At 42.0% G+C, this 121,896-nt stretch overlaps 1 protein-coding gene across 1 annotated transcript; it reads left to right on the top strand.

Annotated features, from left to right (window-relative positions):
* Positions 1 to 827: 827 nt before the first annotated feature.
* On the top strand, positions 828 to 65,029 carry LOC124038324 (anaphase-promoting complex subunit 1-like). Its single transcript, XM_046354058.1, is given in 50 exon segments — positions 828 to 1,037; positions 1,603 to 1,694; positions 1,792 to 2,028; positions 2,285 to 2,446; positions 2,630 to 2,672; positions 3,545 to 3,645; positions 4,500 to 4,582; positions 4,700 to 4,773; positions 5,001 to 5,146; positions 8,207 to 8,427; positions 8,660 to 8,869; positions 15,670 to 15,765; positions 15,875 to 15,965; positions 17,324 to 17,389; positions 17,473 to 17,610; positions 18,169 to 18,309; positions 19,180 to 19,240; positions 22,775 to 22,863; positions 22,865 to 22,963; positions 23,279 to 23,353; positions 24,016 to 24,287; positions 25,394 to 25,485; positions 25,693 to 25,841; positions 33,866 to 33,944; positions 35,188 to 35,224; positions 35,687 to 35,760; positions 35,871 to 36,049; positions 40,649 to 40,875; positions 42,612 to 42,730; positions 44,447 to 44,718; positions 45,539 to 45,773; positions 47,192 to 47,283; positions 47,592 to 47,726; positions 49,706 to 49,788; positions 50,042 to 50,120; positions 50,464 to 50,538; positions 50,968 to 51,029; positions 51,140 to 51,230; positions 51,303 to 51,356; positions 51,480 to 51,673; positions 53,166 to 53,252; positions 53,796 to 53,913; positions 57,004 to 57,081; positions 57,377 to 57,444; positions 59,259 to 59,397; positions 60,695 to 60,781; positions 61,133 to 61,228; positions 61,878 to 62,079; positions 64,301 to 64,435; positions 64,626 to 65,029. Coding segments are annotated over 48 exon segments (5,847 nt in total). The 5' UTR covers positions 828 to 1,037; positions 1,603 to 1,694; positions 1,792 to 1,815; the 3' UTR covers positions 64,754 to 65,029.
* Positions 65,030 to 121,896: the final 56,867 nt, after the last annotated feature.

Below are 121,896 nucleotides of genomic sequence, written 5' to 3'. Positions count from 1 at the left end.
AAAATCCCAGGACATAGACAAATCTGATATGGGCAGAAAGCTTAAATTCTTGTTAGCCTAACTGCACTGTCCAATTTACAGTAGCCATTACAGTGAAATGATACTATGCTATTGTTTGAGGAGAGTGCACAATTATGTATTAACAAACAAATTAGGCACATTTGGGCAATCTTGATACAACATTTTAAACAGGTATGCAATGGTTCATTGGATCAGTCTAAAACTTTGCACATACACTGCTGTCATCTAGTGGGCAAAATCTAAATTGCGCCTGGGCTGGATTAATACATTATGGCCTTTCTCTTGCATTTCAAAGAATATGGTACAAAAAACACATGTTTTTTTCTTTGTATTATCTTTAACGAGATCTAATGTGTTATATTCTCCATCATTAATTTCACATTTCCACAAACTTTCCTTTCAAATGGTATCAAGAGTATGCATATCTTTGCTTCTGGATTTGAGCTACAGGCAGATAAATGTCATTTAAGGCAAAATTTTAAATAAAGGGTAAATAAAAAAAATTAAAGGTGGCATCCTATGATGGTGCCACGTTGAAAGTCAGTTAGCTCTTCAGTAAGGCCATTCTAATGCCAATGTTTGTCTATGGAGATTGCATGGCCGTGTGCTCGATTTTATACGTCTTTATACGCCTGCCGAATCCACTCATTTGAAGGGATGTCCACATACTTTCGTGTATATATAGTGTATGTTCCACAGTCAAACAGGCTTCATATACTTTGTACATTCTCTCTGGCTACAATGTATCTATTGCTTAAAATATAAATATGGAAATATAACCACGTCACTTTCCTTCATCGTACTTGATTGGTTGATAAAGTGAGGAGAAGAATCTCGGGACAGCAAGATGTCCGCGCACATTTGAAAAACTGATGTAGCTAGCTGTATTCTTATTTTATGTGTTGCTTTAAGGTGTTTTTATGTTGACAACACTGACTAGGTGGTACTCGAGGAAGAGTCATATAAAGAAAAGACAAGGACTGCGAGACAAGAGCCAGACTATTCCTTTTTATCAGGTTCGCGCCTGTGCCACGGTAGTATGCTAGCTAGCTAACGTTAGCTAGCCAGCTTGACACAGCATGTATGACAGTATGCTAATCTAAACCTGGTTGCTAGCTAGTTAGCCAGACACAAAGACGCGACACTCAACGTTATTTATATGTGTATTTGAAGTTTACGCAATGTGTCCAGCTAATATTAGCAATCTGTTATGACGTGAGTCTTTCATGCTGAACGTTTTGCTACTGAAATAGTTAACCGGCTAGCCTAGCTTCAAGCCAATGGCTTGCTAGCAAGTTAGCTTAAGTCGTGATACAACAAAAATAATGATGACTACAGACAGTAGCTAGCTACAATTATTTTCTTACCTTCCAGGCTATTGCTAGCTGCAGTATTTTAATAGTTATCTAGCTATAATTAGTAAGTTGTTATAGTTAGCTACGTGTCTGCCGTTGAGCATGTTCTACCTAAGTTAGCAGTTGAGTTGGCTACCAAAATAAACAACTCACAATGAGCTGCCCAACTAACGTTAGTATAACTTCTTGACTCTGACCAACGTGTTGTCATGTCATTTCACTCAAGTTTCCAGACCTGAGCATCCCTTCAGTCTGGTGAACACTCTGCCTCATCACTGGTCTCATTGGATTTTCGAAGTATTTCACAGCATTCTACAGGTGAAGTGTACCAGGATATCGCTAAGTGATGTACTGTCAGATGTTTATAATGTATTTGAATTCATGCAGTAACATACACTATCTCTCTCTCGCTCAGAAATAATGCTGATATCTGGAACTCATGTCGAACGTCTATGAAGAGAGAGCCACAATGATAGCCGCAGGGGAATTGCAGTCGTTTGGCCCATTTGGCCGTGAGCACTGCAAGAACCACCCAAACGCTGTGAACCTGCAGCTCCGGCAGTTGCAGCCAGCCTCTGAGCTATGGTCCTCAGATGGAGCAGCCGGACTGGTGGGCTCCCTCCAGGAGGTCACTCTACAGGAGAAGAAGAGGGTAAGACTGGGAGGGGGGACTCTTGGTCATCTTCTTTCAGATTTACAGTGTGTTACTGATAAATATGTATAGCTATATCTGGGATAAATAACATGTTTTTCAGATAGCTTTGTTTTGGTTCAAGTAAGATCTCCTTACTCGGCTTATGGTTTCAGGTGCATACTTTTCTTTAAAGCGCTTTCTCTTGTGTGCTGTATCTGTTTGATACATAAGCCGAGTAAGGAGATTGTTTTCACTATTGTGTGTCTGTTTGCAGGAATGCTGGTTGCTGAGAAAGGGTTCCAGTGTGGACAGTGATGAGATGGAGTATGATGAGGAGCTCTATGCAGCAGGAAACATGGTCATATGGAGCAAAGGGAGCAAGAGTCAAGCCTCCCATGTCTATAAAGCTTTTACAGTGGACAGTCCAGTACAACAGGTAATCCTGTTCCAGATCAAACTAAACATGTCATATTAAACATGCATGCATACCTACATACTGTGTGTACATTATATGGCATGTCTGTTGTCATCGTCAACATTAAGAAATTAGTCAGCTTATCAATAAATACTTATTTTTCAGGATGTATATCCAGTAATATCTCTCTCCCTCCCTTTTCAGGCATTATGGTGTAACTTTGGTATTCCACAAAAGAAGAAAGATGGTAAGTAGGCCGATGCCACATCCTCAATTTATTTCCATTAAATTCTAGAGCTCATTGATGTACACTACCAGTCAAAAGTTTGGACACACCTACTCATTCAACATCGTTTCTTTATATGGACTATTTTCTACATTGTATAATAATAGCGAAGACATCAAAATAACACATGGAATCATGTAGCAACCAAAAAGTGTTAAACAAATCAAAATATATTTGAGATTTTTCAAAGTAGCCACCCTTTGCCTCTATGACAGCTTTGCACACTCAACCAGCTTTACCTGGAATGCTTTTCCAACAGTCTTGAAAGAGTTCCCACATATGATGAGCACTTGTTGGCTGCTTTTCCTTCACTCTGCTGTCCAATTCATCCCAAACCATCTTAATTGGGTTGAGGTCGGGTGATTGTGGAGGCCAGGTCACCTGATGCATTACTCGCCTTCTTGGTGAAATAGCCCTCACACAGCCTCAGTGGAAACCACACATGCGGAGATAATCCGTTAACATACTCTGCGTTTCACAAAATCTATAATTTGGCCTCATCAGACCAAATGACAGATTTTCACCGGTCTAATGTCCATTGCTCGTGTTTTTTGGCCCAAGCTAGTCTCTTCTTCTTACTGGTGTCCTTTAGTAGTGGCTTCTTTGCAGCATTTGGACCATGAAGGCCTCTTACTTGAACTCTGAAGCATTTATTTGGGCTGCAATTTCTGAGTCTGATAACTCGAATGAACTTATCCTCTGCAGGAGAAGTAACTCTGGGTCTTCTGCGGGCTCTTGAATGAGTAGGTGTGTCCAAACTTTTGAATTACAAAAATAAAAATAAATGTCTCAGTAATGTTGTGAAGAGGTTAATTTGCTCTATTGTATTCCAGAGCAGGAGATTTTGGAGAAGACCGTGTGTATTGTCCAGAGCAGCTGCGTGAATGTGCACAGTGTGACAGGGAAGGACTTTATCTCCCCTCTACCCTTTCAGGTGAGTTCCTCATCACTGATTGGTATGCTGTTACATTGTCTAAAATGTGTGCTATCATCGCTGGATGATCTGTCATTTGACGTTTCATGGTGTTCATTACGTGTTGAATTTGGTGATGTACTACTTGTGATGAAATGTGATTTACTTTGAACATTTGTTAGAAAAATCCTTATTTGTACATTTTGTAAAATATGTCTCCCAGACCTGGCTGTTTTAATTTCACTGTTAGAATCCCTTAAGGAGAACCAGCAGATATGGACAGTAATTATTGTTGCTTACACAGTTATTGATATTCTCCAGGACCAGTCCATTGTCTTTTTAACCAATGGTAATGGGGGATTTGGCTCACTGACAGCTGACAAGAGGCTTCAGATTACAATGAAAAACACCACCATGCAATTAACTGCCTCTGCATTTATGTGTGATTCTTTTTCACATCGAAGTCCACTTGATATGATTTGAATTTGGTTTTGTTTTTCTGGTGATTTGCGGGAAAAACACTGCGTCAGTCTACGTTGTGACATGCAGGGTAAATTACGTTGCTTCTTGGTAGATAATTTAGCTGATGTTGATTGGGACCAGATTTGTATTGGTGGATGCATAAAAAAAAACATTTTGTAACCAGTAAAGTTGTATTTGATAAGACATGACTCACTAGCCGCCAGACTCCACCATTATTCTACTGTAAATAGGGGCATGTTTCTTTTCCCACGAGTTACAATGAAAATGCAAACTGCCTGTTTCTTTAGTGAGCCATTCAAGTGTTGACAAATCATGTTTATCAAATTTTTCTTCAACATCACCTTGATAGAATTTCATGAAATTAAGTCCTGTGACTCTTGTTTTTTTTACAGGTCTCTAATCTGTGGCCTACTAAGTTTGGTCTGCTGTTAGAACGCAAAAACTCTGCACCTGATGCTTCTCAGAGTCCTCCCAGGTACACAGCAGAAACCTGTAATGCACACATCCTGCTGTTTCTGATATATTTTGGTTCATGCTAGTGTGTCAGTAGAGGTTGTTTTGAACATGCCACTGTTTGTTTCTCTGTTTTCAGGGAACCTCTTCCCACAGTATTCAGCATGCTGCACCCTCTGGATGAGATTGCCCCAGTGGTGTGCAGGCCTACAGGTGAGACTCTCAAACACGCATACATAGAAATTGTCACAATTTCTTTGACATTGTGTTTACTAAGAGCATGGCGGAAAACACCATACAAATAAACTATAATGGATGTTGAAGCCAGCATATTGTTGGCCCTCTTGCACTCCTTGGCTGCCCTGTTAGCTGACTACCGGTACCTTAATTGCTGGCCCCATTATGGCTTGTTAATTGCTCATCTCCTGTGTCTCTGGCAGGTCTGTTCGAGGCTGCACGTGTGCAGTACGTCTCTGACAGCACCATGAAAATTGTCTTCTCCAACTGCGAGCCCTCCATAGTCATGACATACGACACCGTGCAGTGCATACACTCTGTGTGGGCGCTGCGCAAAGTCACTCCAGATGTAAGATAACATGCAAGAACAACGCTGTTATTACTGTTCCATTACTGGTTTTTCCAGTTGTAGAAAATGTAATGTTTATGGCATCAATGGAATTGGTAAATAATTCTCATCATAGCAAGAGTGAATACTCAAAGGCCTATCTACGACCCCTAAGGGTGGATTTAAATTGGTCCGACTCGGGCCAGGGATAATTACAAAATGACACATTGGTTTCCTTACACCAGTGGTTCCCAAACTTTTTATAGTCCCGTACCCCTTCAAACAGTCAACCTCCAGCTGCATACCCCTTCTAGCACCAGCGTCAGCGCACTCTCAAATGTATTTTTTGCCATCATTGTAAGCCTGCCACACACTACACGATACATTTATTAAACATAATAATGAGTGTGAGTTTTTGTCAAAACTCTGCTCGTGGGAAGTGACAAACAGCTCTCTTATAGGACCAGGGCACAAATACAGTTGAAGTCGGATGTTTACATACACCTTAGCCAACTACATTTAAACTCCGTTTTTTTTTACAATTCCTGACATTTAATCCTAGTAAAATTCCCTGTCTTAGGTCAGTTAGGATCACCACTTTATTTTAAGAATGTGAAATGTCAGAATAGTAGAGTGATTTCTATCTTTCATCACATTCCCAGAGGGTCAGAAGTTTACATATACTCAATTAGTATTTGGTAGCATTGCCTTTAAAATGTTTAACTTGCGTCAAATGTTTCGGGTAGCCTTCCACAAGCTTCTAGGATTGAGGTCAGGGCTTTGTGATGGCCACTCCAATACCTTGACTTTGCTGTCCTTAAAGCCATTTTGCCACAACTTTGGAAGTATGCTTGGGGTCATTGTCCATTTGGAAGACCCATTTGTGCCCAAGCTTTAACTTCCTGACTGATGTCTTGAGATGTTGCTTCAATATATCCACATAATTTTCCTCCCTCATGATGCCATCTATTTTGTGAAGTGAACCAGTCCCTCCTGCAGCAAAGCACCGCCACAACATGATGCTGCCACCCCCATGCTTCACGGTTGGGTTGGTGTTCTTCAGCTTGCAATCCTCCACCTTTTTCCTCCAAACATAACGATGGTCATTATGGCCAAACAGTTCTGTTTTTCTTTCATCATACCAGAGGACATTTCTCCAAAAAGTACAATGTTTGTCCCCATGTGCAGTTGCAAACTGTAGTCTAGCTTTTTTAGGGCTGTTTTAGAGCAGTGGCTTCTTCCTTGATGAGCGGCCTTTCAAGTTTTGTTGATATAGGACTTGTTTTACTGTGTATATAGATCAGAAGCTTCTAAAGCCATGAAATCAATTTCTGGAATTTTCCAAGCTATTCAGTGTATGTAAACTTCTGACCCACTGGAATTGTGATACAGTGAAATAATCTGTCTGTAAACAATTGTTGGAAAAATAACTTGTGCCATGCACAGTAGATAGATGTCTTAACCGACTTGCCTAACTATAGCCTCTTCTTATTAATGGGATGTTGCTTTTATACTTGTCTTACTACTTGAAAGTCATCTTAATTCTCGCTCAAACTCCCGAGGCTTATTTTTCAAATTGGCATGTTTTGTTTCTAAATGTCTGCGCAAGTATGGAGGTTTCATCGAGGCACTACTCACAATACAAGTAAACCCCAAATCAATGTAGTTATCATATTTGTGCCTCTTTGATGGTCCAACGTCCCTGTCTGTTCGGTGCTTTACCGTTTAAGGGGGCAGTAGCTCTTTGGCTGCATCAGATTCACAACTGCCAGTTTCCATGTTAGCTGGGTTAACAACAAATTTAGAATAACTGATGCTAGCATTGGATGTGTGGTCGTGGAAGCAGAAGAACTTGACAGGTGCAGGTGTAGTACTGCTGGTAGCAGCAGTACTACCAGTGGAGCTGTTATATGTCTTTATGGACGTGGGCCTTACGTTTTTTTCACCATTTATCCATTTTTGAGCAAATGGAATGATCAGCAGCTACGTTTGGCTACATACGGACCGTTAGTGGAATTTCCGCAAGAGAGTAACGGTTGCTGTGATTGGATGTTAATTATTTGACTAGGTTACCTGTATTTGACATTGTGTTGTTATTTCTCTGAACACTAGATGGTTTAATTTGATTTCTGGCAGTGAAACGAGGCTACTCAGGTGAGGGGGGCAAAAAACCCAAATGTATAGCCCCGTTGGAAAATATAAATGGACTGTTTGAAATTGTGACAAAAAAAATATAATATTTTTACTTTCACCTCCTATTAAAACACACTAATTCCCCTAACCTCAATGATTTGAGATGCTGACATGAATTGACCAGTTGGATGACCTCTTGCAAAGTAGTCACACATTTTTGTCTTAAACATTATTAGGCTACACAGCACACTCTGGATTGGGAGTAATAGATTAAGAGCTCAGACACAGAGATTGTGTTTTATGGCCGAGTGTATTTAGCACCTCTGAACCCAATTTAGCGAACCAAGTGAGCACCGATTTTTAACATTTTAGAATCACGTGAAAAAAGTTTACAGCCATACGTCTACAGCGAGTAGTCCCTAAAACACGATGAGTGATTGGCAGACGAACGCTAGGTCCACATTCGTGTGTGAGCCTTAAGTACTCTGAAAGCCAGCCTATGGAACAACCACCCTGGTCTCCCCTATTTACTGTTTATGTTGTTGGAAGACCAACAAAAGTAAAAATGTGTCAATATTTGACACTCAGTCTAATCATGGAGTATAACATCATAGATGGATTTAAGGTGAGCATTTTTGTCCAATAAATGACTTGCATGTATACATGATTTTGTTTAGTTATTTTGACAAAGGAAACCAACCGGACCAAATGGGGGTAAAAAATACAATGTAACAAATATTCCAACTCTGACCTGAACTATAGCAACCAAACTGTGTGACAAATGGCACCCGGACCCTGCCCCTTTTTGTTTGTGCACCATCAGGAGGACCACGTCAGACTGATCTATATTGCTAGTTTGATCATTGTTGTGTCTGGGGGGGTTGGAACAGAATCTGTTGCCTGTATATCATTTGAGTTGAACCTTTCACCTTTAACTCTGTCCCACAGGAGCAGTCCACAGTGCTGAAGTGTCCGGAGCAGGTAGACACGCCCCAAGGCCTGATGCCGCCCAGCTTTCTGACCACACACCTGAGGAATGTCTCCAGGATGGACTCGCCTGGTTCACCCTTTCATTGCCACGCCTTGCACAACCAAAACAGGATGACCTCATCACCAGGCCTCCACTCACGGACACATTCACCCAGCATCTCCAGCATGGCTGCACTCAGGTGAGTTTATACCAGGCATCTTCAGTTGTGGTTCTGGAACGCTACAGAGTGCAGTCTTTGAGTCAAATACCCAAAGAGGATGTAAATACAGTAAACAGGATCTCTGCCGTCCCACAGGGTTATACACAGTTTCCGTCAAACATTCATTCTCAAAAGCTCATGACTCATTTACAACCACCACACTATGGACCATAACCAACCATTCATCTGCGCTCTTCTGACACGTCTGTAGCCGGTCCCACTCCCCTGGCATGGCGGCCCCCTCCTTTTCGGTCGCGGCACGGTTTAACATGTCGTACCACTCATCGTCCCCCAGAGGGCACAGCTTCCTGCCCTCGCCCAACAGCACGGCCAATGAGTCTGTGCTGGTCCCGGAGATGGAGCCCATAGTGCCTGACCTATGCATCGAGCAGCTGTGGAGTGAGACTGCTTCCTCCCACAGGTCAGTGTCCGACATTCACAAATCCTGCTCTGTGGTCTAGTTGGTTGAACCACTGCTAGTTTATAATTAGAGCTGGGAATTGCCAGGGACCTGACGATACGATAGCACGATACTTAGGTGCTGATACAATATGTATTGTGATTTTCACTATTGCATATGTATTGAAATTGGATATTGCAATTTGATGTTTCAAACATGTTGCTCACTATATACAGTTGAAGTTGGAAGTTTACATACACTTAGGTTGGAGTCATTAAAACTCGATTTTCAACCACTCTACAAATTTCTTGTTAACAAACTATAGTTTTGGCAAGTTTGTTAGGACATCTACTTCGTGCATGGCACAAGTACTTTTTCCAACAATTGTTTACAGACATTAATTCACAATTCCAGTGGGTAGGAAGTTGACATACACGAAGTTGACTGTGCCTTTAAACAGCTTGGACAATTCCAGAAAATGATGTCATGGTTTTAGAAGCTTCTGATATGCTAATTGACATCAATTGGAGGTGTACCTGTGGATGTATTTCAAGGCCTACCTTCAACCACAGTGCCTCTTTGCTTGACATCAAGGGAAATCAAAATCAAAAGAAATCAGCCATGACCTCAGAAAAACCATTGTAGACCTCCAAGTCTGGTTCATCCTTTGGAGCAATTTCCAAATGCCTTAAGGTACCACGTTCACCTGTACAAACGTTAATACGCAAGTATAAACACCATGCGACCACGCAGCCGTCATACCGCTCAGGAAGGAGACGCGTTCTGTCTCCTAGAGATGAAGGTACTTTGGTGCGAAAAGTGCAAATCAATCCCAGAACAGCAGCAAAGGACCTTGTGAAGATGCTGGAGGAAACAGGTACAAAAGTATCTATATCCACAGTAAAACGAGTCCTATATCGACATACAGTGGGACAAAAAAGTATTTAGTCAGCCACCAATTGCAAGTTCTCCCACTTAAAAAGATGAGGCCTGTAATTTTCGTCATAGGTACACTTCAACTATGACAAAAATTAGAGAGAAAAAAATCCAGAAAATCACATTATAGGATTTTTAATGAATTTATTTGCAAATTATGGTGGAAAATAAGTATTTGGTCAATAACAAAAGTTTAACACCATCCCAACTGTGTAGCATGGGGGTGGCAGCATCATGTTGTGGGGGTGCTTTGCTGCAGGAGGGACTGGTGCACTTCACAAAATAGATGGCATCATGAGGGAGGAAAATTGTGGATATATTGAAGCAAAATCTCAAGACATCAGTCAGGAAGTTAAAGCTTGGTCGCAAATGGGTCTTCCAAATGGACAATGACCCTAAGTATACTTCCAAAGTTGTGGCAAAATTGCTTAAGGACAACAGTCATGGCTTAAGGCCTACAAACCTGACTCAGTTACACCTGCTCTGTCAGGAGGAATGGGCCAAAATTCCCCTAACTTATTGTGGGAAGCTTGTGGAAGGCTACCTGAAACATTTGACCCAAGTTAAACATGTTTAAAGGCAATGCTACCAAATACTAATTGACTATGTCAACTTCTGACCCACTGGGCATGTGATGAAATAAATACATCACTTTCTCTACTATTATTCTGACATTTCACATTCTCTCATCATCACCCAGTGCCTGGGCTTACCTCCGCTGTACCCGCACCCCACCATACCCCTGTCTGCGCATTATGCCCTGAATATATTCTACCATGCCCAGAAACCTGCTCCTCTTATTCTCTGTCCCCAATGCTCTCGGCGACCAGTTTTGATAGCCTTTAGCCACAACCTCATACTACTCCTTCTCTGTTCCGCGGGTGATGTGGAGGTAAACCCAGGCCCTGCATGTCCCCAGGCACCCTTATGTTTTGACTTCTGTGATCGAAAAAGCCTTGGTTTCATGCATGTCAACATCAGAAACCTCCTCCCTAAGTTTGTTTTACTCACTGCTTTAGCACACTCTGCTAACCCTGATGTCCTTGCCGTGTCTGAATCCTGGCTCAGGAAGGCCACCAAAAATTCAGAGATTTCCATACCCAACTATAACATCTTCCGTCAAGATAGAACTGCCAAAGGGGGAGGAGTTGCAGTCTACTGCAGAGATAGCCTGCAAAGTAATGTCATACTTTCCAGGTCCATACCCAAACACTTCGAACTACTAATTTTGAAAATTACTCTCTCCAGAAATAAGTCTCACACTGTTGCCGCCTGCTACCGACCCCCCCTCAGCTCCCAGCTGTGCCCTGGACACCATTTGTGAATTGATCGCCCCCCATCTAGCTTCAGAGTTTGTTCTGTTAGGTGACCTAAACTGGGATATGCTTAACACCCCGGCAGTCCTACAATCTAAGCTAGATGCCCTCAATCTCACACAAATCATCAAGGAACCCACCAGGTACAACCCTAACTCTGTAAGCAAGGGCACCCTCATATACGTCATCCTGACCAACTGGCCCTCCAAATACACCTCCGCTTTCTTCAACCAGGATCTCAGCGATCACTGCCTCATTGCCTGTATCCGCTACGGAGCTGCAGTCAAACGACCACCCCTCATCACTGTCAAACGCTCCCTGTGAGCAGGCCTTTCTAATCGACCTGGCCCGGGTATCCTGGAAGGACATTGACCTCATCCCGTCATTTGAGGATGCCTGGTCATTCTTTAAAAGTAACTTCCTCACCATTTTAGATAAGCATGCTCCGTTCAAAAAATGCAGAAGCAGATACAGCCCTTGGTTCACTCCAGACCTGACTTCCCTCGACCAGCACAAAAACATCCTGTGGCAGACTGCAATAGCATCGAATAGTCCCCACGATATGCAACTGTTCAGGGAAGTCAGGAACCAATACACTCAGTTAGTCAGGAAAGCTAAGGCCAGCTTCTTCAGGGAGAAGTTTGCATCCTGTAGCTCCAACTCGAAAAAGTTCTGGGACACTGTGAAGTCCATGGAGAACAAGAGCACCTCCTCCCAGCTGCCCACTGCACTGAGGCTAGGTAACACGGTCACCACCGATAAATCCATGATTTGTAAGTCGCTCTGGATAAGAGCGTCTGCTAAATTACTTAAATGTAAATGTAATTATCGAAAACTTCAACAAGCATTTCTCAACGGCTGGCCAAGCCTTCCGCCTGGCTACTCCAACATCGGCCAACAGCTCCCCCCCAAGCCTCTCCAGGTTCTCCTTTACCCAAATCCAGATAGCAGATGTTCTGAAAGAGCTGCAAAACCTGGGCCCGTATAAATCAGCTGGGCTTGACAATCTGGACCCTCTATTTCTGAAACTATCCGCCGCCATTGTCGCAACCCCTATTACCAGCCTGTTCAACCTCTTTCATATCGTCTGAGATCCCCAAGGATTGGAAAGCTGCCGCAGTCATCCCCCTCTTCAAAGGGGGAGAAACCCTGGACCCAAACTGTTATAGATCTATATCCATCCTGCCCTGCCTATCTAAGGTCTTCGAAAGCCAAGTCAACAAACAGGTCACTGACCATCTCGAATCCCACCGTAACTTCTCCGCTGTGCAATCTGGTTTCCGAGCCGGTCACGGGTGCATCTCAGCCACACTCAAGGTACTAAAAGATATCATAACCGCCATCGATAAAAGACAGTACTGTGCAGCCGTCTTCATCGACCGTGCCAAGGCTTTCGACTCTGTCAATCACCATATTCTTATCGGCAGACTCAGTAGCCTCGGTTTTTGGGATGACTGCCTTGCCTGGTTCACCAATTACTTTGCAGACAGAGTTCAGTGTGTCAAATCGGAGGGCATGCTGTCCGGTCTTCTGGCAGTCTCTACGGGGGTGCCACAGGGTTCAATTCTCGGGCCGACTCTTTTCTCTGTATATATCAATGATGTTGCTCTTGCTGCGGGCGATTCCCTGATCCATCTCTACGCAGACGACACCATTCTATATACTTCCGGCCCATCCTTGGACACTGTGCTATCTAACCTCCAAACGAGCTTCAATGCCATACAACACTCCTTCCGTGGCCTCCAACTGCTCTTAAACGCTAGTAAAACCAAATGCATGCTTTTCAACCGATCGCTGCCTGCACCCGCATGCCCGACTAGCATCACCACCCTGGATGGTTCCGACCTTGAATATGTGGACATCTATAAGTACCTAGGTGTCTGGCTAGACTGCAAACTCTCCTTCCAGACTCATATCAAGCATCTCCAATCGAAAATCAAATCAAGAGTCTGCTTTCTATTCCGCAACAAAGCCTCCTTCACTCACGCCGCCAAGCTTACCCTAGTAAAACTGCCTATCCTACCGATCCTCGACTTCGGCGACGTCATCTACAAAATTGCTTCCAACACTCTACTCAGCAAACTGGATGCAGTTTATCACAGTGCCATCCGTTTTGTCACTAAAGCACCTTATACCACCCACCACTGCGGCTTGTATGCTCTAGTCGGCAGGCCCTCGCTACATATTCGTCGCCAGACCCACTGGCTCCAGGTCATCTACAAGTCCATGCTAGGTAAAGCTCCGCCTTATCTCAGTTCACTGGTCGCGATGGCAACATCCATCCGTAGCACGCGCTCCAGCAGGTGTATCTCACTGATCATCCCTAAAGCCAACACCTCATTTGGCCGCCTTTCGTTCCAGTACTCTGCTGCCTGTGACTGGAAAGAATTGCAAAAATGCTGAAGTTGGAGACTTATCTCCCTCACCAACTTCAAACATCAGCTATCTGAGCAGCTAACCGATCGCTGCAGCTGTACATAGTCTATTGGTAAATAGCCCACCCATTTTCACCTACCTCATCCCCACACTGTTTTTATTTATTTAGTTTTCTGCTCTTTTGCACACCAATATCTCTACCTGTACATGACCATCTGATCATTTATCACTCCAGTGCTAATCTGCAAAATTGTAATTATTCGCCTACCTCCTCATGCCTTTTGCACACATTGTGTATAGACTCCCCTTTTTTTCTACTGTGTTATTGACTTGTTAATTGTTTACTTCATGTGTAACTCTGTTGTCTGTTCACACTGCTATGCTTTATCTTGGCCAGGTCGCAGTTGCAAATGAGAACTTGTTCTCAACTTGCCTACCTGGTTAAATAAAGGTGAAAAAATATATAATAAAAATAAACTGGTGATCCTAACTTACCTAAGACAGGGAATTTTTACTAGGATTAAATGTCAGGAATTGTGAAACTGAGTTTAAATGTATTTGGCTAAGGTGTATGTAAACTTGTGACTTCAACTGTATCTGCTGCAGAGAGACGAGAGCATGAAAATATGAGTTCTGATCAGTCTTGAAAATAAAAGAGCTGAAAACATTTTGGCTCACTATTTGTAAAGAAGAGGAGGAACAAGCTCTAGGATGAAAAATACCATATTTTGAAGTCATATATATAGATAGATCGTCCCATTATAACATTGCGGAAAATAAATAAATAATGTTAATCACTATTTATGTCAGTGAGACACTGCTGATCTTTCCATGTCACTGTGTTTTTGGGGTTGGGCTATATTATGATGTTATCTATTGTCGATGATTGATTGCCATCGTCTAAGATGACAATTGTGATGCAACAATGGTTTAGCCTATTTGAACTTGACTGACTGACGCAGTAAAGAACGGAGTCTTGCATTGCACAGCAGGGAAGCACAGAAGTGACGTTCTCAGTAATTTGCCTATTCGCTATAGCCCATTTCAATAAATATGTTCTATACAGAACGCAAGAGCAGAATGGAGGCCAGACAGAGCAGAGAATTCCACCAAAGCAGCACAAAATGTCCAGAAAATATTGTTTGTCTTTCTCTGTCAGATGCATGGGCCTCAGGCTATATATAGCCTTATAGCCTAAACATTTGTATTGGTTTTTATAATGGACACTCCTTAACTATCTTGTCAAGTTGTTTAAAAAAAACGTAGCCTATGTTCCCTTCTCTCCATTTGATACGTTAGGAATGTGACTTTGGGCTATAGGCTATGCTTTCATTGTTTTTATGCATGTCTTTCTCCTGCTCAAACAATGAACGTAACAGAGTTCCATGTCAAAAAGTTGTTTGAATAGCCTAAAAACATAAGGTAGTCAGGATAATAACAATGAAAGGGATAAAATCGTATCAATAGCCTATGAAGTTTCATCAGTTTAGAAATGTTCTATGCGGGCCCGGGAAAAAATGTCCTCCATGTAAAGTTGAAAACCAAATGGCCAATAACCTATCCTCCTCCTAGGTCTATCATAACTTTAACGTGTCTTAAAGCTTTTATGAACAGTAGCATATTTCCCAAATAGTCTAGCCTGAGAAGGTGTTGTGCTGAAGTTGACTCTTTAAAAAATAACAAGAATGAAAGTGTTTAGCCTAGGCATAGGTTATTCTCAATCACAGCTTTGAGAGGGAGGACAAACAATATTATTCATTCACCTTTATTTTGAAGCATATAAGGCAATTATTATCCAGTTTTGAAGACTGTAGACTCCATGATCTATAACCTAATCAGACTGTCACAACTCCATGTGCGGCCATAATGGGGGTCGGCCAATAGGGGCCGATAAAATTTTATATCACAATGTGCTGAATAATGTGCTGAATAAATGTACATACATATACACAGCAAATATCCATTTGACAAGGTGAAGATTAAAAATCATTGAACAGTAAATATATGGCTGTTTTAATCAAAAACCATTTATTTATATAGACCTTCTTACATCAGCTGATATCTCAAAGTGCTGTACAGAAACTCAGCCTAAAACCCCAAACAGCAAGCAATGCAGGTGTAGAAGCAGGTTATGGTGTTTAAAGGTGATGCTGTGTGTCTGAGAGAGAGGTTAACAACACTCTGCTTCTACAGGGAGATGAGCTGCCAGGCCTCTAAGGTGTTCATCACCTCTGACTTGTGTGAGAACAAGTACCTGTGCTTCCTCGTGGAGTCCCACCAACAGCTCAGGTCAGGGAACACGTATCTTATCTTTGTAGCTTTCAGTGTCCTATCTCTGTCTTTCTTTCTCAGTCTCAGTCAATCACTCTCTCACATGTTGATTTGTTTATCTTCACAGATGTGTAAAATTCATTGAGAGCAACAATCCTTCCCAACTTATCTTTGCATCTGTTGCCACTATCCCTGCAAAAGACGCAGCACCATTACAGGTAGTCAATTTGACTAATTGCTTTGCGTTTCCCTTAGCGGTGGCAACGATTCTACGTCTCTCAGGACACAATTGAGCTATTTTAGGCTAGATCTTAATCCTCTACTAATCAAAAGCATACTATACTTTAAATGATGGTCAAGGTCCTATCTTATTGACTGCTTTATTCTGCATGGTGTAAAATGGTGTGTTGCTGTGTCCATACAGCACATTTTTCCCACATTTTGTTACCTTACAGCCTTATTCTAAAATGTATTAAATAGTTTCCTTCCCCCTCAAGAATCTACACACAATACCCCATAATGACTTTTTTGCAAATGTATAAAATAAAAAATATCCGAAATATCTCATTTACATAAGTATTCAGACCCTTTACTCAGTACTTTGTTGACACAGCTTTTGGCAGTGATCAAAGCATCGGTTCTTCTTGGGTTTTGATGCTGCAAACTTTGCACACCTTTATTTGGGGAGTTTGTCCCATTCTTCTCTGCGGATCCTCTCAAACTCTGTCAGGTTGGATGGGGAGCTTCGCTGCACAGCTATTTTCAGGTCTCTCCAGAGATGTTTGGTCTTGTTAAAGTCCGAGCTCTGGCTGGGCCACACAAGGACATTGAGACTCGAAGCCACTCCTGCGTTGTCTTGGCTGTGTGCTTAGAGTTGTTGTCCTGTTGGAAGGTGAAACTTCGTCCTAGTCTGAGTTCCTGAGCGTTCTGGAGCAGGTTTTCATCAAGGATCTCTCTGTACTTTTCTCAGTTCATATTTCCCTTGATCCTGACTAGTCTCCTAGCTTGACATTCAGCCCAAAGAGTTCAATCTTGTTTTTATCAGACCAGATGGAGTGCTGCAGAGATGGGAGAACCTTCCAGAAGGAAAACCATCTCCACAGAGGAACTCTGGAGCTCTGTCAGTGACCATCAGGTTCTTGGTCAACTCCCTGACCAAGGCCCTTCTCCCCTGATTGCTCTGAGTCTTAGTTCCAAACTTTTTCCATTTAATGGAGGCCACTGTGTTCTTGTGGACCTTCAATGCTGCAGACGTACACTTCCCTAGATCTTTGCCTCGACACCATCCTGTGAGTGTCATAGCAAAGGGTCTGAAATACTAACTTAAATAAGGTATTTTAATTTTTTATACATTTGCAAAAAATGATATAAATTTGTTTTTGATTTGTCATTAGGTGATTTTGTGTGTGTATTGATAAAAAAATAATAATATCAATTTTAGAATAAGGCTGTAATGTAACACAATGTTGAAAAAGTCAAGGGGTCTGAATACTTTCCAAATACACTGTATGTGCTTGTGTACTGTAATTACATCATTGGTTTGGTCTCATCTCAAACTGTTATTTTTTCCTCTCAGGATATAGATGCCATGCTAGTTCTAGAAGCCAATGGAAGCTTGGTTCTGTACACTGGAGTGACAAGGGTAACTTGAAAGTAGTGCTCACACTGTTTAAATGTGTTTATTGGTGATGCAAGTTCAAATGGTAAAATGTGTTCTGTCCACAGGTGAGCAAGGTGTTTGTTCCTGGCCTCCTGTCTCCCACCTTCAGCCTGTCCAACCATGTAACCCACCTTAGTACCCCCATGGACAGTGTGAGCACTCCCGCCAAGGCCACAGGGAGACACATAGGAAGACTAGAGGAGGTACCACTGACACCTGAGACGGGTGTATATCTATTGGGTTGGTTATTAGAATGATAAGTGCAATTGCAATGAACGCATCAAAATAATTAAGCTGCTCTCATGGAAATTAAGTCAGATTGCTATGGCAGAGTATAACTAACCAACAAACTGAAAGCAGGTAGTTACTGGTAATGGAAATGGTGCAATCTCAATATGAATTACAGTGAAGAACTGCTGTCCCTCTGACGTCCCTCCATTGACAGTAGAGTGAAGCTGCAGTATTAGTCTGCAGTAGACCAGCCAGTAACTAATGGAGACTATTATTATGGATCCTGATCAATACTCTAATTAGATTTCAACTTCAGACTGTGTGACGTCTGTTTAAGGAAATAGATTGGGAGAAACGAACAGTAGATGAATCAATTTAATATATGTTGCATTCATTGCAGAATTGCTTTAGAAGGTAGAGCTGAAGTGTATGGATTCGTTCCCCTAACTTGCCACAAATGATCTTGATTGTGTCTATTCATCCTGGGTAGCTGAGTTATTCTTTGTCCCTCCTCCACTCCTGTTGGCCAGGTGGCCATGCCCTCCCCTGTATCAGAGCTGAGGGGCTCCACCAAGCACCATGAAACCTCCTGGCTGGGCGACTACACCTTTCAACAGTCTGTACCCTACATCCACGCTCTCAGAGACCCCGTCAGCAGCAGAGTCACCCTGGTGTGTGTGGGGGTCGGTGGGTGTGTGGTGGTTGGGGGAGTTGGTGTGTGTATGGGGGGAGTCGGTGGGTGGTTGGGTGTGTATGTGTGTAGAGGTCAGTGGGTGTGGGTGGTTGGGTGTTTGTGGCTCGGTGGGTGGTTGGGTGTCGTCGGTGGGTGGGTGGTTGGGTGTGTGGCTCGGTGGGTGGTTGGGTGTGTATGTGGGTCAGTAGTTGGTGGTTGGGTGTGTGGGTCGGTTGGGTGTGTGGGTGGGTGGGTCGGTGTGTGGGTGGTTGGGTGTGGGTGGGTCGGTGTGTGTGTGTATTGATATGAATGAAAGGTGGAGTTTATAATGAGTTTGAGTCTGGCTGGTTGGTATGTGAGTACTTAGACCTCCAGGGGTGAATGTTTTTTTAAACAGACACTAATTGAACAGCTTCATTTGATGAATTGGAATGGAGAAAAGCTCAGCCTGTGTACAGAACTGAGCACCAGAGGCCTGTCAGTGTGTTTACTGGGTCCAATAAGGTTACAATTCTCTTGGTGGACATCGCTACCTGCAGGGGCAGTTTTGTCAAGACCGGTGAAGACATGCCGCTCAGCCAAGGGACCTTTTTCTCTCAGACCTGTCAGTCATTTTCAAGCCCTTTTGAGAGAGGCCCTCTTGAGATGTTTTAATATTTTATTTTTTTAAAGATTTTAAATGTCAAAGTCCAACTGCATATGTTATGATGTCATATTGATTGATTTTTTTTTATCCCTTGATGTCATCTGTCAAATGATTTAATTGATCAAAGCTTTCAAGAGTTGACTGAAAGGTAGCGTTTAAACATTTCTAACTTATGGTGAAATGATCTATATCCCTATGATTCATGTTGTTGTTTTTTTGTAGGAGCTAAGCAACGGCACAATGCTGAGGATAACTATCCCTGAAATTGCTACCTCAGAGATGGGTAAGTTTTAACCCAACAATGTGCAAAACCAATGTGTGTGACAAGATATTGTGTATTGGATTAGGTTTCTTACACAGCTGAGTCATCCAGCGTTGATGGCCTGAAAATTGGGTTTAAGTGCTGCCAGCCTCCCGCTGTCACATTGACGTAAACCTAAGGGGACCCCACCCCACTGTTCCTCGCTCGTACTTACACACTCTCCATTCCCCTACACACACTTGACATCCCCCACCCCACTGTTCCTCGCTCGTACTTACACACTCTCCATTCCCCTACACACACTTGACATCCCCCACCCCACCCACTCTCATTTCTCCTGGCATGCCACATGACGTACACACACAGTGACTATATACATTCCATTCTATCTGGGTAAGCCACAGCATTACGAAGGCATCACCACAGCAGCTACTCCACGCTAGGCAGTTGTAGTTGGATTCCCATGCCCTTATTCAGCCAAAGATTTGATTGGGCCCTGGAGTGGAGTGAGAGAGTGAGAGAGTGAGAGAGTGAGAGAGTGAGAGAGTGAGAGAGTGAGAGAGTGAGAGAGTGAGAGTGAGAGTGTGAGTGTGAGTGAGAGAGTGAGAGTGAGAGTGTGAGTGTGAGTGAGAGAGTGAGAGTGAGAGTTCTGATCCGTTTTGTTCCTGACCAATGACATGCTCTGTGGTGCTGGTATATAATGGAAGTCTGTGTTCAGGTAAATTATTGCTTAAGCATAAGACCATTTCTGTACCTGTCAGTAAGTGGGTATATATATAACCTTGGTTCCTTGCGTTTGTGACAGTAATATCTAAAGATGGGTACTTTTTTTTGTAAAGACTTCATGTATGGCGACCTATACTGAAGCCAGGCACGATTCACACGTCTTTCTGGTGGCGACATTTGAGCCTCTGCTGAAGCAGCCTTCTCCACCAGTACATGCATGTACTGTAAAACATGCTGTGGCTCATCTTTCTACCCAGCTGCAGATAAGTGTAATAGCGTATAATTTTACACTGTAATTGAGGAAATGGAGCACTCGGGTGTACCGGTATTTGCCTTACAACCCTAATTGGCTTTTTGTGTGTTTTTTTAAGGTCTTTGTTTAAACCTTGAACTTTCAACTCTTTGACCCCACATCTTTTGTTTTGTGAAACCATTACTGATTATAGCGTATTGTTGTTCCCAGTTCCCACATATTAGTGCCTAATTGATCCAAAAGCCAGGACTTCTCAGTCTAATGAAATGGCATTTCTCCTGCTCTGCCTTGACCTTTTGGAGTTTGTTGTCCAATTTAGAGATTGCGGGTGGAGTTAATTACCTGTCTGATTGGGTGGACCTAGGAGAGGACACGGACACTAATCAGACTTTCGTGTAATTTGATGTCAATGTAGGCACAATGAATATATGTACTGAACAAAAATATAAACACAACATGCAACAAGTTAATCAGTCACTTAAAATAAATTCATCTGGACCTAATCTATGGATTTCACATGACTGGGAATACAGATATGCATCTGTTGGTCACAGATGCCTTTAAAAATAAAAAGGGGGCATGGATTAGAAAAACAGCCATATCTGGTGTGACCTCCATTTGCCTCATGCAGAATGACACATCTCCTTCGCGTAGAGTTGATTGTGGCCTGTGGAATGTTGTCCCACTCCTCTTCAATGGCTGTGTGAAGTTCCTGGATATTGGCGGAAACTGGAACATGCTGTCATACTTGTTGATTCAGAGCACCCCAAACAAGCTCAATGGGTGAAATTTCTGGTGAGTATGCAGGCCATGGGAAGAACTGGGACATTTTCAGCTTCCAGGAATTGTGTATGGATCCTTGCGACATGGAGCCGTGCATGAACATGCTGAAACATGAGGTGATGGTGGCGGATGAATGGCACGACAATGGGCCTCAGGAACCTTGTTACGGTATCTCTGTTTGAAATTGCCATCGATAAAATAAAATTGTGTTAGTTGTCCGTAGCTTATGCCTGCCTGCCCATACCATAACTCCACCATTGGGCACTCTGTTCACTACGTTGACATCCGCAAACCGCTCGTTCACATGACGCCGTACACATGGTCTGCGGTTGTGAGGCCAGTTGGACATACTGACAAATTCTCGAAAAGCGATGTTGGAGGAGACAGCTTATGGTAGAGAAATTAACATGACATTCTCTGGTAACAGCTCTGGTGGACATTCCTGCAGTCAGCATGCCAATTGCGCACTCCTTCAAAACTTGAGACATCTGGTGTTGTTTGACAAATCGGCACATTTTCGAGTGGCCTTTTATGAAGCTCCTTTCTGTGTTTGCAAACATTGCTGCACGAGACATTGCTCAAACATTGCTGCACGAGACATTGCTCAAACATTGCTGCACGAGACATTGCTCAAACATTGCTGCACGAGACATTGCTCAAACATTGCTGCACGAGACATTGCTCAAACATTGCTGCACGAGACATTGCTCAAACATTGCTGCACGAGACATTGCTCAAACATTGTTGCACGAGACATTGCTCAAACATTGCTGCACGAGACATTGCTCAAACATTGCTGCACGAGACATTGCTCAAACATTGCTGCACGAGACATTGCTCAAACATTGCTGCACGAGACATTGCTCAAACATTGCTGCACGAGACATTGCTCAAACTTTGCTGCACGAGACACGCACAAGGTGGTGGCAGAACACAGGGGAGTTCTTATAGAACACCAGCAACAACCACAAAAAATGTATTGAGTGCATTTCACACTACTTTAGGATTCTAATAGGATTTTAAGGCTTGTATGAATGTCCTGCCTAAAATAATGTTTGTCGCAAATTAATTTCATTGTACTTAAACACTTCAACCAGTAAAATGGCTCTTTGGCTGGCTTTTGCTACAGCCTATGTCAATGACCGTTAGCATTCTAGCTAACAACTGCTGCATCCTAAATAGTTATTTAACAAAGATCACAACCAAATACAGTCTTAACAGTCGCTAAAGAATCAAAACATAATTTGTAAGCGTGTGAAAACCCCCAAAATATGTTTTGAAGTAATAAAAAAGGTAAATCTAGGACATGTTGAATGGGCTCAGATGGTGATTGCTTTCTCACTGCAGCCAAGAGTCGTGTGCATCTGTGTGTGACATCAGTGTGTTGTGAACTGTAAAGGGGTAAATCCACCCTAGCACAAGGTGGCTGCTGTTTAAGCTGCTTCTAGATATGCCACAGGTGTCCGGTGGCTGGATTGTCTTGGCTAAAGAGAAATGCTCACTAACAGGGATGTAAACAAATTTGTACACAACATTTGAGAGAAATAAGCCTTTTTTTGCATATGGAACTTTTACGTGACATGTTATTTCAACTCATGAAACATGGGACCCAACACTTTACATGTTGCATTCATATTTTTGTTCAGTGTAGATCTTTTTTTTTTAACCAAGCCACTTTAAAAAAACAAAATAAAAGTTTTACAAATCAGCACAAGTTTGATACATATGTCAATTTCCTGTGTGAAATGGATGTAATTGTGCACTGTCTTACATATGCTTCCTCGTGTCCGTAGTGAGGAAGTGCCTCCAGGCGGTGCGCTTCATCCTGCCCAAGGAAACAGCCATGAAAGTGCTGATAAAGTGGTACAACATCTACAATGCCCCCCGGGGGGCCCAGCGCACACCTGGAGTGGAACCTGTTTGTCACCTGCTTCATGACTCTCATGGGCTACAACACAGAGCGGCTGGGTTGGACACGTAACGTGAGTCGCCTTGGCAACAGTGCTGTCATTCCCAAGAGAGAGAGTGACTTAAAGTATACAGTGCAGAGCCCATGCAGGATAGTCACAGTGCAGGATAGTCTTCCTGAATGTACAGTCTATACCCAAGTACATAGAAGTGCCTCAATCTAGGTCATACTGATGTCACCAAAGCCTGCACATCTTTGAAATCCAGACATAGAGACTAAGCCACAAATGGTTGGTTGGCAAGGCAACACAGGAAGGACCTATGTAGTTTATCAGATGGTTATTTGGTCTGTAGCCCAACCATGCTCTTGACCTTTGTTCCCCCCACAGCTCCATTTTGAAGTGCCCCTCTCTCCTGTGATTGCACCAAAGAAGGCCCGGCCTTCGGACACAGGGTCTGATGAGGTAGGTAGGGGTTACCCCCGTAGACCATTCTTTATGTGGAAAGCACAAGACTATTCATGTTACACTCAAGCTCTGAATCCAGACAGAGGCTAAAAGGAGGTAGCGATGAGGTCAACTTATGAGTGAATTTGCTTTTCTGTCATTCATAATAAGAATTTCAGTAATATGTTGAATTCATATACAGACCACTACTTTGAAATGGTTGAAATCTACTCCAAGTGCACTTGTGATTTATAGATGTATAAAAAAACAAAAGTATTGAAGATTAGGGTTAGGTTGATAAATAACCTGTAGTCTTTCTTTCCTTCATCCGTTTGCCCTCTGCATTATAAATTCATGTAGAATGTTAGTGGTGTTGTGGAGGGAAAGTGGTGCTGTGCTGTAGCATGGAATCCTGGAAGGGGTCATGGCCCAGGGTTAAGGGTGCACAGTTGAACTGGGGAGGTGTCGTGTAGAGTTAACCCTCTGGCTGAGAGCTGTTACTTAAGAAAGGAAGTGCATGTTGGGAAACTGCTGATTCAGACCAGGCACAAATATTGTTCCTTAATCCACTGACTTTTTTGTATGTGTGGCTTTGGGCCCTGTTTCTGTGTATGCATTTCATTAAAGTGTGAGTGTTTCTGTGTGGCTTTGTGCGTGTGTCTATGCATATAATCCACCAGGACTGGGACTACATGTGGTGCTCAGACTACCACAGACAAGTGGTGTTCAGGCATGGGTGTGGTGCTGTGAGTCTGGAGTCCACCGACACCTCTGGCTGTGAAGAGTCTCTGTCTTCCACCCCTGCCCTGCATCTGGACCCCTCTGCCCCACTCTTCCCCCACATCCCAGCCCTGTTCTACGTGCTGCACTTGCTCTATGAGGAGCTGAAGCTGGACGAGCTGCAGAGGAGTGGGGGGCGATCACTGGTGGGCCTTCTGCAACAGTTGGCCAGGTATTGGTGCTCTGTCTTCACAATCTAGGTTAACGCTCTTAAATAATCTTGGAAACCCATAAATTAAACCTTGCGTAATTGCGTCAGATGCTCAATTTGGTTCTGGGGAGATGAGAAAAGAAAATATACTAATGAGACTAGTGAAGGTCTACATGACTATAAACTCTCAGACAAAGTATGCGCCAAATGTCCCCTCTCCCTCTGAAGTTCAAGAGATGTGAAATCGTAGTTTGTCCAAATAATAATTGAAGAAATCTGCACACCAGAACCAAGTTTCTCGTTAGTTGTTACATCCCACAGTCTGTTGACGGACACCTGGACAACATCCTGTCCACGAGAGAATTACTTTCAAATGACTCCAGTTAAATGTTGTGGATTTATTATTGTCAGTTGGATAGCGATAGCCATTCAGAGGCGAACTAAAGCGACAGGTCGCAGGTGCATCTTTTCAATTCAGAACGAACACAACAATTTCATGAAGCTGTTAAACATTTAAATGGAGAAGTATGTCCGATGAGTCACAGCTCAATAAAACCTGATGAGTTTGGTCTCTCCTAAAACGTTAATATTACCAGGATAAGAAAATGGCATTTAAAGGTTTCAAGTGTGTCATGTGGCCTCGTCAACAGTCCCATTTTACGTTTAAAAGAAGAGCTGAAGTGGGAGAATCAACTGGCGCTTGAATTGCTTAGTGCTTATTTGGCCTTGTTTTATTGTCCTGGTCATTTAGTATTACCAGGCTGGTTGACACAACAGTTGGTGTTTCAGCCAATGAATAATTGTATTCACTGTCATTGCCATACATACTGTACAAAGAGATACAGTAGCTAAAGCACAGACTAATCTGGCAACCCGTCTAGGCCTGTACCGTAAGGACCTCACTACATCTAACCCAGCCTGAAACCCCCACGTTAGTACTAGACGTTTACGTGGGTGTTCGCTTAGTCATAGTTCTGATTGGTTTATCTGGTTGTGTTTAGCTGTCTGTGTAAGTGCTTCACGGTGAGGGTAGAGCAGGTTGGATATTAAAAGTATTGATTCAATGGCTCAGGTTAGATTAACAGCTCCTCTTATGACCTGCTAATTGTTGTACTATTTATTAAAAGGGATCTGCAGCTGGAGGAGTATATCGATCTGTACTGGCGAGATTACCCCTCATTCATCACCACATTCAAGGAGTCCTGCATCATAGATCAGGGTAAGAGGCAAATCAACCTCTAAAGCATGTGTAGTCCCCTCTGCTCACATAGAAGAGAGGGCATGTCTACTACCACTTTGGCTTTTCATTTTCCTAATATTGATTGAAAGGATGGTCTGACTGTGTGATAAGGACAGGTGTGTGTAGTTGCAGAGCCTGTTGTGACACTTTGAATGACAGTCTCTGTGGCCCCTCCCTTTCCTGCAGCCCAGATGGAGCAGATGCAGCGTCCATCCTTCCTGAGGGCGGAGCCTCCGTGTGTGTTCAGCTGGCTCAGCAGCTGTCTGAGGGGTGAGGAGGTAGCACCCTTCCCCTATCTGCCCGGCATCTGTGAGAGAACCAAACTACTGGTGCTGGTATGCTATCATCGTCTTATCTTTTCTATCTTTTCCTCATGATGACAAGGGCAATTGATGGAACCATCTATCGCTAGGGTTATGTATATAAGGTGGGAGTTTTAGAGTTGGGTTGCGATATAGGCATCTCCAATAGGGGGTGCCACAGACGAATGAAAACCCTACTAGGGAATTACTATTTACGTTGTCCTTGGTTTTGGTGTGAGGAAAGTAGATTTCCCATCACCTTGGTTAGCTACAGCATGTGTGCGCATCTAGATGACCTCACCACCTGACTGACATGTTATGTAAATACACTGTTGGACAACAAATAATTCCTGAATATTTTGAGTGACCAATGTCAACACGTAGCCGTTTGTGTTCTAAATAAACATTCTACTCCCTGGGTTGCTTTGCGGGCCCTAGCCCCTGTGTTGCCAATGGCAATTTCTGTTCAAACAAGATTTCCTAATTAAAAGGGGTCATCAAGCTTACACACACACACACACACACACACACACACACACACACACACACACACACACACTGCTTAAATGTCAAAGGGCTATGATATAGGGCTTCATGCCAATCAGAGGGACTAGGGATGTGCATCTCTCCTTTCCTTCGATTTGACGGGCATCTACATACAGTTGAAGTTGGAAGTTTACATACACTTAGGTTGGAGTCATTAACTCGTTTTTCAACCACTCCACAAATGTCTTGTTAACAAACTATATTTTTGGCAAGTCGGTTAGGACATGTACTTCGTGCTTGACACAAGCCATTTTTCCAACAATCTTTTACAGACTTATAATTAATTCTACATGCAGACACCGGTTAGTCGGGCTGATTGAGGTAGTATGTAAAGTGACTGCATATATGATGAACAAAGAGAAGCTGTAGTGTAAAAGATGGGTTGGTGGGTAGCGGGACACAATGCAGATAGCCCGGTTAGCCAATGTGCGGGAGCACTGGTTGGTCGGCCCAATTGAGGTAATATGTACATATTATGATATGTATATGACTATAATATGTATATGACTATAATTAGTGATTATGTATATATGATAAACAGAGTAGCAGCAGTGTAAAAAGAGGGGTTGGGTGGGGCACACAATGCAAACAGTCTGGGTAGCCATTTGATTACCTGTTCAGGAGTCTTATGACTTGGGGGTAAAAACTGTTGAGAAGCCTTTTTGTCCTAGACTTGGCACTCCGGTACCGCTGGGGTGGCTGGGGTCTTTGACAATTTTTAGGGCCTTCCTCTGACACTGCATGTTATATAGGTCCTGGATGGCAGGCAGCTTAGCCCCAGTGATGTACTGGGCCATACGTACTACGCTCTGTAGTGCCTTGCGGTCAGAGGCCGAGTAATTTCCGTACCAGGCAGTGATGCAACCAGTCAGGAAGCTCTTGATGTTGCAGCTGTAGAACCTGTTGAGGATCTGAGGACCCATGCCAAATCTTTTTAGTTTCCTGAGGGGGAATAGGCTTTGTGGTGCCCTCTTCATGATTGTCTTGGTGTGTTTGGACCATTCTAGTTTGTTGTTGATGTGGACACCAAGTAAGTTGACCCTTCATCTGGACAAACAATAGTGCACAAATATAAACACCATGGGACCACGCAGCTGCCATACCGCTCAGGAAGGAGACTCGTTCTGTCTCCTAGATAAGAACACCATCCCAACCGTGAAGCACGGGGGTGGCAGCATCATGTTGTGGGGGTGCTTTGCTGCAGGAGGGACTGGTGCACTTCACAAAATAGATGGCATCATGAGGGAGGAAAATTATGTGGATATATTGAATCAACATCTCAAGACATCAGTGAGGAAGTTAAAGCTTTGTCGCAAATGGGTCTTCCAAATGGACAATGACCCCATGCATACTTCCAAAGTTGTGGCAAAATGGCTTAAGGACAACAAAGTCAAGGTATTGGAGTGGCCATCACGAAGCCCTGACCTCAATCCTATAGAAATTTTGTGGGCAGAACTGGAAAAAGCGTGTATGAGCAAGGAGGGCTACAAACCTGACTCAGTTACACCATCTCACCATCGCTAGTCCTGTCAATATTTATCTTCAGACATTAGCAATGGCATTTATACAAATTAATATAATTCTACTTTGTGTTTTACCCCCGTCTCAAAAGTGAATTGTTTAGACTGGTAGGAATTTTAGAGAGCTTATCACACTCTGACCAATGAGTGCAACCATGCACAGCTCGCAAATATTATTGCTGTCCTTTATGAAATTACTCTGTTCATGTAAAAATGAACAAATACACCGACTGTTTAAAGCAAAACTTCCAAAACGATTTCTTATTGTGAACCTGAACAATGTACATTAAATCGGAATGATCGAAAACCCCTATCAGAAGTTGATGTAAGTTTCATCCAGTCTGGTAGGTTACACAACAATTTTCTACAGCGCATTTGGTAACAATGACCCAGAAAATTACACTGAACAAAAATATAAACGCAACATGTAAAGTGTTGGTCCAATGTTTCATGAGCTGAAATAAAAGATCCCAGAAATGATCTGTATACACAGTTTATTTCTCTCACATTTTGTGCACAAATGTATTTATATCCCTGTTAGTGAGCATTTCTCCTTTGCCAATATAATCCATCCACCTGACAGGTGTTGCATATCAAGAAGCTGATTAAACAGCAGCAGCATTACACAGGTGCACCTTGTGCTGGGGACAATAAAATACCACTCTAAAATGTGTAGTTTCGTCACACAACACAATGCCACAGAGCTCTCAAGTTTTGAGGGAGCGTGCAATTTTAGGAATGTCCACCAGAGCTTTTGCCAGAGAATTGAATGTTCATTTCTCTACCATAAACCTCCTCCGTTGTTTTAGAACATTTGTCAGTCCATCCAACCGGCCTCACAACCGCAGACCATACGTAACCACGCCAGCCCGGGACCTCCACATCTGGCTTTTTCACCAGCAGGCATCGTCTGAGACCAGCCACCCGGACAGCTGATGAAACTGGATTTGCACTACCAAAGAATTTCTGAACAAACTGTCAGAAACCGTCTCAGGGAAGCTCATCTGCATGCTCATCATCCTTGCAAGGGTCTTGACCCGACTGCAGTTCAGTGTCATTTCTGACTTCACTGGGCAAATGCTCACCTTCAAAGGCCACTGGCACACTGGAGAAGTGTGCCCTTCACGGATGAATCCCGGGTTTCAACTGTACCGAGCAGGTGGCAGACAGCGTGTATGGGCGAGCGGTTTGCTGATGTAAACGTTGTGAGCAGTGTGCCCCATGGTAGCGGTGTGGTTATGGTGTGTGCATGCATAAGCTACGGACAACTAACACAATTGCATTTTATCGACAGTGATACCTGAAGAGATCCTGAGGCCATTGTTGTGCTATTCATCCGCCGCCATCAACTCATGTTTCCTCATGCTTTGCCACATTTTTTGCAGTATTATTTTAGTGCCTTGTTGCAAACGGGATGCATGTTTTGGAGTTTTTTTGTGTACAGGCTTCCTTTTCAAAGTCAATTAGGTTAGTATTGTGGAGTAACTACAATTTTGTTGATCCATCCTCTGTTTTCTCCCTTCACAGCCGTTAAACTCTAACTATTCTAAAGCCACCATTGGCCTCGTGTCGAAATCCCTGAGCGGTTTCCTTCCTCTCTGGCAACTGAGTTAAGAAGGAGGCTTGTATCTTTGTAGTGACTGGGTGTATTGATACACCATCCAAAGTGTAATTAATGATTAACTTCACCATACTCAAAGGGAAATTCAATGTTTGCTTTTTTACTTTCCCCCTTCTACTAATAGGTGCCTATCTTTGTGAGGCATTGGAAAACTGTTCTGGTCATTGTGACTAATCACTGCTTGACTCAGGGGCCTTATAGATAATTGTATGTGTGGGGTACAGAGATGAGGTAGGACATTCTTTACAAATAAATGTTAAACATTATTATTGGGGGCCTTCTGAGTGGCGCAGTGGTCTAAGCTAGAGGCGTCACTACAGACCTAGGTTTGAGCCCAGGCTTGTGTCACAGCCCGCCACGACAGGGAGACTCATGAATCGGCGCACAATCGGCCCAGTGTCATCCGGGTTATGGGAGTGTTTGGCTGCCCGGGATGTTCTTGTCCCATCGCGCGCTCTAACGACTCCTTGTGGCGTTCCGGACGCATCCATGCTGACTTAAGTTGCCAGTTGTACAGCGTTTCCTCTGACACTTTGGTGCGGCTGGCTTCCGGGTTAAGTGAGCATTGTGTCAAGAAGCAGTGCGACTTAGCAGGGTTGTGTTTCGGGGGATTCATGGCTCTCATGGCTCTTTGCCTCTCTCCGTGAGGGAGTTGCAGCGATGGGACAAGACTAACTACCAATAGGATATCACTAAATTGGGGATATATGAAAAATACTTTTATTGCACATAGTGAGTCCATACAACTTATGTGACTTGTTAATCACATGTTTTCTCCTGACCTTATTTAGGCTTGCTGTAACAAAGGGGTTGAATACTTATTGACTGAAGAGATTTCAGCTTTTCATTTTCAATTAATATGTAAACATTTCTAAAAACATAATTTCACTTTGATATTGTGGCATACTGTGTGTAGGCCAGTGACGACAAAATCTAAATGTTTATTGATTTTAAATTTGGGCTGTTAACAAAATGGAGAAAAAGTCTAGGGGTGTTAATGCTTTCTGAAGGCACTGTACCTCACAAACAGCTGCCTCCTGCACTGTGCACAACTCTTATGACTGTCATATCCTTTGCATGCATGCATGCACAACACACAGATGTATTTTTTAAAATAAAACATGAGTAAAAAACAGTGAACCTGCAATTCCTAACATTTTAATCGGTTTTCTGACCATGCATGCTTAATTTGGATTGGTTTGAGCTCCGACCAGCCAGTTGACACACTTGTATGCGTATCGGTGAATCGTTACGTCCCCTATGTCTTTACAAGGGATGTACAGTGCATTTGGAAAGTTCAGACCCCTTAACTTCCACATTTGGTTACATATGTATTTGTTACTTATTCCAAAATGTAGTAAATTATTTATTTTCATCTACACACAATACCCCATAATGACGAAGGGAAAACAGGTTATTTAGACATTTTTGCAAATGTATTAAAAATAAATATTTATGTAAGTATTCAGACCCTTTGCTATGAGACTCGAAATTGAGCTCAGGTGCATCATGTTTCCATTTATCATCCTTGATGTTTCTACAACTTGATTGGAGTCCACCTGTGGTAAATTCAATTTATTGATTGCACATGATCTGGAAAGGCACACACCTATCTACAGTTGGAAGTCAGATGTTTACATACACCTTACATTTAAACTCATTTTTTGTACAATTCCTGACATTTTAAACATAGTCAAAATTCCCTGTCTTTAGTCAGTTAGGATCAACACTTTATTTTGAGTGTGAAATGTCAGAATAATAGTAGAGTGATTTTTTTTTTTTTTTTCAGCTTTTATTTCTTTCATCACATCCCAGTGGGTCAGAAGTTTACATACACTCAAATAGTATTTGCTAGCATCGTTTACCTTGGATCAAACGTTTCGGGTAGCCTTCCACAAGCTTCTCACAATAAGTTGGGTGAATTTTGGTCCAATCCTCCTGACAGAGCTGGTGTAACTGAGTCACGTTTGTAGGCCTCTTTGCTCGCACACACTTTTTCAGTTCTGCCCACAACATTTCTATGGGATTGAAGTCAGGGCTTTGTGATGGCCACTCCAATACCTTGACTTTGTAGTCTTTAATCCATTTTTGCCACAACTTTGGAAGTATGCTTGGGGTCATTGTTCATTTGAAAGACCCATTTGCAACCAAGCTTCAACTTCCTGGCTGATGTCTTGAGATGTTGCTTCAATATATCCACATAATTTTCCTCCCTCATGATGCCATCTATTTTGTGAAGTGCACCAGTCCCCCCTGCAGCCAAGCACCCCCACAACATGATGCTGCCACCCCCGTGCTTCATAGTTGAGATGGTGTTCTTTGGCTTGCAAGCATCCCCTGTTTTCCTCCAAACATAACAATCGTCATTATGGCCAAACAGTTCTATTTTTGTTTCATCAGACCAGAGGACATTTCTCCAAAAAGTACAATGTTTGTCCCCATGTGCTGTTGTCCCCAAACCGGGGTTTTGGAGCAGTGGCTTCTTCCTTGCTGAGCGGCCTTTCAGGTTATGTCGATATAGGACTCATTTTACTGTGGATATAGATACTTTTGTACCTGTTTCCTCCAGCATCTTCACAAGGTCCTTTGCTTCTGTTCTGGGATTGATTTGCACTTTTCACACCAAAGTACCTTCATCTCTAGGAGACAGAACGCGTCTCCTTCCTGAGCGGTATGACGGCTGCTCGGTCCCATGGTGTTTATTCTTGCGTACTATTGTTTGTACAGATGGACGTGGTACCTTAAGGTGTTTGGAAATTGCTAGTCTGTAAACAATTGTTGGAAAAATTACTTGTTGCACAAAGTAGATGTCCTAACTGACTTGCCAAAACTATAGTTTGTTAACAAGCAATTTGTGGAGTGGTTGAAAATTGAGTTATGTCTCCAACTAAGTCTATGCAAACTTCCGACTTCAACTGTGTATGAGGTTGATGGAATTGTCCGTAGAGCTCTGAGACAGGATTGTCTCGAGGCACAGATCTCAGGAACGGCACCAAAAAATGTCTTGAATGTCCTCATGAACACAGGGGCCTCCATCTGTCTTAAATGGAGGAAGTTTGGAACCACCAAGACTCTTCCTAGAGCTGGCCGCCCGGCCAAACTGAGCCATTGTGGGAGAAGGGCCTTTGTCAGGGATGTGACCAATAACCTGATGGTCACTCTGACAGAGTTCCAGAGTTCCTCTGGAAATGGGAGAAACTCCCAGAAGGACAACCATCTCTGCAGCACTCCACCAACCAGGCCTTTTATTTCTAGACTGGCCAGACGGAAGCCATTCCTCAGTAAAGGGCACATGAGAGCCCACTTGGGGTTTGCCAAAAGGCACCTTAAGGACTCTCAGACCATGAGAAACAAGATTCTCTTATCTGATGAAACCAAGATTAATTACTGGCCTGAATGTCAAACATCACATATGGAGGAAACCTGGCACCATCCCTACGGTGAAGCATGGTGTTGGCAGCAACATGCTATGGGGATGATTTTCAGTGATAGGGACTGGAAGACCAGTCAGCATCGAGGAAAGATGAACGGAGCAAAGTACAGAGATCCTTGACAATAACCTGCTCCAGAGCGCCGAAGATGTGAATGTTGATTATGGCAGCCCCCCGCACCTCTGATTCAGAGGGGTTGGGTTAAATGCGGAAGACTCATTCAGTTGTACAACTGACTAGGTATCCCCCTTTCAACAAAGTACTGAAGAAAGGGTCTGAATACTTATGTAAATTGATATTTCAGTTTAAAAAATGCCTAAACCCGTTTTTGCTTAGTCATTATGGGGTATGTGTGTGTGTGTGTGTGTGTGTGTGTGTGTGTGTAGATTGAGGGGGGAAAAACTATTTAATCAATTAGAATAAGACTGTAATGTAACAAAACGTGGAAAAATTCAAGGGCTATTTTCCAAATGCACTGTACATGTGTGAGACTGTGTGTGTGGGTGCACGCTTGTGTATGTGTGTTTTTGTCTGTGTACTCTGCCATAATTAAGCCCTGGTCGGATGGAGGGCTGAATCACTAGCGGTTTAGGTGTAGGTGGATCAGGGGGACTGTGCTGATGACCTGGCCTTGTGCGTCTCCTTCCATCAGGCTAAGTGAGGTGACGCACGTCACCGATGAGAGACTGACAGCCTGTCATGCAATTACAGATTCTCTTTACCCCTCACTGTCTCGTTCTCACTCTCTCTTTCTCTCACTCTCGTTGACCCTCTCTCACTCTCGTTTACCTTCTCTCTCTTGTTTATTCTTACTTGCACACTCACCCTTTCGTTCTCTGCCCCTGTCTCTCACTCTCTCTTGCACACTAAGCATCTCTCTGTCTCTGTTTCAATAGGCCAGGCACTGACGTTTGTTTCTCTGTCCTACCTCTCCCTCAGAGCTATGCCCTGTACATCATTGGAGATGACAACGCAACTTCAGTTGATGTGTCAAAGTATCTGGCCAAGCTCTCTGCAGGTGGGTTTGTGTGTGTCTGATTACTGAGCGGTGTGTGCCCAAGATAACGAACAACCATCCCTGGGACATGCCTCCCACGTGCCTTACGCGTCCCCACATGCATGTCACATCGGTCAGTCATTTCCGCACATGAGGGAAGAGGTTGTAAGACGGTACTGCCATGCTGTCTCTGTCCTGTTTTTTTTGTTTAAAGAGAGACTGAGAGATTCTGGCATTTAAGGCCTTGTTCTACTTACCAAGAGTTAGATGAACGGCGTACCTATTGGCTCCACAGTGGCGCATCGGTCTAAGGCACTTCATCTCCGTGCAAGAGGCATCATTACAGTCCCTGGTTTGATTCCAGGCTGTATCACACCCGGGCTGTGATTGGGAGTCGCATAGGCGGGTGCACAATTGGCCCAGCATCGTCCGGGTTTGGTTGGGGTAGGCCGTCATTGTAAATAAGAATTTGTTCTGAACTGACTTGCCTAGTTAAATTAAGGTTAAAATAAATCAAATGTTCAGTCATTGTGCTAATGCTAGTTAGCATTAAATGCCATGCTAGTTAGCATTAGCTCGCAAACCAACCGCTAACTTCCTTCATACTGCACACAGATACAAATGGTATCTACGAGTTCATCTGACCCTGGGGAAGCAAAACAAATGCCAGAGTCTTGCAGTATCCTTTTAAGTCAAGTCTTCATTTGGCTATTGTTACTTTTACCTTTTTTAAAGGGGCTGCTATCAGCAGTAGCAAAGCGCTCTCCCTGCCCAATTTCTGTAAAAAGCTGAGGGATGGGGCTGGAGAACTGTAACCACGCTCAAATTCATAGACTGACCATCCATGATATTAAAATGATAGCTTCAAAACATGGTTAAAACTATATATAGTGTTCGTTAACGAAGTATATTTAAACAAGCTTATTTTGGGGTACAACTACGCTCATGAGGCATTTATAATTTATATTCTTCAAGAATCAATGGGTACATGGCATTTTAATTTGTCAGTCCGAAAATGTGTGTAGCAATTGCAGATTGCCCTTTTAATGAAGTTTCCAAAGAAATGTCCTTTGAAGTAGCGCTGTAAATGTAAAGCTTCATTATTTGCAAGCATGATAATCTGAATGGCATTTTGGAATCGAGTATGGGCATTATGGTGACGATTGAGGCTTTGTCATTCTCCTGTTTTCTCTGACCCATTTCACAATTCCTTTATTGTGACAACTGAACTACAGCACTCGTGTGGCGTCTCTCTCTCTCACAGGCCAGAAGAAGACTGTCATTGAATCAGCTTTGAGGAGGTAAAAACTTACCAGGAGCACATCCTGAATCACTTCCTTCTTATAGACTCTTTATTCCCCATAAAGCATTTTCCCATAAAGCCAAAAGAAGGGTTCACTCCGTTTTATTAACTGGGTAGTTTGTGTCCTGGATGCTGATTTGCTGAAAGCCATGGTATTTCAGACAATATACAATGGGTAGGACTCAAAATACATGCTTACTGTTATATTTATGTTGGTAACCAGTTTATAATGGCAGTAAGGCACCTCTTGAGTTGTGATAAATGGCCCAATATACCACAGCTATGGACTGTATCCAGGCACTCCACGAGGCGTCGGGCATAAGAACAGCCCTTAGCTGTGGTATATTGCTTAAATATACCTCTAGTAATAGTAACAGCTATAAACTAGACTATTGTCCTAACATTTTAACCATGATTTTCCAACTTGAGACGGAGAAATGTAATCCCTGTTCTCTTCCAGACCGAGCTGTATGAAGCCTGATGCTCCAAATGAAAGTTTGGCTGTAAAGCTTGTGGTTTGGCTAACATCAGAAGGTAAGACTTTACATCAGGCCTAGAAAAATCTCCACAGCCTGTCTGTTATTGCTATGCTATGGAGTATTTGCTGGTGTGAGACTATTTTTACATTCATGTGTTGTATTTAGGTTTCACATTGAAAGACCTGGAATCTGTGCCCTTTGGTGTGGCTCTGCCCATCAGAGATGCTATCTACCAGTGTCGAGAGCAACCCTGCTCTGACTGGTCAGAGGACGTCTGCCTGTTGATTGGGCGACAGGATCTCACCAAACAAGCACACAAAGTGACCGTGGCCAAAGGCAAAACTGTAAGTGTGAGTTTCTGGGGTTATTGGATGGTTTGGTCTTCATCCTTTACAACCTTGTGGATTTAGAGTTAATGTTTCTGTTTCGTGTGTGTTTGTTTATTTTTGTATTTTTATTTATTTCACCTTTATTTAACCAGGTAGGCTAGTTGAGAACAAGTTCTCATTTGCAACTGCGACCTTGCCAAGATAAAGCATAGCAGTGTGAACAGACAACACAGAGTTACACATGGGGTAAACAATTAACAAGTCAATAACACAGTAGAAAAAAAGGGGGAGTCTATATACAATGTGTGCAAAAGGCATGAGGTAGGCAAATAATTACAATTTTGCAGATTAACACTGAAGTGATAAATGATCAGATGGTCATATACAGGTAGAGATATTGGTGTGCAAAAGAGCAGAAAAGTAAATAAATAAAGCAGTATGGGGATGAGGTAGGTGAAAATGGGTGGGCTATTTACCAATAGACTATGTATAGCTGCAGCATTGGTTAGCTGCTCAGATAGCTGATGTTTGAAGTTGGTGAGGGAGATAAGTCTCCAACTTCAGCGATTTTTGCAATTCTTTCCAGTCACAGGCAGCAGAGTACTGGAACGAAAGGCGGCCAAATGAGGTGTTTGCTCTAGGGATGATCAGTGAGATACACCTGCTGGAGCGCGTGCTACGGATGGGTGTTTCCATCATGACCAGTGAACTGACATAAGGCGGAGCTTTACCTAGCATGGACTTGTAGATGACCTGGAGCCAGTGGGTCTGGCGACGAATATGTAGTGAGGGCCAGCCGACTAGAGCATACAAGTCGCAGTGTTGGGTGGTATAAGGTGCTTTAGTGACAAAACGGATGGCACTGTGATAGACTGCATCCAGTTTGCTGAGTAGAGTGTTGGAAGCCATTTTGTAGGTGACATCGCCGAAGTCGAGGATCGGTAGGATAGTCAGTTTTACTAGGGTAAGCTTGGCGGCGTGAGTGAAGGAGGCTTTGTAGCGGAATAGAAAGCCGACTCTTGATTTGATTTTCGATTGGAGATGTTTGATATGGGTCTGGAAGGAGAGTTTGCAGTCTAGCCAGACACCTAGGTACTTATAGGTGTCCACATATTCAAGGTCGGAACCAACCAGTGTGGTGATGCAAGTCGGGTATGCGGGTGCAGGCAGCGATCGGTTGAAAAGCATGCATTTGGTTTTACTAGCGTTTAAGAGCAGTTGGAGGCCACGGAAGGAGTGTTGTATGGCATTGAAGCTCGTTTGGAGGTTAGATAGCACAGTGTCCAATGACGGGCCGAAAGTATATAGAATGGTGTCGTCTGCGTAGAGGTGGATCAGGGAATCGCCCGCAGCAAGAGCAACATCATTGATATATACAGAGAAAAGAGTCGGCCCGAGAATTGAACCCTGTGGCACCCCCGTAGAGACTGCCAGAGGACCGGACAGCATGCCCTCCGATTTGACACACTGAACTCTGTCTGCAAAGTAATTGGTGAACCAGGCAAGGCAGTCATCCCAAAAACCGAGGCTAATGAGTCTGCCGATAAGAATATGGTGATTGACGGAGTCGAAGGCCTTGGCAAGGTCGATGAAGACGGCTGCACAGTACTGTCTTTTATCGATGGCGGTTATGGTATCGTTTAGTACCTTGAGTGTGGCTGAGGTGCACCCGTGACCGGCTCGGAAACCAGATTGCCCAGCGGAAAAGGTACGGTGGGATTCGAGATGGTCAGTGACCTGTTTGTTGACTTGGCTTTCGAAGACCTTAGATAGGCAGGGCAGGATGGATATAGGTCTGTAACAGTTTGGGTCCAGGGTGTCTCCCCTTTGAAGAGGGGGATGACTGCGGCGGCTTTCCAATCCTTGGGATCTCGGACGATATGAGAGGTTGAACAGGCTGGTAATAGGGGTTGCGACAATGGCGGCGGATAGTTTCAGAAATAGAGGGTCCAGATTGTCAAGCCCAGCTGATTTGTACGGATCCAGGTTTTGGAGCTCTTTCAGAACATCTGCTATCTGGATTTGGGTAAAGGAGAACCTGGAGAGGCTTGGGCGAGGAGCTGCGGGGGGGGAGCTGTTGGCCGAGGTTGTAGTAGCCAGGCGGAAGGCATGGCCAGCCGTTGAGAAATGCTTATTGAAGTTTTCGATAATCATGGATTAATCGGTGGTGACAGTGTTACCTAGCCTCAGTGCAGTGGGCAGCTGGGATGAGGTGCTCGTGTTCTCCATGGACTTCAGTGTCCCAGAACTTTTTGGAGTTGGAGCTACAGGATGCAAACTTCTGCCTGAAGAAGCTGGCCTTAGCTTTCCTGACTGACTGCGTGTATTGGTTCCTGACTTCCCTGAACAGTTGCATATCGCGGGGACTATTCGATACTATTGCAGTCCGCCACAGGATATTTTTGTGCTGGTCGAGGGCAGCCAGGTCTGGAGTGAACCAAGGGCTATATCTGTTCTTAGTTCTGCATTTTTTGAACGGAGCATGCTTATCTAAAATGGAGAGGAAGTTACTTTTAAAGAATGACCAGGCATCCTCAACTGACGGGATGAGGTCAATGTCCTTCCAGGATACCCGGGCCAGGTCGATTAGGAAGGCCTGCTCACAGAAGTGTTTTAGGGAGCGTTTGACAGTGATGAGGGGTGGTCGTTTGACTGCGGCTCCGTAGCGGATACAGGCAATGAGGCAGTGATCGCTGAGATCCTGGTTGAAGACAGCGGAGGTGTATTTGGAGGGCCAGTTGGTCAGGATGACGTCTATGAGGGTGCCCTTGTTTACAGAGTTAGGGTTGTACCTGGTGGGTTCCTTGATGATTTGTGTGTCCAGGGCACAGCTGGGAGCTGAGGGGGGGTCGGTAGCAGGCGGCAACAGTGTGAGACTTATTTCTGGAGAGAGTAATTTTCAAAATTAGTAGTTCGAACTGTTTGGGTATGGACCTGGAAAGTATGACATTACTTTGCAGGCTATCTCTGCAGTAGACTGCAACTCCTCCCCCTTTGGCAGTTCTATCTTGACGGAAGATGTTATAGTTGGGTATGGAAATCTCTGAATTTTTGGTGGCCTTCCTGAGCCAGGATTCAGACACAGCAAGGACATCAGGGTTAGCAGAGCGTGCTAAAGCAGTGAGTAAAACAAACTTAGGGAGGAGGCTTCTGATGTTGACATGCATGAAACCAAGGCTTTTTCGATCACAGAAGTCACCAAATGAGGGTGCCTGGGGACATGCAGGGCCTGGGTTTACCTCCACATCACCCGCGGAACAGAGAAGGAGTAGTATGAGGGTGTGGCTAAAGGCTATCAAAACTGGTCGCCTAGAGCGTTGGGGACAGAGAATAAGAGGAGCAGGTTTCTGGGCATGGTAGAATATATTCAGGGCATAATGCGCAGACAGGGGTATGGTGGGGTGCGGGTACAGCGGAGGTAAGCCCAGGCCCCGGGTGATGATGAGAGAGGTTGTATCTCTGGACATGCTGGTTGTAATGGGTGAGGTCACCGCATGTGTTGGAGGTGGGACAAAGGAGTTATCAGGGGTATAAAGAGTGGAATTAGGGGCTCCATTGTGAACTAAAACAATGATAACTAACCTGAACAACAGTATACAAGGCATATTGACATTTGAGAGAGACATACAGCGAGGCATACAGTAATCACAGGTGTTGAATTGGGAGAGCTAGCTAAAACAGTAGGTTAGACAGCAACAGCTAATCTGCTAGCACGGCAACAGCAGGTAAAATGGCGTTGACTAGGCAACGGGGCCAACAGATAAAACAAACAAGCAGAATGGAGTACCGTGATTAATGGACAGTCCAGCGTGCATTAGCTATGTGGCCAAGAGATCAGTGTCCAGGGGGCAGCGGTGGATGGGGCAGGGAAGCTGGACTGGCGAGTGTTATCCAGGTTAAAAAAACTAACAATGACTAAATAGCTTGTAGCTAGTTAGCTGGTTAGCTTCTGGGGGTTCTTGAGTGTGTTCTAAAAAATAAAAAATAATAGCAATTCCGTATCACATTGGGTGAGGCAGGTTTCCGGGAGGTATAAACAAATCAAAAATCAAAAAGAGATAGAAAGTAAATATGGGTGTTTGGGACGCGGCGATGCAGACGGTTAGCAGGCCTGTGCTAGCAAGCTAACAGTTCATAGATGGCTAGATAGCTAGTTGTGAAGATCCAGCTGAAAAATGTTCCGTTTGCGGTGGGAATCCGGGGAAGAATCCGGTGATGAAAAATAAGTAGGTCCGTTATGCTCTGGTTAGAGTCGCGTTGTTCGAAATGGCGAGAGCTTTCCGGGCTGAAGGTTAGCTGATGACCAGTTAGCTGAAGACCGCTAGCATGGCTGGTGGTTAGCTGGCTAGCTTCAGTTGAGCTTCAGTTGAGGGGTTCCGGTTCCAAAGTAAATATAAATACTTTAGGAAAAATAGCTACATTGGGTGAGGCGGGTTGCAGGAGAGTATTTGGAAGCTTAGGTTTAGCAAAAAGTTTTAAAGAGATATGTGAAGAAAAATATGTAAAAAAAAAAAAACGAAAAAGAAACTATATATACAGGGGACACGACACGACAGGACGACTTACTGCTACGCCATCTTGGATCATTATGTGTGTGTGTGTGTGTGTACTCAGACGGTGGGTCTGGGGCTGATGCTGGAGGCTCCAGCCACCACAGAGGCAGAGGAGGAGGAGGATGGTATGACAGATCTGAACCAGGACGTAATTAGTCTTATCTGGAGCCAGGACCTGCGCGTCCATGAGGCCAGACGTCTACTCCAGAGCTCCCGACCAGTCAGGGTCAGTGTGGTTCACCTGCCTGAGGTCAGCGACCACGAGTACATAGAGGAGAAAGAGAACAAGTGAGTAATATCGTTCAAGTGATTGCAGCTATCGTAGTCTCATTCAAAAGCTGTCTGGGCCCATGTTACAGGCTATATCCAAATTCTGCTTAGTTTCAACCTGGCTTTTTAAATTATAAAGGGTACACTTAAACAACCCAATGTAACTCCAAATCAATCACACATCTGTGAAATCAAACTGTCCATTTAGGAAGCAACACTGATTGACAAATTTCACATGCTGTTGTGCAAATGGAATAGACAACAGGTGGAAATTATAGGCAATTAGCAAGACACCCCCAATAAAGGAGTGGTTCTGCAGGTGGTGACCACAGACCACTTCTCAGTTCCTATGCTTCCTGGCTGATGTTTTGGTCACTTTTGAATGCTGGCGGTGCTTTCACTCTAGTGGTAGCATGAGGCGGAGTCTACAACCCACACAAGTGGCTCAGGTAGTGCAGCTCATCCAGGATGGCACATCAATGCGAGCTGTGGCAAGAAGGTTTGCTGTGTCTGTCAGCGTAGTGTCCAGAGCATGGAGGCGCTACCAGGAGACAGGCCAGTACATCAGGAGACGTGGAGGAGGTCGTAGGAGGGCAATAACCCAGATGCAGGACCGTTACTGCCGCCTTTCTGCAAGGAAGAGCAGGAGGAGCACTGCCAGAGCCCTGCAAAATGACCTCCAGCAGGCCACAAATGTGCATGTGTCTGCTCAAACGGTCAGAAACAGACTCCATGAGGGTGGTATGAGGGCCCGATGTCCACAGGTGGGGGTTGTGCTTACAGCCCAACACCGTGCAGGACGTTTGACATTTGCCAGAGAACACCAAGATTGGCAAATTCGCCACTGGCGCCCTGTGCTCTTCACAGATGAAAGCAGGTTCACACAGAGCACATGTGACAGACGTGACAGTCTGGAGACGCCGTGGAGAACGTTCTGCTGCCTGCAACATCCTCCAGCATGACCGGTTTGGCTGTGGGTCAGTCATGGTATGGGGTGGCATTTCTTTGAGGGTCCGCACAGCCCTCCATGTGCTCGCCAGAGGTAGCCTGACTGCCATTAGTTATTGAGATGAGATCCTCAGACCCCTTGTGAGACCATATGCTGGTGCGGTTGGCCCTGGGTTCCTCCTTATGCTAGACTTCATGTGGCTGGACTGTGTCAGCAGTTCCTGCAAGAGGAAGGCATTGATGCTATGGACTGGCCTGCCCGTTCCCCAGACCTGAATCCATTTGAGCACATCTGGGACATCATGTCTCGCTCCATACACCAACGCCACGTTGCACCACAGACAGTCCAGGAGTTGGCGGATGCTTTAGTCCAGGTCTGGGAGGAGATCCCTCAGGAAACCATCCGCCACCTCATCAGGAGCATGCCCAGGCGTTGTAGGGAGGTCATACAGGCACGTGGAGGCCACACACACTACTGAGCATCATTTTGACTTGTTTTAAGGACATTACATCAAAGTTGGATCAGCCTGTAGTGTGGTTTTCCACTTTAGTTTTGAATATGACTCCAAATCCAGACCTCCATGGGTTGATAAATTTGATTTCCATTGATCATTTTTGTGTGATTTTGTTGTCAGCACATTCAACTATGTAAAGAAAAAAAGTATTTAATAAGAATATTTCATTCATTCAGATCTAGGATGTGTTATTTTAGCGTTCCCTTTATTTTTTTGAGTGGTGTAGTTGTGTTGGCTATTGTTCTGATGCCTCTCTCTCTCCATCCCTCTCTCTGCTATCTCTCTGGGCAGACTGTTGCAGCTTTGCCAGCGTACCATGGCTCTGCCAGTCGGCCGAGGCCTGTTTACCCTCTTCTCCTACCACCCTGTGCCAACGGAGCCCCTACCAGTGCCTAAACTCAACCTTACTGGTACTGTATCCCTTGGGCCTTTCTCATACCTGTGTGTGTCTGAGAGATCGTGTCTGTCTTCAAACTAGTACTGGCCAATATATCAAATTCATTTGAATGTATGTTTTTGCGTGATATTTCAGATGCCTGTATCGCAAGAATGACTTTTAAAAATATTTTTGGTGCACCTTCTCATTTACACCAGAGAGCTGAATATAATGACAAGATGCTCCTACAATGGGAGTCGTTGTCCCAAAACCGGGAAGGCAGGCGACAAGCTTAGGTTCAAAATGAACCTCTAGAAACGCATTGGGCTTATTTTGGACAGGTTTTGGCGAGTGTGAAACCTCTCGCTTTGCATTTTCCTCTCTGTTTACACACACACCAAGCCCCTGCCACTCACACCAACAAAGTTGAGAGATCACTTCTTCCTCTCTGACAAGTGGTTTCAACTCGCTATTTGCATTTGAGGTTTGGTCCAACAGAATTGGTAATATGGCCACTGAAACACATGGAGACATTATTTTACTGTAACAGAGAAGATAAGCCTTCTAACGAGACCCTTTTTTATGTCACAACTACACATTGTGCCCAGAGCAGACACTACTAAAACAGGAGTATCAATGAATGTTGATTCTTGAAAATGAATGCTCAGTTTGTTGCGCGCGGCATTGCGGTACCACATACCACAAGCAGCATTTTAGCCAAAGACTGTTATACTAGCTGTCTAGTCTGTGTTTTCTAAATGTGCAATAAGCATAAAACACAATTTTATAAGGAATGGGCAACTCGTTCTCATTCTGAGGAATAAGGTAGGCCACTTGATTTCAACATCTGAACAAAGTGGACAGGCTAGCATGCTGGTCAAACAGTTGGAGACGGACAGAAGGGTGTGTTCATAACGATTCAACTGTTCTACCTTGTTAGCTAGCAAATAGATCCAAGTTGGCATATATAAAGATTAGCAAGCTACTCACTAGAACGTTGACTTGTGCTTGAGAGATTGTTTGAGACCTGTTTTGAATTTTCTATAATGCCTGCTACAAGACGTTAGTCATTACATTTGTAACAAAAAGGGCATTTTCATAGAATGACTTGAAAGCCAGATCAGGGATTATTGCAAAAAAGCAGGTTAAACTATTTTGATAAAATAATTTAATTGTTAGTGGGGCTTAAATTTAGCCTTCATTTCACACGCCCTCAATTTTTGAAATGTAGTGTATTTGACATTTACTTGTACATAAAGCTTATTTAGAGAAAACATTGAAATCGTGAATCTTAAGTTTGAAGAGAAAAATATATATATTTTTAGGCCATATTGCCCAACCCTACTTCAAACACGTTTACAGAAATAGTTATGACAAAACGTCAAGTACAGGAATATGTTGTTTTTCCTTTGAAGATCTGAGTAAAAAGGCTTTTCTCAGTCTGTCTATGCAAGTTCAATCTATGGGTGTGTTTTTAACAGCAGCCCACAAGAAAGCTCACAAAGCTCACTTTAGTCAGTCTGGATCTGTAATTACAGCTGGTGCTTCAGTGTGTTGCTTTTTAGGACAAGGGAAAGAATGCAATGTGTGTGATCACTGTGATGAGAAGCAGAAACTTATTTTGAACCCGGCAGGCCATGTTTACATTGCTCCTTGGTGCTAACGTGATTCTGGCCTAAATGTCGAGAATGCATGCATGCGTGTGGAGTTTGTCAGAATCCGATATGGAGTCCTGTGTTTCTGGTGACAGGTCGTGCGCCCCCTCAGAACACCATGGTAGATCTGAACAGCGGGAACATTGACGTTCCTCCCAACATGACGAGCTGGTCCAGCTTTCACAATGGGGTGGCTGCAGGCCTGAAAATCGCTCCGGCCTCCCAGGTGGACTCTGCCTGGATCGCCTACAACAAACCCAAAAGCCCCGAGCTGGCCAACGAGTATGCAGGCTTCCTCATGGCTCTGGGCCTCAACGGACACCTCACCAAGCTGGCCACACTCAACATACATGACTACTTAACCAAGGTGAGCATGCATGCAAACACAGGTTCTGCGGTTGAGTTTAGTCGTGTACCTTTTCTCATTACATGTTTTGAAGCTTCTCTAGATTGCACGTTGGTTTTAGCAGAAATTGTCTCTCGGCATCCTGTTATTTTTCTCACATGAAAGTGGGAAGGCCTCAGCGCGCTGAGAGCTGAGTTTCACTTGACTTTTCCCTGGCAGTGACGCATAGCAACTTTCTCATTTCCAGTTAGGCCTGCCATAGAAGGCTGTGTGGTCATATCTTTCACATCTCTCAGCTCAGGAAAGATCAGTGGTTATTTACTACAGTATACGATTTTACTACTATTCTCATTCTTGTTAGCTTATCACCTGTGCCAGGACAGATGAGCCTACATTGGAGCACAACATGTGAACTTTTAAAGGTCTGCTGCTGTACTGTTAATTAGGATATAGTACAGCAGTGTTTGATGGCTGAAAATGTAATATTGAATTATTTAAGTATGAAAGGGATCAGGTGATTTACGCAAAATTAGTACTTCCAAATGTTCTCATTCATTTTGTTACGTAGCGTAATTCTATGATGAAGGAGAAAATAACTTATTTTAGGCTGAACTACAGTGTCGTTTGGTTCCCCCAAAAAGAGGACGAGGGCAAAAAATTACCTCACTCAGCACATGTTGAGCAAAGTGCTCTGATCTGTTAACCTCATTGTTTTATACTTGCTCCCCATTCAGCCCTACACAGTAACTCCTAATCTCTCTATTTGTTAATAAACAAGTGAACCCCTCTGTGTATAAAGTCCATGGGGGACTAATGAAAATGGCTGCCTGTGTGTCCTTAGGGCCACGAGATGACAAGCATCGGGCTGCTCCTGGGTGTGTCCGCAGCCAAGCTGAGCACCATGGACATGTCAATCACCCGCCTGCTGAGCATTCACATTCCCGCACTGCTCCCGCCCACCTCCACTGAGCTGGATGTACCGCACAATGTTCAGGTGGCTGCCGTGGTAGGCATCGGCCTGGTCTACCAGGGCACAGGACACCGCCACAACGCGGAGGTGCTGCTCGCTGAGATCGGTCAGTGATAGATACATCCCTAATGAAGTAAATGTTTTGTTGTCTCGTGGGGATATTTGCAGGGAGGAGGGCATACAACACTAAATACAATACAAGACACAAACTGTTTTGACATGGAACTGCTGGTCCCACTTAAAACAAACAACTTATACATGCTTTATAATTGTATATGTAGACTTCAGATGCAACAGATGTGTCACATATCATTAATAAGCATATGTCATGTTGTAAAGGGTGACATAACAACTCCCAATGTATGATGCTTTGCACAACCTAATTTCTTATGAGATTTTAGGATGGTTGCGCAAATTGTCATGTTTCATTCTTAAAGTTTTACTGGGAAATGTCCATACAGCATCTGCATGTCAAGCATTTGATTTCATGGGGAAATTCATTTAGATCTTTAGTTAACAATAGTGTTGTTTTGAATTATGTACGCTGAGCAAATTTTAGCGCAGATGGTGTTAGCAAATCGCACATATTTTGCCAAGTGGTGCGCGCTGTTGTTTTGGCCGCATGAGAGAGAGATTTGACCAATCAGTAACTGTATATTTCTATGCTGTTCTGTTATGTAGAGTAATATCATGTGATCTTGCAGACATTGATCCGCTCATGCGCAGAATCATCTGAACTTTAGCTGTTGGAAGCAGGGTTTCTGAGAACTCTGATCTGCAGCCTTGCCCTTTTATTTATTCACCGTCTTTATTTAACCTGGTCAGTTTACTCCGAGCATGTCATTGGCTTAGCATCACACTGTAGGCCTCACATGACAGTTACCCCTGACCTGCTCCAGGCCAGAACACAAGGTTTTCACTAGGTATGGCAGTTGCATCACATCAATACAGTTTCACACTGTTTCGATGGGGCAAGTCATTTCAGGTGGAATCTCACACTTCATATCAGCATCTTAATTTGCATGGGTTATGTCAGCCTTTTATAAAGCACATTCTTTTTTTGGGAAATGTACATAGTGTGTTATCACATTTAGCAGTGCACCCTGCATATGGAGCTGTTATGTCACCCTTTAATAGTCCCTTTAGTTACAGTATACTTAAGCCAGATGGTTTGTGAAGCGTCTATGTTGTGCCTGAATATTGAATAGATTATAGGTGCTGGCGCTCCAACCAAGATTTTAAAAATTGTCTGGACTGCTGAAGGGGGGCTCAGTCCTTAGAAATAGAAACGGAAATGTCTAAGGAAGGTTCAACATGACAGCCTTATTCTCTTCAATGATTAGTATTGCTGTCACGTTTCGGAGCAAGCTTTGTTGTCAAGGCAGAACTTTCTCTAAGATGCGTCAGCAAAAAAATATATCATTGAAGTAAAATGTATTCCTTAAAATATGGTGCTTTGATGATGGAGCTTACTCCGAAACTCCAATAGATATTGAAGTTAACAGATGTTGCTGCTTCCTGCAGGTCGACCCCCTGGTCCTGAGATGGAGTACTGTACAGACCGCGAGTCCTACTCCCTTGCCGCTGGGCTAGCCCTGGGCATGGTCTGTCTGGGGGTAAGTCTAGTAGTACACACTGCAATTACACTACTGGATCAGCTCTGCAGTTACTGTACTCCTGTGTATGTACTCCTGTGTATACTCCTGTGTATGTAGAGAGGTAATAGAAAGAGAAAATGTTCTCACATGGAAAGCACTCTTCATACGTCAAAAGGCTGAGAAATCATAAAAGGGTGCTGAATGAAGAAGGTGACTAAATGCATCACTAGCGTTCACTCAGGATGTGGATCATCTAAAAAAAACTGAAGAGGAGAGTTTACCAGTCACTGAATGACCCCTTCCACTCCCACCCTCTCTCTCCATAGCATGGCAGTAACCTAATAGGTATGTCTGACCTGAACGTCCCTGAGCAGCTCTACCAGTACATGGTGGGGGGGCATCGACGCACCCATGCCGGCATCAACAGAGAAAAACACAAGTCCCCCAGCTACCAGATCAAGGTAAAGGGGAAAGAAAAGCAAACGGCGAGACAACTTTCCTCACTTGTAGGCTGTTAGGTTATAAATAAACGGAGTAAAAACCTCACGGACCGCGAGTAAAGCTCAAACTAAGTTTATTCACCCACTGGGTCACACAGCTGCATAAGACAGAAACATGTTCCCACCAGCATAAATATTTATACCCCCCCCTTTAGACGGAGTCTCCTCCTTTCCTCTTAACATTACATCTTTGCAGAAAGTTAAGTGATGTGGGTAATAAACTGTTCCTTCTCCCTTCATGTGACCTGACCTCGTCCCCCATTCCTCACTAATCCACAGCTACAGTGGGCCAAAAAAAGTATTTAGTCAGCCACCAATTGTGCAAGTACTCCCACTTAAAAAGATGAGAGGCCTGTAATTTTCATCATAGGTACACTTCAACTATGACAGACAAAATGAGAAAAACAATCCAGAAAATCACATTGTAGGATTTTTTATGAATTTATTTGCAATTTATGGTTGAAAATAAGTATTTGGTCACCTGCGATTCTCGATTGGATTCAGGTCTGGACTTTGACTTGGCCATTCTAACACCTGGATATGTTTATTTTTGAACCATTCCATTGTAGATTTTGCTTTATGTTTTGGATCATTGTCTTGTTGGAAGACAAATCTCCGTCCCAGTCTCAGGTCTTTTGCAGACTCCATCAGGTTTTCTTCCAAAATGGTCCTGTATTTGGCTCCATCCATCTTCCCATCAATTTTAACCATCTTCCCTGTCCCTGCTGAAGAAAAGCAGGCCCAAACCATGATGCTGCCACCACCATGTTTGACAGTGGGGATGTTGTGTTCAGGGTGATGAGCTGTGTTGCTTTCACGCCAAACATAACGTTTTGCATTGTTGCCAAAAAGTTCAATTTTGGTTTCATCTGACCAGAGCACCTTCTTCCACATGTTTGGTGTGTCTCCCAGGTGGCTTGTGGCCACTTTTAACAACACTTTTTATGGATATCTTTAAGAAATGGCTTTCTTCTTGCCACTCTTCCATAAAGGCCAGATTTGTGCAATATACGACTGATTGTTGTCCTATGGACAGAGTCTCCCACCTCTGTAGCTGTAGATCTCTGCAGTTCATCCAGAGTGATCATGGGCCTCTTGGCTGCATCTCTGATCAGTCTTCTCCTTGTATGAGCTGAAAGTTTAGAGGGACGGCCAGGTCTTGGTAGATTTGCAGTGGTCTGATACTCCTTCCATTTCAATATCGCTTGCACAGTGCTCCTTGGGATGTTTAAAGCTTGGGAAATCTTTTTGTATCCAAATCCGGCTTTAAACTTCTTCACAACAGTATATCGGACCTGCCTGGTGTGTTCCTTGTTCTTCATGATGCTCTCTGCGCTTTTAACGGACCTCTGAGACTATCACAGTGCAGGTGCATTTATATGGAGACTTGATTACACACAGGTGGATTGTATTTATCATCATTAGTCATTTAGGTCAATATTGGATCATTCAGAGATCCTCACTGAACTTCTGGAGAGAGTTTGCTGCACTGAAAGTAAAGAGGCTGAATAATTTTGCACGCCCAATTTTTCAGTTTTTGATTTGTTAAAAAAGTTTGAAATATCCAATAAATGTCGTTCCACTTCATGATTGTGTCCCACTTGTTGTTGATTCTTCACAAAAAAAATACAGTTTTATATCTTTATGTTTGAAGCCTGAAATGTGGCAAAAGGTTGCAAAGTTCAAGGGGGCCGAATACTTTCGCAAGGCACTGTATAAACATTAACTTATGTTGTAGCAAGTATTTCAAATTACAACCCACCAAAGCCTACTGTCCAGTTCATCCCCATCTAACATATTAACATTTTTCCTAATGGCACAAAACCAAGGTCTGACAGAACACACTGCCCATATACTTTGTCCCAACTGTGAGGGTTTCTGGTTATTGTCTCGGGTAAAAAAAAAAAAAAGTTAACTAATGCCCCTGTTCTTTGTGACAGGAGGGTGACACCATCAACGTGGACGTCACCTGTCCTGGAGCGACACTGGCGCTGGCCATGATCTACCTGAAAACCAACAACAGGTGAGAATGGATTCCACCACCACCACTCTTATTCTCATATTAGATTAGCCTTCAACGAGACGCAATGTCCTATTCTCTTATACTTGACTCCACTCAGCATGCTCCCTGTAAGTAATGGACTCCATCTAATCTTACATGGTGCATCACAGCACATCTTGTCCCCAGCGCTCCAGCACATACAAAAGGACTTCTTCAGTTATAAGCTATCACCTGGTTCTGGTTGCCATTAACACTTATTGTCACCCCTTCACAGGTCTATCGCTGATTGGCTGAAAGCTCCAGACACCATGTTCCTCCTGGATTTCATCAAACCAGAGTTTCTGCTTCTCAGGGTGAGTCAGTGCAGAGAAGCTCAGCTACTGTAGCCACTGTGTACTGGCCACTACGGACCTGCCTTATTCACTGTGCCAGACCACAGAGTGTGCAAAGCTGTCAAGGCAAAGGGTGGCTACTTTGAAGAATCTAAAATATATTTTTGCTTTCTACTTGATTCCATATGTGTTATTTCAGAGTTTTGATGTCTTCACTAATATTCTACAATGTAGAAAATAGTAAAAATAAAGAAAAACCCTGGAATGAGTAGTTGTGTCCAAACTTATGACTGGTACTGTATATAATTAAAAATGTCTGATCCACTACCCTTACACATTGTCACTGTCTCCTCTCCCTCCTCAGACACTGGCCAGGTGTATCATCATGTGGGATGAGATTCTACCCAACTCGGAGTGGGTGAGCAGCAATGTGCCTCAGGTAACTGCCCTGAATATGCACACATGCACGAAAACCTCAGCTCATTAGACACAAGTCACTGCCAGCACAAACCTCTACTCCGGACAAGTGGTAATATCATTTCGGCCTCGGGTTCTTGGGGTGAACAGTGCAGAAGGCCCAGTCCATAGACATTAGCGGTTCAATCTGAGGCTCTTAATGTTGTTAATTAGTCATACTGTGTGATGAACCTGTTAATGAATGACATCAGTGCTAATAAGGAAACTAAGTTTCAGTCCTCAAATGACTCTTTACTGCCAAGCGCGCACGACTGAGGCAACAAGGGTCAATGGTATTTCCTCCATCTGGACCCATTTACACGTCAACAAGATCAAATTAGTTAATATCCCCAAAAACAATGATAACAATGATTATAGAATCAAAGATCAGTTTGCTTTGTTTTGAATCCAGATTATCCAAGAGAACATTGGGAACCCAGTGGTTTCAGAGGATTTGAACATGGAAACTTTAGCGTGAGTAGAAACTGACTTTACGTAAAGTTTCCTTAGCTCTCTCCGCATGGCTGGATATGCGTTGGTGTGTTTAGTCTCATAATGATGTGTGTGACAACTCTTGTCCTCAGCCAAGCCCATGACTATATAATTGCTGGAGCATGCATGGCAGTGGGATTTCGCTTCGCTGGCTCGGCCAACTCGGATGCATTTGACTGCTTGGTAAGAAGAGCGAACTTCAAAATAAGTTAGTTTTTGACTAGTTCGTCTCTAACCCTTCTGTTTCTCGCACAGTACAAGTTTGCAAGGAGTTTCATGCAGTGTTTGACATCAGCGACAGCGACGGTTGTAAGTTTCACTGCTTTCATATTTCTCCCAACCATAATGTCCATTTACGCCAATAGAATACACTCAAGCTCCAAATCACCACAACTAATCTTTCTGTCTGTCTCTGTGTGTCTCCTATGCTAGACGGGCCACTATAACCTGCAGACATGTCTGAGCATGGTGCTGCTGGCCCTGTCCATGGTGATGGCTGGCTCTGGTAACCTGAAGGTGCTGCAGCTCTGCCGCTTCCTCCACAAGAGGACCAGCGGAGAGATGAACTATGGCTTCCACATGGCCCACCACATGGCCCTGGGCCTGCTCTTCCTGGGAGGAGGGAGGTGAGACATGTTTTCACAACAGGTTTCAGCCAGCCTCTCCAATGATCATAGCTGACATAAATATTTATTGTACTGTCTTTTGCATTGAAAGTAAATCAAACATAATCTAGTCAAGGGATGTTTTACTTTTCACCTGTCATTTGTATCCGTATCAATATTGATTGTATGTTTTGCTACAACAAGTAGATACCCCATAGTCACTGTTTGCATAGCCCTGGGATATTTGAACTATTTGTTATAAAGAACACTCACATAACAGGACACCCCTCATGAACTCATTATACAGTTCATGAGGGGTGTCCTGTTATGTGAGTGTTCTTTATAACAAATAGTTCAAATATCCCAGGGCTATGCAAACAGTGACTATGGGGTATCTAGTTTTATGTAACAATACTCATTACTGATGCTAAATCTGTCTCCTTATCAACATTTACTGGACAAACCCTTTGATTTTAGACTTGCTGTTTTTAGACTTGCTTATTTTAGGGCTGACAATTGCAGGGGGCTGGGGCTGACTTCCAAATGTCGCAATTTGAATGCCCTTATTGTAGTATTCTCCGCCTATTCCGGCCTTGAACATACGCCTGCGTAAGGAAAGATTGTAGTGGGGATCAGACATATGGCGTCTTTCTTTTAATCTTTTCTTGCACTCACTCTATCTTTTTCTCTCTCTGGATGTGGTCTGTGGATAATTATTTCATCCTGCATAGTAACCAATCACCATACAGCCCTGCCAGTCTGGCTTTCATCATAGAACCTGAAGTGAAACATTTATCTTCTCATTTTGTGTAGCTACAGAGTTCCACAATGAGCCTAGTCTCAGCATAGGGAATGGGTCAATTCAAACATCGTAATATTGCTCAGGGACAAGTTTCTGAAAATGAATTTGAGAAGCGCTAAATGAACATCCATTCTCAGTGAATATGTTACTCTACAGTTCAAGATGAGATCAGTGTTGAGCAAACATAAGTTGACTGTTGCTCTGTATGTTTTTGTGGGCCTTGTTATCAAGCTGACTTGTGTAGTAAATAGTGCTGTTTTTTTTCACTTTTTCACTGTCTGTAATACACTTCGTAAAAACAGGAACATCCCAGCCAGTTCTCTTTATCTGTTGCCGTGGATGAGTGGCAGCTCGTGGGTTGAGAATTAATCTCTTCAGTTAGTTATTTTTCTCTCCAAGCCGACACAATGGTTTGAACCAGCCTAAGCACACACTTAAGTGCAGTCATTAAAAAAAATAATTTTTTTTTAAGTAGGGCTTTTATGAGCACAAATTACGTCAGGTGCCTAGCATTTCAAAACTGTTTTGCTCAGGCCAAATTCCTCATTTGTTCTTTGGACCTATTTGCCAAAAAAGGATTATATTGTAATATGTGCCAACATCAACACTGATGTGATGTGCCTGTTTGTTTACATTAATGTCTGTATCCATGATGTAGTGGTCTGATAGTGGTTTCCATGATTTAGTGGTTATCCCATTGTCCTCTCACAGGTACACTCTCAGCACCTCCAACTCGGCCATCGCTGCCTTGCTTTGTGCTCTCTACCCCCATTTCCCTGCCCACAGCACAGACAACCGGTAAGACACAACCTCAGGGAATACAAACAATAGGTACAGCTTATCAGAGCTCTAAAATGGCATTATAGACAGAGCTCTAATGTAACGGCATAGACTTTCAATGACCATAATGAATTTGGTGTGTACTGTTTGAAAGTATTGCTGTTTTGAGCTGTAGATTTTAAGAATAACAAAATGGGCTGTGAGACGGGGAGGGAGTGTTATATGAGGCGAGATAAGTCATCAGAACTTCTACTGACAGAGTCAAGTCAAGCTCTCTAAGTCCATGACCATAATTAAGAGTAGTTAAAGAATACCATATAGATGAGTGCTATTCAAGTATTGCATATTTTTCGTTTCTACCTGGTAGGTGGTTTATCAATTGATTTGTAGAAGATTAGACAATGTTCACTCATCTGGTCAGTTCTGGCCGGTTCTGACTCAGTTGTTGATTAAATTTAATCAAGTTGATTTGATTTAGAAGGAAAGGGTGAAAAGCAGCAATGCTGTGGCCCTCCAGGTCCTTAATGTAAAATGTTTGTGTGTGTGATCTCTGTGCTTCAGGTACCACCTGCAGGCTTTGCGTCACCTGGGTGTCCTGGCGGCTGAGCCTCGTCTGCTGGTCCCAGTCGATGTGGACACACTGAAACCCTGCTACGCCCTGCTGGACGTCACATACAAGGTATTCAACTCAATGATTTCGTCCCCAGTCAAAATACAACCTGTTGAGACCAATGCATGGTCATAACTCCCATTTAGTGTCAACCTAGCTGTGTCTGCTATGACCTTCATATGTGATACCTTCAAGATGAGTCTGACTCATTCATTCAGAATTAAAGCCACGTGTTAAAACAATCACTGGAGACTTATGAACTTGAAAATGATGAAACTAAACAGGTGTTAATAGAGGGAAGTTAACATTTTGGAATGCACTTCCCAGTTTCAGTTTTGCATGTACTCATCTGAACCCTCACTATAGAGTTGATTGGTACAGGGCGCACTTGTATTAGTAAGAGGCAATAGAAGTGTAAGCTACATGCAATTCCTTAGAATTTGGCCCTGCTAATAGTAGTAGCAACAAGCAACTGTTGACTTCCCTGTATTTAATATTGATCTTGTTACACAGGAGAACTCAAGTTGAACCTTCTCACTCTCATTTACTGAAAGCGTCATAGGTGTCCGACTGGGCGCTCTCTTGCGTCATAAATGTTTCTGTGAACATAACCGTAGTTGTCACTTCCTCTATTTAGCCTTATTTGAGGAGGCTTTGGTACTGTGTGTCTGTCATTTCATTATTAGCCTAAAATTACATGTGCACAATTTATTTTGTTGCCTTTATTTAACTATTTAACCATTTAAGAACAAATTCTTATTTACAATGATGGCCTACCAAAAGGCCTCCTGCCGGGACGGGGAATTAAAAATACGAAAACCGTTAATAGAAATATGGGACAAAACACACATCACAACAAGAAAGCCAACACAACATTACATAGAGACTGAAGAAGACAACACAGCAAGGCAGCAACAAGTGACAACACAGCATGGTAGCAACACAACATGACAACAACATGGTAGCAACACAACATGGCAGCGGCACAACATGGTACAAACATTATTGGGCATAGACAATAGCACAAAGGGCAAGAAGGTAGAGACGACAATATATCATGCAAAGCAGCCACAACTGTCAGTAAGAGCGTCCATGATTGAGTCTTTGAATGAACAGATTGAGATAAAACTGTCCAGTATTTGTCGCAGCTCGTTCCAGTTGCTAGCTGCAGCAAACTGAAAAGGCGAGCGACCCAGGGATGTGGGGACCTTTAACAGAATGTGACTGGCAGAACAGGTGTTCTATGTACTCAATATATTGTTCTTGGGCACAGGGACATAAAACAAGGTAACCTGCCAAAATTACTACCGACCCGTAGCATTCACGTCTGTAGCCATGAAGTTCTTTGAAAGGCTGGTCATGGCTCACATCAACACCATTATCCCAGAAACCCTAGAACCACTCCAATTTGCATACCACCCCAACAGATCCACAGATGATGCAATCTCTATTGCACTCCACACTGCCCTTTCACACCTGGACAAAAGGAACATGTGAGAATGCTATTCATTGACTACAGCTCAGCGTTCAACACCATAATGCCCTCGAAGCTCGTCACTAAGCTAAGGACCCTGGGACTAAATAAGTCCCTCTGAAACTTGATCCTAGACTTCCTGATGGGCCGCCCCCAGGTGATAAGTGTAGATAACAACAACACCACCCTGATAACAACAACACCCTGATCCTCAACACGGGGGCCCCTCAGGGGTGCGTGCTCAGTCCCCTCCTGTACTCCCTCTACACTCATGACTGCACAGCCAGACACGACTCCAACACCATCATTAAGTTTGTGATGATCAGACCTACAACTGTTGTGTCATTTGCAAAGACTAGACCGCCTATAGGGAGGAGGTGTGAGACCTGGCCGTGTGGTGCCAGGACAACAACCTCTCCCTCAACGTGATCAAGATAAAGGAGATGATTGTGGATTACAGGAAAAGGAGGACCGAGCACACACCCGTTCTCATTGACGGGGCTGTAGTGGAGCAGGTTGAGCGCTTCAAGTTCCTTGGTGTCCACATCAACAACAAACTATCATGGTCCAAACACACCAAGAGTTGTGAAGAGGGCACAACACAACCTATTCCCCCTCAGGAGACTGAAAAGATTTGTCATGGGTCCTCAGATCCTCAAAGTTTACAGCTGCACAATCGAGAGCATCCGATCTGGTTGCATCACTGCCTGGTATGGCAACTGCTCGGCCTCCGACCACAAGGCACTTCAGAGGGTAGTGTGTACGGCCCAGTGCAACACTGGGGCCAAGCTTCCTGCCATCCAGGGCCTCTAAACCAGGTGGTGTCAGAGGAAGAACCTAACAATTGTCAGACTCCAGCCACCCAAGTCATAGACTGTTCCCTCTGCTCCCGCACGGCGCCCCCTGCACATTGACTCTGTACCGGTACCCCCTGTATATAGCCTCGCTCTTGTTATTTTACTGCTGCTCTTTAATTATTTGTTACTTTTTTATTTCTTTAGGTATTTTTCTTAAATGTATTGTTAGTTAAGGGCTTGTAAGTAAGCATTTCACTGTAAGGTCTATATATCTGTTGTATTCGGTGCATGTGACAAATAACATGTGATTTCATATGGAGGATGAGGGCTGCAGTTAATATCTCAGATAGGGGGGAGTGAGGCCTGAGATGATGATGTGGCCGGGGACACTTTGAAGAAGCAAAATCCAATATCTTGAAAACATGACTTCTGACATGCAACTGATTTTGGGACTGTATCAACAGTGGACTAATTAAAAAAATACCAAAATATATTTTTCGCCTGGAGTTTTCCTTGAAGGTCTGCTGAAGGTTGGGTTTGCGGGTTCACCATGAAGTGCTCCTTATTTCAATTACTCTGGAACAGCAGAGGGAGAGACCTGCGGCGCACATAAATTATAATGACACCCCCTGCATATGTGCAATCACACACTTCACCTCTGCATGTACACACACACTGCATATTTCGATGTTCACTATGATGTTGCATGCAGCACACGTGTACATGATTTGAATGTGTACATGGTGAATTTACATTTTCATTTTTTTGTGCACAGAGCTTTAATCCATGTTTCAGTTCATGTTACGTATGATGGCTGTGTGTTCCTGTGTTAATTTCTTCTTGAAAGTCTTCAGAGCATATTTATTGTTTTGTTTTTCTCCGTATCAGGAGACTCCATGGTATGAGGAGACTACAGTGGAGCTGATGGCCCCCACCATGTTGCCTGAGCTGCAGCTCCTCAAAAAGGTAGAAGGAAATGTAGTACTTTGTGCAGCCTGACTACATTTGTCTGATAATCTTTCTGTTTAGTCTTGTCAAGCAGGATGGTTGATGTCAACATGTTTGTTTGGAAATGAGTAATGCGATTTGGACTTTTATAAGCTTTTCTTACTTCCTTTTTGTAATACAATACAGGGAAGAAAGGTCACTTAGTGTGGTCAAACTCGGCTATTACAAGAAAATAATATGATATTTCCACATTGTTCTCAAAATAAAGTTTTAAAAAGTATTGGCTGACCTACTTGTTTTAATGTGCTTACAGGTGAAAGTAAAAGGACCAAGATACTGGGAGCTGTCCATAGACATGAGTAAAGGGACTCAACATCTAGAGTAAGTCCTCCACTTGTATGTGAAAAGTTTCTGGCCCAATATACAGATTCATTTCATAATATTTTGTGGGTGAGAAGTTACCAGGTCTATGTCCAGTGATGTCTTTACGATACAGAGAGTTTGTGATGTGCTGCTGTAATGGTTGATAATGGCCGCAAATGTTTTGTCCATACTAACGAGCGACCCAAAATGTGTGTATTTGACTATATAAACTCAGCAAAAAAAGAAACGTCCCTTTTTCAGGACCCTGTCTTTCAAAGATAAGATAATTTGTAAAAATCCAAATAACTTCACAGATCTTCATTGTAAAGGGTTTAAACTGTTTCCCATGCTTGTTCAATGAACCATAAACAATTAATGAACATGCACCTGTGGAACGGTCGTTAAGACACTAACAGCTTACAGATGGTAGGCAATTAAGGTCACAGTTATGAACACTTAGGACACTGAAGAGGCCTTTCTACTGACTCTGAAAAACACCAAAAGAAAGATGCCCAGGGTCCCTGCTCATCTGCGTGAAAGTGCCTTGGGCATGCTGCAAGGAGGCATGAGGACTGCAGATATGGCCAGGGAAATAAATCACAATGTCCGTACTGTGACACGCCTAAGACAGCGCTACAGGGAGACAGGACGGACAGCTGATCGTCCTCGCTGTGGCAGACCACATGTAACAACACTTGCACAGGATCGGTGTATCCGAACATCACACCTGCGGGACAAGTACATCACAACTACTCGGGCAGTTGTTGCCATCCAAATCAAATCAAATTTTATTGGTCACATACACATGGTTAACATCTGCTAAACGTGTATGTGACCAATAGAATTTGATTTGATTTGGATGGCAACAACTGCCCGAGTTACACCAGGAATGCACAATCCCTCAATCAGTGCTCAGACTGTCCGCAATAGGCTGAGAGAGGCTGGACTGAGGGCTTGTAGGCCTGTTGTAAGGCAGGTCCTCACCAGACATCACCAGCAACAGCGTCGCCTATGGGCACAAACCCATGGTCGCTGGACCAGACAGGACTGGCAAAAATTGCTCTTCACTGACGAGTCGCGGTTGTGTTTCACCAGGGGTGATGGTCGAATTTGTGTTTATCGTTGAAGGTATGAGCGTTACACCGAGGCCTGTACTCTGGAGCAGGATCGATTTGAGGTGGCAGGTCCGTCATGGTCTGGGGCAGTCTGTCACAGCATCATCAAACTGAGCTTGTTGTTATTGCAGGCAACCTCAATGCTGTGCGTTACAGGGAAGACATCCTCCTCCATCATGTGGTACCCTTCCTGCAGGCTCATCCTGACATGACCCTCCAGCATGACAATGCCACCAGCCATACTGCTCGTTCAGACAGAAATGTCAGTGTTCTGCCATGGCCAGCGAAGAGCCCGGATCTCAATCCCATTGAGCACATCTGGGACCTGTTGGATCGGAGGGTGAGGGCTAGGGCCATTTCCCCCCCAGAAATGTCTGGGAACTTGCAAGTGCCTTGGTGGAAGAGTGGGGTAACATCTCACAGCAAGAACTGGCAAATCTGGTGCAGTCCATGAGGAGGAGATGCACTGCAGTACTTAATGCAGCTGGTGGCCACACCAGATCCTGACTGTTACTTTTGATTTTGACCCCCACTTTGGTCAGGGACACATTATTCAATTTCTGTTTGTCACATGTCTGTGGAACTTGCTAATTTTATTTTGGTCGTTGAATCTTATGTTCATACAAATATTTACACATGTTTGATGAAAATAAACGCAGTTGACAGTGAGAGGACGTTACTTTTTTTTTTTGCGGAGTAAACTTCTCTGTGTTGTAGGTCCATTCTTTCCAGAGATGGGGTTCTGTATGTGAAGCTGCGTGCGGGGCAGCTGCCCTATAAGGATGACCCTCGGGGTTGGAAGAGTCTATTAGCACCCAACGTCAACAACAGGAACTCAGAAGTCCGCACATTCAAGGTACAAACATCCTGGCTCTCCGCTTACAATCCAATCCTTTGATGGTGCAAAAGAGGCACAACATGTTTCTATGTTAATGCTACTCCAGAATGATATTGTATACATAGAAGGTTCAGTCATACTTTACCATGCAGGTCATATTTGAGAAGGTCTGGTCACAAATTTCCTAGGTGGCAAAGTCTAGTTGGGTATGGCTTGCATACAGTATTTTTTTAATTGAACCTTTATTTAACTAGGCAAGTCAGTTTTTTTTATTTTATTTAATTTTTTATTTGAAATTTTACCCCTTTTTCTCCCCAATTTCGTGGTATCCTATTGTTGTAGTAGCTACTATCTTGTCTCATCGCTACAACTCCCGTACGGGCTCGGGAGAGACGAAGGTTGAGAGTCATGCGTCCTCCGATACACAACCCAACCAAGCCGCACTGCTTCTTAACACAGTGCTCAACCAACCCGGAAGCCAGCCCCACCAATGCGCCGGAGGAAAACACCGTGCACCTGGCCACCTTGGCTAGCGCACACTGCGCCCAGCCCGCCACAGGAGTCGCTGGTGCGCGATGAGACAAGGACACCCCTACCGACCAAGCCCTCCCTAACCCGGGCGACGCTAGGCCAATTGTGCGTCGCCCCACGGACCTCCCGGTTACGACAGAGCCTGGGCGCGAACCCAGGGACTCTGATGGCACAGCTGGCGCTGCAGTACAGCGCCCTTAACCACTGCGCCACCAAGTCAGTTTTAAGAACAAATTATTATTTACAATGACAGCCGACCGAGACAGGGGGTTAACTGCCTTGTTCAGGGGCAGAACGACAGATTTGTACCTTGTCAGCTCGGGGATTCGATCCAGCTACCTTTCGGTTACTGGCCCAAAGCTCTAACCACTGGGCTATCTGCTAGACCAGTACACACATGTATTTCATTAATATGTCAAGGTTGAGGAAATTGAATAGCTGAAATCAGTATAATAGACCTAGTATAATGAGTCCGAAAGGGTAAAAATAGGTCATATTGATGCTCATATAATCCCAGTATAACAAGGAGTAGTCACTTGACGTCACTCTGGAGTGGCAGAACAAAACCAATATGTCTTGACAGTATGTGTGACCACTTATTTCCCTGTTCACTCAATGTCAACCTCCATACCTGTCTATTGCCCAATAGCCTTCTCAGTCAATATGTCCCACTAGGTGCAATACATCATCCCTCATTGGAAACCTTCCAGAGCCCTTCAGTGTGCGTGCCTCCCTTAGGCACGATCAGGAAACCTTGTTGTAGCAGTTTTTTTTTCTTCCACAGCCCGAGGCCATCTCAACCTTCACCTCCGACGCTGCCTTGGTCTCCTTTGCTGAGTACTTTTGTAAATCCTCGGAGAGCGTGAAACATGTGAGTTGATTAGGAAAGTATGGTATATGGTGCAGCAGGAGGCACGTTTTAGCGATAGGTTAACATTCAAACACAGAGGAGAAATTTGACTTAGACTGCCTATGTCTCCCCTTGTGAATGCACTTGTTAATCACTTGAATCCTATTTACACCAGTTACATATTAAATCCGTATATGTAATTGGAGACACTGTGAAATTGAAGGAGATTGGTGATAACCTTTTGTTCATGATTTTATTTAAATTATTGAAACACCCTTCACTGTCCTATTTTATAAGTCCAGTTTTTTTCTGATTGTTCAATTGATAAGCTCGCACTGAATGGCGCTTATATTTACTGTTGTCTTTGTCCAGAAACGGGACACTTTGGCCTTATTCTCTGCCATTCTATATGAGTGTGTCACTCAGGAGAACCCTGAGATGCTGCCGACATACATCGCTATTGATCAGGTAAGAAACATTAGAAATTACCCATACAATGGCAACAGTGGTCTCTCCAACCCTGTTCCTGGAGAGCTAACCTTGAGGATCTCGCTCCAACCCCAGTTGTAACTAACCTGATTCAGTTTGTCAACATGATAATTATTAGAATAATGTGCACTAGATTAGGGTTGGAGTAAAAACCTACAGAACGGTAGTTCTCCAGGAACAGGGTTGGATAGCCCTGATGTACATGCTCCCACTCATAGAATGCAACTGTATTACAGTTAGTTACAAAATATTCACCTTGCAGAAATTGCTCTGCCATTTACTGGTTGCTAAAGTTCTAATAGTTCCCTAATTTCCGTTTATGTGATGAAACAAGCAAGTATAGTGTAGAGAATCATTCACCATCTAAACCACTGAAATATACTTTCCGTACCCAAAAGTAAAAGACACAAAAAACAAAACTTTAGCACGGGAAGCATAGAAATAGAGTACATGGAACAGATCTACCGCTTCTTAGACTTGCTTTCAATGAGAGTGACAGATCTATAATAAGTTTTCATAGATTGACTTTTCACACTGCAAACTGATGTCACTTCAATGTGTTCTCGATTGTATTTCTCCAATGTCTTCTCTCTCTCTGTGTGTGTGTGTTGACTATTTTCTCCCCCAGGCGGTACGGACCCTGGAGCAGACGGAGATGTGTGAAACGTTTGCTCTGTGGCAAATGAGACTGGTATTGGAGCTGTGTGAGAGCAGGGTGCTGCAGCACAGACTGAGGGAGGGGGCACAGGGCAGGGGGCTGCTGCTCAGCTCTGAGTTCCTGCCTGTCATGAAAAACTCTGCTGATGGCACCCTGGACCGCTGGCTCACTGGTGAGCAGTCTCAACACAGTGGGAGAGGCACAGAGGATAGACTATTAACACATAAACTATTAACACATTGAATGAACTGTACATTTGAATGTACACAGTAGTTTGTACCAGTGTGTACCTGTACTGTGACACACAGTTCCTATCAATGGGACTGTACGTGCCAGAACATGTCTTTGGGTGTGACAACTAAAGATGTGGGAAACGTGGGAGGTGATTATGCCAGGCTTTCTTTATCATGAAATATTGGCAAGTAGCAACCATCAATAGAAAACGGATTGTGATAGTCTTAAATTAGGAATAAATAAAATAAAATGTTATTTTTCACATGTGCCGAACACAACAGGTGTAGACATTACCGTGAAATGCTTACTTACAAGCACTTAACTAACAATGCAGTTTTAAGAAAATATTTACTAAATAAACTAAAGTAATTTTTGTTTTATTTTTTAAGTAAGATAATAAACGAACAATAACGAGGCTATATAAAGGGGGTACCAGTACCGAGTCAATGTGCGGGGATACAGGTTAGTCGAGGTAATTAGTAGGGGTAAAGTGACTATGCATAGATGATAAACAGCGAGTAGCAGCAGTGTAAAAACAAAGGGGGCGGGAGCTTTTTGGACCTAGACTTGGCACGCCGGTAATGCTTGCCATGCGGTAGCACTGAGAAAAGTCTAACTTGGGTGACTGGAGTCTATGACAATTTTTTGGGGGGCCTTCCTCTGACACTGCCTAGTATATAGGTCCTGGGTGGCAGGAAGCTTGGCCCCAGTGATGTACTGGGCTGTACGCACTACCCTCTGTAGAGCCTTATGGTCAGATGCTGAGCAGTTGCCGTACCAGGCGGTGATGCAACCGGTCAGGATTCTTTCAAGGGTGCAGTTGTAAACTTTTTGAGGATCTGAGGACCCATGCCAAATCTTTTCAGTCTCCTGAGGGGGAAAAGGTGTTGTTGTGCCCTCTTCACTCACTTAGTGTGTTTGGACCATGATAGTTTGTTGGTAATGTGGACACCAAGGAACTTGAAGCTCTCAACCTGCTCCAGTACAGCCCTGTCTATGTGAATGGGGGTGTGTTCAGCCCTCCTTTTCCTGTAGTCCACGATCAGCTCCTTTGTCTTGCTCACGTTGAGGGAGAGGTTGTCCATGCACCACACTGACAGGTCTCTGACCTCCCTATAGGCTGTCTCGTCGGCCTAACGCTGTTGTGTTGTCAGCAAACGTAATGATGGTGTTTGAGTCGTATTAGGCCACGCAGTCGTGGGTGAACAGGGAGTACAGGAGGGGACTGAGCACACACTCCTGAGGTTACCCCTGTGTTGAGGATCAGCTTGGCAGATGTGTTGTTGTCTACCCTTACCACCTGGGGGTGGCCCGTCAGGAAGTTCACGATTCAGTTGCAGAGGGAGGTGTTTGGTCCCAGGGACCTTAGCTTAGTGATGAGCTTTGCGGATGTAGCCTGTAATCAATGGCTTCTGGTTGGGATATGTACGTACGGTCACTGTGGGGGCGATGTCGTCGATGCACTTATTGATGAAGCCGGTGACTGAGGTGGTGTACTCCTCAATGCCAATGGATGAATCCTGGAACATGTTCCAGTCTGTGCTAGCAAAACAGTCCTGTAGCTAAGCATCTGCGTCATCTGACCACTTCCCTATTGAGTGAGTAACTGGTGTTTCTTGCTTTAGTTTTTGCTTGTAATCGGAATCGGGAGGATAGAATTATGGTCAGATTTGCCAAATGGAGGGCGAGGGAGAGATTTGTGTGCATCTGTGTGTGGAGTAAAGGTGGTCTAGAGTTTAAATGTTTATTTTTTTTTAAACCTCTGGTTGCACATGTGACATGCTAGTAGAAATAAGGTAAAACAGATTTAAGTTTGCCTACATTAAAGTCCCCGGCCAGCTAGGAGCGCCGCTTCCGGATGAGCATTTCTTTGTTTGCTTATGGCCTTATATAGCTCCTTGAGTATGCCTTAGTTCCAGCATCAGTTTGTGTTGGTAAATGGACGGCTATGAAAAATATAGATTAAAATTATCTTGGTAGATAGTGTGGTCTACTGCTAATGAGGTGCTCTACCTCAGGCCAGCAATACCTCAAGACTTTCTTAATATTAGACATTGCGCACCAGCTGTTATTGTCAAACAATCAGGTCCATTACATGAGTGCATGTAACCTCTTTACATCTGACCTGTGTGTGTGAAACCCTTCCCCCGTCTCCACAGATAACAGCCATGTATTGAGGTCATACATGAGTGGCCAGTCCCTTACTGAGGACATGCTGTCCAACATGCTGGCTTGCTTCCTGGTTTACCACTCCATCCCCTGCCTCAGTAAGCTGTCTGCCACACACCTGGAAGGTAAACGACTGTTAGCTGAATGTTGTGGTTAGATTTATGTTTAGTTTGAACCGAACATGTTTGACACTGGTGGTCTTCTTATTTGGCTGACTGCTGGATTCTTATATCTGACTTTTGTCTCATGTGCGGAGAAGTCGTCATGTCTCTGCTGGTCTCATGTTTCTACCAATCCACTCACTTGTTTCCACAGGAAGTACATCGTTCCCTGAGCTTCTGTTGAAGTTCAGTCAGCTGGGCATACCTGTACGCGCCCTGCTGCGTTTGGGCCCTCTGCTTCTAGGGACTGCGGGCTTCTGGACCGGCCAACTGGCCTGTTGATATTACCCTGACCTTTGACCACAAACCTTGGTCTCTGACTTTACCCTGGTCTTGACCCACAAGGGTCACTCTGCAATGCTTGTTGCAGCTCGCAAGAAATGGATATGATATAACATTTCATTGTAAAGGCTTTCTTGATACAGATTGTATGTCAAATGTTTGTACTGTACTTGTTTGGTTTCAATATATACAGTAAATAAAATGTGATTTGAGACTAATGTTAGTGTAAGTGACAAGTATTTGCACTGAATGTATTTAAAGGTAAAGCTGTTAACTAACGGATGTGGACGACCAAGAACTTTAAGCATCGTACATGTTATTTTGGCCAACTCTGTGTGGTTACAGTATTGCTATTTTGTATTTCCATTTCGGCACGGGATGTAGTCTAGACTGTTACCTTGAATTATCAGAAAATTTGTTCCGGAAAAGTTGTTCAGATATTAGTTCAGTCTCTGCAGTATGTTTTGGGAAGTAGTGCGTGGGCTGTTGTGCAACAGAATTCATTCGCCAGAGCTGTGATCTAACAACATAACTGCTCTGGGAACATTCCACAGTATAATGGAAAACATCCTGCAACAAATACCACACCCGCCTCACCCCATATAAATCTGTTTTCTTTTGGCCTTGTACAGTGCATTTGGAAAGTATTCAGACCCCTTCCATGCAGTAAATAACTTTTGCCTCATGTAAATGAGGTATTTGTTTTTTGTTTGTAATGTGCAAACATTTCTAACCCTATTTTCACATTTTCATTATGGGGTATTGTGTGTAGATTGAGGGGGAAATAAATAAATTGATTACATTTAGAATAAGGCTGTAACGCAACAAAATGTGGAAAAAGTCAAGGGGTCTGAATACTTTCCGGATGCTCTGTACAGCCAAATAGCTTTGTCTTCATCTTGAATTATTAAGCATGGCCTAGCTGTTTATCAGTCTCCCCATGGTATACATTCAAACTCTTTTAAAAAACTGTTGACTATAGCTCTTTTGTGGCATCTTTAGGACCAACTGGCATGAAAGGCACACAGAGCTGTGGCAGATGGATTGCATACATACCACATTCGTAGAAGTGCTGTCATGTGGTTCAGTGAACATTACAGACACACAGGAAAGTATTTGATTTTGTGAGGGAGAAGCATCAGAGAATGTAAGGAATTTAAAGGCCCAGTGCAGTCAAAAACATGATTTCTAGTTTTTATATACATTTCCATACATAAGGTTAGAATAATATTGTGAAATTGATAATGTCCTTTCAGTGTAAGAGCTGTTTGACGCCTGCTATTTCAGCTTGTTTTGGTGGGATGGAGTTTTGGCATTCCATGATGTCACCATGCTGTAAATGAATTAATAGACCAATAAGAGTCCCAAACCCCTCTCCCAATAACAGCACATTTTTCAGTTTTCCCTTCCCAACTCATACCACTCAGACAGTCCTAGCCAAATTCTTCCTTGAGAAATTGCTCCTTTCTAAGAAGCTATTTTTGTTTATTTTTGACATTTTCTAATTGAAAACAATCGCCGTAAGGCGGTAACTGCTGCATTGGACCTTTTTAAATTGTGCGGTGCAACTTTTCTCTGTTAACTAATTGGAAGGGAAGTACAATGTGGGTAACTAATTCTCTTGTAGTTTCGATACAGTATAATTGAATACTGTTTTGGAACATTGTGGAAACCAGCCAAGTGAAGTGACTAATAGTGCAAATCCTCTGGGGAGGCAGCAACCAGTTCCAAATCTGGTACAGAGAGGCAGTGATGCTGTGTATTTTCTCCTCTGTAGGATGTATGACATTGCCATTTGGTTTGTTCTTCTATGGACATCCAGGAAATATGTAACAGGATCTACATCTTCATATTCCAAAAATGTCATGGGATTTTACAGGTCAGTGGCCAACCAGAACTGTAGTCAGAGTGGGTGAATTCATGAGTTTATGACCTTCAAAGGTGATTCCTTTAATAAGCTGTGGGAACCAGTGCCCCTGGGAAAGGGCTGTTTACACAAAACATTCTATGCATGTCATACTGGTACACACCCTGTGGTCCTGGAGGTTCTCACTTCCAAAGTCAACATTGAAACAAGGCCATAAAAATAACAACACAAACAAATTAGAAACGCCTCTTTGTCCTTAATCTTTAAAACATAATTTTCATAAAAAATTGCCGAAAGAATCGAATGTCCAGTTTATAAATGGGCTATATTTTTTTATGATACTAGTCAGGTGTTTACTGGCATTTCGGACACATACCAGATGGGCTGGTCTAGATTTAGCCTAGTGGCCCTGACAAACTTGGATATTTGGCACAAAATTATAATTAAATGGCAAATACTGTTAGCCTCAAGAGAAACAATTAGCCGATACTGGGACCTTGAGGAAAAAAATGGTCCGTTTGGAGGCATCAAAGGAGAAAATTGTTCTGTGTTCCAAATGTCTGGGACGATTTTTGGTACCCTTCTGCCCCATATTAAGTTGTTTTAAAAGTGCCTACTTATGTGCACAAACAGACATTGATTTAATTCAGACAACGTTTGAATGGAAAAAATGTCAGTTCGTGGAGGGAGGTGGGTGTGACCAATTACGAAGAAAAGTGTCACAGTTCAACTCCAAAGCTATGAATGACTACAGAACTACAAACGCCTAGTGTTACTATACATGAAAAGGCAGGACTTCGATCAGTTAGGTAGTTAACGTTACACTGCTTAGTCCGGTTCAGAATGACTTTTGCCAACATCGAAATAACTTGGTCAAAATGTATTATCCACCTAACTCGTTCCTCAACTGGGGCAAACCAGAAATGTTCTGCACTACTTTTAATAATGGGTAAGTAGTAATTACATACGAAATAACTTATTTGATACATTTTTGTTAATGAGTAGACACACGAAGACCGAACGAATATTTTACATCTTAAATAATATTTTGTAGTTTGAGGAAGCCATGCAGTGATACTTGAATGGAAATACAAGTACTGTACACATAAGGGACAACTAGGGTGCAGTTAAATGGATGCAATAAGAGTAATTATTTACATATTTATAGATACATTTGAACGATAACTTCCCTCTGAAATTGACGTTTCGGGAAGTAAAGCACGAATGACGCTGGCTGATTTAAAAAAAAATGTGTGGACTGCAGAGCACTCGTGTAAAGGGCGGTTTACAGAGATAAAAGGAAGCATGCAATGTCAGCATGAGATTGAAGTCTAGCTTCCTGTTCCTTTTTGTATTTTTAAAAACGAAGTGTAAAACTGTTTCAAATCCAATAGTCTTTGAACCGTTGGCAATCTTACAAATACCTTTGGAGAACTGCCCATCCAAAATATGAACGGAATGCATACTCAATATATTATTTATCTACATTTCTATAGGGCCCAGGTTTGTGATGAGACTAGAGTGCGGAGTCATATACTTTCATTTCTGAGTGACAAGAAGATAGGGGGGCGTGAGCTATCAAGGATGCAGCACCTGTTTCATGGACATTATCCCAAGTGCACTGGTTCAGTTTACATTGCATTTCTTTGTTACCACAAACATAAAACGACTGGAAGAGGTGAATGCAAACACCCATTTATCCAATTCAGCCCAGATGGGACAGGAGAGAAGGACAGGTTGTCTCTACATAACACATTTCCAAAATATTTAAGCCCCAGTGTTCCATATACTCTACAACCAAAAAGCTATGTCTTTTCCCTGGCCTGAATGAAACAATTTTTCTGTCTCAGAATGAGTACTCTGGGACTTCCCTCTCTCTCTCTCTCATATCCATTCATGTGGTTTATGTTTGGCTCAGTTAGTTGGCTACATTCATCAGATAAGCTGTGAATAGAACAGTCATTTTCATATTGCTCTTCAGAAACCACAAAGGTGACCTTAATCTAAAGTTCCTCCCTCCCTGTATTCTGTGTTTTAGCTTAGGTAGACTGAAAGACAGGTCCTACCCAAATCAGTTTACATTTAAGATGGACAGAAAACCAACTGAATGCACGGCACACAGTTGACAGAATTACAATCCTTAGGAAACTGAGCGAGGTCATCTCCTCTTCCCATGATTGATGGGAGTGGAACTAGAACACATTCTGGTGATTCTCATTTAGAATGAACTCCCCCCTCGTATTAGCTTCATCAACAGGAGCTGCAATTTGCTGTATCACAGGATGGAGGTAATGGTAATTCTCCAGAATAGTGTATGTCTTTCTGTACTTGTGGAGCTCTCGTCACTGCATACTGAAAACGCTAAACAGAAATAGTTGATGGTGGTTGGAGCTTGTGGCACTATATGGTTAACAGTTGTGAAGGTTCACACGCAAAACCTAGTTTTTTAACGATACGTCAGTTTACAACGGCACCCCAGTCTGTTTTTAGTCAGTGGGACTGGTTTCCAGTAAAAACCTGCCATTGTTGAGTAGAAGAGAAAAGGAAGTGGTGGCCTTGAAACTTGCATTCATAAAACAACGTGTGTAGTGTTGAAATGGCAGTCTGAGTCTGAACACGTTTGGTTTTAGTATTGTACTCCAAACTGGTGTCAGTACTGGTGGTGCAATAGTCTAATATTCACAACTTGAATAAAGCTAATGTTGAGTATATTGCGTTTAATATCTACAGTTATGGAGAAGAGCAATAAAAGAGGAATTGGCCAATAGGTAATCAGAACAGTTGATGAAGTGATAGAAAATTGAAATCCTTAAAATCATACTTCAGAATAAATTGAAATCATTTTGGTGTTTAGTATTTTATTAGGATCTTCATTAGCTGTTGCAAAGGCAGCATATACTCTTCCTGGGGTCCATACAAAACATGAAACATGACATAATACAGAACATTTGTAGAAAATAACAGCTCAAGGACAGAACTACAAACATTTTAAAATGGCACACATACATACACACAAAATGTCTAGGTCAAATAGGGGAGAGGCATTGTGCCGTGAGGTGTTGCTTTATCAGTTTTTACAAACCAGGTTTGCTGTTAATTTGAGCCATGTGAGATAGAAGGGAGTTCAATGCAATAATGGCTCTATATAATATTGTACGCTTTCTTGAATTTGTTCTGGATTTGGAGATTGTGAAAAGACTCCTGGTGGCATGTCTGGTGGGATAAGTGTGTGTATCAGAGCTGTGTGTAAGTTGACTATGCAAACAATTTGAAATTTTCAACATGTGAATGTTTCTTAGTAAAAGAAGAAGTGGCGCAGTCAGTCTCTCTTCAACTCTTAGCCAAGAGAGACTGGCATGCACAGCATTAATAACGGTGGAGGCTGCTGAGGGGAGGATGCCTCATAATTTGGAGTGTGGTGTCAAAGGAGCAGACCTCTCCCCGTCTTTACAACCATTGAATCTATATGTTTTGACCATGCCTGTTTACACTCGAAGGTAGACCACAAGTCTGGTTCATCCTTGGGAGCAATTTCCAAACACCTGAAGGTAACACGTTCATCTGTACAAACAATAGTACGCAAGTATAAACACCATGGGACCACGCAACCGTCATACTGCTCAGGAAGGAGATGCGTTCTGTCTCCTAGAGATTAACGTACTTTGGTGCGAAAAGTGCAAATCAATCCCAGAACAACAGCAAATGACCTTGTGAAGATGTTGGAGGAAACAGGTACAAATGTATCTATATACACAGTAAAACAAGTCCTATATCAACAAAACCTGAAAGGTCACTCATCAAGGAAGAAGCCACTGCTCCAAAACAGCCCTAAAAAAGCTAGACTACAGTTTGCAACTGCACATGGGGACAAAGACTGTACTTTTTGGAGAAATGTCCTCTGGTCTGATGAAACAAAAATATAACTGTTTGGCCATAATGACCATAGTTATGTTTGGAGGAAAAAGGAGGAGGCTTGCAGGCCGAAGAACACCATCCCAACCGTGAACCACGGGGGTGGCAGCATCATGTTGTGGGGGTGCTTTGCTACAGGATGGACTGGTGCACTTCACAAAATAGATGACATCATGAGGCAACATGACTTATGTGGATATATTGAAGCAACATTTCAAATCAGCAGTCAGGAAGTTACAGCTTGGTTGCAAATGGGTCTTCCAAATGGACAATGACCCCAAACATACTTTCAAAGTTGTGGCAAAACAGCTTAAGGACAACAAAGTCAAGGTATTGGAGTGGACATCACAAAGCCCTGACCTCAATCCTATAGAAAATGTGTGGGCGTAACTGAAAAAAATGTGCCAGCAAGAAGGCCTACAAACCTGACTCAGTTACACCAGCTCTGTCAGGAGGAATGGACCAAATTTCACCCAATTTATTGTGGGAAGCTTGTGGAAGGCTACCCAAAACATTTGACCCAAGTTAAACAATTTAAAGGCAAAGCTACCAAATACTAATTGGGTGTATGTAAACTTCTAACCCACTCGGAATGTGATGAAAGAAATAAAAGGTGTAATAAATCTCTCTATTATTCTGACATTTCACATTCTTAAAATAAAGTGGTGATCCTAACTGACCTAAAACAGGGAATTTTTACTAGGATTAAATATCAGGAATTGTGAAAAACTGAGTTTAAATGTATTTGGCTAAGGTGTATGTAAACTTCTGACTTTGATGTTGAAAAGCCATAAAACATACAGTACCAGTTTGGACGCACCTACTCATTCAAGGGTTTTTCTTTATTTTTACTATTTTCTACATTGTAGAATATTAGTGAAGACATCAAAACTATGAAATAACATAAGTCGGAAGTTTACATTTACGTTTATATTTGAGATCCTTCAAAGGAGCCACTCCCTTTTCGTTGATGACAGCTTTGCACACTCTTGGCATTCTCTCAACCAGCCTCACCTGGACTGCTTTTCCAACAGTCTTGAAGGAGTTCCCACATATGCAGAGCACTTGTTGGCTGCTTTTCCTTCACTCTGGGGTCCAACACATCCCAAACCATCTCAATCGGGTTGAGGTCGGGTGATTGTGGAGGCCAGGTCATCTGATGCAGCACTCCATCAGTGTCTTTCTAGGTAAAAATAGCTCTTACACAGCCTGGAGGTGTGTTGTGTCATTGTCCTGTTGAAAAACAAATGATAGTCCTACTAAGCGCAAACCAGATGGGATGGCGTATCGCTGCATAATGCTGTTGTAGCCATGCTGGTAAAATGTGCCTTGAATTCTAAATAAATCACTGATAGTGTCACCAGCAAAGCACCCCCTAACCATCACTCCTCCTCCATGCTTCACGGTTGGAACTACACATGCAGAGATCATCCGTTCACCTACTCTGCATCTCACAAAGACATAGGGGTTGGATCCAAAAACCTACATTTGGCCTCATCAGACCAAAGGACAGATTTCCACCGGTCTAATGTTCATTGCACATGTTTCTTGTCCCAAGCAAGCCTCTTATTATTATTGGTGTTATTTAGTAGTGGTTTCTTTGCAGGAATTCCACCATGAAGGCCTGATTCACGCAATCGTCTCTGAACAGTTGATGTTGAGATGTGCCTTTTACCTGAACTCTGTGAAGCATTTATTTGGGCTGCCTTCTTAGGTGCAGTTAACTTCTCCTTTGCCACATTGGTAACTCCTTTACTGTGGCGGTTCTCATGAGAGCCAGTTTCATCATAGTGCTTGATGGTTTTTGCAACTGCTTTTGAAGAAAATGTCCAAGTTCTTGAAATTTTCCAGATTGACTAACCTTCATGTCTTAAACTAATGATGGCCTGTCTTTGCTCATTTGAGCTGTTCTTACCATAATATGGACTTGGTCTGTATACCACCCCTAACTTGTCACAACACAACTGATTGGCTCAAACACATTAAGAAGGAAAGAAATTCCACAAATTAACTTTTTTTTCTTTTTTCTCACCAATTTCGTGGTATCCAATTTTAGTAGCTACTATCTTGTCTCATTGCTATTACTCCCATAAGGGCTCGGGAGAGACGAAGGGTTGAAAGTCATGCGTCCTCCGATACACAACCCAACCAAGCCGCACTGCTTCTTAACACAGCACGCATCCAACCCAGGAGCCAGCCGCACCAATGTGTCGGAGGAAACACCGTGCACCTGGCCCACCACAGGAGTCGCTGGTGCGCGATGAGACAAGGACATCCCTACCGACCAAGCCCTCCCTAACCGGGACGACTTGCTAGGCCAATTGTGCGTCGCCCCACGGACCTCCCGGTCGCGGCCGGTTACGACAGAGCTGGCGCTGCGCCACCCGGGAGGCCCACAAATGAACTTTTAACAAGGCACATATGTTAATTGAAATGCATTCTTGGTGATTACCTCATGAAGCTGGTTGAGAGAATATCAAGAGTGTGCAAAGCTGTCATCAAGACAAATGGTGCTTAGTTTGAAGAATCTCAAATATTAAATATATTTTGATTTAACAATATTTTTTGGGGTTACTACATGATTCTATATGTTTTATTTCATAGTTTTGATATATTCACTATTATTTTACATAGTAGAAAATAGTAAAAATAAAGAAAAACCCTTGAATGAGTCGGTGTGTCCAAACTTTTGACTGGTACTGTTTGTTTTCTCAGCATCAGGTTATGGTCAATAATATCAAAGGCTGACTGAAATCTAACAGTACAGGTCCCACAATGTTCTTGCTATCAATTTATTTCAACCAATCATCAGTAATTTGTGTCATTGCAGTACATGTTTGTGTCAGTGCAGTACATATTTGAATCTAATGTGAATGTATTCACCTCAATAAAGCAGTGAAGAGCTGTTCTCCTTCTGCTCCTGGTGGTGGCTTGTGGTATGCAATATCAGATACATTAGGTTTTAGTGCCATCTAGTGAACCTTTGTAGAGACGTTGGCTTTTATCTTTCCACTTGGTAGGGTTATGTCTCTGTCTCAAGGTGGCACTGTTTTCACAGTAACCTTGGAAGAGTTTTTCCAATAATGATGTGAGCACCTCACAATGGTCAAATCATAATGGATAATGATTCACATTGTTGATCCCACTAACACAAACTTTTGCTAAAAAGTAAATTGATGGATTTGTCCTTTTATCAAGACTGTTGATACACTGTAGGTGAAAATGTAATTCTTCTTTGATAACATGTAATCACCTAGTCTCTTTGATATGTACTGAGCCCTGTAACATTGTGTTGCATGTCTAGTTACTAGTATACCAGTATCAAAATGGTAAATGGGAAACACCAGAGTATGTTCTGTACTGTAGTGTAGGTCAAAGGTCATCCATCAGATGTTGACTGGCTCTCATTCAAGAGAATGTGGGAATGTGTTATCATGGTGTCTGTGATAGATCTCAGAATATTGACTTCCTCATGAAATCACACCCAACATCATTGTCTGTCTGAATGCTTCCTGCCCGCCTGCCTGGGCTGGGCTGGTGAGCTGCTCTATTCTCTCTGTCCCCTCTAGGATTGGAGGATATTGATTGGTTGTTTTGTGTCAGGTAGATTTATTGACAGGCATATTCTAAGCAGTGGGGAAGGAGGGGATGAGCAGTGAGAAAGTGTACAAACCAGTTTCACACTGTAGATTATTATAATGAGGACAGGGACACAGCTGTTGGCCTACACTGGCCTACTTTTCCTGACAAAGACATTGTGTGTGTGGGGGGGTGTGTGTGTCTGTTCAGTGTGCACGTGAGGGATTTCAGTTCCCACTTATTGTGTAACATGGATCAAACTAATACATATAAGACATACAAATCTTCATGCTCAGTAATTTTGTTGGCAGGTGTGGGACTCTTTTTTTTTGCTACAAACTATACTGATTTGTAGAATGTGTTATGAGAGACTAATGTAGTCAGATGATAGACTAGGGCTGTGATGATTATGGATTGTTGGGGAACAATTCATTCTCATACAAATGACCACGGTTTTTGTCATAAAAGTATTTTTATTTGTTTTGCTTGTAATGCATCTTTGAAAATTAGCTACAGTACATACCTAATGAATAAAGCACAGCTTTGATGACACCCCTGTCTCAAAAATGAATGGTTTTGACCAGTTGGAACTTTTGGAAATCAAGCTTTTCCTCCCGACCATGCCGTTCTACTCGTAAAATAATTACCAATTTTACCCTCTTCATGTGAAAATAAAAAAGGGTTTATTTTTCATGGTTATTGTGCCAGCCCGATGGTCGACATCACTCCCTGTACTAGGATAATACTAACATCCTGCTATTAACAACTCTGGGTGTCTCAGAACAGTCTTTACTCCTCCACTCTACCTCCCACAAATTCATTTTATTCCCACCTGTGGTGTCTCATCGTTGGTGGTCAGACACACTGTGAATCACCCACACAGTACAGTAGTTTTTTTGTCTGGAGTTGGAACTGAGGGGTAGGAAAGGAAATGTTGGGCATGCAGTCTCACCCCCGCATATCTGACATGGTAGTGTAATTAAGCACACACAATGAAGAATATGTCTGTGACCTGGCTGAGAACTAACTCTGTTAATCCTAATCCAGACCTGACTCAGTTCCTCTTCTCCCCCGATTTAACCCAGACCTCCTGTAGGGCTGTAGAACTGTCCTCAGCCACGAGTTTGAAATGTCTCTACATTTCATGTAGTTGCCAAGTGGGCAAACATACTCCATTCACAGTTCCTACTCTCACATCAAGGTCATACTGTAATTCCAGTGTTTTTTGTTTCCCATTACGGACTGGATCAGTGCCTGTGTGGGTGTGTGACAGAGTGTGGGAATGTCTGTTTTTGTAGCATCATGACTGACTCATTTCTCTCAGTTGCAAAAGGCTCTTCCTGTGTACCAGATGACAAGCTCATGTACAGAAATATATCCTTCTCGGGCCACGAAAAGGATCTTACTTAAAGATGCACTATAGAAAAATCGCTCCGCCGTTTTGTGGTTACAACAATTACAATTGTTTGCCTAATTTCAGTTTGTGACAAAACAAGCAAGTATAGTGTAGAGAATAATTTTTGCGTCTAAACCACTGTTAAATATATTTTCCAGAAACAAACATATTTTGTAATGTGAAACATAGAAATAGAGCATACAGAATACATCTACTGCTTCTTAGACTTGCTTTCAATGAGAATGACAGATCTTTACTGTTAACAGTTTTTATTGTTTTTCAGCATAGAAACAACACGAATGACAGTACATGCAGTACAGAACAAAAACCAGGGGAAGGGAAATGCATCAAATAAGAGTTACAAGGTTTCTACTTCGTACAAATTAACTTGGCAGATATTCAAGTATGGACTACAGGATTAAAACTTGAATGTGTACATTTCCAGAGTCCAAGAACTTGCGTATAGTGACCCAGTGACCATGTCAACTTAGATTGAAGTCATTGAACAGACAAGCTGCACGTTCCATGTATAAGGTCTAAGTAGTCCTCCGGCAAGCGGTCCACAGAAAAGCAAGTTGGTTTAGGTTCTTTCCAGTTAAGAAGAATGATTCTCTTGACTGAAAGTGTATGAACAGTATATTTTCTGGGCTTTGACCAAGTAAACTTAGAATGGGGCGGCAGGTATCCTAGTGTTTAGAGCTTTGGGCCAGTAACTGAAAGGTTGCTGGATCGAGTCCCCGAGCTGACAAGTTTAAAAAGTCTGTTGTTCTGCCCCTGAACAAGGAAGTTAACTCACTGTTCCCCGGAAGCCCGTCATTATAAATAAGAATTTGTTCTTAACTGACTTGCTTAGTTACATTTTAAAAAATGGAACACCTTGGAAATTCAACTTAAAAAATGTTGGACAAAACTGAAATAGCTTCAGACCAAAATGTTTTCACTCCAGGGCATTCCCACAATATGTGAAGTATAGAGCCGTTGCTACCACAGTTGTGCCAGCACAAGTTAGATGTATTAAAATATATCTTTGAGATACGTATATGGGTGATATAGGCTATACACTATACACATGATCTTATACCTAACACATGTTGAGGTGGTCAGACGCCTTCTCCAAGTAGTGTCCCATTGCGATGGGGACATTGTTCAAGTCACACTCCTATGCTAACTGAATGGGTGAATATGCATTTGGGAAGGAAAAAAATCAACCGTCTATAAATGCCTCATACAGTTCTTCTCTTGGAGGCAGCGTTGCTGAAGTTCTGATCTAACTCTGTACCAGAGTCAGATTCAGCATCCTCCTTTTTACGAACCGTACATATGACTGTCTTAAGCTGTAGGTATCGCTCAAACCTAAATCAGCCTTCACTTGGGGAAAGTGTAGAATATCATCTTTAACTATCTGACCAATAGATGAAATACCGTGGCTATGCCAGAGTCTATTATTCAAAGTGTTTTCCCCAGCTGTAAACAGGGGGTTATGCCACATGGGACAGGATGGAAGAGAAAGACCTTTTACACCAAACCTTCTGCGCATCATCTTAACAATGCTACATGAGAACCTGATAATTATACTGTCAAGGGCAGTAGGGGGTTTGGGGCAGTACCACATTGATGCCAGGGAAACAGACCTATGTTCAGACATTATCCTCTCCTCCAACCACTCCCAGCTGCCAATCTTATAGATTTGTAAACCCATGTAAAGGGATATCTTGAATTATGTGACAACTAGTAGATTAATACAACTGAGACACCCAGCCCACATTTGAATCTAGGTGCAGCCAGTTTCCTATAACCTATCCTGGGTTTCTGATTGTTCTATAAGAACTGTGAGGAGAGAGTTTGTACCTCCTTAAACCATGACTTTAACTGGCCAGGGATGGAAGAAATATCACAGGCTAGCCTAGGTAGTACATTCATCTTCAAAATATCAGCTCTGCCCCATACAGATAGTTATCCATCTCTTAATATCATCACTGATGACCTGGACAACTCTAGGTCCATTTAGACTGAATATCTTGGTTATGGGGAATACTATATTAACTCCTCGATACTTCATGCCACTAGTCTTCCAAACAAATGGGGAACCCACTAAGTCAGCCTGAAATGTGTGTGGGTTGCGAGGCATAGCCTCACTCTTACTCCAGTTGATATTGTATCTTGAGTGGGAGCCAAATGAGTCAGTCAGCTTTAAGACTGCTAGTAGGGAGATTGGACGGTTACTAAGGGTGAGTAGGATGTTGTCAGCATATAGATTTAATTTGAACTCATGTTCATAAATGCGCACACACCTGAGATGGTCTTTTCAGCACGTATCGCACATGTCAGGGGATCGAAGACTCAAATAAATAGGAGTGGACTAGTGGGGAAACCCTGTCTCACACCTCGTGGAGACAAAATTAGTCAGACACTATTTCATACGTTTTGATGGACGAGACCCAACTAATGAACAAGGGACCAAAGCCAAACTTGGTGAGTGTATGAAACAGGTATGAGAATGACAGAACTATAGCTTACATTTGTATGTGAAGTTTGTCAGGTCGCCCAAAAAGTTACATTTTGCAGCTTTAAGAAACCTCTTAGAAATAGCATGCCTGTCCAGTGTTCCAGATTCTTATGAAATATGACCTAATATGAATTTTCCAAAAAAGTATAATTAAAAATGTTAAAAATAAGCTTTTCTCTGTGACCCTGATTGGCCTGCTTTGAAACAACAGGGTTGTTTGGTGTATATTGGTAACAAAAATACAAAATAAAAGGGATTTGACCGCAAAGCCAATGAAACCCCCATACACTTTGATATTCAAATTAGCTCCCACGTGGGGGCACTGGGACAGACCGGCTGCACCAAGTCAAGTGATGGATTCAGGATGCACAATGGAACTACTAGGGCACTTTAACAGCAGTAAATGCATACTGATTATTTCATATGATTGAGTCATTTCTGTCCTTTGCTTTGTCACTATATTCCTGATATTTATTTTGTTAGTTACCTAACTAGCAAGCCATGAAGCTAGCTAGCTACTGCTAGTACCTACAGTACCAGTCAAAGGTTTGGATGCAGCTACTCATTCCAGGGTTTTTCTTTATTTTTAATATTTTCCACATTGTAGAAACTATGAAATAACACATTGAATCATGTAGTAACCAGAAAAGTGTAAAACAAATTAGATTATTCAAAGTAGCCACCCTTTGCCTTAATGACATTCTTTGCACACTTTTGGCATTCTCTCAACCAACTTCATGAGGTAGTCACCTGGAATGCATTTAAAAAAAAAAAAAAAAAAATTTTTGGCAGGTGTGACTTATTACAAGTTCATTTGTGGAATTTCTTTCCTTCATGCATTTGAGCCAATCAGTTGTGTTGTGACAAGGTAGGGGTGGTATACAGAAGATAGCCCTACTTGGTAAAATACCAAGTCCATATTATGGCAAGAACAGCTCAAATAAGCAAAGAGTTTTGACAGTCCATCATTACTTTAAGACATGAAGGTCAGTCATGGCGGAACATTTCAAGAACTTGTTTTTCAACAGGACAATGACCCAACACACCTCCAATCTGTGTAAGGGATATCTGACCAAGAAGGAGAGTGATGGAGTTCTGTATCAGATGACCTGGCCTCCACAATCACCTGACCTCAACCCGATTGAGATGGTTTGGGATGAGTGGGACCGCAGAGTGAAGGAAAAGCAGACAACATGTGCTCTGCATATGTGGGAACTCCTTCAAGACTGTTGGAAAAGCATTCCAGGTGAAGCTGGTTGAGAGAATGCCAAGAGTGTGTAAAGTTGTCATCAAGGCAAAGGGTGGCTACTTTGAAGAATCTAAAATCGAAATATATTTGTTTAAAATGTTTTGGTTACTACATGATTCCATATGTGGTTTTTCATAGTTTTGATGTCTTCACTATTATTCTACAATATAGAAAATAGTTTTAAAAAATAAAGAAAAAACAAACTTTTGACTGGTACTGTATATCAGTCAACAATAGCTAACTAGGTTGCCTCTTGACATAACATTTTAGCTACAAACCATAGGATTTAAGATAGAATGGAATGGCGAGGTGATTGTTGTGTGGAGGATCTGCTTTGACTTGCTTTCTTATTGGCTCGCCAGCTAGCTAAATTAGCCGCAATAGCTAACTGCTTCCAAACAGCCAGCGGGCCAACTGTTACAAACCACATCATTTGAAATAGAAGTGACTGACGAGATAGTTGTTGCATAGGCTTTGTCCTGTATTCTAACACAAGCTGTGGATTGCTTGGCTTGCTAGCTAGCTTGCTTGTATGCAGTGAATGTGCACTCCTGAGCCCGTGTCTCCCATAGTCTCGAGAAGGATACTTACCCTAACCGGAGAATTTGGAAAACAGCAAAAAGCTGCTGTACTAATCACATACGGACCTGTCTTGGCAAAAGAGGATGATGTCATTGTCCCAGAAAATTTCAAGCATTTAAAAAACTGTTTGTTTCAAAAACAAGTTTGAGATGGGGTTCTACGGAGTGTTTTTTTCTCTCATTTATGCTTTAGCCACAACTAAAGGTAAAGGACGAGTCAACAATATTATTTGGGTATGAGCAAACAGAATATGAGCTATTAAAATGTTCTCTGGACAGTTACTAAATAAAGAAATCTAGCATTACAAAGACCAAAAACAGTTAAAAATACCCTTTATCTTTTGAACTGATGGATATACCGTGTATGTGACTTTACATATAGTATGAGCTCCTCCATGACAGAGCAATATCTAGTGAAAAAAAGGATTCACAATGCACATATCTGTAGAGACAGGGCTATGAGTCAGAAGTTAGATTCAGTGGTGAAATGACTGTGTAGTGACATGCTGGATATCTGTGTGTTCTGAGATACCAAGCAAATAGTCATGGACAGAGGCGCAACTTTCAATGGGGACAGGGGAGATATGTGCCCCCCCCATATTCTGAAATTGCGTTTTTGTCCCCGCCAGTATTATCATTGGAATGGGATACAAAACGAGGCAACGTTGTGCTTTATGACCATTCGGATGCCTCAGAGCGGTCGGGTAGGCTGTTTGGAGTGTTTAAAATTATTATTATTATTATGTCCCCCCCACTTCTAAAACCAAAGCTGCGCCCCTGGGCATGGATATTGGTTAGGGACCAAAATCACGTAGGACAAATGTCCATCCTATCTGCTTGTGGTAGAATGCTAAATACAGTATATTTTTATGAGTCGTCTTCCCTTTTAGAAAAATTATAGGGTAAGGTGAATAGTGCAAGAGCAGCAATCAGAGCACAACCCTTTATTTTCTTTTTGATAAGAAGTTAGCATTCTTCACAGTTCACATTGACTTGAGTGGAGAGAGCCAAACCCCCCTATCCTCCTACACGCAGTTACACTGAGCAAGCATTTCCAAGTCATAATGTCTCTACAGTTTTTATTTGATGTGTATAACATAGTACATACTTTGTTTCTTATTAAAACAAGCCGTGGCAGCATTCTATACGATGTACTAATATACTGTAGCCTGTGCGTGTGTTGTATGGAATGGGACGTCCACCAGCGTGGGAACTGCAGCAGAGGAAGTTTCTATTTACAGAAGAGCTCCTAGGTTCACATGGAAACCTCTGGAGAATAGGAGAGCCTATTTAATTTTGTTTGTATTTATTTATTATTTATTTATTCAGGGGAAACCCATTGAGATCAGTGTCTCATTTTTAAGGGAGCCCTGATCACAGTAATAAAACAATCCAATACGATGTGAAGCAAAACAGCAATCAATACAATGTGAAGCAAAACTGCAATCAATACAATGTGAAGCAAAACTGCAATCAATACAATGTGATGCAAAACCGCAATCAATACAATGTGAAGCAAAACTGCAATCAATACAGTGTGAAGCAAAACCGCAATCAATACAATGTGAAGCAAAACTGCAATCAATACAATGTGAAGCAAAACTGCAATCAATACAATGTGAAGCAAAACTGCAAACAATACAATGTGAAGCAAAACCGCAATCAATACAATGTGAAGCAAAACTGCAATCAATACAATGTGAAGCAAAACCGCAATCAATACAATGTGAAGCAAAACCGCAATCAATACAATGTGAAGCAAAACCGCAATCAATACAATGTGAAGCAAAACCGCAATCAATACAATGTGAAGCAAAACCGCAATCAATACAATGTGAAGCAAAACTGCAATCAATACAATGTGAAGCAAAACTGCAATCAATACAATGTGAAGCAAAACAGCAATCAATACAATGTAAAAAAAAGTATAATATTACAGGACAACACAAAATGTAAGAAAAACAGTTACATTCCTCAACTACTAGGTCCTTAATCATCACTTTAAATGACCCGAACAGCACCAGAAGGTGAGGTGCATTAAAACAAAAAAGGGATTTACCTCATTTGGCGGAGACCCGAGGAACCTCGAGTTATAACCAACCCTGTGAACAGGATGCAGTATCAAAAGGTTGGCTGGTCGTCATTAAAGTCCCGTAGATCACGTCACTCTTCCCTTTTTGTTGTCAAAGCTTTACTACACAAGCTTCCGATTTACCTAAGTTTGTTGGTGTAGTATAAAACACGAGTTACCAAACCTGTTCCTTGTGGGCTGCTCAGCTACAAAAGCCTGGGATACTGATGTATAACATGATAATGGCCATAGAATCTCCTCCTGTACTCTGCTAAGATGGGAGAACCTTCCAGAATGACAACCATCTTTGCAGCACTCCACCAATCCAGCCTTTATGGTAGAGTGTCCAGACGGAAACCACTACTCAGTAAAAGGCACATGACAGCCCGCATGGAGTTTGCCAAAAGGCATCTAAAGACTCTCAGACCATGAGAAACAAGATTCTCTGGTCTGATGAAACCAAGATTGAACTCTTTGGCCTGAATGCTGAGCGTCACATCTGGTGGAAACCTGGAACCCATCCCTATGGTGAAGCATGGTGGCGGCAGTATCATGCTGTGGGGATGTTTTTCAGCGGCAGGTACTGGGAGACTAGTCAGGATCAAGACAAAGATGAACAGAGCAATGTACAGAGAGATCCTTGATAAAAACCTGCTCAGGACTTCAGACTGGGGCGAATTTTCACCTTCCAACAGGACAACGACCCTAAGCATACAGCCAAGACAACGCAGGAGTGGCTTCGGGACAAGTTTCTGAATGTCCTTGAGTGGCCCAGCCAGATCCCAGACGTGAACCCGATCTAACATCTCTGGAGAGACCTGGAAATAGCTGTGCACCAACGCTCTCCATCCAACCTGACAGAGCTTGAGAGGAATGGGAGAAACTCCCCAAATTCAGGTGTGCAAAGCTTGTAGTGTCATACCCAAGAAGACTAATTGCTGCCAAAAGTGCTTCAACAAAGTATTGAGTAAAGGGTCTGAATACTTATGTAAATGTTATTTCAGTTTTTTATTTGTATAAATACCTGTTTTTGCTTTGTCATTATGGGGTAACATGTGTAGCTTGATGAGGGGGAAAAAACGTTTTAATCTATTTTAGAATTAGGCTGTTGTGTAACAAAATGTGGACAAAGTCAAGGGGTCTGAATACTTTCCAAATGCACTGTACACGCACACAAAGTGTATGTCCAACTCAGAGGTCAATTTAATTTATCCCCCAACCCCCTCAATCTGGTTCAGGAACACACACTGTCCTACATCCAGTCTTCCCATGGTTCAGTTTGGATTCCTGAGAACTTGACCAGTCATTAGGGGAGTTATGACAGGCATGCAAAGATAGGAAGTGGTAATTTTGATGACTCAGCTAAGGCATGAGTGATTGTGTTCTGTTAGCTGCTCACTCTGTTTTTGCTCTCTCTGACTCATATGGATATCTGTAATCTTCTTGGGTGGGGGTGCTGTTTGAGTGGGTCATTCAGCTATGTGTGTGGGCAGGGAACCGGTCTCACTCATTGTGATGAAACTGACCCATTTCAGATGGATGGAGTCTGACTGTTGTTCTTTGTGTTCAGAGGGTCTGGGTTCTTAAGAGGACCAGGAGGGAGTGAGTGAATGGTAAGCATATTCTGGGTCATCCATGTTTGAGTGTCGTTTTTGTGTTGTCAATTTCTTTAGTGTTTGACGATGTTCCTACTATTAGGTTAAATGATATAGAGATCAGATGGATGTCCGCAGGCGTATTACTACTTCAAATGATTGACATAATGATTTCTGTCTGACTAGTAATATATATGCTGCCTGCCAAACTTAACCACAAATTGTATTCATTTGGCACACCAACATGGCATAATGCATTAATTGCAGCTGACTTTCAATTGAGAATTCAGTTTTTCTCTCAGTCATTTGTTTTATGTAGGCTACAGGACTCAAATATTTGTAAGTTGCACATCAACTCTACATTTAAAAAGTTCACTACTTTCAGGTAATTTCATTTCTAAACGATGTTATGTGCGCATCTTGTAAATATATAGTCAGCATAATGTACTGTATGCACAATTAATCTGTAATTGGCATATTCAAAGTAGAAGTGGAATCCATTTTATTTAACACTTGACAAGATCACCTAAATGTGTCCAAAGACAAGATACGGTTCCCCTTCTACTCAGTCAGTTTTTTTTAAATCATCAAGAACACGTCCAAACATGGACAATCTTTAAACAGATGCATCTCATTGGTTGTTTGCTAGATTGATTAACCAAATGTTTTCTGTAAGGCATGGTATAAGAAAAGTCCCAGTCATGTACAGTACACATGTCATTTATAATGGACAAACGAGTAGTGTAATGAAGTGTATGATAAAAGAGTCACACTCTCTGACCCAAATCAGATGTTTAAGCTTTTAGTTGAAGTGGGAATGAATTTGGGGTGAGGTGTTTTCTGTGATATATGGGTCTCTATGGGTTACAGAATCCCCTATGCTCATTCTGCTTCTACTGCACCCATTTACTGTAAATGGAGTGTCTGTTGTGTTGTGGGCGTCTGTTAAGTGCTGGTAGTTTTGGTATTATTACCAGGGTGCAGACCAAGACCAGTGTAGCGTGGGTAGTTGCGAGTGGGAGGCTATGACTGAGATTACTCAGCATTCTGTTACTGGGCAGAAAAAGGAGGCCTCCATGACATCTGCTACCTAAATTGTATAATTTTTATGTATCAGATAAATGCTGCACAAATTTTCCATTTTGAATTGGCACTGTGCCCCTTATACTGTATCTTCCTCTCTAATATCTTATTTCTTGTTTATTTTTTGATTAGCTATAATATTTTGATAATGAAAACTGCACTGCTGGGTAGGGCTTCCAAGTCAAGCGTTTCACTGTACTCGTGCATGTGACAAATAAAACTTGTTTGGATAGAATGGAGTTGAGTAGTTTTAGCAATAAGGATTTGTCTTGAAATGTAAGCATGTAGGCTAGTCTATTTTTGGAGATTAGATTTCAAATGGCATAAGTATTGATACTGAAGGTTAAATACAGTATTCCTTTAGCAACCTAAAAGGTCTCTGTGTAATGTGCATGTTAACATAACTTAAAAGCTTTCTTCATACGGTGCAGAACTTGTCAAGTATCACATTGTGTGGGTTGTGTTTACCATTTTAATCTTCTTTCAGAGTGGGAGGTTTATGATTCCCTGTATAGATGATGTCAAATAGAAAATGTATAAATGTCAAGTTAATGTCACGGATGTATGTATATGAGTAGTAGTAGCGTAGTGTCAAAGTCCTGAGTAAAATGGAAGTCGTCATGTGTTCTGGTCAGAACTCAATGATTAATACCTTAAACAATGAGTAATGATGACCTTTTCATTACATCAGATGTGTGTATCTAGTAAGACACAGCAGATTTTGTCAAAGAACACAGGCCTAATGTGTGTGTGAGGCTTTCGGTGTGTGTCAAGTGATTCAACAGGAATGATTGTGGTTGAGCTCTTACAGAAAAACCACATGATTTCACGTGGGAAATCATGTGAAAACCTGGTTTTGGAACTTCACGTGATCACAGGTTATGACAAGTTATCACGTTGCTTTACATGTTGTAACCTGTTATCACATTAACTTCACATAAGATCACATGAAAACATGTGTTTTTGGAACACTTCACATGTGAAATTCATGTGTTTTTTTTCATAATGGTAGTTTAAGCCCTCTGGCCTTGATTCAAAAGAAAACAAAAAAATTTTTTTTTCCCTATAGCTTTGAAATCTAGATTTACCAGTAGTTAAACTACTACAATATTTAGCTGTATATGTCACATTTTGAATAACTGTTTTGGACTACAGTATGCTTGCAATATGGACTATGGGATTCAATTGTTTTCACAGTGGCACTATATTTTTAGTATGAAACAAAGGAATAGGGAAACACAACGACATGCTTATTCAACAGTTTATTTTGACTAATACATCAACACAAATCTAATCAACATGTATTGGTCGCGTACACAGTTTATCAGAGGTTATAGTGGGTACCAGTGAAATGCTTCCGTGTTAAGCCTCACAATTAAACGAGCCCTGTGTCATTATCTGATAAAGATGTACAGTTGAAGTCGTAAGTTTACATACACTTAGGTTGGAGTCATTAAAACTAGTTTTTCAACCACTCCACAGAGCAGCAAAAATGTCAAACAAATAAACAAAAACAACAAATCACGAATGTCAGAACGAACCCAGTTTACCCAAACAAGATTTAGTAAGTAATCCAAATGCAATCTATGCGTGTATATACACAAAAAAAGATAAACTAAGAAGGATATGTACAGCAGTAGATATATTACAGTGAGCTATGTTGAGAATCCAGTTTATAAACAGTGTAATTAAATGCAATGTACAGTAGTAGATATATTACAGTGAGCTATGTTGAGAATCCAGTTTATAAACAGTGTAATTAAATGCAATGTACAGTAGTAGATATATTACAGTGAGCTATGTTGAGAATCCAGTTTATAAACAGTGTAATTAAATGCAATGTACAGTAGTAGATATATTACAGTGAGCTATGTTGAGAATCCAGTTTATAAACAGTGTAATTAAATGCAATGTACAGTAGTAGATATATTACAGTGAGCTATGTTGAGAATCCAGTTTATAAACAGTGTAATTAAATGCAATGTACAGTAGTAGATATATTACAGTGAGCTATGTTGAGAATCCAGTTTATAAACAGTGTAATTAAATGCAATGTACAGTAGTAGATATATTAGAACGAGCAATGTGAAGAATACAGTATATGAATACAGTGTGAAAAACAGTATAAAAGAAACGGTCCAGTATTTAATGTCTCTAGGCTAAGTACACGGGACAGCAGTGTTGTGTGTGAGTGTGTTTTATCAGTGAGTCTATCTTTGTCTCTTACTACAGGAGATGGTGAGATGGCTTTTCAACAGTCTGATGGCCTGGAGATAGAAGCTGTACTGTCTTTGTCTGCTAGATGGTAGCTGAGTGAACAGACCATGACTTGGGTGGCTGAGGTCCTTGATGATCATCTTGGCCTTTGTGATACAGTGGCTTTCGAAAGTATTCACCCACCTTGGCATTTTTCCTATTTTGTTGCCTTACAACCTGGAATTAAAATGTATTTTTGGGGGGTTGTATAATTTGATTTACACAACATGCCTACCACTTTAAAATGCAAAATATATTTTATTGTGAAACAAACAAGAAATAAGGCAACAAAAAACTGAACTGAGTAGATAACTATTACCCCCCACCACCCCAAAAAAGGCAATACTTTTGTAGAGACACCTTTTGTAGCAATTACAGCTGCAAGTCTCTTGGGGTATGTTTCTATAAGCTTGGCACATCTAATCACTGGGATTTTTGTCACATAGGAAGTACGGCGCAGGACTAATCCAGGCACTTGTCATCTCCCGTCTGGATTACTAAGCTGTTGGCTGGGCTCCCTGCCTGTGCCATTAAACCCCTACAACTCATGAACGCCGCAGCCCGTCTAGTTTCAACCTTCCCATGTTCCTGGAGATACCCCGCTCCTCCGTCTTCCACTGGCTGCCAGATTGTAGCTGCATCCGCTACAAGACCATGGTGCTTGCCTGGCTGAGGGGTCCTTGATGATCATCCAGGCTCTGATCAGGCCCTACACCCAAATAAGGGTATTCATCCACCTCTGGCCTTTTGCCTCCCTACCACTGGAATTAAAATGTCAGCTCAGTTTTCGGGGCTCTGGCTATAATGGTGGAACAAACTCCCTCACGACGCCAGGAAGTGGAGTCAATCATATTTTCCGGAGACACCTGAAACCCCACCTCTTTAAGGAATACCTAGGATAGGATAAAGTAATCCTTTCACCCCCTCCCCCTTAAAATATTTAGATGCTCTATTGTAAAGTGGTTGTTCCACTGGATGTCATAAGGTGAATGCACCAATTTGTAAGTCGCTCTGGATAAGAGCGTCTGCTAAATGACTTAAATGTAAATGTAAATGTAATTTTTGCCCATTCTTCAAGGCAAAACTGCTCCAGCTCCTTCAAGTTGGATGGGTTCTGCTGGTGTACAGCAATCTTTGTCATACCACAAATTCTCAATTGGATAGAGGTCTGGGCTTTTACTAGGCCATTCCAACACTCAAAAACCATTTGAGTGTTGCTCTAGCAGTATGCTTAGGGTCATTGTCCTGCTGGAAGGTGAACCTCAGTCCCAGTCTCAAATCTCTGGAAGACTGAAACAGGTTTCCCCTCTAGAATTTCCCTGTATTTAGCACCATCCATCATTCCTGACCAGTTTCCCAGTCCCTGCCGATGAAAAACATCCCCACAGGTGTTCTCGGGGATAGGTGTTGATAGGTGTTGGGTTTGTGCCAGAAATAGCATTTTCCTTGATGGCCAAAAAGCTCAATTTTAATCTCATCTGACCAGAGTACCTTCTTCCATGTGTTTGGGGAGTCTCCCACATGCCTTTTGGTGAAGACCAAACGTGTTTGCTTATTTTTTTTAAGCAATGTCTTTTTTCAGGCCACTCTTCCGTAAAACCTAGCTATTTGGAGTATACGGCTTAAAGTCGCCCTCTGGACAGATACTCCAATCTCCGCAGTGGAGCTTTGCAGCTCCTTCAGGGTTATCTTTGGTCTCTTTGTTGCCTCTGATTAATGCCCTCCTTGTCTGGTCCATGAGTTTTGGTGGGCGGCCCTCTCTTGGCAGGTTTGTTGTGTTGCCATATTCTTTCCATTTTTTAATCATGGATTTAATGGTGCTCCGTGGGATGTTCAAAGTTTCTGATATTTTTTTATAACACAACCCTGATGTACTTCTCCAGAACTTTGTTCCTGACCTGGTTGGAGAGCTCCTTGGTCTCATGCTGCAGCTTGTTTGGTGGTGCCCCTTGCTTAGTGGTTTTGCAGACTCTGGGGCCTTTCAGAACAGGTGTGTGTATATATATACTAAGATCATGTCACAGATCTTGTGACACTTAGATTGCACACAGGTGGACTTTATTTAACTAATTATGTGACTTCTGAAGGCAATTGGTTGTACCAGATCTTATTTAGGGGCTTCATGGCAAAGGGGGTGAATACATATGCACACACCACTTTTCCGTTTTTAAAAACCTTTTATTTATTGAAATAAGTTATTTTTCCAGTTTCACTTCACCAATTTAAACTATTTTGTGTATGTCCATTACATTAAATCCAAATAAAAATCCATTTAAATGACAGGTTGTAATGCAACAAAATAGGAAAAATGCCACGGTGAATGAATACTTTTGCAAGGCATTGTATGGTCCTTGACTAGCCTCTAAAAGCACTTTATGATGACAGAGGTGAGTGCTACGGGACGGTAGTAATTTAGTTCAGTTACCTTAGCTACCTATGTAGTTAGATTTGTGTTGACTGCTTGTTGAGGCACGGTTGACAGTTTTATAGATCGAGAAGCATCATCATCATCATCTATGTCTCTCTCTCTCTCTCTCTCTGACAGATAATGTATCATGGGAATAGGAGATTGGTGCAGGGATTATGTGGGTTTTTTGGAAACTGAAACCATGTGTTGCTAATAATTTGATTCACAGTAATAGTGACATTTGGTACATTGAAGTGTGGTTGTGCTTCAATATAATGGCATAGCATCATAGACCTACTGCAGTTGTCTACAGCTTTAACTAGTGACATCAAACAGTGTAAGGATGATATATCTATTGTATTGAATTGTCTTCTCTTTGTAAGCAACATGACACATGAGAGTCACTTCTCAGAAATAAGGGGTGTCTTGTCCTTCCAGAACTGATTGGCAGGTTATAGCCAGTAGATGGCGTTACAGTCCCAGGAAAGTTTCTGAGCTCACTTACTGCTATGAAAATGGCAATTGGACATTTTACAACACCTCATTCTACTTTTTTTCGTTTCAACATGGACTTGAAATGCAACGATAACCGAGTAAAATATATTGTTTCATATATGAGTAACGTTTATATAGGTATGTATATATCACATTAGAATAGGCCTATATTGAGTGTAGTGCAATAAAGCAGTGGTTCTAGAACACAGTTTGCTCATATACCTGCTATTCATCCGCATTGCGGTTTATACAGTCTCTACATATACATTATTAGCCTGCAGTATCTGCAGTGTTATTGTTGACAAAACCACAGGCAAATGTGGCAACAACATTGATTCAACCAGTGTGTGGGGAAATACTATTTTCATGGTACTTCGATACCGAAGTGACATTTTCGTAGCAGGTTAGGAGTTTGAAGTTAAGGTTATGAAAAGAGTTATGTTTAGCGAAAATGCTATCCTAACCTGCTACGAAAATCACTTTGTATCGAAGTGCGGCGAAAAGAGTGTGTCCCACATTGTGTGCGCAGTGGGTTACTTTCGTAAATTGCTCACTCAGAAAACGTCAAGTCAACTTCTTCAGAATGTTTTACTAAAGAGATTTCAGATAACAATAAGAATGGTAGATATGATATAAATCACATTACAGTCTCATACTAATGTTCTATATTTGTGTCAGTCTATTTAATTTGGTTATTCGCGATAACAATAGCTTATACGACATCTTATTTCAACGTTTTGAAATTCAGAATATATTTGGAAATTATTGCTGGATCTTATTCAACTAAGCTATTCGAATATCTTGCTTAACAATGTTGGCCTAATTGTAAAGAATCGTATAACCGAAAATTAAAAGTAATGTTTGAATTAATCGAAATGTCATAGATCTACAACTCTTATGTGCCTTTTTGTTTTGAGAAAACAGGTTGATATGCACAGTAGCCTAAACCTAGTGAATGAACCAAAGGCATTGTTTTTTATTTATTTTTAAATAATAGCAAAACGTATAATAGAAAACTATGCAAGGCAAGCTAACAATAATTATTGCTTATCAAATCATATTGGTCACATGCGCTGAATACAACGGGTGTAGACTAACGTGAAATGCTTGCTCACCAGCACTTCCCAACCTTGCAGAGTTAACTAGTTACACACGAGGAATATAATGCCCAACAATGAAGTGATAAGGGCTACAGAAAGCACCAATACCAGATCAATGTGCAGGGAGGGCTACCAGCTATTTGAGGTAGATTAACATGAAGACAGGGTAAAGTATGTTGTGAATTTATGCAAACCCTTTTTATTTGGTAAAAAAGGTTAAACGTAATATAAGCCTAGTTGCAAATAACCTACTAGTGTAGATACAATCAGGGCTAGGCCTATATATCAACTCAGAAATAACTAATTTTTTTGTTTTGATTAGGCTATTTGCATAGCCTAATCATCAGTTGTGCAGGTGTAGACACAAACGCTGAAACTATGAGTTTGTTTATTTATAGGCCTACTGCTTTCTGAACCAACAAATCGATCAAATGTCACAAACAGTGCAGAGACTGACAAGAAGTTGATAAGAATAGACCTTACCTGACATTTAGCTGAATTGGTTGAGGTTTGGAAACGACTATTTGGTGTAAATATATGCAGCTTGCAGCACTGTCGGGAGACGTAGCCTCGAGGTCAATATGAAACACCTACAATATCTTATTTTTTTATTTAAACATCAATACATATTTTACTGCAGCTTGCAGCACTGTCGGGAGAGGTAGCCTCGAGGTCAATATGAAAAACCTACAATATCTTATTTTTTTTATTTAAACATCAATACATATTTTACTGCAGCTTGCAGCACTGTCGGGAGAGGTAGCCTCGAGGTCAATATGAAACACCTACAATATCTTTTTTTTTTTAAACATCAATACATATTTTACTGGTGAATATATATCAAATAAAAAGATTTTGAAAATGATCATCAGGATAATGAAATACTGATTTAAAAGAGCACATTATTTCCTTGTAAGCAAACGTCAATATCAAAGATTGAATGAAGCAATGAAATTCAAATGAGATACACATTTATTCCGTAATAGGCCCATTTTAACACTTGTAAACCATGATATGGGTTCATTTAAAAAGTAGGACATGACTAAAATGGGTAAGATTTTGTGGCTATGATAACCAGGCTTGATTTGGGAAAACTCAATGACATGGTCTCTCACAGATCTGTAGTCACTAAATGGGTGTTAAAAGATGTGTGTTAAATGTCACATAAATTGAATTTGTTGCCTTCAGTAAAAAAAAGTCTTATATTGGTCTCTAGAGTTCTTGAGAATTGTACACAGCTAGAAGCCTATTTTGTCAAAGGAAAGTGGTGACTGGCCCTTTCTGAGTCAAACACCTCCATAGTCTGTGGTTATGGCAATTCACGATGCTCATCCTTGAAGTCTTTTTCACTTTCAGTCACTGGAAAAAAAATATGAGAAAGTTGTCATAACTTTAAAAAACTCTGTCCGCAAGATAGGACCTACTGCTTTATAAATTAAGTAATACATTTTGATTTTATGCCACACTCTCCCTCTCTCCAACCAAACAAAATGGTTCCCTTCTGCATGAAGAAAGTACAAGGGGTTTGGTAAATATACACACATTATTTCAGTCTATGGATTCTGTCATGTGTAGTAATTATGAGGTTTGCTATTTTCATGAGAGCCTTTTGGCATTGAACAGTTACATCCTTGATTAGGCACTGTGTCTCTCTCTCTCTCTCTGTGTGTGTGTGTGTGTGTGTGTGTGTGTGTGTGTGTGTGTGTGTGTGTGTGTGTGTGTGTGTGTGTGTGTGTGTGTGTGTGTGTGTGTGTGTGTGTGTGTGTGTGTGTGTGGGCACTCGCACATTGAGCTCTGACCACCATCCAGTACCTGACAGTGGTGTTTTGAAATGTGCCTTACCTGTACTGATTGTTTTGGCATTGCTAGTCAGTGTGAGCGTAGAGCGACTGTGGGATCCAAGTAATAGACAGCAGAGCTTTAGAATGAGCTGTGTCTAACTAGAAGACCACTTCATCGAAATCACTTTGTGAAAATCGGTCTTCATGACAAAGGAGATGTTAAGAAAACATGACAACAGAGGCACTGAGCATTTAGGTTGAAATAATACAAGGTAGCATAACACGATTCATCTATTTGTGATGTGTCTATCCCATTGTCCTACCTCCCAGCATCTATTTGTGATGTGTCTATCCCATTGTCCTACCTCCCAGCATCTATTTGTGATGTGTCTATCCCATTGTCCTACCTCCCAGCATCTATTTGTGATGTGTCTATCCCATTGTCCTTCCTCCCAGCATCTATTTGTGATGTGTCTATCCCATTGTCCTACCTCCCAGCATCTATTTGTGATGTGTCTATCCCATTGTCCTACCCCCCAGCATCTACTTGTGATGTGTCAATCCCATTGTCCTACCTCCCAGCATCTATTTGTGATGTGTCTATCCCATTGTCCTACCTCCCAGCATCTATTTGTGATGTGTCTATCCCATTGTCCTACCTCCCAGCATCTATTTGTGATGTGTCAATCCCATTGTCCTACCTCCCAGCATCTATTTGTGATGTGTCAATCCCATTGTCCTACCTCCCAGCATCTATTTGTGATGTGTCTATCCCATTGTCCTACCTCCCAGCATCTATTTGTGATGTGTCTATTCCATTGTCCTACCTCCCAGCATCTATTTGTGATGTGTCTATCCCATTGTCCTACCTCCCAGCATCTATTTGTGATGTGTCTATCCCATTGTCCTACCTCCCAGCATCTATTTGTGATGTGTCTATCCCATTGTCCTACCTCCCAGCATCTATTTGTGATGTGTCTATCCCATTGTCCTACCTCCCAGCATCTATTTGTGATGTGTCTATCCCATTGTCCTACCTCCCAGCATATATTTGTCTGTGTGGTGTTATAATCTTCCAGTATTATTATGGTCACTTGTATGTAGATGTCCGGTAATAACTATTTCACACATCATAAAGATGCACATAACATATAGCTCGGCTAGATTTTCAGTAGGTTTATAGGAACAAAGTATATATATTTTTAGTTGACACAATTTAAGGTAACGTGTGTGTAACATGAAGTCATCTTATTAGTCTTACTGTCTGTTTTTTGTTACTGTTGATAGAGTCACATTGTAATATTGTCCTTTGGTACTGTATCTGGCAGATAAATTGTGACATTCAGCAAGTGAAAATAAGAGATGACACAACTGGTGATTGAAGCAGATTGCATCTATGAAACCCTATTCTCTGAGAAGGTATTGTAGGCCTACAATATACCAACCTGAGACTGAGTGAAACTTCAGTGGACTTCCATGACGTAACAATCTGAATGCTGTTTGACTGTGCAATTGTTGCAATTGTTGTCCTCTGAAAAAGACACTTGAGCCAGGGTCCGGTTTGAAGACCATGTCATAGAAGTTTGAGATGTGACATACCCTTAGGTGCTCCAGTTTCACTGTTACAAAACATGCCGTGTATAGAGTGGGCTTACGTGGCCGTGAGGAAACACAACAAACTCACATTATAAAAGCAAACAAGATTGAGGCTCAATTGTGGGTCATTCATGTTCTTCAGAACAAAATATTTGTTTTAATTAAAGACATACTCAGATAAGTGAGGGTTGATTTTTATCCACACAGACAAAAGTAATGTACTGTAATGTACTTCAATACAATAACCTCCCCAAACTATACCATCATTTTTTTTAAATGTCAGTGTTGACCTTTCTAATTAGTGTGTCTGATGTTCATTTGAGTTGGAGTGTATTATCTAGAGGCTTATGCATTATTGCCATGGCATTTAAAAAGAGAACTGAGGGGAGATATGAATGTGACCCCTGACCTTTCAAGGTCATGTAAGTCAAGTCAAACGTTATACACATGGCTAAGAATTTGCATGTTGATAGCAATTATACATCTCCAGTACAGTGTAATATAAACATCCAAATGACAGTTAATGCATTTCAGGTTAAAAGAACGAATACACAAAGGTCAGCGCTGTCTAGACAGTCCAGATATAGTCCAGGCAGACATTTCAGAGATGATTGTTTATACCACCCTAAAGCTGGACTTACTCAAACAGGTTTCAGAGTTAGGCAGTCTTCAGTGTGTATATATGTACCATATCATAATACTGCATTCAACATGGAATCTGATGTGTATCAATTTACCAGTAATACAGGACAGTGTGAATAAATCAACACAACTTTTAACCATCAATATGACATTGTGTTTGTGTGAGAGAATGTGTAAGGCTCCCACAAAAGAGGGGAGATTTGAGCACTGAGCAGTGAGTCAAGGTGCGCGTGGGCTTGTTTTGAATGCACAGATGGCACCAACCAAACACATAGGATGTTGAAATGTCACCCAGAAATACCAAATCCTCCACAAAATATCTGTCTGAGCTTTTTCTAAAAACCACAAGCTTTTCTCAGTTTTGTTTTCAGGCGTAATTTGTTTAACCTGGAAGTTGGTTTGTTTTTGTTCATGTAAAAGTTAAATTCACATTCTTGGAACTACTTGGAAGTTGGTTATATTGTTCATGTCACAGTAAAATTCTGCCTGGTATCTTGCTTGTTATTTTGTTAAACTTAATGTTATCAAATTAGGTGCTCCAGTTTCACTGTATTTTGGTACACAAATGGTATGAAAGGAATTATGTTACAATTATATGGTCTATCACTAACAACAAGAGAATACAGTTGATGATATGTAAGAAATTAATGAATGTCCTCTATTGACATTTACCTGTAGAATTTGAGGACACTTTTGTGTAGGATCTTAATTTGATCATCCTGTTGCAGGAGAATGTTCCTGCAATGCAGGACATTTAAAACTTGTAGTTTATTTGAGGTTTAAAAAGGCTTCTGAAGTTTTGTAATTTCCCCTTTAAAATGTTACTTGATTTTCCCTTATGAAAAATGTATCAACCCCTACAAAAATATCCATTAATTATAATCCACATAATAATTCACATTTCCTGCTAACAAAGAGGGAGCCTATTTTGTGTGTGTGTGTGTGTGTGTGTGTGTGTGTGTGTGTGTGTGTGTGTGTGTGTGTGTGTGTGTGTGTGTGTGTGTGTGTGTGTGTGTGTGTGTGTGTGTGTGTGTGTGTGTGTGTGTGTGTGTGTGTAGACTCCCACCTGTGGTTGTGTGTGACATTCGGGTTGCTCCTAGCTAGACTGTGGGAGGCCTGCTGACTCTTAACGGCTTTCACACGGGCACAAAATGTCTGCTGCACATGATGAACACCTCAGTCCATCTGATGTGGAGTCTGTTACTCTACAGTGTTCAGAAAATAGAAGATTAATTCACTGATGGCCAGAATTGTCCGATTTTTATGTAAAGAAAATGCTACATGTTTATGGCACATACATGTATCCATATACATTCCTTTATGAGCATGTACAACTTACCCCATTTGTAAACAAGCAATACAAAGCAAAATATGTAACTTCCTCATGGACTTTCAGTCCTTGAATCCATAGCTTTGGCAGTGTCAAGTTGTTGAAATTGCGTATTGTGCTTCCATGGTGTCATGGTTTTCACCTTTAGGCAACTGCATTTTATTTTCAGTTTACAGTCAAACTATTATGTTCATTAATTTATATATTTTAGGTACATGTCAGATGAGGCTAATGTGCTTTCAGATGGAGGAAGGAGCTGTCTTTTATTTTACATCCCAATGGTGGCTATAGTTGTCCTTCTGAAAAGTCATCTGTGGTAAATCTTCTCCCATTCTTTTCTTATTTGTGTGAGTTTCAGTATTGATCGTTGAGGTTCGTTATTACATAGGAATGATTGGTCTTTGTCTCCAGTGCCCAATGTCAACCTTTCCTCTAAGATCGTTTGAAGATACCTAAATTTAACTTCAGTCTATATAGCTTTCATCATTTTACAGATCATGGTAATGTCATGCTTCACAATTCAGCTTAAAATGGGTGGTGCTTTTTTGAGAACATTGCTGTCTTTCCTCCATTTGTTGTCTCAGCCTCTCTTCTGTGGGAATTCCATATGGTACAGTAACTCCATTAAGTATCATGTTTTAAAGCTGTAAGTTTATCATAATTCAGCGGTCCTTTCTCTCTCTTTATTTCTCTTTCTCTGTCTCTGTCTGTGACAAATAAAAAGGTGGGAAAATACTCGGCAAGTCTGCCCACGGCTCTGAAATCCTCTGTTCAACCACGGAACGCATCAAAGAAATGCTCTCAAAACCTCTTCTGTGTCATCTGACTAATTTTGATAGTGAAAATGCACAGTAAACCCTATATTTAGTATTTTTACAATACAAGCATGCTGTCATGTTTGCTGTTAAATAAAGAAATGGGTCAAATGATCTGTTTACTGTAAGAATTGTTTATTTGATTTGGAAACAAATTCACACTTAACAAACCCAGTACAATTTGTTGACCTAAATCATTACTTTTTTAAATGTATATTTCTTCATGAATAACAGCTCCTTCTATTCTATGAAAAACTGAAGTGTTTGTTATTTTTGTTGAAGGCCTCAAAGTTTTTGTTAGGCCTTAACTTTGAGTATTTATTAATAAGTCAAAAGTTGACAAGATCAGCATTCATTAAGAAATGGTGTAATAAACTGTAGTAGCTCATTAATATTGTAACCTATTTGTGTTAGACTTGTTTTTATATAAATACATCCAGAAGTCATTCTGAAACTATGATGGCTGGGGTGATAATATTACAGGCGCTCAGGGGAAATTTGCCTCATGAAATGTTCTTTCACAACCCACTCAGTTTCGATAGGAAAAATCGTTAACCTTTTCAGCAACAACAAATGCCTATCAAAAAAACAAGTGCAACATATTTTAAGGCTCAATTATTTTTTTTTACCAGAGATACAGACTACTGGTGGAAATGATTGGTTCACAAAATAATGCATGGTAATCTAAAGTATACATCTACCATCCAAACGCAGACTTAGTTCATCACAAATTAGTTTAAGGCAATTGTTGTACATTTCCAATATTTTTTTCCTTGCTTTAGCCGGTAGTTTGATGAAGTTTAGACAGTTTGTGTATTTCCTGTATAATGTTGGTACAGTGTGTTAAAGTGTGTTATTGTTATCATGTAGACTACTGTATGTGTTGGTTTCCTGTAATATTTAGATTACTCCACGGTATAATTTAATTGTAGGTAGTTATAGTTTTCTGGATTAGTTGAAAGTGTACTTGGTTGTAGAATCTGGACTCCCTGCTTTCATGACCATAAAGAAGGCACATTACACATTTAGTTGTAAGTGTACTTGGTTGTAGAATCTGGACTCCCTGCTTTCATGACCATAAAGGAGGCACATTACACATTTAGTTGTAAGTGTACTTGGTGTAGAATCTGGACTCCCTGCTTTCATGACCATAAAGGAGGCACATTACACATTTAGTTGTAGTGTTTTTGTTGTTGTTGTTGTCATGAGTAAAGTGTACACAGTATCCTGTATTATTGTGACGGATGTCAGTTTAGTGTACAGTGTAATGTTAGTAAGTGGCAGATATTTCCACAGTGCGTTTGTTTTAAAGCTTAGTCCTGTCACTCGTTTCACCTGTCCAGGCCTCTTTATCTCCTCAGATTTCCATTAGTCGGGAGTGTGTGATTATTTCTGTGTGAGAAATACTTCTTAAACTCCTGTTACCCCAACTGTAATATTTTGCAATTCAAATCAGAAATATGCATTATTTGCATAGCTATAACCTGTTCATTAAGCTTTCTGCTGTATATCTTCCCTGCTGTCCTGTGTGGGGGAATGCGTTTCTCTTCAAATGGACACGGGTCATTTGTATCTGTTTTATATGGTTTTGATGGGGATATGACGTCTACGTCTCGTATTGGAAATCATTGTAAAACATGGGCCCGGTGTAATATGCCCTAAATAATAGACAGACACAGGGCACCATGGTTAACCAATGTGTGTGTATATGTTAGGACTTGCTATATGCTTTCTTACAAAGGAAAGGTATGTTGAAAATGGAAACATTACAGGATTTGGACTTGTTCTTTAGCTGTTCTGAACCAATGCAGATATTAGCATCTTACTTCCTGTTTGAAGTTGTTTTGTTTACATTGGTTTAGGCGTACAACTGGTTATTATTGGTTTGTTTTGTTGTTTTTCCTCGTCCTCTTTTTGAGTATACTACAAAACCCCAAATAATACAGTGTGTGACTCTGTTAATGAATAGAATCTGACCACAACCCAGGAACCTCGCGTATATGTTTTTCTTTGTCAGTTAAAGCAGAATTCATGTGTGTTTGCTTATAGTCTGTGTGTGTTTACACACATACACCTATACTTAAATGACTGTCTACCGGAATTGCTTTGTAAAAACAAATGCTATGTTCTATATATGTATTGTATCTCTGTCACTACATTATCTTCATTCTGACATGTATTTGATTAATGCCCATGCGATGGCTTTTCTCTGACACACTCCCAACTGACAATCTCCCAGACTGCCTTAGCCATGTAATTTACACCTCAAATTCAGCTCCACAAAGTTATTGACCTTCAGTGAATCACCTTTGTGTCTGACTAATTCCAATAGCACTTTGCGTTCAGTAAATACAGGCTAATTTGAGTTTCTGTCCTCTTGTTTCAGTGTCTGTTTACAACGTGTGTTGGAGAAAAGAAGAGGAGAAGATCGGAGAGAAGTATAGTGGCGGAACGGTCACTCTCTCCTGCAGGGCATGTAGGGTAAAGTAACTACACCTGTTAATGATGAACGGAGACCTGGAACCTCAAAGAGAAATGGTCAGATCAGTGTGTGATTAAAAAATGTTTGCAAGTTTAGTCAACCTCCTGCCTGCCCCCGCAAAGCCACTCTTGAGTTGGCCTGCCGCATGTGTGAGTCGTTCAGACAATGTACAGGAGACATTTACTAATCACCCCACAAACCATCCCAACCACATAATGGATGGAAGCATGTCTGGGTTTTTCCCCTCTTTCTCTTCGAGATTAATTCACTTAAGTGGAGCTTATCCATTAAGTAGCCGTGGATGATCAATAGCTGTCATCCATAGCAGAGTGAACAAAGTACTGGCTGCCATGATCTCTTAGCCTGGGTGCTGGTGTCAATGCTGTGCTCCTATACGTTGTCTCACTGACCACATCTGTCTGTCAGGCTAAATAACAAGACAGAGAGAGAGAGAGTGTACACATCAAAGATGAGCCAGTGACCTTGTTATTGACCTTGTTATACTGTAGAGTAAATCTGCTATATGTGCTATATGTGACCCTGTTTTGGAAACAGGGTCACAACAATTCCTAGTCAATGTACTGTAACTGCTTTCAAAGCCATAAAATGGTCATTGGGCAGAAATCGGCCTGGGAAAATGTGCATTTCAGACAGTTAAACACTGCTGTTAGACTGGTTGTTTTTCCTGGCTTATTATGACAAGTCTGTGTGAGTGCATGCAAATCACTTTTTATGTGGTGCGTCTTTTCTGGAAGGTTAACTGGTGGTTCTTAGAACAATTTAAATAATGCACACTTTTTTTGTTGTAATGGGGGATGCTTTAGGAGCTTGCAAAGTGTGGTTTGCTTTTTATTGTTGTGGGTGGGTTTCTCTTCATTTGATCAAAGATAGCAAAACAAAAGATGAGTGAATCACCTAAAACCTTTTGTTTTACCATCTGCTCTCTTTCTCTCTCTCTCTCTCCCTTTGCTGGTCTTTCATACAACAACGTGTGTTTAGAAATTGGATCAATTGTGTGGTATAGTCATTATTTATTTAGATAATATCTGATCATGTATTTTTAAGGTTATTCATATTTTATATTATATATGAATATTTTCCTCTTGATTTTTATGAAGTTTCACATTTGATTAGTCGTATGTATGGGATATATATAGTATACGGCGTCCAACTAAATGCTCACTTGCAGGTTCCTTCTCGACAATGCAACAACAATAAGAAATAATAGAAGATAAGAATACAAACATAAAGTAAATGCCTCAGTAGAATAGAAATCAACATTGTAGCATAAGTATAATACAGAAAGGCACAATTTACAATCCAATATTTATACATGTTTTGGTGAAAGGGAGATTGGGATGCAAGTGTTTAAATTGTGCAGTATTTAGCAATAATAATAAGAGTCTGGTAGCAGCAGTTGGTGTGTGTGTGTGTGTGTGTGTGTGTGTGTGTGTGTGTGTGTGTGTGTGTGTGTGTGTGTGTGTGTGTGTGTGTGTGTGTGTGTGTGTGTGTGTGTGTGTGTGTGTGTGTGTGTGTGTGTGTGTGTGTGTGTGTGTGTGTGTGTGTGTCAAAAGTCAAAAGTTTGGACACACCTTCTCCTTCAGTAGTTTTTCTTTATTTTGACAATTTTCTACATTGCAGAATAATACATCAAAACAATGAAATAACACAGATGGAATCATGTAGAAACCAAAAAGTGTTTAAAAAATAAATAATTTTAGATTCTTCAAAGTAGCCACCCATTGCCTTGATGGCAGCTTTGCACACTCTTGACATTCTGGTGAAGATGACTCAGTACATCACTGGAACCGTGCTTCCACCCATCCAGGACATCTTCTCAAAACGGTGCCTGGGGAAGGCCAGCAGTATCATCAAGGACCCCACACACCACAGCCATAAGCTGTTCACTCCCTTATCGTCGGGCAGACGGTATCAGAGCATGAGGTCTGATACCAACAGGCTCAAAGATAGTTTCTATATACAAGGCATCAGACTGCTGAGCACTTGAACTGGACTGACCACCTGCAATGACTCTCAGCACCTTGGCACACATGATGCTTTTGTGCCCTTTTGACAAGAGTGGTGGTGTTGCTGGTCCATGACAATACCCTAATGATGTGGACGCTGAGGAACTTAAAACTGCTGACTCTCTCTACTGCAGTCCCATTTATGTGGAATGGGGCATGTTCCCTCCTCTGCTTTATGAAGTCAACAATCAACTCCTTTGTTTAGCTGACATTGAGGGAGAAGTTGTTGTCCTGGCACTACAATGCCAGTTAATTTACCTCCTCCTTATAGGCTGACTCGTCGTTGTTGGTTATCAGGCCTACAACCATGGTGTCGTCAACAAACTTGATGATGGAGTTGGTGTAGTCGTGGGTGACCGGGATTACAGTAGAGGGTTGAGGACACAACCCAGGGGGGGCCCCTGTGTTAAAGCCTTCCACATGTTTTGGTTCAGCTGGCGCCTAGCTGAACATGGGTGTACTGAGCGAGTATGCTTGCATACTCCCTTAGAAGACATTCACTTGAATACACCAGTATACATTTCTTCAAAATAGTCCAAATTAATGTAAGATAACTCAAGAAATCGGTCATTAATTTCAGAAAAAAATTGTCGAAGGGATCTTAGTTGGGCAATTTTACAATTAACTCATTTTGCGAGTGAAACATTTTGCATGAAAACAATTTGTCTCTCTTTGAATGACAATAAACACTTAATTGAAGAATCACTACTGTTGACCAATCATCAACGAAGGGGTGTAGACTTCGGCTACTGAATTTGGCTTGCCTTGAATTTTGTTTGTGTGCACAAACTGGAAAAACCCTTGCCGAAGACCAAACCTAACAAAATCTTCACAAAATGTCGTCGGAATATATGCACAAACTGTTCTGAACTGTTTCGGAAGCATGGGAAGCATGCAGATGCCTTAATAATCAGTGTGGAGGGGGTGTTGTTGAAAGGGGGTTTTCTGTGAAAGGCAGCCGTTCTAATGACTTAATTCAGTGCAGAAAATGTTGTTGTCACCTTCGATCCTGAACCAGTTAATACATCAGTGTGAAAAGTAGGTCTCTAACATGCTAAATTGCAAGATGCATTGTATCAAGCTGGACGACAAAGCTCTCTAGTCGTTAATCAATCTTTGTGATATAGTGTCTGTACAATAAATAATTCATGACACTTTCTCTGTCCTGAGGAATGTGGTCATGATGAATGACTGCTCTTGTTGTGGAAAATGTCTCTGACATCCATTTTAAAGTATACAAATCCCTCTTTCCATGGCAGGATGATAAACAGCACACTGAAAACACGTTTAAAACTCTAAATCTCTGTGTTCTAATTCTTGCAGTGTATAGCGACACATTGGGTTATAAATGGAGGTTTTTCATTTATTGTTGAATTTTTAAGGCCTCTTTAATCATAACGTCCACCTGCGATTTGTTTAGGTGCCCTGATAAATGTGTCTTGTGTAGGAGAGCCTGTCGTCAGTTGGGGTTACGTGGCAGTGAATGAGACTACTCTCTGTCTATGACACACACTAAGTAATGTTGCTATTTTTCACTTTGGGCCGGCCATTTTAAGCGTGTCTATGTGGGACTTGACATTATTATTGTGTGCTGCAGCATCTTTCTGGATGCTTTGTAATGAACACAGGACACAACAACATGAATGCTCATGTATTTCTGTGTTTTACCCTATACGATTAGCGCAGTAAGGAATAGATCACATGAGTTGCAAAACTGCTCATCTAAAATGTAAAGCAATAGTGTATTTCCCTCAAACTTGAAGGGACGGTTTCACGGACATAGATAAGCCTGTGTTTGAACTAAATTACACTTCAATCCAGACCACTGAAATGTGGTTGCATGAACATGATTTAAATACACTCCTACTCACTGGTCCTCAATCTACTAAATTAGGGGGGGGAAATCCAATCTATGACTGTGAAACAAACCCAAAATGTCTTAGGTCTCTGGGCAGAGTGTGGTGGCCCACCAGTGTTTGTGGCACAGTGAATAGCCATCTCAGGTTTCATCCCCCTAGACCGTGCCTTCCTACCAACAACCTCTCTGCTTTTTATCTGTTTAGTCACGGTCAACCCTCACGGTCCAGTTAAAACCAGAGCACCCAACCACAGCTCCTCTGACCAGTGTTTCAAACAAAGTCAAAGTACATTTTAAACCAACAGGAGATTCTCTTTGGGATGGATATCCAGGTGTTTTCTTTTTACTTGAAATCATAGCTTGTATTCCCTTTGTAAACATTTTCCCATACAGTGAGAAAACTGACATTAAATCAAAAATACAAACCCAATTGCCATGGAAAGGATGTATTGTCCTGTTCAGCAATACAATTATTTTCTAAAATGCCTTTATTAGTATGGCATGTTCAATAGAAACAAAGTTTTTTTTAAACGACGCACTTCGGCTACATGGCCTTCATCAGGGAGTACAAAAAAAAAGGAATACAATGTCCTCTTTTGAACAGCTTTTCAATTTAAAAAAACGTTGTTTCTATTGAACATGCCATACTAATAAAGGCATTTTAATCAATTATATGAAGAGTGCCTTGGTCCTCCTTTCTTTTTGATGATCAATTTACCCCTTTTACCAAAGAGCACTTTCTATCTACCAAAATTGACTAGTGTGTACCTTAGTAGCGCTTCCCTTCCTCCTTTTTCTACTAATACAATTATTTTATTTGAAAAGATAAATAAGAAATTTAGATTAAGCTTCTTTTTATATTTTATGAAAGGTTGTGCTTTCCGTCTAATCTGAGGTTTTGCTCAAGTCTCTGTTTACACACGCGTTTACAATACTTGACTGAGGATGTGGGTTTTCAGACAACTTTCTGTCAATAGCTAATAAGAGCATGGTGATAGTAGGTGGTACTTGGGAGCAACAAATAACACCCCGTGGTGTATATGAGCAAGTCAGAAGCAGTAACGGATCATGAAAATACATGACACATAAACGTGGGATTTTGTTTTTCAATGGTGTAATGCAAATAATATTGTTTAGAATCAACGAGAATTATATGCACTATTTTCTGCTAAATGTAAGGATTGATTTAGTTATATAAATATTGTTGTTTTGGTAATAACACTATAAGTAGAGAGTGGGACATAGTTATCGTATAAGTAGAGATTAAGTACCAACTTGAGTGAAGCTAGATCAAAACATGTTACACATGAATAATAACACATCATATTATTGCGTCATGTAAACAACACACAGCCTTTTTATAGGATAATGATATCAAGGTTGGATTTTCTGTTTACAGTATTTATCTGCCCCTGGATACAATGTGCCTATCATCTATTTATTTGCCCTTATTTCTCTCTTCCACTTTAGATTGAGATGGATGAGACTGAGTTGAGATGAACTACCCTGTTTGAAATTATCTTATGAGGACACTGAGACAGAAGAAAGACTTCTTAGTTAGATCCCACTGGCTCAGCCTGTCTCATACTGTACCTTTCAGGTGGGAACCCAATAATTTAGTTTGAACTATAGTATGTATTACTGTATGTACATTTCACTTTTCAGGCATTATAAAAAATATAATGTCTGGGTATCACAATGATATGATATCATTAATTGACAAGTGCATTTTGGTTTAGAAAAATAGTTGATTGAAAGGATCCACTCAGAGGACCCCAAAGCATTGAAATCAAATACCTAAATTCTATATTTTTAAACACTTTTTTAAATGTATTCCCTCATTTACTGTACTATTGAATTTATCATATATGTAATATGATGGACTGTATATATCCCTTCCATACATAGACCAAAAACCCCAAAATGTACCATGCCAGATTTTTTATAGATCTGAAAGGCGTAGGGTGTACAAAAACATGGTCAATTAAAATCCACCTAAAGACCTAGTCATGGGGTGGCAGGTAGTTTAGTGGTTAGAGTGTTGGGCCAGTAACCGAAAGGTTGTAAAACTCTGTCGTTCTGCCTCTGAACATGGCAGTTAACCCACTGTTCCTAGGCCATCATTGTAAATAGGAATTTGTTCTTACCTGACTTGCCTAGTAAAATAAGACAGAAATACAGGTATTGGTTATGTGTGAATGGTTCCCTGCTTTTTTGTAAGTAAATTCATCAACACTTCTATTGTTTAACACCTCTCTAATTTGAAATACAAAACAACCCCCATGGTTTAAGAACATCCCCCGACCCTCCCAATTTGCCCGTTACCCACTGATATGTATAATACAGTGGAGGCTGTTGAGGGGAGGACGGCTCATAATAATGGCTGGAAGGGAGCGAATGGAATGGCATCAAACACATGTTTGATGTTTTTGACACCATTCCACTAATTCCGCTTCTGCCACTACCACAAGCCCGTCCTCCCTAATTAAGGTGCCACCAACCTCCTGTGGTATAACAGCGGTATACCTGCAAATAAGTGATAAATAAGGGGCTGTTTGAAAGGGGGTCACATAAACATTGCCTTATATTTTTTACAGGTTGGTGTTTTTTTTGTTATTTCCTGTGTGATCGTGTTATGTGGCTCTTCATAACTTGTCCTTTCCTGACACTCTGGGGACCCTGTCAATTAGCTGTATTCTGTTTATATTTCCTCCCACTAGAACACCTGGCAAACAATTACTCTACTGTTAAAGCAGGAGGGAGTTTTTGGACAAAGCACCTCATAGCTCCCAAGTGATGACATGGGTCTGTTAAATGGCTCTAAAGCTGTTTTTGTGATAAAAAGAGAGCCTCTTTGCAGACTTTTGTCTTTGAAAGGCATTGCCTGAGGCTCAAATAGTACGAGGCTGTCTGTTTATGACTTGTCAAGAGAGGGAGGGGAATAGCTAGAGACAGAAGATCATGCTAAACTCTGCTGGGTTTTCCTAATTGCAGTTGTGATTCCTTGTTAAGGGCGATTTGTTGAAGTTTAGTCCTTGATGTCTCAAAATGGTTCTGTACCTTTGACATAACAACAATAAATTATTTGAAACTAAGGACGTTGTCTGACTTGAGTTTTTTGTTTTATATGGACAAATATACATGTTTTAAATAATTGGAAGAAGCATAAATTCCCCCTGAAGTGCCAAAAGGGCAAATAGATTTTCCTCATGAATGGTGTCTAAAGGCTAAAGTCTTCTGTAGTTGACAGGGAATCACTCTTGACTTTGAGCTCAGTTCTGAAGTCCTTTGAAGTCTTTGAAACAGAATGATTAGTGGTCCCATGTCCACTCAAATGACTCAAAATAAACACTCTTCCCATGAAGATACTGTCATCTTCTGTCACAAGCTGCACACTGGGGTGTTTGAGGTCATGAAGGTCAGCAACTGGGGTTATCTGTGGTCACAAAATTTGTCTTTAAGTCATGTAAAGGGTTAGTCTGATTCAGGGTGAATTAGATAGGGTATTAAAAGTGAATCTGACAGTGGTAGAAATGGGTAGTTGAGGTCATGGACAGGGGTTCCCCAGGGGGTGAGATTGGGTCATGACCAAGGTTGTGACTGGGTGAGGTAGGGACAGCCACAGCTGGCTCTAGTATAATGCGGGGTAAGCAGTTATCTATCTATCCCAGGCTATAAATGGGTTATCTCCAGTACAGCAGAGTAGAGTGTCTTATCGGGCACCTGGTAATGCCCGACTCCTATACAGTTTGTCTATGATATGATGCTGAAGACATCCTTATACAATAGACTCACAGCTATCGCCAGGTATAACTGATGTTTTATAGCCCAAGTTCATTCATATTAGGACTGTTTTATGGCTAATTTGTGTCATGACATGTTTCAATGTTTATGGCCAAAGTCCAGAATTGAATCAAAACTGGTTTATCGGGTAAGGCAATACAACATTATCACGTAGGATTTTGGGTGTTGTCATTGGTCAGGCTTCAGAATGTTAATCAATCAGTGAACTTTCAGACAGAACATACCCTGGATACACCTGGCTCCACATAACGTCACAGAGGGTGATGAACAAGCACAATTGCCCAATAAAATACTGTGCTGTTGCCTTATTCAGTACGTGTTCATTTTGATTCAATTGAGATGCTTCTACACAGCTTTTTATTAAACTTATGTTTCTCATGTTTCTTGAATATGGTATTAGGTTATTAGTGTTGCCGTATAATCGGGGATTCAAGAGAATTTGAGACTTTTTTGTTACTCTCATTATACTTTATGGTCAGGATGATGAAGAAAATGCTAGTTGTCAAGACAATGTATCTTTGGCATAACACCGTTTTCTTTTTACATGATTACATCTGTCTGTGTTCCCTCTAACAACTCTGGTGACTCAGCGAAAATGCAGGAAGTTGTGGTACTTCCATAGTTATGTACTGTATGTCTCTGAGATTTCTGTACAGCTTAGTTTCTACCCCTCCTTGCCCCTCTCCTTCCACCAAATTACCAACTTCTATCAGTTAACTGCTTGCTTAGCTACATTCATTTGCATCATATACCTTTTTGTATAAATCCCCAAACTAATATTACATGTAATAAAAAATGGCTTTTATTGTGTTGAATGCTTGTCGACAGTAGTGTGTCAAGATCAACAAAGCGTAGAATGTGTCTGGAGCGACACACACCGACCTGCAGGAGCCAGGGCGCACGTGATGCACGTCGGATGAATATCTGTTTACAAGCCACTGAAAGCCGCCACACAAAGGCTGAAGTGACTCATGGCAATCAGAGACACAGGCTGTTATACTAGCTCCTTTTCTGCCAATGTTATTGTCGCCTTACTTGGGCTCACTCAGGGGCGCTAGTCTGAAGGTACACATGGTACAATTGCAATGGGGAAGTAGCACATTTAACTTGTTTATTTATGTGAGCATGTATGTACTGAGTGTTCACTGTGTGTGCCTTTTACTGAGTGTTTACTCTGTGTGCCTGTGTGTTTCTTTTGTATCCATTTAATTTGTTACTATATTCCTGGCTGAAATACTAACTATGTCCCCAGGTCATCACTCTGAGACAGCCCGTCTGCCTTTTGTTCCTTCATGTCCGAACTAGCTACAGTTATAGTGGCAGGCAGATAGAGTGAGCGTCTGAACAGTTTCTGTCTGACACTCGTGAGCATGCTCAGTAGTGCCTCAGGGTGCAAGCTCTACAATGTACAGACAGGGTTACGCCCAGACATGTTGAGCAGTCGGTAGCTCACTCCCCCGGTTTACTGCTCTGTCCAGCAATATAAACACAGCCTTGTTGCTATCTGGGCCAATTGCTGCTCAGCTATAATGTTCCTTATTGAACCATTTGTTCTGTATAGCCAGTTACTTCATTTACTTCCAGTCAGCACCAAACCCATTAACCACACTGACCCTTCATTCATCCACTTATCATAACCTTATGACACAGTCCCCCACACCCTAATCAACAGGCATCCAATTATGTAGAAACCTGCTAATATTCTGTTACAGAATGTAGTCTATATTCACTCATAGGCCTGTTTAGCCTCACTATTACCCGGTGCAGCATAGCCTCTTGTACATAATTCAGTGTTACTTCAACACCTCCCCTTCACCCCTGTACCCCTCCAACACTGGCCCTTAACACTGTAATCTCTCCCCAAATGTGTATTTTCTACCACATGTTTTTTTTAAAGGCTTCTCTTTAACAAGTACAATTTTTTTGTGTGATACAAAATTACAACTTAAGGTGGAATTGTCAGGAACTGAAATAAAAAGGAGATGCTAACAGAACTGTTTGACAACTGATGACATATCATTTATATATCCCAATACATCGATGATCCCAATACATCGATGATCTCAATACATCGATGATCCCAATACATCGATGATCCTTGTCGGACCCCAAGATTATATCCCTGCAATAAATACTATATTCCCAATGTGATCATATTAGTCTGTTCAAAACAGTTTTGTTCCTGCTTGCCTAGGACAACTCCATAGCAGTGAACGCAGCCATGACCTCTTCCCCACAACCACTAACTCATCATTAGTCCACCATTAGAACTCTGGGTGGTAACACATGTTGCCCACTGATTACTTTTGCTTGACAACAAGTGCTTTGCCAGTGAGGTATATAACAAAGAGGCTTTAACATTGAACTTGGGCTCAAACACTGATTAGAAATCAGATTTGAACCATGCTGAGTGTCAGGAGAACATAGTCTCATACAGGTGTCTGGGGAGTTCAACTTGATAAGAACTCTGGCAGTGGTTCCCTTGTTTGGATAAATTGTTAGATAGTCTAGTCTCATTTCAGGGATGTGACTTTGAACAGGGTTGGGTTGTCAGGACTGGGTTGTGATAGTCAGATTCAAGGTGCGGGTAACTGGGGGGGGGGGGATGCGATGCTGACTAGACTCTTTTGTTTTGCCAAAGTGCTCCTCGGCTGTTGGAAGACATGGTGGTGAGAGCAGATAGAAGATAGCAGAGTGGAGCTCCTGGCTGTCTGTCTCTTACCCCAGCATGGAAGACAGCACGATCCCTCATTACCAGTCAACCAACACCACACCAACTCTTTCACTTTGTGGCTGAGCAACACCTGAGGAGGCATCTACTGTAGTTTTGTTTTTGTTTCTTGCTTGTTAGAATACAAGGAAGAGTTGATGGAATCTAAGCAGATTCTCACTCTCATTGGATTTTAAAATAAGCAGTGTATTGTAATCCTAAAATGAAACAAAAAAGCAGAAGTTTGTAACCACTGGAACTTTAAATGTCCACCAGTATGACATTGCTGTTTGCATGGATTACAGTCCATTAATTACACCATTGCACCATCCACAGGAGCATTTGTACTACAATCATGGCATTTTGAATTAGATGCACAGATAAATCGGACATATCTAATTCAAGAATTCTTAGAACAATCTAATATTCATCAAACAGCATATGAAAGGTTAGTTACGTGTTGTCTCTGGTTAAAAGGAGAAGCTCTGTGTTGCTGAGAGGAGAGGAGGCACACAACCTCAGTCAACTAGTTTCAGTGACAGGGCCTGTTGACTTGTGGGAGGACTCTTTCCTGTTCAGAAGGCAGTCATTTTGATTGTGCACTCACAGGGAAAAATGCAGAGTCACGTAACAAAATACACTCATTTAACAAATAAAGTCTTGTATTAGGAAATTAACAATGAATTTTTTTTTTAAATACAGATTCAGCAAAGCAGACTAAATGAAATATTACAGAAGGCCTATTTCATATCATAAATATGTTTGAATTTATAAGAAAACAGAAAGCAGATATATGAGATTGAGATGGTAGACTTTCATCCCTGAGCTCAGCTACAGAAACTAACTATCACAGGATCTGACCAACTCTCATTATATACCTGCATTGAAATAGCCCAGCCAATCACAGGTGAGAAGACTGACAGGTAAGATGACTCACCACAGCAAGAATAACTCACAATGACAAAAGCATAGTGTTCTGAGAGACTTTCCAATGGGAAACAAATACAATACAAGGATATCAGATAAGGTGCTGAATTGGAAGATTTAATGAGAAGCATTCCAAATGTCTTTGTCAAACAAGCTGAAACATTCATCGTATCAAAGCAAAGCATTCAAATCCCAAACTAGACATTAGTCAGTTTATTTGAAGCAGGATGTTCATGTGAGAGCTCCCTGATGGAAGGGATGTGTGTTGAGAGAGTGAGGCACCATGTTTAGTGACTAATATCTCAGCAAAGTACTGAGGACTGTAAGACTGATGACTTAGAGCCTTGGGGCAGGAGAGGCTTTCTGTGGTTAGAGGTGTAAGGCTGTAAGGATCTGACAGCGGTGGGACATCTGCCTTTACCATCGGTCCCATTAGCCAATGTACAATCATTGGATAAAAAAATAGATGAGCTACGAGCACATATATCCTACCAACGGGACATTACAAATCATAATGTCTTATGTTTCACCGACTCATGGCTGAACAACGACATGAATAACATACAGCTGGCGGATTTTACACTTTTCGGCAGGATAGAACAGATGCCTCTGGTAAGACGAGGGGTGGTGGTCTGTGTATATTTGTAAACAACAGCTGGTGCACGAAATCTAAGGAAGTCTTGAGGTTTTCTTCGCCTGAGTTAGAGTATCTCATGATAAGCTGTAGACCACACTATTTACCAAGAGAGTTTTCATCTATATTCTTCGTAGCTGTCTATTTACCACCACAAACCGATGCTGGTACTAAGACCGCACTCAATGAGCTGTATAAGGCCATAAGCAAACAGGAAAACGTTCATCCAGAGGCGGCACTCTTAGTGGCCGGGGACTTTAATGCAGGCAAACTTATTGTTTTACCTCATTTCTACCAGCATGTTAAATGTGCAACATGAGGGAAAAAAACTCTAGACCACCTTTACTCCACACACAGAGCTCTCACAAAGCTTTCCCTCTCCCTCCATTTGGCAAATCTGACCATAATTCTATCCTCCTGATTCTTGCTTACAATAAAAAACTAAAGCAGGAAGCACCAGTGACTCGGTCAATGAAAAAGTGGTCAGATGAAGCAGATGCTAAGCTACAGGCAAGTTTTGCTAACATAGACTGGAATATGTTCTATACTCGCTTTGAGACAAGTAACTCTGAAACATGAATGAGAGCATCAGCTGTTCCGGACGACTGTGTGATCATGCTTTCCGTAGCTGATGAGAGAAAGACCTTTAAACAGGTCAACATTCACAAGGCTGCAGGGCCAGATTACCAGGACGTGTACTCCGAGCATGCCCTAACCAACTGGGAAGTTGGTCCCTGACTGAGTCTGTAATACCAACATGTTTCAAGCAGACCACCATAGTCCCTGTGCCCTAAGGTAACCTGCCTAAATTACTACCGACCTGTAGCACTCACATCTGTAGCCATGAAGTGCATTGAAAGGCGGGTCATTGCTCACATCAACACCGTTATCCCAGAAACCCTAGACCCACTCCAATTTGCATACCGCCCCAACAGATCCACAGATGATGCAATACCTATTGCACTCCACACTGCCCTTTCCCAACAGGACACAAAAAGAATACCTATGTGAGAATGCTATTCATTGACTACAGCTCAGCGTTCAACACTATAGTGCCCTCAAAGCTCATCCCTAACCTTGGATCCTGGGATTAAACACCTCCCTCTGCAACTGGATCCTGGACTTCCTGACGGGCCGCCCCCCAGGTAGTAAAGGGTGGATAACAGCACATCCGCCACGCTGATCCTCAACATGGGGGGCCCCTCAGGGGTGCATGCTCAGTCCCCTCCTGTACTCCCTGTTCAATAATGAATGCATGGCCAGGCCTATAGGGAGGAGGTCAGAGACCTGGTCGTGTGGTGCCAGGACAACAACCTCTCCCTCAACATGATCAAGACAAAGGAGATGACTGTGGACTACAGGAAAATTAGGACTGAGCATGCCCCCATTCTCATCAAAGGTGCTGTAGTGGATCAGGTTGAGAGCTTCAAGTTCCTTGGTGTCCACAGCACCAACAAACTATCATGGTCCAAACACACCAAGACAGTTGCGAAGAGGGCACGACAAAGCCTATTCCCCCTAAGGAGACTAAAAATATTTGTAAATGGTCCTCAGATCCTCAATAAGAAAGCTGCACCATCGAGAGCATCCCAACTGTTTGCATCACTTCCTGGTATGGCAACTGCTCAGCCTCCAACCGCAAGGCCCTACAGAGGGTAGTGCGTATGGCCCAGCACATCACTGGGGCCAAGCTTCCTGCCACCCAGGACCTCTATATCAGGTGGTGTCAGAGGAAGGTCCTAAAAATTGTCAAAGACTCCAGCCACCCAAGTCATAGACTGTTCTCTCAGCTACAGCATGGCAAGCGGTACCGGACCGCCAAGTCTAGGACAAAAAGGCTTCTCAACAACTTCTACCCCCAAGCCATAAGACTCCTGAACATCTAAGCAAATGGCCACCCAGACTATTTGCATTGCCCCCCTTTTTTATGCTGCTCCTACACTCTGTTTATAACATATGCACAGTCATTTTAACTCCATGTACAACTTACCTACATGTACATATTATATCAATTACCTCGACTAACCGGTGCCCCCGCACATTGACTCCGTACCTGTACCCCCTGTATATAGCCTCGCTATTGTTATTTTACTGCTGCTCTTTAATTACTTCTTACTTTTTTTTTTTTACTTATCTATTTTTTAACACTTGTAAGTAAGCACGCAAGTAAGTAAGCAAGTAAGCATTTCACTGTAAGGTGAAACCTGTTGTAACCTGTTGTATTCAGCGCATGTGACAAATACAATTTTATTTTATTTTATTTTGACATATCAACAGCTTTAGCAGAGGAGAATGGTGAGGTTAGGGGCCCTAACGAGAGCTCTTAAGGTTACTACAATGCCATTGCATGAATGACATGTCCTGCAGAAATGTTGAAAATCCTGCACAAACATGACAATTCTTGCAGGACCAAAACTTGCAGGAATTGTCATGTTGTGCAGACTTTTCAACAGCATCAGGGACTTTTCCTGCAGGATTTCGTCAAGCCTACAGGATTCCTGCCGGACACCTGCACAATTCCTTAACAAAAGGTTGAATTCGTGCAGGATTCCTCCAGGACTTTTTTGAAAGGGCATGCTCAACCAAGACAGCAATCTTGAAGTTGAAGTGATTTTGAAGTTGATTAGTTGCCCACATCGCCATGTGACATAATCTGATTTAAAATTAAATAATATGCTCTGGCAAATATTTATATACTTGCCATTGTAACCTACAACGTTATCCCAGTTTGATATGATGCTTGGAAAATAACATATCTCACAGCTGATTTTACCAGTAGCCTTGAATCACTGGTTATGATTTCTAAACAAGATACTTTTGTGGGAGGGGGGATTCTAATATGGCTACAATGTTGGTTTATTGTTTGAACAGTAGCTGAGATTACATGTGTTCATCAATGCAAAATGAGCTACTTTGATGCATAGCATATAGACTATAGATCAGATCAAGAAACAAAGCAAGCTTCATCGCCTACACAGCACTGCCCCCACATCTACGGAAGGGACAATAAGCCGCATTAAAATGTTAATGTGGCATGGGAGTACGGAGTATGAGTAGGGAGTATGTTGACTGTCGAAGCCCACTACAAGGAGCAGCCCTTTTGTAAAGAAAAACAACATTGCTACACTGTGCTACGCTCTGTCATATAGTTTGCATATTATGTGTAGACCCCTTTATGGGCCAATTCAAGCGTAGGAAATGTACAGTGGGCAAAAAAGTATTTAGTCAGCCACCAATTGTGCAAGTTCTCCCACTTAAAAAGATGAGAGAGGCCTGTAATTTTCATCATAGGTACACTTCAACTATGACAGACAAAATTAGAAAAAAATCAAGAAAATGACATTGTAGGATTTTTAATGAATTTATTTGCAAATTATGGTGGAAATAAGTATTTGGTCACCGACAAACAAGCAAGATTTCTGGCTCTCACAGACCTGTAACTTCTTCTTTAAGAGGCTCCTCTGTCCTCCACTCGTTACCTGTATTAATGGCACCTGTTTGAACTTGTTATCAATATAAAAGACAATTGTCCACAACATCAAATAGTCTCACTCCAAACTCCACTATGGCCAAGACCAAAGAGCTGTCAAAGGACACCAGAAACAAAATTGTAGACCTGCACCAGGCTGGGAAGACTGAATCTGCAATAGGTAAGCAGCTTGGTTTGAAGAAATCAACTGTGGGAGCAATTATTAGGAGATGGAAGACATACAAGACCACTGATAATCTCCCTCGATCTGGGGCTCCACGCAAGATCTCACCGTGTGGGGTCAAAATGATCACAAGAACAGTGAGCAAAAATCCCAGAACCACACGAGGTGACCTAGTGAATGACCTGAAGAGAGCTGGGACCAAAGGAACAAAGCCTACCATCAGTAACACACTATGCCGCCAGGGACTCAAATCCTGCAGTGCCAGACGTGTCCCCCTGCTTAAGCCAGTACATGTCCAGGCCCGTCTGAAGTTTGCTAGAGAGCATTTGGATGATCCAGAAGAAGATTGGGAGAATGTCATATGGTCAGATGAAACCAAAATAGAACTTTTTGGTAAAAACTCAACTCGTCGTGTTTGGAGGACAAAGAATGCTGAGTTGCATCCAAAGAACACCATACCTACTGTGAAGCATGGGGGTGGAAACATCATGCTTTGGGGCTGTTTTTCTGCAAAGGGACCAGGACGACTCATCCGTGTAAAGGAAATAATGAATGGGGCCATGTATCGTGGGATTTTGAGTGAAAACCTCCTTCCATCAGCAAGGGCATTGAAGATGAAACGTGGCTGGGTCTTTCAGCATGACAATGATCCCAAACACACCGCCCGGGCAATGAAGGAGTGGCTTCGTAAGAAGCATTTCAAGGTCCTGGAGTGGCCTCGCCAGTCTCCAGATCTCACCCCCATAGAAAATCTTTGGAGGGAGTTGAAAGTCTGCGTTGCCCAGCTACAGCCCCAAAACATCACTGCTCTAGAGGAGATCTGCATGGAGGAATGGGCCAAAATACCAGCAACAGTGTGTGAAAACCTTGTGAAGACTTAGAGAAAACATTTGACCTCTGTCATTGCCAACAAAGGGTATATAACAAAGTATTGAGAAACTTTTGTTTTTGGCCAAATACTTATTTTCCACCATAATTTGCAAATACATTCATTAAAAATCCTACAGTGTGATTTTCTGGATTTCTTTCCTCAATTTTTTCTGTCATTGTTGAAGCCTACCTATGATGAAAATTACAGGCCTCTCTCATCTTTTTAAGTGGGAGAACTTGCACAATTGGTGGCTGACTAAATACTTTTTTGCCCCACTGTACCTACCTCATCCCCATACTGTTTTTATTTATTTACTTTTCTGCTCTTTTGCACACCAGTATATCTACCTGCACATGACCATCTGATCATTTATCACTCCAGTGTTAATCTGCTAAATTGTAATTTTTTACTCCTATGGCCTATTTATTGCCTACCTCCTCATGCCTTTTGCACACATTGTATATAGACTCCCCCTTTTTTCTACTGTGTTATTGACTTGTTAATTGTTTACTCCATGTGTAACTCTGTGTTTTTGTCTGTTCACACTGCTATGCTTTATCTTGGCCAGGGCACAGTTGTAAATGAGAACTTGTTCTCAACTAGCCTACCTGGTTAAATAAAAGTGAAATAAAAATGTATAAAATCTGAGTGCAAGAGGCATTACTACAGACACCCTGGTTCAATTCCAGGCTGTATTACAACTGGCCATGATTGGGAGTCCCACAAGGGTGGCACACAATTGGCCTGGGTTTGGCCAGTGCAAATAATTATTGGTTCTTAACTGACTTGCCTAGTTAAATAATGGTTAAATAAAATAAATAAATAATTTGGACAGAAAAAAATAACTGTTGATGACACATTGTAAGAATCCTGTCAGATAAGTGTTTAGTGATAAAATGTAACAAGAAGTTGAGGGGCAAGGTGCACAAACAAGTAAAATGGGTGTGAAACTCTAACATAATATTAGCTAACGAGCCAGCCAGCTAGTTAAACAACAATGAACACAGTGCCAAATCATGTCATTACTACCCTGCATGAATACGGCTCTAGGATACAACTAATAATGTCAGCTGGGGAGCCAGCCAGCTAACGCTACACTTTAGCTTGAAATTAAAAAACTTTGTCAAAATTAGAAATGTGTTATATCTGAAAATGCAGCTAGCTAACGCTAGACTATCTTACCTGGATTCATCATCATGCATGGTGAACGCATCTCCCTGTCTGGAATGCCATACCACGGTTGTCCGTAGTTTGAAAATGTAATACAGAGACTCTCTTTAGCTATCATACTCTAATTCCACTGATTCCACTGATTTCAACTTGATCCTCCAGAAAGTGCAGAGCAACACTTATGCAGCTCCACTACACAATCCATTTTTTTTAAATCCGCGTCGACAGGATTACCAACACAGACTGACGAGCTCGAATAGACACAAGCCTTCTTGGCAGACCAATCCGAACTCATCTCTCGGCATGTCCAGCCCACTCATTATCTCAGCCAATCATGGCTAGTGGGAAGGTTGCTGACTTTTTCTGTGGCTTAACCTACAAGGCTCTTAATTTAACTATTTTATTTATATTTACAGATTTACCGATGGACTATGTACAGCTGCAGTGATCGGTTAGCTGCTCAGATAGCAGATGTTTAAAGTTGGTGAGGGAGATAAAAGTCTCCAACTTCAGCAATTTTTGCAATTCGTTCCAGTCACAGGCAGCAGAGAACTGGAAGGAAAGGCGGCCAAATGAGGTGTTGGCTTTAGGGATGATCAGTGAGATACACCTGCTGGAGCACGTGCTATGGGTGGGTGTTGCCATCGTGACCGGTGAACTGAGATAAGGCGGAGCTTTACTTAGCATGGACTTGTAGATGACCTGGAGCCAGTGGGTCTGGCGACGAATATGTAGCAAGGGCCAGCCGACTAGAGCATACAGGTCGCAGTGGTGGGTGGTATAAAGTGCTTTAGTAACAAAACGGATGGCACTGTGATAAACTGCATCCAGTTTGATGAGAAGAGTATTGGAAGCTATTTTGTAGATGACATCGCCAAAGTCGAGGATCGGTAGGATAGTCAATTTTATTAGGGTAAGTTTGGCGGCGTGAGTGAAGGAAGCTTTGTTGCGAAATAGAAAGCCGACTCTAGATTTGATTTTAGATTGGAGATGTTTGATATGAGTCTGGAAGGAGAGTTTACAGTCTAGCCAGACACCTAGGTACTTAGATGTCCACATATTCTAGGTCGGAACCATCCCGGGTGGTGATGCTAGTCGGGCGTACGGGTGCAGGCAGCGAACGGTTGAAAAGCATGCATTTGGTTTTACTAGCGTTTAAGAGCAGTTGGAGGCCACCGAAGGTGTGTTGTATGGCATTGAAGCTCGATTGGAGGTTAGATAGCACAGTGTCCAAGGAAAGGGCCAGAAGTATACAGAATGGTGTCGTCTGCGTAGAGGTGGATCAGGGAATCGCCCGCAGCAAGAGCAACATCATTGATATATACAGAGAAAAGAGTCAGCCCGAGAATTGAACCCTGTGGCACCCCCATAAAGACTGCCAGAGGACCGGACAACATGCCCTCCGATTTGACACGCTGAACTCTGTCTGCAAAGTAATTGGTGAACAAGGCAAGGCAGTCATTAGAAAAACCGAGGCTACTGAGTCTGCCGATAAGAATATGGTGATTGACAGAGTCGAAAGCCTTGGCCAGGTCAATGAAGACGGCTGCACAGTACTGTCTTTTATCGATGGCGGTTATGATATTGTATAGTACCTTGAGCGTGGCTGAGGTACACCGGCTCGGGAAACCGGATTGCACAGTGGAGAAGGTACGGTGGGATTCGAGATGGTCGGTGATCTGTTTGTTAACTTGGATTTTGAAGACCTTAGAAAGGCAGGGCAGGATGGATATAGGTCTGTAACAGTTTGAGTCCAGGGTGTCTCCCTCTGATGCAGTGTCTTAGACCACTGCGCCACTCAGACTAAATAAGGACTGAAAATGCATTCTGGTTTCTGCAGTTGCCTAAATAAAACCGTTCAACTTAAACCATTAAACTAAAAATATTGATCATTATCATAACTCGAACCTTAACTCTAACCCTAATCCTAACCCTTGGGCAAGCTGTTTCATTTTTGTTGAATGTTTGTTGATAGTATGCATCTATTGACAATCTGTAGGGGACTATCTAATTCAAATGGGACCAAAAAGCTTTATTTTTTAATTCAACCCACCTCTGCTGTTTTGGGACTTGCACAATTATGCCCTCAGTGACCTGTGTCTTTTAAACATAATTCCAAAATACTCAACAGACCAGCAGCTCAGCAACCTCGATATGCAGACCAGACCAGACAGTATTTATTTGTCATCTCTCACAACGTGACACACAGTTTCCATGACCCTCCAGATGTGGTTGTCCTCCTTGGTCACACTCTGAAGGGCTCAGAGTCGTGCCAAAGCCCCTTTCCTGGAAACAGCTGCTATCAGAGAAAAGGGCAAGGCAATAAAAGAGCAGGGAGCATGTAAGTATTTGTTCTAGTTCAGTATTACCAGAAGCCCATGGTTTCTCTTCCTCATCTTCTGGGACATGGGGATTCTTCAACCTGAGTCACTGACACTCACAGCCTGAGGTGTCTGTCCCTTTACAGTTTTTGTCTGGTGATTGTCACAGTGTGTTAAATACAGTCCATTCCACATCTCCATGGTTTAGGTTTAGGTTTATTTGAAGCTCTTGGTACATATGGTAGTAGCAGGTAGCCTAGTGGTGTTGGGCCAGTAACCAAAAGGTTGCAAGATTGAATCCCTGAGCTGACAAGGTAAAAATCTGTTGTTCTGCCTCTGAACAAGGCAGTTAACCCCTGTTCCTAGGCCGTCATTGTAAATAAGAATTTGTTCTTAACTGACTTGCCTATAAAGTAAAAAATATGCAGAAACATACATAAAATACAATGTCATACAATATATACTGAACAAAAATATAAACTCAACATGCAACAATTTATAAGATTTTACAGAGTTACAGTTCAAATAAGGAAAAGGCCCTAGTCTATAGATTTCACATTACAGATAGGTAGAGGCGTGGACTAGAAATCCAGTCGGTATCTGGTGTGACCTCATGCAGCGCGACACATCTCCTTTGCATAGAGTTGGCTGTTGATTGTGGCCTGTGGAATGTTGTCCAACTCCTCTTCAATGGCTTTAGGAAGTTGCTGGATATTGTCAGGAACTGAAACACGCTGTCGTACACGTCAATCCAGAACATCCCAAACATGCTCAGTGGGTGACATGTCTGGTGAGTATGCATACCATGGAAGAACTGGAACATTTTCACCTTCCAGGAAATGTGTACAGAACCTTGCGACATGGGGCCGTGCATTATCATGCTGAAACATGAATCTCGTCAGGGTATCTCTGAGCATTCAATTTGCCATAGATAAAATGCAATTGTGTTCGTTGTCTGTAGCTTATGCTTTCCCATAGCATAACCCCACCACCACATGGGGTACTTTGTTCACAACGTTGACATCAGCAGATTGCTCGCCCACACCACCCCATATACGTGGTCTGCGGTTGTGAGGCTGGTTGGACGTACTGCTACATTTTCTAAAACAATGTTGGAGGCGGTTTTTGGTAGAAAAATGAACATGACATTTTTCTGGCAACAGCTCTGGGGGACATTCCTATAGTCAGCATGCCAGTTGAACTCTCCCTCACAACTTCTGACATCTGTGGAATTGTGTTGTGTGACAAAACTGCACATTTTAAGAGTGGCCTTTTATTTTCCACAGCACAAGGTCCACCTGTGTAATAATCATGCTGTTTAATCAGCTTCTTGATATGCTACACCTGTCAGGTGGATGGATTATTTTGGCAAAGGAGAAATACTCACTAACAGGCATGTAAACAAATGTGTGCACAAAATTTGAGAGAAATAAGCTTTTTGTGCATATGGAACATTTCTGGGATCTTTTTCAGTTCTGCCCACACATTTTCTATAGGATTGAGGTCAGGGATTTGTGTTGGCCACTCCAATACCTTGACTTTGTTGTCCTTAAGCCATTTTGCAACAACTTTGGGAGTATGCTTGGGGTCATTGTCCATTTCGAAGACCCATTTGCAACCAAGATTTAACTTCTTGAATGAAGTTTGTGGGCAGAACTGAAAAAGCGTGTGCAAGCAAGGAGGCCTACAAACCTGACTCAGTTACAGCAGCTCTGTCAGGAGGAATGGGCCAAAATTCACCCAACTTATTGTGGGAAGCTTGTGGAAGGCTACCCAAAACGTTTGACCCAAGTTAAATCATTTAAAGCCATTGCTACCAAATACTAATTGAATGTATGTAAACTTCTGACCCACTGGGAATGTGATGAAAGAAATAAAAGCTGAAACAAATCACTCTCTCTACTATTATTATGACATTTCACATTCTTAAAATAAAGTGGTGATCCTAACTGACCTAAGACAGGGAATTTTTACTATGATTAAATGTCAGGAATTGTGAAAAGCTGAGTTTAAACGTATTTGGCTAAGGTGTATGTAAACTTCTGACTTCAACTGTAAGTAGTAGATCCTGGGTTGAACCTCTTTTAGAATGTACCTGATGTGTTCATCCCAGGTCAAGCCAGCTGACACCATTATACCCAGTCGACTGAAAGACTCCACGTGCTCAACTGGATGGGCGTTTACAGCAGCCGATGCTGGAAAGGCCTTGTCAGTAGACCTGAAGCAGATGACCATATCCTTGGTTTTCTTTTCTTTCATTTACAGGGAGTTGGTTTTGCCACACAAGTTCAAGTTTGTTTATTCGTCATATACACATGACATACATTGGGTAAACAGTGCAATGAAATGCTTACTTGCAGTTTCACCTCTCGACAATGCAACAACAATACGAAAAGTAAGTAAGCGAATAAAAGAGTAATACAAA

The sequence above is a fragment of the Oncorhynchus gorbuscha genome, linkage group LG06 (assembly GCF_021184085.1).
Source record: "Oncorhynchus gorbuscha isolate QuinsamMale2020 ecotype Even-year linkage group LG06, OgorEven_v1.0, whole genome shotgun sequence".
Taxonomy (NCBI): domain Eukaryota; kingdom Metazoa; phylum Chordata; class Actinopteri; order Salmoniformes; family Salmonidae; genus Oncorhynchus; species Oncorhynchus gorbuscha.
This window is presented reverse-complemented; position numbering and strand designations above follow the sequence as displayed.